The sequence below is a fragment of the Pelobates fuscus genome, chromosome 3, assembly GCF_036172605.1.
Source record: "Pelobates fuscus isolate aPelFus1 chromosome 3, aPelFus1.pri, whole genome shotgun sequence".
NCBI lineage: Eukaryota > Metazoa > Chordata > Amphibia > Anura > Pelobatidae > Pelobates > Pelobates fuscus.
The window spans coordinates 338,145,881-338,274,304 of record NC_086319.1 but is presented as its reverse complement, the minus strand read 5'-3'; the positions used below and the strand labels follow the sequence as shown (position 1 = coordinate 338,274,304).

At 42.7% G+C, this 128,424-nt stretch overlaps 2 protein-coding genes across 5 annotated transcripts in view; both read left to right on the top strand.

Annotated features, from left to right (window-relative positions):
* Positions 1-17,652: 17,652 nt before the first annotated feature.
* On the top strand, positions 17,653-100,161 carry RAB27A (RAB27A, member RAS oncogene family). Of its 4 annotated transcripts, XM_063449077.1 has the most exons (8): positions 17,653-17,748; positions 41,862-41,976; positions 63,760-63,932; positions 74,942-75,027; positions 79,798-79,901; positions 90,501-90,624; positions 99,099-99,191; positions 99,837-100,160. In XM_063449077.1, the coding sequence occupies exons 3-8, from the start codon at positions 63,780-63,782 to the stop codon at positions 99,892-99,894; spliced, it is 618 nt and encodes a 205-aa protein (XP_063305147.1). In that variant the 5' UTR covers positions 17,653-17,748; positions 41,862-41,976; positions 63,760-63,779; the 3' UTR covers positions 99,895-100,160. The 4 variants fall into 4 exon arrangements, with proteins under 4 accessions (XP_063305147.1, XP_063305144.1, XP_063305146.1 ...); XM_063449074.1 differs by having other exon boundaries at positions 99,099-100,161; XM_063449076.1 differs by lacking the exon at positions 41,862-41,976 and having other exon boundaries at positions 17,661-17,748; positions 99,099-100,161.
* A 24,851-nt stretch (positions 100,162-125,012) lies between these two features.
* RSL24D1 (ribosomal L24 domain containing 1) overlaps positions 125,013-128,424 on the top strand; it is a 7,460-nt gene continuing 4,048 nt past the window's right edge. Inside the window, exons 1-3 of the mRNA XM_063445699.1 lie at positions 125,013-125,155; positions 126,503-126,616; positions 128,375-128,424. The exon at positions 128,375-128,424 is cut by the window's right edge and continues 23 nt beyond it. Of these exons, the coding sequence (XP_063301769.1) occupies positions 125,075-125,155; positions 126,503-126,616; positions 128,375-128,424 (245 nt within the window). The 5' untranslated portion in view covers positions 125,013-125,074. The remainder of the gene's footprint in view (positions 125,156-126,502; positions 126,617-128,374) is intronic.

Sequence of the window (128,424 nt, the reverse complement as noted above, 5' to 3'; positions counted from 1 at the left end):
TATTCTGAAACCAATTGGAAAATAAAATCACTTGACAACTTTCAATATGACGTGATGAATGAAACATTTTATTGAGTGCAAGGATGGGGTCTTACCGAGTGGGATGTGAATGTATCGATTGCAGGGGTTTTGCCACGATTACGGCAAGAGGTTTCAGTGAGTAATAACTACACTTTGCAAAATGACTCTATGTTCTTTACAAATACTGATAAATCTAACTTTTGTTATGGAGTATGTTGTTTCTTTTTAGATAAGTGTGTGTTGAGAGGTTGAACATCAAAATAGAATAGTTTATTGAAGCAGTAATCGACAGCACAACTTAAGCTGGATAGTATTACTTTCATATTTGTCTTTGTTCTGAGAAGGCTGCTGTGCTACACTTAAACTTTTATTTTTCAAAAAATAGATTTTTATTGTAGCGGAAGCTGTAGCTTTTAAAAGAATGAGTTACTACAAGCTGGCTTCATTTTATTTCTCGTAAGCTCAGGGCAGCTTAGAAACATGAGTGGTTAAGTCACTTTCTGGTCTGTGCGAAGCTCACCGGGGAACCGGCAAAGCTTTAATATTTCCATCAATTACACAGAATAGAAATGTATTATATTGTTTATTTTTTTTGTAAATCTTTCTTTTATTATGGCATATACGTCATGGGGTACAGAAGAGAAAGAGGAGGCATTGAGGGGTAACATGAGATATAAAGATGGTGTGCAATGCACCTCAAAGAAAGATTGCCATGGGTTTTTTTTTTTGTGTGAAACATTCAAGTAAACAGAGTGATACAAGCTTGGATAAGAAACAAAAGTGATCAAAATAGCGTAGACAGGCTTCATATACAAGTTGGTGTTCATAGCTAAACAGGAATATAGAAAAAATAATGCACATTTTTATAATATAGCATGAGGCATACGCGTGAATGTGAGAACAGTGCTAGTGTTTGATTGTCTTTCATGACTTAAGCTTGTGGACTGTAGCACTGTGGTAGATGAGTATATTTCCCTGGAGGCCTCCAAGGTAAATCAGGCTTTGAGTCTCGTTATGGCAATTTGAGGGTAAGAGCATGGTAGCGCATTGGGTTAAACTGGGGTGGGTCTGGGCTCAGGGTGTGGGCACTGGGGGTGTATTGCTGGGGTACCCTGGTACCTATACTCAGCCTCGAGGTCATCCAATGCCATGTGGGGGCTCTGCACTTCCCAGCCCTGAGAGTCTCATGGTGGAGCCTTGCTGCTTTCCCAAGTGCCGGTCTGCATTCAGGGGTCGCTGTGGAAGCCCGGCTATGGAGGGGCGGCAGCTTCTTCTGCGTGGCTTCAGAGGCCGGCTTGCCTTGTGAGGCAGGCACCGTGCTGCAGCCCTGTCGGTTTGTGGCAGGCTGGTTGTGGCTGTATGTGCTGTCTTTCGCATGCTGGGAAGCTTGGTTGTTTTCCGGTGCGTGGCCCGTGTGTGCTGGGAGCCCGGTTTTGTGGTCCTCCATTTTCTGTCCCTCTGTATCTTGGATACTGTGGGTTTGTCACTGGAGCGGTGAGGCAGTGTATGAGGCGATTGATTTGGCTTGGTAGGTAGTGGTGCTTGTTGCTGCCTTCTCTCCAGCTTCTTCCAGAAAGCTGTGAATAGGTTGTCTAGTCTGGCTTCGAGGTCCCAGTGTGGGTGAGAGCACGTGGCGTCCGCCATGTTTTGATTCTCCGTTGCTGGGTAGTGCTCGTACAGTACCTGCTCATTTGTCCCATGCAGCAGGGTTGCCTCCCTGGAGTGGACCGGGATCACCCCCGCCGGTCCCTGGGGGGGGGGGGGGGGGAGAGTGGTAGTATGTCGCTGTGTCCGCATCGCCTGTGTCAGGACGAGGAGAGCGGCCGTCTCCCCCCATCTCCGCCATCTGCAGGCCGCGGCCAGCTATCTCAGGCTCCCGGTGCTGGAATCGCTTAAGTCTGCTATCGGAGGGTACACCAGCTCTCCCCTATCTCGGGTAGAGCAGTGTGGTGCTTGGGAAGTCGTGTGATAGCGATTTGCGGTAGGGAAAAAGCTGAGAACAGCGGGAGCTCTGCGAACATGCGGCTGTTCAGTTAGCAGGTCAGGCTCCGCCCCTCGTATTATATTGTTTAGCATACAATATATAACATATATTTGCAAAGAACTTCGTATATTAAAAAGTATGGATTAACCCCTGCTTGGCGCATTGCTGTATAAAAGTATGGCGAAGTATTTTCTGTATCTTGATACATTTGTGTACTGGCCTGCAGATGGCAGCAAAAGTCCTTTTCTAGGGTCTAATTCTGATGCAGCGTTTAGTTGCTTCCCCCAGATGTATACAGGAGAAATAAACTTGCCAAGATTATATCCAGGAGGAGTTTGCAACTGTTTTCTCATGTACTTTAACTAGGTAGCTGAAGAGCTTTCTAACATGCAACCAATGCACAGCCTTCAAGAATAGGCCTAGACTTAAATTTATGAAGGAGTCGCATTGGGGCTTTAAATCTGTGTCACTGCTACAAGATAATGCGATTGTCTGGGACATTCCAGCTAATAATGTTCCACACTCCTGCCTCAGTGAGTTATGTCAAAATCACAATATTGGTATCTAAATCCCCAGCAGTAAAGCAGTAATATAATATTTCATACAGGTAATCTGGCAGCAAACTTTAAGTCTTTAGTTTGTACAGTTTTCTTTTTTACCCCAGCTATACAACTTTAAAAAAAATAATAATAATTTCATTGGCTGAATATAAAGATTCAAAAGCATTGTTTTGATACCCTGCAGTGGGTAATTATATTTTCTAGACTTTAATTTGATGAGTAAGATACACTATTTTTATTTTTTTTATTTTTAATGGGGTATGGAATGATCTGATTGCATGGATACTCCAGACATTAGAGCCTCTGCACCAGAAAGTAAGTATATGGTGTTGTGGTGCTTGGAACTGTCCTTTAATAGCAGTATTTAAAATTAAAGGATTACTATAGTGTCAGGAAAACAAAGCGGTTTCCCTGACACTATAGTGCCCCCACCCTCAGGGTCCCCCTTCAGCAGCTTTCCTTCATCCAGCGCCGGACTCCCTTGGCGCTGGTGACCTCTCCTCCACTGCCGACGTCAGCTCCCCCGTCCGACGTCAGCGGAGCCGCATGCGCATTCAAAGCGTTCATAGGAAAGCATTTCTCAATGCTTTCCTATGGACGCTCTGCGTGATGGAGGCGAAATGTGCCTCCAGCGTCGCAGATGCACCTCTAGTGGCTGTCCGGAAGACCGCCACTAGAGGCTGGATTAACCCCAAATGTAAACATAGCTGTTTCTCTGAAACTGTTTGCATCTCAAGGGTTAAAACCGGAGGAACCTGGCACCCAGACCACTTAATTGAGATGAAGTGGTCTGAGTGACTATAGTGTCCCTTTAAATATATAGCATTTCCATTTTGATCAATAATTGTTATACTTGAAGTAAAACTGAATTTTCAGATTGTTGAAATTTCATTTAAATTGAGACCTTTATTAAAAAATAATCTTGGCTGGAGAAGTAGTATACAGGACAACTTTTATTTTTTTGCTCAATATGTCAAGGCGTCTGATTTTTCTTCCTTATGCATGATCATCACAGAACATTGATGATTAATGGAACCCTATACACCGTAGCCAATTCAGCTTGGTGTAGTAGTTATGCTGCCAAGTGTATCTTTAGTGCTGTTGTTTGGTTTTTGTCAGACTGCTTCTTTATGGTTTAACATAAAATAATTAAATGGCACCCAGAGAGTCTTGGCAACATAACCACTACACAGAACTTTAAAGGTTCATTTGCTTTCAGTGTCCCTTTAAGGCAATCTTTACACTCTCATGGCTCACAAGCACTCATTTGTCATTGCCTGCAAAGGGTCTGAAATGTTAGTATAAAAGCAAAAACGCAATTTTTAAATAAATAAAAATGGTCAAATACCTTGCTTATAAGTATATTCCATGCAAGGAGTGGATGTAAATGCAAGGATTTGATACTCTGTATGTAGAGAAAGAGAGACTGATAGCTAAACATACAGATGGACAGAGGGTAAGGTATAGGGATTCAGAAATTGGAAAGACAAAATAGACCATAGATTTCATAACTTCAAAAGGTATATTTGACCTATGCCTTTGTGGTGTGAATCCAGACATTACGTGAAGAACAAAATAAAGTCAGACAAAGAATTATAGAAATGGAATAAGGTGCAGTTTCTCATATATAATTAAATGCACCTAGTAATGAGCAGTATAATTGCAATATTACACCAACTACTCAGTAATATGCAATATAGTTGCAAGAAGTCACTCAGCAGTATGATTGCCAAATAACTTGTACCACCAATATGTTCAAAATAGGTTGACCTCGAAAATCACTGAAGTGAAATGAGACAAATTGACAATAGCACAGTATGCCTGGTGATTATTGCCCTCACCGGTTCTTGGGACAATCACTCTTGTCCCAAGGTATACCGTAATTTCTCAAACAGTACATCTCTTCTCTTGTTCCTCTGATGTAACCTGTAATTACAGCTTGCAATAGTGTAATATAGTAACAGGGGCAACCAGCTGCACCACCAGTCTAGACATTCTCACCTTTTGTGTGGACATGCACTCTGCCCCATAGAATAGCACAGGATGAAATCCAGTATATACAATCAACTTATTTATTCAATTCACAAAATATGTATAAAAACCCAGAATTCGCAATCCTTGGATTGCGTCATTCCCTCATTTGCCACTCCTTGGTATTCCAAGAGAATGTGCACATATACGTTTCTATATTCAGACCATTCGGAATCAGCAATTCCATCCTAACTATCCATTCCATCTCCAAGCTTGCTTATAATTTACTCATATCACCCTTCTCTCGTCTTTCCTTAATCTGATCATACCACTGAATGTTAATCTGCTAGGGTATTTATTATGAAATTGTGCAAAATAGGCTGGTACACTATGTCCTAAATATCCTTTCCTAATATGTATACCTTATATACTCGAGTATAAGTCGAGTTTTTCAGCACATTTTTTGTGCTGAAAAACCCCAACTCGACTTATACTCGAGTCAATGTCTGTATTATGGCAATTTACATTGCCATAATACAGACAGGGGGCTGGCAGGAAGCACTTACCTCTCCTGCAGCTCCTGTCAGCTCCCTTCTCCTCCGCGCCGGTCCGGTCAGCACCTCTGTCAGCTCCCAGTGTAAGTCTCGCGAGAGCCGCGGGGTCATAGTGCGGCTCTCACGAGACTTACACTGGGACTTGCAGAGGGAGCTGACCGGACCGGCGCGGAGGAGAAGGGAGCTGACAGGAGCTGCAGGAAAGGTAAGTGCTTCCTGCCAGCCCCCTACACTGAACTGCCAATGCCACTGGACCACCAGGGAGTGAGAGCCCCCCTCCCTGCCATGTATCAAGCAGGGGGGGGGGGGGGGAATAATAATAAAATAAAATAATAAATAATAAAAATGCCCACCAAGGCTCTGCAACACACACACACACACACACTGCATTCATACACACACACTGCACTCATATACACACACTGCATTCATTATATACACACACTGTAAATAAATATTCAATTAATATAATTTTTTTAGGATCTAATTTTATTTAGAAATTTACCAGTAGCTGCTGCATTTCCCACCCTAGTCTTAATAGGTTTTCCCATTTTTTGGGGGTAAAATTAGGGGCCTCGGCTTATATTTGGGTCGGCTTATACTCGAGTATATACGGTATGTTAGATGTAATCTAATTTTCTTTGTGGTCTGGGTCTGCTAGTCCTTCCCACATACTGTAGTGCACGTGGGCACTTTAAGAGATAGATCTATGGTCTTATATTCCTCTCCGGTGTTATTGGACCTATAAGTGAATACCCTTGATGTGGATTAATTTAGAAATAAACAAATATGTTTAAATGTCTATCTGTTCCTGTCCAAATCTGAGATGATTAAATTGCGTATACGCAGAAGTAAGCTCACACTGACACATGGAGTTCAGGTTAAAAGCACTTCAGAAAATTTAATACAATCTGGTTGGAAAACAGTTGTGCAGATCTTTTTAAAAGCAAAATGACATCATCATTGGTTATCAGATAATAACAAATAAACATCATTAATTGGATTAAACATTATGTGACTAACTTCGTGTCCACCCACCAAGAGGTGGTATTATTTTGGACACGGGTGGGGACAAGGGGGTCTTGAGCGTCATTTTACACAGTCAGTGATGTCAGATCTCGTGGTCAGGTGCAAGGTCTCTTATGAATAGAACATTTCATTACTACAGTGTTCTCATGGCCTTCAATTTATACTATGTTGCGAGTTAGGGGAAATTCAGCAGTTCCTGGGTTAGTCATATCTTTATGGAAAAATACAGTCTTTGTCTATTGTGTTAGATGTGCTGAGCAATTCTGTCATGTAATGTAGTTTTCATATGGAGAAGTCAGGTTATGAGGACAAAATGGAGGATTTGTCACAGCATCAGGTTAAAATGGAGTTAGTGCAATAATTCAATACAAGTACAATAAAGATTTTTTAATAATTCTACATCAGTCCCCCCTATGAAATGTAAATATTCTAAGAGATAAACTTTATTAGTTAGTTTCAGAAGACAGGTTAGCCCAAAGGCACAAAACCCTATGAAGTAACGGTTCTTAAAGTCTTCTTAGTTCTTCAGAGGGACATCATAAATAGACGAGCTTACATTACCGTATGGACCTGTGTTATCTGGAATATAGGCACAACAAGTCATGGTGACAGGTAAACGTTGTTGGTTGCAATAGATATAATAAATGCAAATCAAAATATTATTATAATTATTAGCAGTGACGATTGGGAAAATGGACTCAAGCTTTCCTTTTACTGCAAAATCATCTGGTACCCCCCCTTGGCACACCTATGGCATCCATATATATATATATATATGTGTGTCAAACTTTCCCTTTAGAGGGGTGCTCCTCTTTATGTTCTGAAGCATGAATGTGGTGTGTCAAGAGTACCTTGTCATGTATTATGTGTATGGACATAATAACCGTGGCTAGGGCGCATTTGCTTATGCATTGTAGTATTAAACCTGTCCCACGCTACATCAGCGTAGGTGGACTCGGATCATTTAGTCAATATTAATATCACCACAAACTCAGGATGGGCAAATAATCCTGAGGGAGCTTGGCGTTTGGATCTTTTTAGCTTCACGAGGTCTCCTTTTGGGGTCCTCGGCTTTCCATCGATGGCAGGTGGTCAGGCATTATTATGGCCATCAAACACCTACTTGCTGGTATCTTTTTATTTAACAAGTCATTTTTTCTTTAGAGTCAAAAGTGTGTCAAAATCAACAAATGTCACTTCTCATGTTGCAGAGAGAGTCTTGAATCTGGAACAATGAATCCACTGAGTGATCTCTGCAACTTTCACAATGCACTACTGGGTATATGGTCTTGGATGTCACATTGATGACCGGCTAGACTTCTGGCCATCCTGACAAAATGTCTATGATAACTAGTGCATATTTGACCCAGTAGCTCTTTGTCATCTGGATTCTTGAAAGGGATATTAAGAGTTAGCTAGGTGCTTAGGAGTATTTTAGAGATCAAAGAGTTCATGAGGGTCTTGGATAGGTATAAAGTTCCATGGGCTCACTGCCCAGTACATGTTTTTGGGTAAACAGAGCTTAAGAGCGTTGGAGTACAGCCCGTCTTCAAGGGTTGCCCCTTTCTGTTTTTCCAGCTTTGTATTTCTTCAGGGTCAGTAGCTGCTTGTCATTCTTTCAGAAGCTTGAGATCTGTAGGTAGGATCTACATGGTGAGTATAGAAGTTTCTTTAGCGGACACCATTCTGTCCACTTCCCTTGGTGCACTTGTGGCTTGGTTGGCAGCTTTTAGTCAGCTGAGTGGTGCTTCTTATCTTCCAGATTGATCCAAAATAATGTGCTGCACCCAGGGCATGTCTTGAGTCAGTGTAGATATTGGCATGTCTTCCTTCAGGCATTTTGTATGCCACTGAGAAGGCTGTCAATTCAGCGTCTTGAGCAGATGTGAGTGAGGAAAGTGAAGGTGCTTGATGTACCTGATCTTCTGTAGCAACAGCAAATCCAGTATGGTACCTTTCCTCTTTATCCGCAAACAGAGTGGAGTCAGGATCTGGTAAAGCTACTGCATGCTCTGTTGAAAGGTGTCTTGTTTCTTCTTTCATCTGTTCAAAGCAACCATGAGGAGCAGTAGAAGAGGTTTCCTCACCTATTTCTGTGTGAGATTGGGGGGTATTTGTCTTTCTATTCACAGTTCTCTTGCTGACCCCCCTCTGTAGAGATCTGTAAATTGAATGTTCATGTTTTGTTCTAATGAGTCAGGTTCCTTTCATGAGATTTCTGGGGACTTAGTGTAGAAAAAACATGAGGGACAGCCACCTCCCTTACAGGTGTCTTACTTCCATGGGAATCTGGGTCAGGACCGCACTATTTCTTTGAGAGTGCCCAAAACAGTTCTTTCATGTCTGAATAATTTGAATTTTTCGTTAGTGTGGTATTCCCCCCTGGGAAGTGGCGGAAGAGTGGCCAGAGCAACTTTTCTTCAAAATATAATGTTGTCAGGTAGAGGCAGAGTCGTCTATGAGTGGAGGAAATTGGTAAGGAATAAGAAGGGAGGAAGCATATAAAGGATACAGATATGGTGGTGGGGAGATGGAAGAATGAGTAGCGGATAGAGTGAGAGGGAAGAAGGTGGAGTAGGAGGAGGAGAAGGAGCAGTAGAGGAGAAGTAGGAGGAGAGAGGAGAAGGTGGAGTGGAAGGAGAAAGTGGAGTAGAGGGAGGAGTAGGAGGAGGAGTAGAGGGGAAGTAGGAGGAGAGAGGAGAAGGTGGAGTAGAGGGAGGAGTAGGAGGAGAAAGTGGAGTAGAGGGAGGAGTAGGAAGAAGGAGGAGTAGAGGGGAAGTAGGAGGAGAGAGGAGAAGGTGGAGTAGAGGGAGGAGTAGGAGGAGGAGAAGAGGAGAAGTAGGAGGAGAGAGGAGAAGGTGGAGTAGAGGAAGGGGTAGGAGGAGAAAGTGGAGTAGAGGGAGGAGTAGGAAGAGGGGGAGGAGTAAGAGCAGGAAGGAGGAGTAGGAGGAGGAGAAGGTGGAGTAGAGGGAGGAGTAGGAGGAGGAGTAGAGGGGAAGTAGGAGGAGAGAGGAGAAGGTGGAGTAGAGGGAGGAGTAGGAGGAGAAAGTGGAGTAGAGGGAGGAGTAGGAAGAAGAAGGAGGAGTAGAGGGGAAGTAGGAGGAGAGAGGAGAAGGTGGAGTAGAGGGAGGAGTAGGAGGAGGAGAAGAGGAGAAGTAGGAGGAGAGAGGAGAAGGTGGAGTAGAGGAAGGGGTAGGAGGAGAAAGTGGAGTAGAGGGAGGAGTAGGAAGAGGGGGAGGAGTAAGAGCAGGAAGGAGGAGTAGGAGGAGGAGAAGGTGGAGTAGAGGGAGGGGCAGTAGGGGAAAGTGGGGGACTGCAGATGAAGGGGAGGGATCGGTGGGAGGAATAAGCGGGGGTGGGCAGGTAAGGGAGCAGACAGGTGATGTAGCAATGGAGGCTGCAAATAGCCCATGTACAACAACTATTAACTGGCCCTATGCTTTCCCTAGAGAAAAATAATAAAAGGCTAACATGCTCATCTTGTCTCCACAAGCCTCGAACGTTTCACTCCCATGGGTGGCCCATGATGGCTTGCCCACCACTTCTCCACACGGGGTCTTGTGCCCGCGGAGACAGACGCTATCCCTGACTCTAGTTCTTAATTTAATAATTTATATCTAACATCTCAAAATGTAATTTCTACTTATATCACAAATATACATTATCACAATTTTATGTCTCGTAAATGGGATAAAATTTATTCTACTCTTCACTGATAATGTATTTTTAAAACATACAAAATAGACAAATAACATTGCCTTCTGCAAAATAAATGGAAAAGATAATGGAGATTTTGTTAAGCTTATAAATGGCTATACATTAATTCACATTTCTTGTTCTCCAGTTTCTGGCTGTTGATGACAATGTACAATGTAATAGAGCAGCGGAAAATGCTAGTAGAATGCTTGGTTGCATAGGGAGAGGTATTAGCAGTAGGAAGAGGGAAATGCTCATGCCATTGTACAGAACACTGGTGGGACCTCACTTAGAGTACTGGATACAGTACTGGAGACCATATCTTCAGAAGGATATGGATACCTTAGAGAGAGTTCAAAGAAGGGCTACTAAACTGGTTCATGGATTGCAGGGTAAAATTCACCAGGAAAGGTTAAAGGATCTTGACAGGTATAGCTTGGTGAAAAGACGAGACAGGGGAAATATGATAAAAGCATTTTTAAATACATAAAGGGAAACAACACAGTAAAAGTGGAGACTATATTTAAAAGAAGTAAAACTACCATAACAAGAGGACATAGTCTCAAAAATAGAGGGACCAAGGTTTAAAAATAATATCAGGAAGTATTACATTACTGAGAGGGTAGTGGATGCATGGAATAGCCTTCCAACTGGAGTGGTAGAGGTTAACTCAGTAGAAGTGTTTTAAGCATGCGTGGGATAGGCATAAGGCTAAGCACTTGCTGCTAGTAACAGATCTAGAATTAATATACTATAATGCCCAAAGTCTCAATTCCTACGCATATGCAATAATAAAATATCTGGGCTTACAACAAAAATTATGTTAGTCAGTCTTTAAACTTGGCTTATTCATTTGTTCAAGAAATCTTGGTTTATTAGAACTTTCTTTTAGTAAATGTTCTTTAAGATAACCCTTCTTTCAGCATGTTATCAATCTTTGTACACAAAGCTAAAACACACTTGTTACTTATACGTGAAACGTTAGACATATATATTCTATCTACATATTAACCAATACTTGTCACAGACACCTTCCTGACACAGGGAAACTAATAGCAGGATAATCCTAGTAACCGTAACCTTTTTGTTCATAATATATGGGAATTAAGGAAGACAGCATGTCTTTGAGATAGGATGAGCATGACACAATACACGGGCGGAAAATAAATAAATAAATAAAATAAATAAATAAACTCACGGAATGCAAACAATATACCTACAGCCATTAATCACTTTTCCTCTTCACAATCTAGCTTAACAACTTTGCATATTCCCTCTATCCACATTGCATAGCAATGCAACAAATCACACTTGCCTTTACATTTTTAACTCGTCCAAATAATTCTCTATTCCTGCATCAGATTCACTTTCCTAACCTTCGTAATAAACACTGAGCTACATCCCTGACTCCTTATCTTATACAACAGTCTTGGAGAAAATACTTTGTTCCATTGCTAAATCTTATTAGTTTCTGAATAATTTTACTGAACGCAGAACTGAAAAACCAGGAATGTCACCCCTCCCTCTCCCCCCTCGCGTCTCACAGAAGGCAAGGAGAGAGCCAGCATGAAGTTTTTTAACCATGTCAGCGCTGGAAAGACAGTTACGTTACAATTATTGCAAAAGCAAAGAGACACAAAAACACAACATTTAATAATACTCTTCAGTGAAACTCAATACAAAACCCCCACCCTCTACCAGGGTAATGGCTAACACAAAATACAAAAACAATTATTATAATATACATACATTCTTAACCCTTTGTGATCTAGTTCTTCCTCAACCCTACCTTCCTGCTGAATAGCATTGCTACTCTGTACCAGTAAGCTTGCTTTCTTCTCTGTCAGTAATCTACCACATGAAGGCACAGCAATTTTACACACTTTAGCAATCTCTATCTTCAACTAGATCACACGCGCTAGCCAGCCCTTATTGGGCTTTTCTAACCCTGTTCCATTCCCCTCCTATACAGGCGTCCCAGATATAGGGGGAAAAGGTTTTAAACAGTGTCTACAATGGTGGACTGACACTCGAGAGGGGTGGGTCCCCCCCCAGTGCGTCTTCCCAAAACGTAGACTAGTCACTAATTGGAGGTGAGAAGTGTGTGACCAATCACTTCTCTCACAATAGAAATAGGAGAGGATAGAATAATAATATAGGAAGTATAGAAAAGGGAAAAGGCAAGGAAAAATCCTTAGAGACAGACACAGGAATTCATGAGACTCCTAATTAAACAGACAAGACAACAATACAATTGAAATACAGTGCATGCATTACAGTTCAAATGAAATCAACAGTAATTCCTTTCCTTTACTCATGTGCTTATCCCAAAGTCACCTCCCTCAACCCCTGTAGTGCCCCTATAAAACCCACTTATAAGTCTCACTACCACAAATAAACAGAAAAACTGGAATTCCACCAGCCCCCAGCGCTCAGGGCGGCGGTTACCAAGAGAAAACTGGAATCCCCCCAGCCGAAGCTGAGGTTTACCAAAACTGGAATCCCCCCAGCCTCGGTACTCGGGACAGTGGTTACCAAAATTGGAATTCCACTAGCCCCAGTACTCGAAACTGTGGGTTACCACGTGCACAATGAGGCTAGCTAAGCTCTCAGAGTGTCACGAGAAGGATCACAGGAAATTATGAGTCTACACAAAATCCACAGTTCCAACAATCCCCTTTTTCCTTACAGCCACAGCCACGAGGCTCCTAAAAGAGGTAAACAGGCAAAGAAGACCCCCAGGAACGCATCCACAGGTCAACCCCCCTTTTTCCCTACAACCACGGCACCGTGGTTCCTAAAAGGAGTAAAACAGGCAACAGAAGACCCAGGCAAATCCCCTCGGGTCCACCCCCCTTTATCCCAAAAGGGGCAAAATACAAACAGATAAACAGACAAAACAGAAGACCCAGGCAAATCCCCTCAGGTCCACCCCCCTTTATCCCAAAAAGGGGAAAACAAGCAAGACAGAACCCCAGGCAAATCCCCTGCAGGTCCACCCCCCCTTTATCTCAAAATGGGGAAACAGGCAAACAATTCAAACACAATTCAAACACACCCAGGCAACAGATAGACTAAAATGCAGGTAAACAAATGAGTAACGAGACACCGGGCAAGATATTACCTGTCTTTGATGTCCTCCCGGGAAGCAGTCACAGACACGTGGACGGGTCAATCAAAGGGGCCGGAACGTACCGGTGGCTCTGCAGAAGTCTCTACCGTGTACTTGGAGGTGATCAGTCTCCCTTCCTACCCCCAGGATTCCCCCGTCCAACAGCATCTTCCTTAGGACGGCTCACCGGCCAGACATAGCCCGATGCCCCACGTTGGATGCGCCAAATTGATGTGGATTAATTTAGAAATAAACAAATATGTTTAAATGTCTATCTGTTCCTGTCCAAATCTGAGATGATTAAATTGCGTATACGCAGAAGTAAGCTCACACTGACACATGGAGTTCAGGTTAAAAGCACTTCAGAAAATTTAATACAATCTGGTTGGAAAACAGTTGTGCAGATCTTTTTAAAAGCAAAATGACATCATCATTGGTTATCAGATAATAACAAATAAACATCATTAATTGGATTAAACATTATGTGACTAACTTCGTGTCCACCCACCAAGAGGTGGTATTATTTTGGACACGGGTGGGGACAAGGGGGTCTTGAGCGTCATTTTACACAGTCAGTGATGTCAGATCTCGTGGTCAGGTGCAAGGTCTCTTATGAATAGAACATTTCATTACTACAGTGTTCTCATGGCCTTCAATTTATACTATGTTGCGAGTTAGGGGAAATTCAGCAGTTCCTGGGTTAGTCATATCTTTATGGAAAAATACAGTCTTTGTCTATTGTGTTAGATGTGCTGAGCAATTCTGTCATGTAATGTAGTTTTCATATGGAGAAGTCAGGTTATGAGGACAAAATGGAGGATTTGTCACAGCATCAGGTTAAAATGGAGTTAGTGCAATAATTCAATACAAGTACAATAAAGATTTTTTAATAATTCTACATCACCCTTTTCTCATTCCCTGCAACAGTTTTGCAAACTACACATATATTTCTTTTCTAGGGATCATACTTGAAGCAAATTTTGACCTGATGTTCCTCACCCCCCAAAATAAAATGTCTGGTCTCTCTGTTAAAATATTATACATTTCTGGGTCCGGTCCTATGATAGGCTGCCTTTTTCTAAATTTTTGTTTTGTTCACGTGTGGCGAGGTTCTCACTCCAGTTATGTTGGTTCCAAATGAAGCTTTCTTCCCATTTTGCCATAAAAAAAGTTAGCATTACCAATCGTCTAAAGATAAAATTGGCAATTAAATAAAATAAAAAAAACGTCATTTTTTTTAAACTTAACGTAATTGCTTCAATTATAAAATCAATCTGTTCCTGATGTAAAAGGGACACTTCCTCCAATATTTTCCTACAGGCTCTACTTTCTCATGTCTAATACACGTATACAAGGTGTTATCGATATCGATAATATCTCCACGTCCTGTCATTCTATTGATACATGGAGGTAAGGTTTGCCTATAGCAGTGATGGCGAACCTTTTTGAGACCGAGTGCCCAAACCGCAATACATGCCAACTTTTTTTTCCTCAAAGTGCCAACACAGCAATTAAACCTGAATACTGAGATTTAAGTTTAGAAAAAACAACTTGTACAGTTGTCCGAACTAATTAACAACTTTTGTTTTAAAAGAAGAACACAACAACAGAGAGTTCAATGATACAAATTTTAAATAATGATATAAATAGATAAAATTCAGCTTATATTTATCAGTATCTCCAACAAATGCAATACATAGACACAGACTGCTGAATACACACACACAGACTGCTGAACACACACACAGTCTGCTGAATATACATACAGACAGACTGCTGAATACACACACACAGTCCGCTGAATACACACACACAGTCCACTGAATAAACACTGAGTACACACAGACTGCTGAAGACACACACACAGACTGCTGAATACATACACACACACACAAACTGCTGAATACAAACACACACACAGACTGCTGAATACACGCACACACAGACTGCTGAATACAAAAACACATACTGCATCGAGGGCTGCAGTGTATGTGTTTGAGTGTGGGATGATGTGTGTGTGTAGGGTACTGTGTGTCTGTGTGAGGGGTGCTGTGTGTGTGTGTGTGTGTGTGTGTGTGAGGGGTGCTGTGTGTGTGGGGAGGTACGGGTGCTGTGCTGTGTGTGGGTAGGGGTGCTGTGTGTGTGTTGGGGTAGGGGTGCTGTGTGTGGGTAGGGGTGCTATCTGTGTGTTGGGGTAGGGGTGCTATGTGTGTGTTGGGGGATAGGGGCGCTGTGTGTGTTGTGGGTAGGGGCGCTGTGTGTGTGTTGGGGTAGGGGTGCTGTGTGTGTGTTGGGGTAGGGGTGCTGTGTGTGTGTTGGGGGTAGGGGTGCTGTGTGTGTGTTAGGGGGTAGGGGTGCTATGTGTGTTGTGGGGGTAGGGGTTCTATGTGTGTGGGGGGTAGGGGCGCTGTGTGTGTGGGGGGGTAGGGGTGTTGTGTGGGGGGTAGTGGTGCTGTGTGTGGGGAGTAGGGGTACTGTGTATGTGGAAGGGGTGTAGGGGTAGTTAAATCCGTGGTGAACCTATGGCAGCGTGCCCACAGAGAGGGCCCAGTGTGCCACTTGTGGCACACGTGCCATAGGTTCGCCATCACTGGCTTATAGTGTGTGTACAGGAAAAGAATGGTAAGTATGGAGGACATTCAAGGAACACTCTACTGTTAAGAATGTAAACACGTATTCCTAATGTTGGTGTTTTACTTTTTAGAATGTGAGGGCCCCTCAAAATAGTAAAATAAAACATTTGTACTCACCTTTTACCCCCTGGTGTGCTGGTCTAATTTTGGCAGCCATTCCTTCACAACTAAATTGTATGCTTCCCCATAGAGTAGCAATTTGGGGATGGTGAGTATACATGGCTGTGCTATAAATTCCTACTCACAATTAAGATTTATTGGTCCCCCTAAATTGAATAAAAGAACAGAAAAAAAAGCTTGATACCTGGATGGGGGCACTGTATATGTGGCTGCACATTTTGAGGGTGAGCTGTGGCTTGTGGGGACAGCTGAAGTGAGAGAGAGACCTCCACAATTACCCACCTTCCAAAGGAAACCTTTGTCACAGCTTGTGATTGACTTGCACCGCCTGTTATGCCTAGGAGGAGACTGTCAGCGCGGTCTTCCCTCTGTTGTGGTGTGACCCTAGCGTGATTCCGTCTATGCGTGAGACACCACAGTCACGCTACAGCCGCAGCGCAGTAGCAAGTCCAACGCTATGAGGCGATGCCGATCGTCACATAGTGTAATAAAAAACTAACGCATAAGATGCTTTCAGAAATTGTCGAGGGCTTAAGGGGCTGTCTCTTTTATCCCGCTGCCAAGTTAAAGAAGGACATTTTTGTAACATTGTTGTTTAAGGGGGCTCACTTCATCAGTGGCCCATAGGGCCCACTTCCTTCGGGCAAGCTGACTCCCTGGTAAGTCCGCCACTGGCTCCTGAGTTTGACACTCTCAGCCAATCAGCAGCTCCCTTTCCCCGGCAGTCCTAGGCTTCTTCCTGTATTAAAGGACCACTCTAGGCACCCAGACCACTTCAGCTTAATGAGGTGGTCTGGGTGCCAGGTCCTTCTAGGGTTAATCCATTTTTTCATAAACATAGCAGTTTCAGAGAAACTGCTATGTTTATGAATGGGTTAAGCCTTCCCCCTATGTCCTCTAGTGGCTGTCTCATTGACAGCCGCTAGAGGCGCTTGCGTGCTTCTCACTGTGATTTTCACAGTGAGAGCACGCCAGCGTCCATAGAAAAGCATTATGAATGCTTTCCTATGTGACCGGCTGAATGCGCACGCAGCTCTTGCCGCGCGTGCGCATTCAGCCGACGGGGAGGAGAAGAGGCGGATCGGAGGAGGAGAGCAGGAGGAGAGCTCTCCGCCCAGCGCTGGAAAAAGGTAAGATTTAACCCCTTTCCCCTTTCCAGAGCCGGGCGGGAGGGGGTCCCTGAGGGTGGGGGCACCCTCAGGACACTCTAGTGCCAGGAAAACGAGTATGCTTTCCTGGCACTAGAGTGGTCCTTTAAGAATCTCAGAGAAGCAGAAAGCTGAAGAGAAGACTTTGGGTTTAAAATGTCCTGGAACAGTTTAAACCTAAAGGAAAGCTCGCCAGGGACCTCCTAACACCATAATATTCATTCTGATGATGTTGTTATGTTGACTGGAATGTCCCTTTAAGATTAGTGGTCAGAGTACCCATAGAGTCCTTTTAAATTCAAAACTTGGATCCTTTGGTATCTGTGCATATTGTATGTCTGTATTTCCTAAATGGTGCAAACCTGCTGAAAATGTTCACGTTTAAGAAATATTAAATCATAATATATCAATAAAAATGAAATCATGATTAGTGATATCACTAAGGGGGATTATTTGTAACTACTCACACTATTAAAAGGGTTAGTTAATTTTTATTTTTATTGAGCAGCCTGCAGGCAGCTAGCTATAACCCCTTAGATTAGTATCAGCTCCCATACCTGATCATTCTTCATACCTGCTGTTACCAAGAAGGAATATCTTTATAGAGTTACAACTCCCATGATGCACTGCCAGCCCTAGTACTGTGCGTTCTAATATAGAATGGCTAGGGATCTCCCTATTGGCCAGTCCTGCTGATCCCGTACCTGCTCAATGAGGGGGAATCTACATGGAAGACCTGTTGCATGGGCGGGGCTTCTGTGGCAACGGGCAGGGGTTAGGAAGGTTTTTTTAGGGACACACCCACGGTGGGCGGGGCTTGGCGCCGGCTCGGGAAATGATGTCCACGGGATGCGATACCCTGTGAGTCAACCCAAAAAAGGCAAGAGCTCAGCGGCTGGGAGGAGGGGGCACGACTGGAGGTAAGCGAGACCGGGAGATAGGAGCGGATAACTTCCTCTCCCTCTACAGCCTAACTTTCTGTCTGGGACCCTGATACTGGGCAGCATGAGGGGGACACACAGAGACCGTGATACTGGGCATGGGGGGGCACAGAGACACTGATACTGGGCAGCATGGGGGGGGGGGGGCACGAGGGGGCACAGAGAAACTGATACTGGGCAGCATGGGGGGGGCACAGAGAAACTGATACTGGGCAGCATGGGGGGGCACAGAGAAACTGATACTGGGCAGCATGGGGGGCACAGAGAAACTGATACTGGGCAGCATGGGGGGGGGGGCACAGAGAAACTGATACTGGGCAGCATGTGGGGGCACAGAGAAACTGATACTGGGCAGCATGTGGGGGCACAGAGACCCTGATACTGGGCATGGTGGGGGGCACAGAGACCCTGATACTGGGCATGGTGGGGGGCACAGAGACCCTGATACTAGGGGGGAGGGGGGGCACAGAGACCCTGATACTAGGCATGGGGGGGGACACAGGGATCATGATAGTGAGCACCAGGGGCACAGAACCATGATACTGGGCATAGGTGCACAGCAACCCTGATACTGGGCATGGGGGTGGCTCAGAGACCATGATACTGGGCATCGAGGAGGCACAGGGATCATGATACTGGACATGGGGGGTGGAGGCACAGGGACTCCAGTATTGGGCATGGGGACAAGGATGTTGATAATGAGAATTGGAGGCTAGGGTTACTAGAACTGTGATATTGGGCTTGGGGGGACAAATGGATTCCTAAAATGGTGAGTTTGGGACAAGGACCATGGTAATGGTAGTGGAGGCAGGGACTCTGGTGTGAGGTGGAGGTTCAAAGAACCCTAATACTGGGCATGGGAGCCACAGGGACCATGATAATGGGCAGAGAGGTAAAGTGTGCTAGAGGGTGACAGGATCATTACCTAGTATCCCTGAGCTGGACATCTACATCCTAGACAGAAACCCCCATTAAGAGAAACTGAATTGCTTAATCGAGAGAGAGTGTGTGTACACACTGAGCCATTAGAAAGTAACACCTCCTTTCAAAGCAGTTACTCATTTAGAAATGGAAAAACATCTGTCAAGGTTGGTATCGCTCTAGCCCTAAACCATTGAGAGAGAGAGAGAGATAATACCTAGTGGTTTATATCCAAATTCATGTCACACCCCAGGCTTGCCATCTAATACAATATATTTACATTTCTAAATTGTAGGGGTAAGGTTCATAATCAAACTATTTAAAAAAAAAAAACAAAAAAAAAACTAATTTCTATATCTATACCTATCTTTATAATAACTCACAAAAAAATATAAAACATATCTACATATAGATAAATATCACTCAGTCCTAGAAATGCTGGCAGTCACTTTGTCAGAACGCCGATTGCTATATAAATTTAGAAAGGAATGATCACTTAATGGAAGTTATAGGTAATTTCCAATGTTTTATTCAGGGGTGTAAGTTCCATAAAAGCCACAGTTCCCCTTTAAACATTAGGTGGGTAATCTGCTTAATTGCAGGGGTCCAGCATGTCCTTAAAAGAAAAGGTCACCCCCCAAATCCTGGAATACTGCTCACGCACACTGTGCCTGCTAAAACAGATTTCCGAAGTTTTTGCAGTTGTGTTCCGAGTATGTTTTTGGTACTGGAAACGATAAGTCTGTATATCATCTAAAAAAGCAGAAACATATAAGAGATTACAGCTTTAGACCGTAGGGGAATTGGGGAAAAACTAAAAATATTTATTCTCAAAAACAATAAATATGTTGAAATTTCCCAGCTCTGCTATGTTCAAAGCTTAGCTTTTTCAGTTTCACATTTGCTATTCGGAATAAATGGGCGCTATATAAATATCAATAATAATAATTATAATAATAATAATTAACTGGAAGTTTAATGAATAATTGTAACTGAGAAGAACTGATACTACAAGTAAACCAGTGGACAAATTTTAATTATTTTCAGATATTAATCAGATATGGACATATTTAAAATCTGGTGATGAAATGGGAATTTATGGGTAACTGTGAAAGAAAAATGACCTCTTATTTTAAATGCAAAAAGATGTACCTGCCATTGAAGTTTGCATTGTATAGTGTTTTTCTGGGTCTCCCTCCAGTTTTGCCATATTGAAACCCTTCCCATAATTTCTGCACAGCGGGAGATTATGTGATAATGATAAATAGTTTTTACCCATGAGCAGTTTTATGTATCACTTGATAAGTGGAACTGATCTGTAAACTGATTCAGATTTAGAACTGCATAGTAAAGGGCTGTCTTAAAGGGAAGCTATAAGCATCAAAACAACTTCATCTTAATGAAGCAGTTTTGGTGTATAGATCATGCCCATGCAGTCTCACTGTTCAATTATCGTTACTATTTACTTGTGTCAAATCTGTGGCTTGCTATAGAGAAAGTTTGGAATGAACGGAACATGCGCAGCAACTAGCACATTCCTCCACTCTGAACTACAGTTCAAATCAGGTTAGACAGCAAACACCACCAGCTGTCTGTTTGACATCCAGAAGATCTTACTATGGGGATTTCTAAAAGTTCCAATTTCTCTTGAAATTGGCACTTTTATAAGATAAGCCAGAGAGTATACCAAGCTTGAGTTTTACTTGAAATTCTTGGTTTTGGGGAAAAACTGCAATCAAGCACTCATAGCACCATAAACACTGCAATAATCCATGGTGACTATGGTGCATAGACTGCCCCTTTAAGATCAAATCATTTAAATGAGCAATTTCAAAATTAAGTTAAAATCATGTGCTTTAACATTTTAACATTTTTATTTACTGAAGCCAATTTTCAGTGGCACAAAAATGCTCCAAAACCACGATCGAAAATGTAAATATAATCAAATTTATATATTTGTTTTTCTTCAGAAGACCCCTCCCTGATAATAATGAAATTTTAGATAAAAGCCTGTAGGGATTTACGTGTATATATCATTATATCGTGGCCGAACTAGGGAGGGAGAAGAGTGCAGTTTATTTTAATATTGGAGACACCCTGAGCAAAGGCCATCAATGTAGGGGAATGAAAAAGTAGGGTATTTGTCATTCACTGGCCCTTGGTGTATAGATTTTCTAGTTGGTAGGATTAGTAAAGTAACACATCCGGCCACCATAATCCCTACTTTAACAAGGGGAATTGTCAGCACCACTGGCTAGCCCATTGAGGAAAAACTGTTTTGAGTCATGTGGTGTGATTACTTTTACAATAAGAAAATATTTGACCTATTTAGACTTATATTCACTCTAGAGGGCGCAGTAGGAAACTAGAAACTAAATACATATATGAACGGAGTGCAGAAAGAGATCCTCAGCATATTTTTTTAAAGGGACACTATAGTCACCAGAACAACTACAGCTTATTGAATTTGTTCTGGTGAGCAGAATCATTATCTTCAGGCTTTTTGCAGTAAACACTGTATTTTCAGAGAAAATGCAGTGTTTACATTACAGCCTAGTGATAACTCCATGGCCACTCCTCAGATGGCTACTAGAGGTGCTGCCTAGTGTGCAGTACTGCCATTCAGTATCTCCTCCCTCTGCATGCAGAAACTGAACTTTCCTCATAGAGATGCACTTATTTAATTAATCTCTATGAGGAGAAGCTGATTGGCCAGGGCTGTGTTTGACTTGTGATGGCTCTGCCCCTGACCTGCCTCCTTGATAGTCTCAGCCAATCCTATGGGGAAGCACTGTGATTTGCTCAGACCACCACTTCTGATGATATCAGTAGACAGCAGGCAGGTCAGAGGCAGAAACTGCAGACTTGAGTGCAAGTAAGATTTTACTATATTTAGGGAAATAAGGGGGGCGATGGTGGATTTAACAAATAGTGTCAGGAATACAGCTTTTCGCTTTTTTAAATGTAACAGTACCACAGGCTACTACCACCTATTATTATTCCCTGTGTATTTGGTTACCAAAAGCGTTTAACATACTGATTCAGTGCAGGTGGGGTAGGTTGACCACAATGGATAGACGACTAGGAGTGCACTCTGTAAAAAAGGGGATTCTAAAGGTGACCGTGCAACACAAAAACACTGCATTTTCTTTGAATCTGGTGCCTAGTTTCTCCATAACGGGGAAAAAGGTAACAAGGTCAGATTGACAAGATATTGGCCCTAAATCGGCACTGTCCTGCGGAATCAGGAACTGTAGGGAGTTACGATATAATCTCCTTACACGGTACACCACTTTTAAAATTTTAGTATCCCATTTATCTGTTCAGGGTTTCATTTTTATATTACTGAATTAGCTTATTCCCTGTGAAATACAACTGACAATCCCTAGATACATGATTTATAGCCTGCACTACATGTCTTGTTGGCCAACTGTTGTATTAATTACCGGACCAGGTACTGGACCAGAGAAAGCATGAATATATTTATATCTGTAGACCTTAACACAAGTAGTGATCAACAGTGCTGCTGGAATTTGTATAAAGTGTTTACTTTTGCAATTGTTGCCAGACTGGCAAAGCTTTCCTGGGTGAATATTACTTCATCGCATTTTCAGCCAGCAGTATAAAAATGCTGACCTGTAGCATGCAGCATCATATACTAACACGATTCACTAATTAAACTAATTCCCAAAGGCACTGCCTTAATTAAGTAGTAATATTTTTCTGCTGTATACAAATTCTACATAATAAAATGCAGCTCTTTTTGTGTACTGCCAATCACCCTGAAATAGTTTTTAATGTGTACAGAAAATCCATGTTAGATTTGGCAAGCCTAGCTTTTAGCCCACTTGAGTTCTCCTCTGGCCGGCTCTATGAGTAGGCCAGACCGGTGCTAGGCTCAGCAGGATGTCACAAAAAGCAGTCCAGTGCTATTGACACATGTGTATAATTTGGTTTTCCTGTGCTACATGACTTTCAACACTCTACGTAGTTAAAACTGCATCTTAGCCATTTGCATTAAGAAATACAAATGTTGGGACATTAATTACATTATGAAACAGACTGCAAGGTGTTTGGCTTTGTCAGTTCTCTTTCTTAACAGAAACACTCAATGTTCCATTTTTTTGTAGCAGAAATAAAAAATAATCCTATATAAATAAAATGTGCATCATGTATGACAATCATGGGTAAAATGTATATAAAAGGGGCTCTCCAAACAATGCGCCCATTATATCCTATTGTGGTTACGTTTCAGTGCTTATTAGAGGTCCAATTGTTTGTATGGAAAACAAGCAATGGACGTCACTATCTTACTACCTGTACTGTGGTTACCCTCTATATATTATGATTTTTTTTGTGATGACTTGAGCACGCTTCTCATGCTTTTGCTGTTAAATGCAGACCTTTTAGCACCTGTTGTAGAGGAGGATTTTTGGTGAGGCTAATTTACCATTAAAATTGAAAACAATGGCGGGATCTCTCACTGGGAATAAATACCGCCACAGGTCTTCAATTAAAGAGGCTCTGTCACTTTTATGGGTGTTTGCATGGTTTGCAAAGTCCTCAGATGCCGGGTGGCCTGTGGGTGCAGTGAAGGGGAGATGTACTTACCGGATGCTATCCCACTCAGGCGCCGTCATCCTTTTTCTTCAGTTCCTGGTGCTTCATCCGCGTGTGAGATGTCTATGGAGGATTCAGCGAGACCGCGGGAGTCTCTATGGATGTTGTCTCGCATTGAGCGAGACCATGCCTTTTTCCCACAGCTGTCACTATAATGGCTGGGGGAATGACAAATCTTAACAGTGGTAGCTCCACTTTTTGTCAAGTTTTCTCAAACAAAGGAAATATATACAAGACAAAGTAGTCCCTATTTCAGTTAAATTCCAAAACTGTCTTTATGAGTATTTATGAACTCCATAGGGACACTATAGCAGTTTTGGTATATAGAACATGCCCCTGCAGCCTCACTGCTCAATCCTCTGCCATTTAGGAGTTAAATCCCTTTGTTTATGAACCCTAGTCACACCTCCCTGCATGTGACTTGCACAGCCTTCCATAAACACTTCCTGTAAAGAGAGCCCTATTTAGGCTTTCTTTATTGCAAGTTCTGTTTAATTAAGATTTTCTTATCCCCTGCTATGTTAATAGCTTGCTAGACCCTGCAAGAGCCTCCTGTATGTGATTTAAAGTTCAATTTAGAGATTGAGATACAATATTTAAGGTAAATTACATCTGTTTGATAGTGAAACCAGTTTTTTTTTCATGCAGGCTCTGTCAATTATAGCAAGGGGAGGTGTGGCTAGTGCTGCATAAACAGATACAAAGTGATTTAAAGGGACACTATAGTCACCTGAACAACTACAGCTTAATGTAGTTGTTCAGGTATTATCTATAGCTCCCTGCAGGCAATCTAATGTAAACACTGTATTTTCAGAGAAAATACAGTGTTTACATTGATTGATAGGAATACCTCCAGTGGCCGTCACTCAGACGGCCACTAGAGGGACTTCCTATCACGCAAGGCCCTAAAAAGGCCCTGTACACGTCAGACGTATTAAAATACGTCTGATGTGTTCAGGAGAGAGAAGGCACTGTGTGCGCGCCTTCTCTCTCCAGCCTGTCAGTGGAGGAGGGGGGCGGGCAAAGACCGCGAGCTGAGCTGTCACTGCGTGGTAGTGCGTTCAGCACTTCAGAGGGCGGCATGAATGCCGCCCTCTGAAGTATGTGCGCATGTGCGGCGAAGCCACGCATGCGCACAAGGGAGCAATGATGCTTCCAAATGGAAGCGTCTGATTGCTCCCTGCTCGCGCCCGCCTATTTCGTCATTTTGACGAAATAGGGGGCGCGTGTTCACGAGGCTCCCGGCGCTGGAACGAGGTGAGTAAAATCACCTCCCTGGAGAGTCCCTTTAACTCCTAAATGACAGTGAATTGAGCAGTGAAATTGCAGGGGAATGATCTATACACTAAAACTGCTTTATTTAGCTAAAGTAATTTAGGTGACTATAGTGTTCCTTTAATGTTAAATTGCTTTATTCCACAATAGCCACAACAGCAAGGTTAATGATGGAGTGCAGTAATGAAAATGCCTAACATATTTTGTTCCTGGGACATTTCTTACGATTATGACAAAACAATTCAGCTATTTTGACGTTACATTTTTCATTTACTTTGAATTCCCGACCATTTACATTTTGCTGCATAACTCTGTACTTTTCAAGCTTCTTGGAAAACGTTTTCAAACACCGGAAAGGCTAACCTCCCAGTTCATTAAAACCACAATAAGCTGTAGTGGTTATGGTGCTTTTAGTATCACTTTAATATTGTTGGAATTGAGCAGATTCATTCCTAAAAACAAATCAGAATAATTAATAAAACTTTTAGTGCAGTTTTTAGTTCTGTTTTAAATAAAGCCCAAAATGTGTTATGATAACACGACTTCCTTAAATAGCGTGTGTGAAATGATAATGGCTATGTGTACACTGTTTTTGCAACATTTTGTTCTTGCAAAAGAGAAGCTTTAGGGCAAATAAATGTGTGTTCTCCTTTAGTGCTTTACATCAGCTGTCTGTTCACTCACCCACAAACCACTTTACATTGTTTCTCATATGTTTGCAATTCAAGCTCATTATTATTAAACTTATTACTCCATAAAGAACCAAACATTCTATTGTTACCACAATAGATTGAGAAAGATAAACTAATTATACAGCTTTTATATGATTTTCTGAAAGGTGTGATACACACAAACACACACATACACTGATCAGCAACAGCACTAAAACCAGTTGAATTGAATAACATGGATTATATCGTTACAATGGCACCTGTCAATGGGTTCTTGCATTCCATGTATGGGAAGCAGGAAACATGGGCAAGCAAAAAGATCTGAGTGACATTGATGAGGGCGAAATAGTGATGGCTAGACGACTGAAGGTATACCAAAGCTTGTTGGTTTGGTATATTACATATATCGATATTAATATGATTGAGTTAGTTCTGACTTTTTGTAGGTCTTCCTGGACTTTAGATATTGAAGGGCAGGGATGGCCAACAGGTAGGCCCCCTCTGGCTGTTTTTATAGACCCCTTTGGAGATTTGCTAATACATCTCTTTTACACAAACCAGAATGTTCGAAATAAACTATCTTGGGTAACAACTGGACATTTGATTACAAACTATGCTCATACAACGTGTAGGCCAGCCCTTACTTCTAAGTAGCAGATATTTGGCTATAACAAGGTTATTTTGCTCCGACTATGACATTAAACCAGTCTGTGGAATACTTTAACCGTTGTAACAGGACCTATAGAGTTAAAGGGATACTATAGTGCCAATAATAAAAAGCTGTATTCTTGGCACTCGCGTTTCCGCTGCCTCCCCCTTCCTCTCCCCCCACCCCTTTTTTAAAATAAATGATTTAAAACCCTTTATTTACTTACCCTATTCCAGCACTGGGTTGATGCTCCGCCCCCTTTGATGTCTCGTGACAAACTAATGCTTTCCTATGAGGAAAAGTCTGACGCTGGTTGTCCTTATGCAGAGGGTGTGTACGTCCAGCATCAGATACCGGACCAAAGGTCCATTTGGATCTAGGAAGTGCCTCCATTGGCCATCTGGTAGACAGCGACTGGAGGCAGACTTAGTGCTGCAATGTAAACATGGCAGTTTCTCTGGAACGGAAAGGTTCAACACTGCAGCACTAAGTGCAATAGGGACACTGTACCCAGACCACCTAAATGAGCTGAAGTGGTCTCGGTGCCTTTAGTGTTCCTTTAAAGCTGTACTCTCATTGCATCCCGTGTTTGATCGTCCACATATAATATTGCATATGCACAAGAAGATGCTATTGACACACTTTGTACAAAAACATTTCTGTTTCCAAAAGTTGTCACTGGCAGGATTTCTGGTAAAGGCTGATAGAATATGGCACAATGTGGTGGTGAATGCTCTGCAAATTGCTGCAGTATCCCTACAGTACTTTGTATCGTATAGATCTTTTAAATGATAAAATTCTTATCTTTATGAAAAAGGACAGAATGGAACCTGTCAAAATCTGATAATGTGCAGTAGTGGTAGACTTATGCATCATCAGTACAATTTGTTCAACCCTTGGGTCCCAGGCTCGAATCCCGGCAGGGTTGAGGTAACATCCCCAGGAGGTACTTGAATACCAGAGTAATCTGAATGTGCCTTTCCTGGTTAAATACTTTGTTAGTATTAATATTTTCCCTATAACAGGGAACTTTATGCACTTGATAAACTTTAACGCTGGCTTTGAATGGAGTGTGTGGTTGTTTGCATCTCAAAAGGAAAGTGTTTTATACAAAGTATTCATCTCCCACAAAATCTGAAACGCAACCCACTTCAGAGGGCAACATCAAAGATGGAATATGACGCATTGAAATGAATAGATTGGTTATATAAAATGTTAATCCGTTTTACAGCACCACATCTGCCCTGAAACTCAAACCATGTTTTAAAGTGCACCTGTTATGCAAAAATCACTGTGGCAATTTGCAAGGTTTATTGTATACATTGTCATGTTCAGTTGCTTAAAAATCTGTACCTGGAGTGAGCTTAGTGCTTCTTGTACAGAAAAGGATCTCGCACTCTGTTTTGGGGATGCATATATATGAGCGGTTTCCAGTGTGCCTTTAGTGCTGCAGGTAAATGAGTGGATTACAAAGTGTGGTTTGGACTGCATGTATGTGGGGTGATGCCACAGTGCACTTAGGACTGCATGTACTATAGGGGATCCGAGAGCATGTTTAGGACTGCATCTATATGAGGAAACATAGAATGTGACGGCAGATAAGAACAATTCGGCCCATCTAGTCTGCCCAATTTTCTAAATAATTTAATTAGTCCCTAGCCTTATCTTATAGCTAGGATAGCCTTATGCCTATCCCACGCATGCTTAAACTTCCTCACTGTGTTAACCTCTACCGCTTCAGCTGGAAGGCTATTCCATGCATCCACTACCCTCTCAGTGAAGTAATACTTCCTGATATTATTTTTAAACCTTTGCCCCCTCTAATTTAAGACTAATTTATGTCCTCTTGTTGTGGTCGTTTTTCTTCTTTTAAATATAGTCTCCTCCTTTACTGTGTTGTTTCCCTTTATGTATTTAGCTCTAGGACATGGGCGTCCAACCTTGTGGCTTCCCCGGGTCACATTGAGCAAATAGGAGTTGCCTTTGTCTCCACCTAAAATATACAGTATATAAGATAATTCATTATTATAATAAAACTTCAAAAGCCCTTTTTCTTAATTTTAAAATTCCATTAGTTTTGTAGATAACTCCCTTATTGGTTTTATTTAAGTGGCGTTGCCATATTTATGGATATCAAATTAGGGAGCGATCTACTAAACACATACACATGTATATACACATAACCAGAGATGCACACACATATAATCATATAACTATACACATAATCCGAGACATACACAATCACAGATCCAAACACATACAGACATGATTACTGGCATACACACACATTTAGTCATTAAGAGGTCCACCCAGGCTCCCTAAATTGCTCTGGTGGCCAGGGGGTGCTGCTGTGATGGGATCTCTGTGCTCTTCCTGCACTGGTGCCTTGCGTACCCAGTAGTGGTGCCAGGATAACGTCGGCTGCTGGCTCAATGCAGGGCGAGTGAGAGAGGGAGCTGTGCAGAAAGAGCACAATAAGTAATGGGCTTCCTGCCTCCATAGCCGGACTGCAACTGGGCCGCATTTCTAGCAGTTCAGGGCCGTGGGTTAGACACACTTGCTCTAGGTCACAGGGATAGGCAACCTTCAGCACTCCAGATGTTGTAGACTACATCCCCCATAATGCTCTTACACCCATAATGCTGGCAAAACATCATGGGAGGTGTAGTCCAAAACATCTGAAGTGCCGAAGGTTGCCTATGCCTGGGAGATAATTCTCCAACAACTTGCAAACCTCATTATTAAAGGAACACTATAGCATTAGGAATGAAAACATGTATTCCAAACCCTAACTATTTGGTGTCCGCCCCCTCCCCCTGTGAGGTGAATTTGAATTATATTTACCTTTTATGGATACAACCTAAGGAACATGCACCTAAACTGCTTTATTGAGATGAAGTGGTCTTTGTTTTATGCTTAAAATATAACCCAAGTTTACTGGCCAGTTGGATCTGTTTACACGAATAGTGGTTATGCAGGCTGCTACTAGGAGGAAGAAAATTGGTATTTTCTTTTCCTTTCTTTTTCATTTTTTTTTTTATACATCTACATCAACAATTTTATTAAAGACACGGAGGCTCATATTATGCATAACTCTTTCTTTATTTCCTCAGCAGCAAAGATAGAGGAATATACATATTATCAAAATGAAAGAAATAAACTGTATAGGTACACAGGCAACCAATCACATAACAGAGGAAGTGAATATATAAGGCCTGTGTCTCCCACAACCCCCCTCTTTCTTTGCTGCTTGCTCAGACAGCTAAGTATTTTGCTCCTGTAAATGGTTTTTTTCTGGTATTATTGTTTATTGTTTATTATTATTGTTTTGTTTATTGTTGCCTTTATTTGTGAAGCTGTTTTTTCTGTATTTTATACCTGTCTCACGTTGGTGTGCTCGTTGGTGTGCCCTGGGTTTCCCTCTCGGCTATTTGTTTTTCCCCTGCGCTCTCCCTGCGGGTGCCGCGCGGGACCCGGTGCTGTCTCCTAGCCGCAGCTGTTCCATCTGCCGCGGCTGTGTGTTGCTCCCCTGTCTTCTCCTCGATCGCGGGCTGCCCGCGCGGATAGGGTGCACGCACCCCTTCCCCCGCAGGGAGTCAGTCCGCGATCGATCTCCTGCACGTGCGGTGGCCATTTTGGGCGGTCCTTTCAGGCTGATCGGTCACTCACTCTGCTGCCGTGCAGTTTGGCTTTTGGTCTCTGGGTCCCCTGGGTGCACCACCGTTCAGGTCCTCTTTTTCATTGTGCTTTCTGTGGGTTAATCAACCCTTCCACTTTTGCTCATTTAAAAATATATATTTCTTAGTTTTAATTACTTAGACCTGCTACTTTGTCAGTATGCAGGATAGGGAGGAAGGGCCTGAAGGCCCCACTAGTGATTTTAATATTGACAATCCTGAGGGGGCTATGGCCTCCCAAGAATTTCAGGCCCTGCTGGATGCCACTATGGCATCTTCCTTGCAAAAGGCTTTTGCTTCAGTTATGGGTGCTGTATCTTCCTCCTTCTCTCAGTCCCTGCATTCCATGCTTATGCCCTCACTAGCGACCCCTGCCCTCCTGGGTGAGGGGACCCCTTCTTCTGCCCAGACTGTGCCTGGTGCCCGTAAGGTAAAGGCGAAGTCTAAACACGTCGACTCCCACTCCTCGATGCAGGTTTTAACTGCTATGACAGACACGCTGGAGGTGGTCACAGAAAGCGCGCATCCCACGCGCAAAAGAGCCCCTGGCCGGGTTAAAAGGGCTAGATTATGGAAAAGGGCTAGAGCCCTGGATGATGGGCGAGGATCTACCCCTTCCGGGTGTAACCCCTTCTGGATTCTCTGCCACTACCCGAGGTCATGTTCAGGTCCCCACTGGGGACCCTGACGACCTTCGCCATCCCCGGTCAGCATAATGGGTCCCTCCGGACCATATCGCCCAATATGTGGCTAGATGCATGCGTAACCCCCTGTCCAAGGAGGGTCGCAACAAGTTGCGTGCCGAATGCCCCAGGCCCTCCCTCCCGGGCTCGGCCTGCAAGACTCCTGACATTGACCCCCAGATTGCCCAGTTCCTGAACGAGTCTGGCTGGAAGCCCAAAAAAGGGCTGGACTACTCCCTTAAGGGATGCCAGGACAAAATCTTGGATACCCTGGGCCCTTTGTCGAAGCTGCACGAGCTTCTGGATGCCGCTAGAGCTGGTGATTCCGTTTTGGATATTGATGTGGCCATCAACGGGCTATCTGCCTTTTGGGGAACGCGAATACCGCTATGTCCTCAGAGAGACGTAAGACGATTCTCCTTAAGATCGACCCTAAATTGGCTGCCATGACAGTGGCGGAACCAGGTCCATCCGACGAGAGGATGTTATTCGGTACTTCCTTCGTAAAAGACCTGGGTTCGTATGTTAAGACCTTTAAGGCCATAGACAAAGCCCAGGCGAACATGAAGCGCCCAAGGTTTTCGGAGGGGCCGGGCGTAGCAGGAACCGTCCACCCGGCTGCGGTTTCCGAGGCTCGTTCCGTGCTGCCAGAGGTTCTTTTTTCCTTCCCGAGGATTTCAAGATCCAAGGACACCTCCCTTCTTCCCAGCCAGAGGGAGATCTTGGGGCTCCAGATACCACGGCGGTGCCACTTTGGGCAGACGTCCTTAAGGTGAATACCCTTTTTTCCCCTCTCGCTCATGTACGGGTGGCGGGGAGGCTGGCCTTATTCTACCAGGGGTGGACAAATATAACTTCAGATGCTTGGGTTCTGCAATGTGTAAAGGGTTATAACCTGGAGTTCGTTTCTCTGCCTGTCCAATTTTCCACCCCCAGGGAGTTATCCCTCCTGCCGGATCAGGACGAAATGATTTCCGCGGAAGTAGAGGAGATGTTCGCGAAAGGTGCCATAGAAGAGTTGCCGTTTGCCACTCCGGGCTTCACGAGCAATTTTTTCCTAGTGCCAAAGAAAGGGGACAGGGTCCGCCCAGTGATAAATCTCCGTCCTCGCAACGCGTTCCTCCGCTATCAACATTTTCAGATGGAAGGCATACATTGCCTCAGAGACCTCCTTCGGCAATCGGATTGGTTGGCCAAGTTGGATCTGAAGGACGCGTATTTTACGGTTCCCATCGCGGTGGAATACAGGGATTACCTCCACTTCACCTGGCACGGGAGGCGATGACGCTTTACCTGCCTGCCGTTCGGTCTCTCCTCGGCTCCGTGGTGCTTCACCAAGATCATGAAGCCAGTGGTGACATTACTCCGCACCCGTGGGGTACGCCTGATTATTTATCTAGACGACATTTTAATCATGTCCCAATCCAGGGACCATCTACTGTTACATTTGGATTGGACGATCAACCTACTTCAGAACTTGGGTTTCCTGATCAACTGGGACAAGTCGGTCATGATCCCTGCACAATCGATGGAATTCTTGGGTTTCCAGGTGGATTCCATCAGACAATTCCTATACCTACCGGATTCCAAGATGAAGACCATCCAAAAAGAACTCCGACGAGCTCTTCGAGTACCGGATATGTCCATCAGACAGCTAGCAAGAATTATCAGCCTTCTTGCAGCCTCCATTCAAGCGATATTCCCGGGCCTACTACATTACCGTGCCCTCCAACGGCTCAAAGGTTCGCACCTCCGTTCGGGTCATTCCTACGAATCCTGGATACGGCTGGACGAGGAATCCAGGGACGAACTAGTGTGGTGGTTGGCTCACATGGAGGCCTGGAACGGAAGGGCCATTTCGGTTTGATCCCGGATATAGTAATAGAGTCCGATGCCAGCTTACACGGCTGGGGTGCTCGTTGTGGCGACGTTTCCACAGGAGGCATATGGTCCAAAATAGAGAGGTCCTTACACATTTAAGAGACTCGGGAGATTGGCACTTGCACGTTTCGGTATTCCAAAGTCTGGACAGACTGTGGGGACGGTTCGAGATTGATCTGTTCGCATCACGCCTGAACACTCAACTACCGGAGTTTTACAGTTGGAGGCCGGACCCGGCAGCGGTGGCGACGGACGCTTTTCTCCAAGAGTGGCCGTCGGGCCGCCTGTATGCCTTTCCCCCATTCAACATGATTGCTCGCACAATCTCGAAGTTGGTCCGTCACGATTGTTGCCTGACGCGGATCACCCCTCTGTGGAGATCCCGACCTTGGTTCCCACGCCTGATGGAGTTGTCGATAGACTACCCCCGGCTGATCCCGAGCTTCCAGGACCACCTACTGGATCCGGATGGGAACTCACACGGGCTGGTGTTACTACATCAATAACCTCTGGTAGCGTGGCTCCTTTCAGGGGAACCTTTGTTGTCCCGAATGTTCCACGAACAACTCTCCTGCTCCTCGATAACGCCTGGGCTCCAGGTACGAGATCAGCTTACCGTGCTTCATGGAATTAATGGTCTAGTTGGTGCATGGAACGGGCAATGCATCCCGTATCTGCCCCTCTCCATCTGATCCTGGAGTTCCTCACGCTCCTGTTTGATTCGGGCAAGGCGTACCGCATTATCAACCTTTTCCGCTCAGCTATTTCAGCCGGACATAATGGTTTGGATGGTTCACCCGTAGGCAGACACCCTTTCGTGTGTTGCCTTCTCAAGGGTATTCGCCTCGCTCGCCCACCTAGGGCTCGTTTCTTTGGGACGTTAACGGGATGTTGCAGTTCCTATCGTCATGGTACCCTAACCAAGGACTGACTCTCAAGCAATTGTCATCCAAACTAGTAATGTTACTTTGTTTTGGTTTCGTGTAAAAGGGTTTCCGACGTCAGGGCCCTTGATTGGGACGCCATTGTTTTCACTCCTGAAGGTGTGACTTTCAACATTTCCAGGAGGACTAAGTAAGCATCCAAATCGTTCGTGTACCCCAGATTCCCGGGGTGTCCAGCACTCGGTCCAGTGGATTGTCTAAAGGCTTATCTGGAAGCTACACAGTCTCTTCGCTCGTCAGATCTATGTCCCTTATTCATTTATTTAAGAACGCCTCACCGGCCTGTTTCGACACCAACTCTGGCACTTTGGGTGCGTTGGCTTTTATCTTCTACCTCTATCTTTACACCTCATTCTGTGCGAGGTGCTATGGCTTCGAAAGCATCTGCAGTCGGCTGTCGTCTAGAGGACATCATGCGAGCAGTGGATTGGTCTCGGGAATCGACCTTCCGTAATTTCTATTTTAGACCAATTGAACACATCACATCTCAGGTGATAGCGCAGCTTTAAACTTGCATAATATGAGCCTCCGTGTCTTTAATAAAATTCCCAGATTTTACTATTAACATGATGTAAAGTCATGATTTTTTTAAAGACACGGAGGCGAGTATTATTCCCTCCCACCCTCCCGGTGTGGGGTATAGGGGTGAGATGCATTTGGACTATTCAGGTATGTTGAGATTTGGTCTGCCTTATGTGAATTACGTATGCTATTTATACAATTTTTATTAATTATATTTTTTATATTTTTCAGATTTCAGTTTTCCTATGAATAACCGACCGTTTTGCTTGGTAAGTCCACAGTTTGGAGTTTGGTTATTACCATATTTCTCTCTCTTTTTTAGCTTGAAGTCATCAAATTGTTCCCGTTTCCTGTTATGGCCAAGTGGTATATCGTTCATCTTACCTGGTCTTCGGTTTTCGCAAGAAAGAGGGGGATTGTGGGAGACACAGGCCTTATATATTCACTTCCTCTGTTATGTGATTGGTTGCCTGTGTACCTATACATTTTTTTTTCTTTCATTTTGATAATATGTATATTCCTCTATCTTTGCTGCTGAGGAAATAAAGAAAGAGTTATGCATAATACTCGCCTCCGTGTCTTTAAAAAAAATCAGGACTTTACGTCATGTTAATAGTAAAATCTGGGAATTATTTTCTGCTTGTAAAATCAGAATGTTCTGCAAGACTTTATAAACTGCCAAAACCGGATTAGCTATTTTGGACTAAAACTTGCAGCTACCTAATTCATTCTTCCCAATTCCCATTTTATTGAGTATAAATATAGGGTCCAACATCAAGACTATGAGCTTGTTTGAGCAGGGTCCTCATCTACCTCTTGTTCCTCTATCATATTGGAACTGTCTAATTTATTGTTAAATCTTCCCCCATTCAAAATATTGTAATGTGCTGTGGAATAAGTTGGCGCTATATAGATACCAATAATAATAAAAATAATAATCAGGTTACTTTTTACGAAAGTTTACCTTAAAGGGAATTTGTAGGGAATTCTAAGTTCTTGACTATGATTCCTAATTGGAAAAATTATATTCAATTCTATTTTGGCCTAAAACCTGAAATCCCCATCAATTCATGCTGTGAAGGACCCATTGGATCTGAAAGCTCAAATGCTTTGCGGTCCAACGCGTCATTCGCAGCAAGCTAAATACTTATAAAATGTGAACCAATATTTGGTATTTACTTAATAAAGAAACATCTTGTGTTGGCATGCTGGGTAAATATGCACTTGCCAAATGCACACAAGTGCAGTGACGTAGTGGTCCAGAATGGTAGAACGGTAGATATTCTGCATACGGATTAAACATTAAGAAATACCTACTAGAATTTGCAAAGAGTGCCATCAATTTTTATCCTACTTGACTTTTGATATTGGTGTGAAGAATATGGAAATATACCAGATTCTAATAAGAGATGTGGTCGGTTCCATAAGTTAATGCTAAAGCACATTGAGCCTTATTACTTATTACTATTAATTAAATGGTATAATTATTTTTGTGGGGAATATTTTTTTGTTTCCAGTAAATCCATAGCTCAGACAAGGTGCATATTAATGAGCAGTTTTAAAGATGTTCTAAAAAAGAATTGGTTGGCAAAGTATCATGGGAGTTGTAGTCCTAGAAGAGCTGGTAGGCGTAAATCCTGGCCACCGATATCTTATTGCAAATGATTAATACAGCATTCCAGCTGTTTGCTCACAGGCAAAGGCTTTTTTGCATTACTCGCCTCGGTCAGTTGCTTAAATATTAACAAATCAGATGTTCTAATCAGCTTTGCAAAATGAGTTAAAGACCCAGAGCTTTATCAATTCAAACCGCGTGTGACGTAACAGGATGCTGTGGTGCAGAACTACAGCCTTGTGCTTGACTTCCCATAGATAAAACTTAGCGGCTGCCATCAAGTGATCTGAAGTGCTTGTCATTATTGTAACTGACTTTCTGGGTTTTGGGGGATGGAGGGCATGTCAAAACACTTTGTTAGCTGGGTAAGGATTATAGCTGTATTCTGTCACTGGTCACTTCAAAGAATTATGTTAACTTGTTTTATTTACAGGGGCACAAAATACTCCCTTGCGTTTGAAATACTTTGTAGTCTATTCGGTGTGTGTTTTCAGATAGTGAGTACCACAGTGGTTTGAAATATTGAATACAATTGTATATGCAGTTGTGTGCAAGAGGACTTTTAGGTTTCTAAGAAAAATATGTTTTATATATTGTATATGTATATGAAAACAAATCATGCAAATCATCCCATTGTACAGCGCTACGGAATCTGATGGCGCTATATAAATAATAAAATAATAATAATAATAAAAAAACAAAAAACAAAAACTAAACATGAAAGTAAAAAAGTAAACCCATAGATGCCTTAATACAATTAAATATACAAAAAACATGTTGGGGTTTTAGGGGATTCTGTAAACCGTGAATTGATCTGAACTGTAAAAATGAATTGCAAAATTTAAGCCAAGGTAGCGGCACTTTATACATTGTATAATTAAGCTGCTTGTCCAACTTTGCCCTTGTGTTCTCTCTAAATTTCTCAGGTTGGTTTTCAGTTTACTGTTTAGTGAATAAACTGTCTTATATTCTGTCTCCTTTAGAATGTTGCGCATGTGCAGTCAGATAATTGGGCCTCTAACAGTCAATTGTATTGAACTGAAAACCAAACTGTGAAATTCTGAGAGCAATAGTTAAAGGGTTACTTTAACCCTCGAGAGCTGGGGGGACAGTTTGGTCACTATCGACGATGTCATCCTGCTCCTATCGCGCTAAAACCTGTAAAAAAAAAAAAACGTTTGTTGACTTCCCTGGAATCCAGCATCGGAGAAGCCCAACATATATGCATGCTCTGGGCTGGCAAGAGAATGGAGGGAGGTAGGTTTTTAAAAACAAAAACACACAATGGAACAAAGTTCTGGGCTGTCAATGTCACATGTGCCCAGGATGCAACTTACCCCGGCACACAAATGGTAATTACTCTGGAATAATTACAAGTGCTAATTACTCAGATAGGAACACCGCACATCGAGACTCTTACCACCATGACTTCTTAAAAAAGCAGAAGTGGTCATGGTGGTTGGAGTAATCCTTTAAAGATCTTCTTGTGCTTAATGTTTGTATTGAATTGGTCATCCACGTGTTATGTCCATGGGATAAATCTCATAGACGTAACACCTTCTACAAAAAAGTAGCTACACAAATGAATCTAGTTCTGTAGCAGAAGGAAAAAAAAATCCTCAATAGTTGCAGTTATCGAATTTCTGTTATTTAGATGATGCACTCTGTGTGCAATTCTTCAATCTGTTTCTTGTATTTGTGATACATATTTGGTGGTAGAAACTCACACCATATATTTTATGTAATCCTTCTTGCTTAAACAGCTTTACATCTTGTATTGCCATCAGTTTGTGTCTATCTTTTTGAAAAAAAAAACAGAAGTAGATTATGTACACACTTTATTTTATTTATTAATGCAATGCTGCATATTTATATTATTTTACTAATGTTAGGCGGCTGGCTTTAGGAGAACAAATTGTGAGAAATGGTCGTTGTGTGCATTTCACTAAATAAAATATGACGATGTAGATGCCTATTATGTGTTTCTAACTGTTGTAAGTGTTCTTTGCAATTCATGAGGGGTATTTGTATATTCAGGGGCCCAGGACTAAATTTCTGTACCAGTCCGGCTCTGCCTTTATCCAATATGTGTAGAGGAGTCAATAGTGTGAACTTGTGGGCGTCTGGTTGCCCAGCCAGTTATTTCCTCCATATCTTGTACTGTTGGCATATGTGGGGTTAATGAGGGGTTTAAAACGTCACTTGATGATCTCAAATTATCGTCACTTATAAACAGCAGGTTAAAGGGTAATATACCCCTACACCCAGTGTACAGTTTAGAGTTGGTTAGGGATAGGGCGGCCTTTGACCTCTTCCTCCCCTACTCTGCCCGCAATACTCAGTCCTTTTCCATCAGTTATGCCAAATCGGTGTCCGGGTTGGAACCTCCAGCAGGACTTGTGCTGTTGCTTTATATTTGTGGAGAAATGCGTAATCCCCGCGTGAACCTCTAGATATGTTTCTTCTATAAACTTGTCTTTCAATGAAATATATTGCTGTAACGTAAAGTGACACTGACACCCCTCCCCCTCAACACCCCTTCAACACTCATATTGACTGTGTTGGGATCCAACCCAGTCCAAAGACATAAACTGAGACAAATTAGGGTCTAAAGATTTTCTAAGCCATGCCCCAGTATTAACAATGTATCAGGAAGATGTAACTTTCTAAATGATCTATTTATACAGAAGCATTCACTTACTTTGAAGACTCCAACACTTGGTCAAATCCCCAGTGCTGGTGTTTCAATTCCTGAAATCCGTAAAATAGAAGAATTAAAGTAGAATTAAAGCTGGTGGATGCATCAAGACATACAGGAAAGCATTCCTAGCTGTGCCAGTTTAATAAGAATAGTACAGACAGGTCATAAATCTACCAGAGTATAATGTAAAGATAACATTTCCAAGAGAAAAGACAGTCACTCAGACGGCCACTAGAGCTGCTTCCTTGGTCAGTGCTGCACAATGTTCAGCGTCTCCAGGCTTTGCATGAAGGCTCTGAACTTTCCCCATAAAGTATTGAGTCAATGCATCTTTATGAAGAGACGCTGATTGGCGCAGCTTGGCATTTTGCTGCACATGCACGATAGCCTCCCAGTGCTTTCCTATGGGAAAGCATTGTATTGGCTGAGATCTCAGCCAAGGGGGTGGAGCCAGCACTGGTGGACCCTGTGTTAGGGGCCAAGCACCTAACTTTTTTTTTTTTTAACACTAGAGGGTCAGTAATACGTGTTCCTGACCCTATGATTTGCTTTAAAATATCTTTGCATTGGCTAGAAGGGGGGATGGAGAAAAATCCTAAGATCTTAGAGTTATCCTGTACTTTATCAATATCGATAAACAACGATTTCCCACTATTAACACGGTAGAAGTGTTTAAAAATAATAACAGCGTTTTTTTCAACAGTCTTTAAAGTAAGCACAACATTTTTCTTTACTGTCTCTCTCTATTTTAAGGTTTCCTCTGGGCGTCCCTTCACGCTTACTAGAAAATGTATGCTTACATAAACACGATTACTTTGATCCAGACGTAGGAAGTATTTGCACAAGGTGCTAAATCCAGCATTGGCACACCACACCTACATTTATTCTGGTAGACAAGGAAAGTGCACAGAGTGGGGACATGGCAGGACTTTTCCCACGCTATTTGCTTGAGCGATCTAAATTAACCCCTCCATCCCCTGAACAGAACCATGTGACTGGAACATTCTAAAATGAATGTATTAATAGGTTACATATTCTGGGAACATTTCCTAAAATATGAATGAATCTTAAAGTGGCATAAACAGTAAAACCTATTGTAAAGGTTATGGTGCTAGCAGGCTGTGAATAGAGTCCCTTTGGTTTTGTCAAACCTTTCCCCCCCCCCCCCCCCCTTTTTCCAAGCAGTATGATAAAAACCAGAGGATTTTCCAGCACCACTCGAAGGGTTAATGGCCGTTTGGCAGTGCCGAAAGACATGCAGCTATTCAGAACTTCCGAAGTGTCATATGATGTTCCAAGCTAAGGGGTTAGGCTTTGGGTGCTTGAAAAAAATCCTCCAGTTTTTGTAAAACCACTTAAGAATTATTTGGAAAAAACAAAAGGGACAGCCCCTGCAAAATAACCAGTCCTTATGGCTGTAGCAGTCATAGTGCCCAGAGCGTTTCTATAAAGGGTTACTCCAAGCAACATGACTGCTCCAGTGTTTTCAGTATGAAATATTTTCAAACTCCACCTCCAGCGACTTTCATTAACCAGAAAGACTTCTAGGCTGGCTAATGTAAATTCTTTTAGGAGGCTCATTCACTTGTGAGAGTGTTCCGTTCCAGTTTGGATCGTTTTGCTTGAATTTTGTTAATTTATTTTGAATTCCTGGCCTTTCCCTCTTGTGTGAATACCATGTTCATTTGCTTGCCAGTTGGCCAGAGTGCTCAGTTTAAAAAAAAAAAAAAAAAAAAATGTCTAAAGCTTTATATCATTCTATTTGCTCTGACCAATAACTTTTAAGGCAGGCGATTACTTTTATGTTCTGAGTATGTGAAATTGAAGCAAATCACGATTTTATTCCTTTTTATTTCTAATTTCTGTGTAATCTACATTTTGAGCACCTTTTTTAATTTCTCCTCCAACCTGTGGCCATGAATTCAGTGAATGGATGCAGTGAGTCAGAAAGCATGCCCTGAGCACATATTCTGACGGTTTCATGCGTCTCCCCCTGACTCACAAGTAAAGAAAGAGGCGAGATAACCCCAATAAACGGGCATTAGTAGGACTGATCTGAGCTGATGCTTGTTCAGGTCGAATTAAGACATCCATTCATTCTTAGTCCCAAGTCTCTTGTAATACAACATCTCCAGTTACATAATTTGTAACGGAGCCCCTTGAATTCACCATTTGGAGCTAAATCTTCAGTACAGTGTGGAAACATTTATGCAGTGGGTGGAAGTTTAAAGGAACTCTATAGTGTTAGGAATACAGCTTTGTGTTCCTAACACTACAGTGTCCCTCTGCCTCCTCCCCCACCGTGGTAATTAAAGGAACACTATAGTCACCTAAATTACTTTAGCTAAATAAAGCAGTTTTAGTGTATAGATCATTCCCCTGCAATTTCACTGCTCAATTCACTGTCATTTAGGAGTTAAATCACTTTGTTTCTGTTTATGCAGCCCTAGCCACACCTCCCCTGGCTATGATTGACAGAGCCTGCATGAAAAAAAAAAACTGGTTTCACTTTCAAACAGATGTAATTTACCTTAAATAATTGTATCTCAATCTCTAAATCGAACTTTAATCACATACAGGAGGCTCTTGCAGGGCCTAGCAAGCTATTAACATAGCAGGGGATAAGAAAATCTTAATTAAACAGAACTTGCAATAAAGAAAGCCTAAATAGGGCTCTCTTTACAGGAAGTGTTTATGGAAGGCTGTGCAAGTCACATGCAGGGAGGTGTGACTAGGGTTCATAAACAAAGGGATTTAACTCCCAAATGGCAGAGGATTGAGCAGTGAGGCTGCAGGGGCATGTTCTATACACCAAAACTGCTTCATTAAGCTAAAGTTGTTCAGGTGACTATAGTGTCCCTTTAAGGGCATTTACCCGATTCCAGCACCAAGGTCCATTGGCATTGGTTCTGTCTCCACTGAGGTCATCACAATTAGGTGTCTTTGTCACTTAGCAACATCCGTTCAATAGAGTTACATTCAGAAACTCTGTATAGTATTCTGGATATGATTTACATTTTCTAGATTCAAGATTAATTTGAACCCTTTGCTTTTTATAGGAAAATAGAAGACGTAGGTTAACTGTCACTGCCCTCTAAACTGTCAATTTGTGTACTAGATCCCTACAGATCAGGCCAAAGAATAATTTACTTTCTCACAACGTCGCTGTGTATATAGCTTAGGTTTAGTTTAGAGGGTTTCGAAAAATGTTAACTAAATTTTAACTAAAAAGATACTTGCGTTTGATGCAGAAACAGAGGCTTTGCAGAATCCGTAGTTAACTCTACAGATAATTGAGTTATGACTTAATTTTCATTTTCTCTATAGCACTGCTGAGATTATTCCACAACGAATGCTATTCAGTGAAGTGAGAATCCAAGACGGATTCAAATTGAATTTCAAAGGCCAAACTTTTTATGTCCAAACTAGCTGAATGGAAAACTTGGATCATTTTTCCACTTTGGCTATTGTAACCTTTTAAATTTAAAATTCACTCTTTGGTTAATAACCCTGTATATGGTCACAGAAAGGCTTATGGTGGGTCATATTCAACTGTCAGCTTTCTAACCTACAAAAAGAACAGGTGAATCACCGTTACAAGCCAAAAAAAACTAGTAGTCATTTTAGAAAACTGCAGATTGGAATGTGTGCGCATGTATTTTTTTTTTTGGGGCACCTAGGGAGAAGCAATTTCATGTTTTGTCATTCGGAATGCATTCCACAGAGGGGAGAAAAAAACATGAATTGCCTTGCTAAGCTTGTGAAAGGAGAATCATTTGATCAGTCATCAAACCACATGACAACCAGCTGAGGAGAATTAGATGGACTTTGTAGCAAGAAAGAATTCTGTGCATTTTCATTATCTGCAATTTCCTGCAAACTCCTAAATCAGATGCTTTATTTGTGATGTATCATTTGCACATCTCTTACTAGGAACAGAGAAGCTCCCATTTCTGCAAAGGACATGTCCTGTGAATACTGACTTGCCTACGGTTTTATGTACTGAAGCCAAGGACCCCAGGAACAGTATCCTCCTTTGTGTACTCAGGTACGATTTACTTATCCCGGTTAGACTAACATTTGTGTGTAGATTTCCTTATGCTTATGTGGACATTTTCTCCTGTTTGTTCTCTAAACGCCGAATTGTACCGCATTGAAAATCAAATGTAAAAATTCAGGTTAAACTGGCCGAGGTGGGACTAGAAGTAGGAATTTTCTAAGTCGGCTATTTTGCCCTAATTTTTGCAATTTGGTTTTCAAATATATGTTTACATCTGAAATTAGAAGAATAAACTGATTGAAAAATAGCATTCATTTGAAAATAAGTTCCTATTAATTAGGACTACCAGATGTGAATGTTTTTGCGAAGTCGTACATTATACCTTATAATACTCATTTTACTTTGTAATTATGAGCTTTATAATATAAATACTATTTTTACTATGATTCGGTGTATTGGGTGCCAACTTAAACTTAAAACTTAACTTAAAATCTGGTTGTTTTTTTTTTGGGGGGGGGGAGGTTGTGGGACATTAGGATCTATAGGGGAAAAAGTGGCTTTTCTTTACAGTAGCTTATTCACAATGTGTGAATTGCTGGGAATTCAAAGTAAAGTTAAAGTGTTAGTCTAGACTAGCCAAGTTGAGGGTAAAAAAACGGAACTATATTTTCAGTTTATTTACCCCCCCCCACCCCTGAATTATGCCGGGGAAGCTTGATACGCCAACTTTCATGACTGATGCATCAAACATATTTTAAGATTTTAGTTTTGTGCACGCAACTTGGCCTGGTTAAAAAGAGTTGTGTGACGTCTCACTGCACCTTTTCAGTTTCCGGTGTTTGCTGTATTAGTGTGCATGCAGAGAGGGCATTTTGTTCTTTATATATGAACTCTCCAAGCACCATAACCACCACAGCTGGGTGTGGTGTTTATGGTGCCAAGAGTGCATGGGCGCCTTTACAGAATAATCTGTCAAACTGTTTTAGCAGGGTTTGACACTTTCCTGGGTCCATCCTTGCTCATGTGCTGCATCCTGTGCTCTGAGTTGGAGAAGCTTGATATCAGGGTTTTCTTTATTGCAACTTCACATTGAACTACGTCGTTGGTCGGAAGTACTCAGCTGACCCTCTCACACATTGATAGAACACCTGCATTAGCATCTAGATTGGGAATAGGCAAACTTCGGCACTGCAGATGTTTTGGACTACACCTCCCATGATGCTTTGACAACATTATGTCTGTAAGAGCATTAAGGGAGATGTAGTCCACAACGTCTGGAGTGCCGAAAGTTTCCTACCCATGATCTAGATTCTTCAAAATTTAAAACACCAGATGCAGTGTGGGCGCCCGAGGAGATCCAGATAAGAATCAAACTGTACTAATACTATCCATTACACTGGGACAGTTTCTAGCACAATAACCACTACATCAGTCTGAAGTGGATATGGTGCTTGTCATGTTCCCTTTAAGGGAACATGTCTAAGGGCCAGAACAACCCGTGCTCTTTGGAGCACCCCTCTCGATACCCACTTTTGCTTATAATTGACAGTTGTCAAAACTCCCTGTAGCTTTCAGGTGTCCACTCACCCAAATACATCACCGAGAGAAACTGTGCCCATACCCATACAAGTCTTTGTCTCATCAGATAGGCTTTCTCTTAGTATGTTTGAGAGATGCTGATCTGCCGTTTTGCATCCACGTGACCTAAACTTTAGCTTAATTTATGAAAAAAACATCAGTGGGGTAGTGTATGCGAAGGCTTGCCCAGAGCACCTGCCTTGTAAAGACTTCCCATAAAGCTGCATAGGGAGTCTGTGATTGGACAGCCCCAGACTGTCTAGGTGGAGATAAAGGGGAGGGCTTGCAAAGGCTGCAGACAAGAGAACTATTCTTAGATCTAATCCAATGTAAAAATCCATAATTAAATGCATGCATGTTTTCATTTGAGGCTTTTTTTTTTTTTTTTTTATTTGGGCAGTAGAGTGTCCCTCTAATAAGGAATTATTTTCTGGCATGACTGGGTGTGGATCATTAGGCAGGCAGGTTAATGGTGCAGCATTCTGCAAAACATTTACAGCATACAAACAAATACAGCATAATAATGAGTCCATAACATATCAAATAAATTAGTGATGTTGGTGCTCTATTGTCTCTTAAAAATAAATACACAATAAACAACAAGGGAAATTTGCCTTTTAACGTTAATAATGCTACTGAGAAGTGTCAGTAGCAGACAGACCCATCCCTGATCAGAAAGATGCTCCTCAATTAGTAGCCTCTTATTCTGGTCCATGGGCAGTGGTGGGATTCACCGCTGCCTCTCACCAGTTCGTGTGAACTTATTACTAAAATGTAACAACTTTGCCGAACCGGTGATTAACCTGGCCGACAGAGGACCAAGGGCCAACACCAGGAGGGGGCCTGGCAGCTTGCCCTGTATTCGGCCGGTTGCAGGGCCCCTCCGTGTAGTCTGCCACTGCCTCCGGTCTGCAGAGCTGCACACCATGGAGCAGAAATCTCACTATCTGGTGGAGCTGCAGACAGGGAGGCTCTGGCGGACTGTTTGCCTACCCCACTGGACCACCAGGGAGGAGGAGAAGACCACTGGTCCACCAGGGAATGGATAACACATAAAAAAAAAAGGTATTTAACTAAGCCACAGCCTCCCCACATGATACCCCCCCACCATTCCCTCCCACTACCTGCCTCCAGCTGTGTCACCATATTCCCCATTGTCACCACTTCCAACATAGTCACCATCCCCCCATTGTCACCACCATCACTGTCACCATTCCCCCCATTGTCACCACCTCCCACACAATCACCACCACCCCCACTATCACCATCCCCCCATTGTCACCACCACCGCTGTCAGCACTCCCCCCTCACTGTCACCACTTCCCCCACTCTCTCTCCACCTTCCACAAACACTGTCACCATCTGCCCTACTGTCACCCTCCCACAAACTTTCTGACAGAGATGGCACAGAGAGGCTGGTGGCAGAGAGATGGCACAGAGAGGCTGGTGGCAGAGAGATGGCACAGAGAGGCTGGTGGCAGAGAGATGGCACAGGGAGGCAAATGGCAGAGAGATGGCACAGGGAGGCAAATGGCAGAGAGATGGCACAGGGAGGCAAATGGCAGAGCAATGGCACAGATGCTGGTGGCAGAAAAATGGCACAGAGTGGCTCGGAGCAAAGAGTTGGTACTGACATATTGTTTTGGGGCACATGGCACTAGCAGACATTTTGAAGCCGCATGTGGCTCATTGGCATGATATACAAAGTTTAATAATTTACTGCTCTTTGGCATGATATTCAGGATGTGTGCATTTACTGCTCATTGGCATGATATACCAAGTTTATGTATTTATGGCTTCATTGGCATGATAAAACTAGTTTATGCATTTGCTGCTCATTGGCATGATATATAAGGTTTATGCATTTATTGCTGGTGGCAGAGAGATGGCACAAAGAGGCTAAGGGCAGAGAGATTGCACAGAGTGGCTGGGGGCAGAGCAATGGCACAGAGATGATGGTGCCAGAAAAATTACACAGGGAGGCTGAGGGCAGAGAGATTGCAAAGAGTGTATGGGGGCACTGCAATGGCACAGAGATGCTGGTGGCAGAGATGATGGTGGCAGAAAAATGGCACAGGGAGGCTAATGGCAGAGAGATGGTGCAAAGGGCAGAGAGCTGGCACAGAATGGCTAGGGGCAGGGAAATGGCACAGTGGGGCTAAGGGCAGAGAGATTGCACACAGGCTGGGAGCAGAGAGATGGCACTGGCAGGTTGTTTGGGGCACATGGCACTAGCAGACGTTTTGGAGCTACACGTGGCTCATTGGCATGATATACAGAGGTTAAGAATTTACTGCTCTTTGGCATGATATTCAGGATGTGTGCATTTACTGCTCATTGGCATGATATACCAAGTTTATGTATTTATTGCTTCATTGGCATGATACCTAGTTTATGTATTTGCTGCTCATTGGCATGATATATCAAGTTTATATAGAATTACCCTGCCGAATATATGTTTTGGCCATCCAAGGCATATATGTGTGCATGTGTGCGAGCGCATGACTTGGGTGATGGGAAGGCAGTGTAAACGAGGTTAGGGAGAGAGAAAAGGCACAGGGTCCACAGAGAACAAGGGACCAGGTAATCTGGTCTAAACGCAGATAGTCCTGTCTGTGGGCTTGTTATAGGTGAGTTTTAAGTTTACATTTTTTTCAGCATATTTAAATTTTTATTGAAGTTTTATATACACGAAAAACATGTAATCAGTGCAGGGAAAAACAAAGTAACAATGCATAGTTTAACACTTAGTGCATTAAAAGTTAGTTTCATAAAAAGTGAGCCTATTGCACTGATTTTTCCATAGGAACTATTTAGTAGCATTAAAAAAAAATTCCAGTAATTTATAAATAACAAACTGTTACCAAATACTGTAGGCTAGTCTATTGTGTGTACATAGAAAAACTTTTTACCATTTGTTTTATAAATGTGTTAGCAGTTTGCATGGCAGTTATCCCCTAAAGGAAATTCTAGCATCTAACAGTTTACGCTATTTAGTCTAGTAAATCCATTTGCATCAGTTGCTGTCCTAAATTATACTTAAAAACATCTGTCTTGCATCACCACTGTAAAAATGTATTTCCCAGTGTGAAAATAATTACAAATGCCCAATAGGACATTGTGTAAAAAAAAAAAAAAAGTCTCTTTACAATGATCTGGAGTGATGCTTTAATGTGGGTCAGTTTTTATACTTGCGTTTGCGGTTTTCCTCCAGTAAATATTATAGCATTTACTGGGTGAAATAATGAGAGACTGTTGGAGAAATGACAGTTCTCTTTAACAACACATCTAAATGAAAAACCTTAATATTTTTAAATTGTATGCTATTGTGCTTTTATTTAAAGCATGACCCTTGGTCTGTACTGATTTGCAACCTGCCTGTAAAAACTAAATTAAATTCATAATAATTCTCCCTATGATAAATATCCGTTTGGTCTATTGCAAGCGCAAGGAAAAACATCCATGGTCGGCTTTTTGTTTTGTTACTGTTTTGCGTAATTCTGTATTTTTCCACACGGATCTTCCAGCCTTCAGTCCCTGACGTCTGAGTTTCCAGATCACAGGACCGTGCTGTGGAAAAGGGCTAGCAGAGGGCTGTAATGTGGGAAGCACAGTGTGACCTAATGTGGGATCTAGACTCCTACACATGGCCTGCTCTATTATGCCTGGATCATTACCCAGTCGAAGCAAGGCTTTCTCTTTGGTGTATAACTCGTTAAATAGCAGGATGGAAACTAATGACTGATCTTTGGCAGCAAAACATATATACAAACCTGTTTCAAAGAAAACATTATTCAGCCTCTGCCTGTTTGTTACACACTGGTGTTAAATTAAACTTCTTTCTAACTTGTATAGGAATGGGACTACTTATGCAACTTTACGATTAGGAATTCTTGTAGACCGATTTCATCCAGAGTCTTCATTAGGCTGTGTGAAGCTGTCCCCCACCCTTTTAATTGGTACAAATAAGACATCCACTGTGTTAGTGCTACATTTGTGTTTTGTGCTGTAAAAAAAAAAAAAAAATTGTGCTGCTTTTATTATGATAATATCAATCGTTTTTTACAATATTACCGATTTTTAAAATAAATGTCACACAGTCCCCCTACAACAGCTAAAACACATAAAACTGGGCTGGCTGGTTAGTGCTGTGTTTGTGCCATTAAAATGTTTATATGCACTGCTTGTTTTTTCTTTTTTTTTTTTTCTTTTATTTATTTATTTACTTTTGCTGTGTATATAAGTACAATAAAGCTTGCAGTACCACAACAGTAAGAGCAAGCATCACAAATTCAAACCTAAGAAAACATTTGTATGGTATTTAAAGAAACTGCACAATTTTATAAAAGTAAGATAAAGTTAGTCAAACAACGTTTTCTCGTTGGGCTAGTAACGTCAATTATATTGAGTTACTCTAGAATTATCTAGATGCCTACATATGAGTAATTTAGATTATAAGACAAGATAGTTATTATGCTAGTGGAGGGAACAGTAAGGCCAGACTGGAGTGAATAGGTTAGTCAAGTTAAAGGGATCCCATGGTGCCAGGAATATAAAGCCGTTTTATAGGGTTATTAGGCCCCCCTCCCACAGGCTTCAACCACTTGCCGATGTCCCTCGGAGCTGGGTCAGGCTCCGTCCACCCGATGGCCGCGCGCTCTTTAGACCTCCCCGTAGGAAAGGACGTCCAGCGTCAGATAATGGACCAACAGTCTGTTTAGATTCTCTGGAGAACTAAGTCCAAATGGATCACAGCACCCAGACCACTTCAATTAGCGGTCTGGGTGCCTGGAGTGTCCCTTTAAACCATCTGACAATGGGATTAACAGTAACAATACACCCAAGAGGCCCCATTTCAGGTATTTAATCTCCTGGCTAGGACATATGTAACAATCTCAGAAATAGAAAATTAGCTTTGGCAAATCAAATTAAAGAAAAGCAGAAAAAAAAGTTGACGTTAGGAGGAATGAGAATCTGGCATTAAAGGGACACTATAGTCACCTGAACAACTTCAGCTTAATGAGGTTGTTTAGGTGAGTGCTACAGCTACCCGGAGCCTTTTTCTTGTAAGCACTGTATTTTCTGAGAAAATGCAGTGTTTACATTGGAAGCTTGGAACACCTCTTGTTGCAGTCAATCAGACGGCCACCAGAGGGACTTCCGAGTTCAGAGGCCCTAAAAAGGCCTCTCGTCCGATGCATTCTGGGTGAATGCATCAGACGGGCTATCAGCACACAAAGCACTGTGAACGCGCTTTGTGTGCTGACAGCCTGTCAGCACTGCTGTGGGCGTGGCTTCAGCTGACAGCTGAAGCCCGAACCCACAGGGATGCTGTCTGGCCACAATAGTGGTTGAAGGGGGGGGGGGGGGACGGACCTACTCTCCTCCCCCCCCCCCCCCTCGGCCCCCACCCCTGAGCGGTGAGTGGGGGCCCTAAAAATAAGGGTGGCACATACTGCCCCCCCGGCCCCCACCCCTGTGCGGCGGGTGGGGGCACTAAAATTATCAATAAGGGGGGACCTATTGTCCCCCCCCCGGCCCCCACCCCTGTGCGGTGGGTGGGGGCCTTAAAATAAAAAATAAGGGGGGGACATACTGCCCCCCCCCCGGCCCCCACCCCTGTGCGGCGGGTGGGGGCCCTAAAATTCACAATAAGGGGGGGGGCCTACTGCCCCCCCCCCCGGCCCCCACCCCTGAGCGGTGGGTGGGGGCCCTAAAATTCACAATAGGGGGGGGACCTACTGTCCCCCCCGGCCCCCACCCCTGAGCGGTGGGTGGGGGCCCTAAATACAAAGGGGGTGGGGACCCTAGTTAACCCTCTCCCCCCCCCCCCCCCCAAAAAAAAACTTATCTCCCTACCTACCCCCCTCACCCTAAAAATAATGAGGGGGGACCCTTTAACTAAAAACCTGTAAAGAAAGAAAAAATAAGATAAAAACAACTTACCATTCGATGTTTTCTTTCTTCTAAAATCTTCTTTCTTCAGCCCCAAAAAAGGCCAAATAATAACCGACGCAATAAAAAAAAAAAAAAAAAAACCTGAGCGCAAAAAAAATAATCCATCTTCACCCATGGAGGGCTCCGCGCAGACTGAGCTCCGCAGGGCGGGGGAAGGCTTATAAAGCCTTGCCCCGCCCTGCAATTAGGCTAAGAACACTCTGATTGGTGGGTTTAAGCCAATCAGAGTGCTCTTTGTCATTTTACAAGCGTGGGAAAGTTCTTTGGAATTTTCCCACGCTTGTAAAATGACACAGAGCACTGTGATTGGATGGCTTGAAATCCATCCAATCACAGTGCTCTTTGTCATTTTACAAGCGTGGGAAAATTCCAAAGAACTTTCCCACGCTTGTAAAATGACACAGAGCACTGTGATTGGATGGCTTGAAATCCATCCAATCACAGTGCTCTTTGTCATTTTACAAGCGTGGGAAAATTCCAAAGAACTTTCCCACGCTTGTAAAATGACACAGAGCACTGTGATTGGATGGCTTGAAATCCATCCAATCACAGTGCTCTTTGTCATTTTACAAGCGTGGGAAAATTCCAAAGAACTTTCCCACGCTTGTAAAATGACAAAGAGCACTCTGATTGGCTTAAACCCACCAATCAGAGTGTTCTTAGCCTAATTGCAGGGCGGGGCAAGGCTTTATAAGCCTTCCCCCGCCCTGCGGAGCTCAGTCTGCGTGGAGCCCTCCATGGGTGAAGATGGATTTTTTTTTTTTGCGCTCGTTTTTTTTTTTTTTTTTTTTTTTAATTGCGTCGGTTATTATGGATTTTTATTTGGCCTTTTTTGGGGCTGAAGAAAGAAGATTTTAGAAGAAAGAAAACATCGAATGGTAAGTTGATTTTATCTAATTTTTTTACAGGTTTTTAGTTAATGGTCCCCCCTCATTATTTTTAGGGTGAGGGGGGTAGGTAGGGAGATATTTTTTTTTGGGGGGGGGGGAGGGTTAACTAGGGCCCCCCCTTTGTATTTAGGGCCCCCACCCACCGCTCAGGGGTGGGGGCCGGGGGGGGACAATAGGTCCCCCCCCCTTATTGATAATTTTAGGGCCCCCACCCGCCGCTCAGGGGTGGGGGCCGGGGGGGGGGACAGTAGGTCCCCCCCCTTATTGATAATTTTAGGGCCCCCACCCGCCGCACAGGGGTGTGGGCCGGGGGGGGACAGTAGGTCCCCCCCCTTATTGATAATTGTAGGGCCCCCACCCGCCGCTCAGGGGTGGGGGCCGGGGGGGGACAGTAGGTCCCCCCCTCATTGATAATTTTAGGGCCCCCACCCGCCGCATAGGGGTGGGGGCCAGGGCGGGGACAGTAGGTCCCCCCCCTCATTGATAATTATTATTGATAATTTTAGAAAGCGAGCTGAGCTGTCAGTCAGACAGCTCAGCTCGCGAACGCGCATTCCGCGCACATGCGCGGTAAAGCGCTCAGGTTCTTCATAGGGCGGCATTCAATGCCGCTCTATGAAGAACGCGATTGGTCCAGCGCGAAGCCGTCCCATTGGGCCCCGCGATTTCGTCATTTTGACGAAAAAGGGGGCGCGGCCTAGCGGGGAGCTCGGCGCTGGAACGGAGGTAAGTTTTTAATATAAAAACACCGATTTTTTTTTTTTTTTAATGAATGAAAGTTCATATAAAAGCAAGAAGGAAGGCTGGGGGACCTGTCTTTCTTGCTTTTATATGGTGACTATAGAGTCCCTTTAAGAGTCAAAGACTCCGGTTACCCAATTCCCTTCTGGGTCAAATCATAGTTCTGCTTCGATGTAGCAGCTGCCAGGCCTGGTCGCCCTGATGTGGACCTATGGTTTTTTTTTTTAACACATTGTTTTTGCTTTCATTTTACTGCACTATCTATACAATACATTTTAAAAAAGTGTCAAATTCTGCCCGGTGTGTCTTTGTAATAACATTACTTAAAGCAACCGATTGGCTCAGTTGTTTCTTTTGGCTGATGGTTGTCAGACCAGCTGCTGTCAGTATTAGCTTATCAGAACATCAGTTTCTTTCCAGTTACCGGGAGCAGGTGACGATAATTATAGAACAATTCGAGCAAAGGCTGCTCTGTGACCTTTCAAAATGATAGGTTTTCAGTGTCTGTCCTTGTAATTAGGGAGGCTGTGCTCGCATGGTAAGATTTGTATCGATTTGTTAGGATCTTGTTTCAAACTATAGGAGTATTTTGTGTTTACATTGTTTTTTGCCTCTGCTATAAATATATGTGTGGTACTCAATTACATTGTATATAGATTCAGTCTTGTATGTATTGACCTGGTAATAATCTCTTTCTCCAGACAGTACTATAACAAGTTGTTTACACTTAACCTTGGCTACTGCACTGTTCTATGCATGGACTCTGATTTTAAAGTGACAGTTTTAGAGAGTATTATCTCTACTATGCAATAAATAAAAACAAAACGTGTGGGAGTATCCATTTATTTTGGGGATAAATTGGGGGGATCTAAATGGATCCAATTTATCCCCAAAATAAATGGATACTCCCACACGTTCCCTTTTTTAGTGCGTGGTAGAGATAATGCATTAAAGGAACACTTGATTGACTCTTTTTTTTCTTTTTTTCCAATTATCTGTTTCTTCCTGTCTCTTTTAAGAATACCATGAAATTGTATTTTGAAGGCATGTTTTCTGCCTTTGCAGAGATAGCAATGGCAAACCATGTCACTGCAGATATATTTAAATTAAATTTCCAGTGCAGCCTTCAAACTGAGAGAGCATTGAGGAAATATAAACATTTGCTGTGCCTATCTTACAGCGGCCCAGTCCCCACCCACCTACTCAAAACCCCCCAAAAATTGAGCATGTCATTAAGAAAAATAACTTTATGAAATGCTCATAAAGACTGCTTGGAATATCATTGAAAGATATCATATAACAAATTTAAAGGGGCTACTCTGTCTTGTGGTAAAATCTTTCCTTGCAAAACGCGACAAAAGGCAGAGCTACTGCCGTTGAGTTTTATCACTTCGGCAGTAGCTCCGCCTTGTTGTGGAAATAAGGCATTGTCTCGCTTATCGCAAAATATTATCTATGGAGGTTCCTACTATCTTGCAGGATCCACCATAGACACCAGTGTTGTACTTTCAGGCATATGCGAAAGTACAGCAATGGCATGAACACCTGATAGGTGAAGCACCAGGAGCTTGAGACTGAAGATGTCAGGGAACAGTATCAGGTAAGTACAACTCACTTCTGCTATATCCCCAGGCCACCGCAGCCCGAGTGGCAATGCCACCATTGGCGGTGTTGGCAAAATATGCAAAGACCCCAGAAGTTGACAAAACCACATTCAAACCATTGTCACTGCAATGAGCTGTAGTGGTTATGGTGCTTAGAGTAACCCTTTAAGATGTTTATTCATGTTCCCAGCCTCCGATTCCTTCTGCTACGTCACTTGATGCATGAATCAGCTGGAGGGGAATTTACCAAAGCAGCAAGCGTGAGGTTACTAAACCTTTTATGTATGTCCTATATGGCAAAAATACTTGCAGAAATAAACATCATAGCATGATTCAGCTTTCTCCTGGTTTTATAGCAAGTCCAACGCCTTGAAACACACCTACGCCACGCTTTTACAGCTTCATTGGCTGTGGATGGAAATATATTAGGGGCTTATTATTTAAACTGAGAACTTTAAATTGGAAGCCAGGGTAGTCCAAAAAGAAACGTACATTTCTCTTGTTAGTTTTCCACAATTTCTAATTTATTGAACAGACCCTGTAATCTTGCAAAAAAAAAAAAAAAAAGGAAAATAAATTAATTATACCAAGATGAATAAGTATCCAGAGGTAAATCTCAGACTGATCAATATGTTCTGGCATAGTTTTAGGAATTTGATTTGCTTGTACCACCTGAAACAGATTTTTGCACAATTCTACTTAAGAACCTCTCTCTGATTGGCGTGTCAGCCAGACAATTACGGTAAACTGCATTGCCAAGAGACAAGCATTTCTGTATATTGTGGCTGCTTTAAATGGCTACAAAGTTTTGCAATAAAAACCAAAAATGTGTTAAAACACATCAAGGTGGCTGCAGAGAATGCATTTAAATGATCGTTGTTCCTGGTGTAAGAATAACCCTGTCTATTTGTAAGGAGGGTGACGTTTCCACTTAAAAGGGAAAGGAACTACCCATTTATGGACCAGTACAATTTTACAGGCATTAGGCACACCTACAGCTAGCTGTACAGACACTGTCATTTGTACAAGCAGGTGACACGTAGGCTGGCCGAATGTGTGCTAAACAGGTGGAGCAAGTAAGCACGTCTAACTAAAACATCCACCTTAGATTACAGCCCAGCTGGGATTTACCTGCTGGTTTCCTTAGTGGAGGTAAGTTCCAAAGATTGCTTTATTAGAAAACTGCTTACATTGTGTTTGGTTTAACTGTCAATTTATGGAATGTCTGTGGGGGTTCAGAACAAACTGTGGATATTACACTGTGATTCTAAACCCTTGTCTTTATGTGTTTAACATATATGTATTTTTTTTAGTCTGGCCAGTCCACAGCCTTTGCAGAGTGTGATGTGCTTGAGTGAACTGTGCAAACAGTTCTGAATAAGGACAAGTTCACTTATCCAAGGATGGATAGAATGCTGGCAATCTGCATTTACTTGCTACCTACCTGTAGTCTAGAATTGCCACATCCGCAGTGTTTTAGTGGGGCACATAACTTTTACATATTGATGGGCTGCACTTAAAAAGTACTGTAGCATTCAAATTAAGTGATTGTGAAGTCATGGGCAGGGTAGCATTTTGATTGTACAAATCTATTTCCATGTTTGTCTGAGCCTCTTTTTTTTTTTTTTTTTTTTTTTTTTGTACCCAGCAGGCAAGAATGTGTCTGTATCTATTGCATACTTCAACCATTTGTGGTGTTTGTTTTAAAAAAAATCTTACTCCTTGATAGCACTCTGCATTAGTACATTACATTATTTTGTTTCTTGAGGGCTGATGTTTGGGATAGCCTGCTGTAATATGACAGTGAGCCACAGAAGAAGATCGGAAAAAACAAAACACCCAAACAGTCGTCTCTAATTATATAAATTTAGCCAATGTCTCCTGGCACTAGGTTTGTCAGGTAAAACATGGGTTTTCTCGAGTATATGATTCACTGTGTTGTATGGTGAAACTAGTCAGGTTCTGAATTGGCTAAGCCCGTCAGGTTGAAAACCTTTCAACCCTGGTTATGATACTCTAAGCCTATTAGCACCATAACCACCACAACCGTAATCTAATGGTTAGGTTGCTTAGACTGTCCTCTTAACAGTTTCTTTTCTGCAGCAGTAATTTAATTCTACATATTACATGACAACTCTCTTCGGTTATCACACATCAACACAATAAAAGGTGTCTTCAATCATCAACTAAACTAGCACAAGGCATGATATATTGGAATGCCATTTCTTTCATGACTTGCCAATAACCTGTTGTGGGTAAATTAACTACTGTATATGTCATTTTCCCTTCCAAATGGAAGCTTTTCACACCTTCATAAATCAATGGTTTAAAAACCAAAAAATCATGGATTTAACAAGTCCAGCAATGGCTTGAGATGAACAGGCAGTGAATTTCAAATTAGCCATTCTTAATAGGCTGCCGGATAATCCATCCTGCTCTCCCAAGTTCTATTGCCATGTAGGATGTAGAACTCCAAAGCTGCTGTCAGAAAATACATTCATTAATCAAAAAAAGGAATTGTGCAGAATATAAATGCTACAGAACAGCACTTTGCATGTGCTCATCAGCCTACAGAAGTGATGCTTGTATTAAAACATGGATAGATCTGGCTGCGTGAACGTTAAATTGACAGATGGACTTTATCACACTTGTTACCATGACGGAGTTATTTGCTGAAGTAAGTATTCAAAGTGAATTTTAAATTTAAGGCCAGAGTAGCCACACTGAAAGCATAGCAGACCTTGTAGAATTTTTCCAGTTAGGCTATTTTTTTTACCTAAAATTTGAAATTTACTTTGCATTTTCACTTTAGTGGGTAACCATGCATATGTCTTTTCTTCGTTGTGATATAGCAAACCTGCTGAACCTTGTAAATGATGCTGGGTTAAATGGAACTATGCATATTTGGATCAGGAATGTGTGCTACATGTCTTGTGTAAATGGTATGCATACCAAGGCAAGGTTCTGTCATTTGGGGATATTGTTAGTTATAAAGCTTAGTTCATAGTTGATCACACTCACCCAGTGCTAAATAACTGGTACGCAATCCTGGCACTTAAGGTGTTAAATGGAAGGATGCTAGGAATAGCCTGGGTGTGTGAAATAACTAGATATAAACAAAACTAGAATATAATTCATGTAAAGACTGCATTGGGTGGAGAAGATTGCTTTATTTGTGCAAGGAGGGGTTATATATTCATTGTTATGGGTTTTATTTCCATAATAGAAATATTGTCCCATACATCAGGTGATTTAAACCAATTCTGACCTCACATTGGGTTGGGGAAGGGATGTTTATGTAATTACCGGTAACTGGTTTTATAGTTTAGATGTAGAGGTTTGAAGGTACAGTAGGGATATGGTGGAATACAAAGTAACTGCCTTAAAGGAACATGCAATTAATTTATTTTAGAAGATTAGGTCCCAAAGCATGCATGTATGTATTTTTTTCTTTTCTTTTCCTTTCTACTTGTTTTTGTGGGGTCCATGAACAGAAGCTGCAGACCTGCTGTTTGCAGCCTTTTCAATCCCACACACAGGCATTGTTTGTGCCAGTGAATACACAGATCAGTGTCTCCTCATTACTTTCCCATGTTCTTAAGAATAAAGGGGAAGGCAAATGCACTCTAGTTGAGTAAGCAGCCTGCTTCTGTTGGCTCTGTGGAACTAAGGGAATTGGAAGAAACCCTTCCTGGTGGTTCTGCCCCAAAATATAAAAGTGCTGATTTATGTGGAAATTTGCAATTCTATAAACAGTCAGGAATATGACAGACTGCAGAATTGCTTTGTGTGTCTCCGGTGTTCCATTAATTGAATTTCCTCCTGAAGCAATTACTATGTGTAGGAAAAGTAGCAATCTGCCAGTCCTTGACACACCGGAGATATTGACATGGGCATATTTTTTTATTTGGGCGGGGTAGTTCCTGAAAAGTGTACACCTGCATATCGGCTGAAAGTCAGGCCTAGGGTACTGGAAAGTACAATCAGAAGGATTGCTGCTTGTTTTTTTTGTTTTTTTTTTAAATATCCGGTAATTCAATACATGTAGCATCAGAATTTACTATTTAAGCATGGACATTCCTTAAAAAGCAAAAATGAGAGATTTTTCATTCCTTCACCCCCATGAATGCTATGTTTTTACTGTAGTGTGTAGTGCGGTAGTTGCTGGTTTAAAAATAATAACCCTTACCTAGGTGTGTTTCTATGTGCTAACAAGACCAGGGAAATTGGCAATTTGTATGGCCCTTTCTACTACCTAAATTTGTTTGCTATTTAAAGCTATGCTTCTTTTGCGCTAAATCATCAGTACTTAAATAATTTGTGATTAACTGAGAGGATCAGTAGAATGTGGTCATTGGCAAATCTGCAATTATAGGTATTTAAGTGTAATTTTGAGAACACTATAACAACTCAAATTATAGATTTTCAGGAGATGTTGGTCTAACAATGAAACTGTGCTAAAATCAGATCTAGAGCTTATTGGCAGCCTACAAATTGCTCTAATTCATGTTACCCCACCCTAGAAACTCCCCTGCTCTTGCCTTGCAGCATTCTGTTTCCATGGTAACATTGTTACTTCATGATGCTCTGGGTGGGCTGCAAGTTCTAGTGTTGTCCTTGTACATAGCATTGTGGGTATTAATGTGTATGGAATACTTAGACTGTCACAGCAGCCAGAAATAACATGTAAATTAAATTAATAATTTAATAATAAAAAGCTCCCCAGTGATGCAGATATCTAGATTGTAAGACTAGTTCACCTCTTGTCTCTCTTACTATCCTGAATGTGAATTACTTGTCAAATATATCCATTCTATTGTAAAGCACTCCGGAATATGTTGGCGCTATATAAATGCTAATAATCATATTCCTTGAATAAAACCTGCTTCTCAGGGCACAATACTGGCCAATGGCCATGTTTTGCATTCTCAGTCTGTTTGGTAAAGGTTTCATCTGTTTATAGTCTGGTTTATACACCAGAAGCCCAAATCACACCCTTTACTAGACTGAGAATTCAGAGTGAATTTCAAATTTTAGGCCAGAGTAGCCAAAGTGAAAGCATAGCTGACTTTCTATTTAATTTTTTGTGAATTTTTCCAATTTTGCTATTTTGTCCTTAAAGTGAACCTGTAACTGAAGAAAATACTTGCTCTAAACTGCTTCCAGGTACATTAAAAACACCATATATCATAAAAGTAAATGGTGTATTCAGTGTGAAATAGGAAGATTTAATTACTTTTTTCCATTCCTGTGCCTCTTCGTGGGTGTTATTCTTCATTTAACACCCATCTCCTGGCTGTACTTATCTCTGTCTGTTCTCCGCCTCTGTTCTTCTTTGACTTGTGCTGCTTGTTGCTAATCCCAAGCAGGGAAAAATCTAGCCAGTAACGTTAGCACGGAGGCTTCATCTCCAGCGTTGTGGAGTCGCAACATGGTGACGTTACTTCTTTCCTATACTCTCTACCCAAGTTTCCATAGCAACCGCAGTGCATACGCTGTGGTTGCTGTGGGTGGAGAGCAGAAGGATCTCCTCTGGGTCTCCTCTGTTCCCTTTTAATTCACCTTGAATACTCACTTTAGTGAATAACCTGGTCTATTTTCTTCCTCTCCTAATTTGACATATGCACAGGGTTATTTACTAAAATATCAGGGATTCACAGGAAGTTTAATTTAAGGCCAAAGTAGATGAACTAGAAAAATAGCTAAATTGTAAAAATTCTCCAAAGTCTCCTATTTTGTACTTAAGCTTTAAATTCGGTTCCCGACAATTCTACCCTTAGTGAATAAACCTGATGGTAAATTCAACGTGTGTGGAAGAAGCATTGAAAAGATCCAGCTCTGTCCAATGTTGTAGCGGCCTTTGCCATGATCCTAGGTAGCTAAATGTCATGCTGTCATCACAAAATAGCTCCTGAGGTCTGTGAGCCAGCATGGCACATCCTTATTTCAGCACCGAGAGTTCTGTACATCCTTTCTGTCACTATAGCAACGGACCATGAACTCTAAAGGCAATACTTTGCTAAATTCCTGTTCTTTTGTTTTTGACCGGAAGATTTCAAACCCCTATATTTTACCCTAAAACATTTTGTAGGATGTAGGCTGGCAAAGCATCATGGGAGTTGTAGTGCTGGGAATTTTTTTTTTTTTTTTTTATGTGCACCAGAGTATGTGTTCTTGTAAGTGCTGTTTTTACTTATTGACCATTATCCCGGATCTCTGTGGCTTTCTAATCACTATTATACAAAAAGTAATGCCTGTTCTATTTATATTCAAGATAAGGAGGGCAGATATCTCATTTATTTCACTGCTCAAGCATATTAAAGCAACACTAATTAAAAAATAAATATATGGGGTGCTGAAACAGACTCCCTCCTGCAGCCTGATTGAGATCTTGAGTACTGTCTAACTACGTAAAGCAATTGCAGACATATGGTGCGTGTGTGGTATTCACTGCAATCCTCCAATTCAGTGCTTCTCTACGACACACTAGTGAACACACACAGCAGCAGTGGACGTAAAATAGATTTAATTTGAATCTATTTCGGTCCAAAACTTGTTGTGTGCATCTGCTCGACAGTCTGCAGAGGCATGGGGATTCCAAATTGTAAACTGTGCCATTTCCCAAAAACAGCAATGTTTTCAACATCAAGCCTGTGGTAGAAGCATCTGTCTAAACATCACTTAATTACAATGACATAATTTTGGTGGTCAGAATGCCTGTTTTTGCCAGGTTTCTCATAGTTACTTTGCCAGAACACTTACTGTGGTGCTTCCACTGACATTAGTTGGACCAATGCTTGATCAATGCTTTACATTAGTGACATGCGTGTAATTTAAAAGCAAAGCTAACAGTATAGAGTCTCTAACTTCAAAGTATTTTGAAGACAGTTCTAAGCTCCACTTAAGGCTCCTAGATTGTTGCTTAACTTGTTTTGTGACTCATAGTTAACTATTAACCATATAATTATGAGACTGTGGTATTTTTTCCTGCTATGTATTGCACTACTTGTTTTACTTTAATTCCAGTGATACTGTTCCATTTCTTTTGAAAATCCTGTTGGGTTGGGCATCCATCTGGCACTCGTTGAGATGGGGCCATCCTGGTGTTGTGGGCATAGACAGGCTGTGGCATTCTACTATGCTGTGCTTGATCATGTTTAGTGGAAGGGCTTGGATTGTGCTACACAGGGTTTGTAGAAATAGATTTCCCACGAATGATAAGTAGAGAATTTGAGTCTGCTGTAGTGGTTATGGTGACAGGAGTGTGCTGTTGCTATCCAACAGTAAGATGTCAAACCATTTAGCTGTTTGACCAATAACTCCAACTTTGTATCCATTTTTTTCTTCTAATATTACCCTATTGGACATAGTTCTTTAAAAAAAAAAAAAAAATTACAATAAGTCTTTACATGTATCCAGTGTCTGATGAAGCTTCCAATGCTGCGCACCACACGTGTGTTGTCATGAATCATGCATAGGTCCAATCAAAAGCTTCTCATAGAGCAGCCTTTGAGTGGACCATTTAATCAGCTTGAAGCGCATGTGCGTGCTTGGAGACAGCGAAGGAAGAGGGAGGTAGGGTGGGAGAAGGAGGGGGGGGGGGGGGGAAATAGTGGAGGGTATGATAAAGCAGGAAAAGGTGCATTAAAGGATGGAGGGGCATGCTTTCCTTGCAGAGGCAGAGAGTGTATGTTGCCAGTGTGCAGTGCGCTTTGACGACAGAAGTAAAATATGCACAGAATTGAGTTCCAGGTTACCAAAGTCATTTGTGGGGGGTGTAACTAGCCCCTGGCACACAATTGCAAATAACTCCGGAGGTGCAGCATTTCAAGCACAACTAGATTCCTACTACCGTGACCACTTTTAAAAGCAGAAGGGGTCATGGTGGTTGGAGGTAACCCTTTAACTGGGTTCCATTGGTCCAGCAGGAGAAAGCAGTTGTCCATTTAGAGCAAAGCATAGACCATGCAGGATCGAATTCATAGGCTGAGAGAGCTCAAATGAGTCTCTCAGCCAATGAGCATGGTGCTGCATGGCTCTGCTTTGTTCTATAGAGCAACCTTTCTTCTCCTCCTAGAAAAGACTGAATGCAGCACGGTCACCCAACAGGACCCAGGTAAGTTGTTAAAATGGTGTGACATTTTACTATAGGACGGCGCCAGAACACTCCAGGCACCATAACTACTACACTGTGGTGAAGTGTATATGGTGTGTCGAGTGTTCCTTTTAATGCTTTCAAATCATAACCAAGCCCCACTGGTGAATCAAATTGAAAACAATATAGAAATAATAAAATATTCAGTGTACAACACCATACTGTGCAGTATTTCTCTACAGATCTGGGTCTTCCATGGAAGGTGCTTTGTTTGTTGTGAAAACTGCTCCACACGTTTTGTCTGTGAGGCCATATGAAGATTGTATTTGTCTTCCCATTTCCCATCATTTTTAGTGAAGTTCAGTTACATAAGGCTTGTGCTCACCTAATGGAAAGTATTTTATTTTTGTGTATTAAGATACATTTTATATTCCATTTGGAGATCTGAGGTACAGATGTGTCTCTCGGTCTCATTTCAAGCATGCATAATTGGTTTCTGTTATGATTTAAGTTTTATTTACGGGAAATGAGGTTTGCATGTCTGTTCACTGATCGCCTCTCAATATCTTTGTTTGATAGCATTTTTCCTATGCCAGACATTAATTTAATGATGATGTGACAAAGAACATGATTATGTTGGATGTATAGACATCATGGTATTCTGTTAAAGGGCGAGACAGCTGTATATGATACACAAATAAAAAAAGATGGGACAAAGTCAGAAACTTAAACCCGTTATGAAATCTGGACTAACACATTAAAGGGACACTCCAGACCTTTAGAGCACCTTAGAATAGAGGCCCAGCAAATCAGAACGCTTTCACTGTGAGAACAGACAAAGCAGGTGTCTAGTGCATAGCTCAACCCCCAGCAGAAATTCTACTAATCAGAAGCTCAGGGCTAGTTTTCACATTACGCAGAGTTGGCACCCACAGGCACATGTCTTGTAGGGGCGCCTGTTTTCAGCACACACAATGTACGTGTTGGATGTTTGGTAGGCTACTGTGGGAAGATAAGTACCCTGAGCCTTGGCCAGTGCCCTGTGTAGTTCAGTCAGCCTCCTATGCTTTATAGCAGAGCTGCTATCAGGGGCAGTTTTAGAGGTGCTCTACCAGCTCCTCCAGTGTCTGCGTGTGAGGCTGGACAGGAAGTGGAAGGGATCACTTCCCATCTGCCCACTCACACAGGGAGTGCCTTACAGGAAGATCAGGGACACCACGGTGTGATGCACACTAACTGCTCATGCACTTCTGTTAGCAATCCTAGGAGAGTGACTGGACTTATAACCCTTCAAACTCCACATGTCCAAAACAACTCGTTTTTTTCCTGACTCTAAATGTAACCTCTCCCAAAACCTAACCCAACCATTTCCAAAATGTAAACACTCAACAAAACAGAAAACCTTTAACACAATCCTAGGTTTAACTCCACTTAAACTAAGCAACAATGTATCTCAATACCAAATTTAACCCAACTCTAACCATGAACTCAATATTCCTATACCACAAATTATATAACCCCTCTCAAGCTTTTAATCTCCTTAAAGTACCACTATAGGCACCCAGACCACTTCAGTTCAATGAAGTGGTCTGAGTGCCAGGTCCCCCTAGTTTTAACCCTGCAGCTGAAAACATAGCAGGTTCAGAGAAACTGTTATTATTACACTGCAGGGTTATTCCAGCCTCTAGTGGCTGTCTCCCTGACAGCCACTAGAGGCCGCTTTCCGTGATTCCCAGTGTGAAAATCGCATTGAACTCACGCAGCGTGAGTTCAGATCCCCATTGGAAAGCATTGAGTAATGCTTTTCTATGGGCAGTTTGAATGCGTGCGTGGCTCTGGCTGTGCATGCGCATTCGGCTCCACTCGGGAGCTGACGTCGGCAGGGGGAGGAGAGGTCTTTTTTAACCCATTCAGCCCAGCGGGATGGGGGCCACAAGGGGGGAGGGGGAAACCTAATAACCCTATAGTGCCAGGAAAACTGGGTTGTTTTCCTGGCACTATAGTGCTCCTTTAACAACATATTTAACCTTGCATGTATTTATAGAGAAGTATACACTTACTATACTCACAGATTCAAACACGTTACATTAAAAGCAATGATATGCACATAGTTACATATGCAGCTATGAATATATATTTTAAGAAGTTTTCATGCCTCTAATGTCCACTTAATTAAACTGATTTCATCTGCTTTTTCATCTATTTATTTATTTTTTGAGGGGTGGACCCAGAGGTGCCTTAGACTTCTGGGACTACTTGTACCTGATGTGTAAATCTGGCCCTGCTGGTAACATGAGCGGAATTGTTGAATACGTTTATAGTTGCAATTGCATGTGTTGCATAGTTGCATGTGTTGTTAAGATGCAATTATTCACAGTATAGTTAATAGACCAGTTAGTGCAACATTTACATATACTCAGCTATCCGTGGGCTGCTGTTTTACACAATTTTATTTATTCGGTTGTATGAAGTGAAACCCTGTGGGTGCTAAAACGTAGCCACTATCTTGCAGTTTCACTTTATTGCACCTGTTGTAACATTACATAATTGCATTCATGACTCCAAAGTGTTGCTTAAGTAAATGTGTTTAGTTAGATCTGAAAAATACAATTTAACATTGAAATGCATATTTATTTATTCACTTCTATACGGTTACGGAGTTACCCCCATTTGATCACCCTGACCATCATTGCTTTTTTCTGTCACTGAATATGGGAAGTGAAGGAGAGCAGACACAGAAGCAACCAGAGCTAAACTAAACGGAGAATTCAAAGTTAATTTAATATTTTTTTCTGCTGGCCGTTTGTATTTTTTTGCATTTAACATATTTATAATGTTGCAGTTTTTTAACAGTATAATTGAAATGGGTGCATATTTCATGTCATGGTATCCTCTAACTGTAGAACTACAGATTATGTCGTAATTGTTTTATGATTTTTTTTTTTTTGTCTGTTGTGTTTTGCAGGTCACTTTCCAAATTCCACAATGTTTGATGGGGATTATGATTACCTCATCAAATTTCTAGCGTTGGGAGACTCTGGCGTTGGAAAGACTAGTTTCCTCTATCAGTATACAGATGGGAAATTTAACTCAAAGTTCATCACGACAGTGGGCATTGACTTTCGGGAAAAGCGAGTGGTAAGTACCCTTACCTCACGGTTTGTGTTTCAGATCTGATCTGTTATGGCTGAAACCATTACAAAGCCAATCAGCCAATACACTAGTGCTGATGAGTAAAATTTCACATGGGAAAACATCTGTTAGTGGTGTTATAGGTGTTATAGGTAAAAGCAACAGAATGAATGTTAATCGATTAATTTTTTTTTTTTTTTTTTTTTTTTAAATTCTTTATTTTTGCGTGCATGAGTTTAACACAGATTTCTCCAATGCCACAACAGCGTTGGTAAGAAATATTAATAAAACAAGACATTTCTGTTACATGGCATTTGAATATACTGCACAATTTTTTGTAAATAGTAGCAGGCATAGAAAACAAGAGGAGAAGAGTTATGATTTAAAGGCTAGACATGCTATCTATATGCATATACTTTGAGGCGTGATGATGGTTAGATAGGCATGTGAGACAAAAGAGGTAATTCTTCTTATGTTGATGATTTGGAGTTTCAAAGTATTACTGACAAGCTTGACAGTATAGCATTAAAACTGATTGGACATACGCGTAGTATCGATTGGGAGTTTAACATTTACGTGCCATGAGGAGCATTGCTAAATTGGTGCGATAGGGCAGTAGGTTATAGGCACGTTGTTGATATTGAAGGGCATAGCTAGACCATAGCACTGGCTTGGGATAAGTGGGAGCGTAAGAGTAGTGCCTTAGATTTAACATTTGGTTGGTTCCGGTATGGTGAAGTGACCGGGTTTTAGACATGGGAACATCAAAAATTATCAAGTAGTATTGTGTGGTTTATAAAGCATATAAAACATTTTAAACCATGCATTTTAAGCCGCTGAGCATAGGGCAACGATAAAAATACCCCTTTAGTTCAGCTCTGCTGACCGGGTGGCCGCAGGGATAGAGGCTACTGCAAACCTTCACCCTACGCCACTGGTGTGTTGAAGCAGATAGTCCATTTCGTGGCTCACTGGGAAGATGTTGGTGTGCGCTGGTGGGCTGTACAGGGATGTGGTGATCCTCCAGCCCCAGACTGGTGAGCAGGCCTGCATCGCTGTGCCACAAACCCGGTGTCTGCCAGAATCCGAGTTTCCTCCACTTGAGGGAGTGCTGAGGGGTCTGGCGCTGTGCTGCCGGTTACAACGCTGGGACCTCGGCTGCTGTGGGAGATGCTGTCGGGCTTTAGCCCTGATGGCCTTCAGACTTGTTTTATTCTTGCCGGTTCTATTACTGGTCGCGGCTTGCCGGTGTTCAGGGCGTGGGTGTTCCGTTCTGGGCATTTTCTTGGCTCCGTGGGTCAGTGTCAGGCCGTCCCTGTAGGTATTAGATCTCCCGGTGTGTTTTTTCAAGATGGCGCTCCTGCAACGCCGGCCTTTCGGGCGCCTGGAGCCTGTGAGAGTGTTGGAGGTCCGCCGTGCGGTCACCCGGACTGGGCTTGGTAGCTTGCCCTTTGTCTGGGTCGTCAGGTGGGGTGGTCGCATGCAGGCTGCCAGTTTCTCCCAGAAGGAGTTGAAGATTGCGGCCAGTCGGAGCTCCGTGGCCGCTGCGGTGTGATAAGCTTCCCCAGTCGCCGCCATTTTGAGGGCCTCGTGTGTCGAGTTGCCCCTTTCTGGTACAGGCTTAGTTTCAGTTTTGCGGTGGGGCTGTGCTGGGCTACCCCTGTTGCCCAGGGGAGACCGGGATATCCCCCGCCGGTCCATAGGGGGGGGGGTTGGATGCATGCGTGACTGAGGGGCTGTGTGCATCGTTGCTGTCGGGGTGAGCGGCCGCCTCACCTCGGTTCGGTCTCGAGTAGGCCCCAGCGGCTTCGGAGGGTTCCCGAGGGGTGGTCGTCGCTTGTTTGGGGTCTTTGGATACCCCCGGGTTTCTCCTGCCTGCATTGCACCTTTTTGCCGGTATGTACTCTGATTTTCGGGGTATTTGTCCCCAATTAAGTCGCTTTTTCGCAGGAGCCCTTTCATTGTGCGGCTTTCCTGCTCGGCAGTTAGGCTCCGCCCCCGATTAATTTATTTTTTAAACAGATAGTGTACTTGCACATTAAGTGTCTTTAAATTATGTTGGTTGATGCCTATTTTTTGTTTTTCTAAGGTGCTATATTTCTCTTCTGACATGGAGTCATATTGTTTTACCCCTTTTGCTGATGTTTCTAGCTCAATACAGCGCTATGGAATCTGATGGCGCTATATAAATAATATAATAATAATATTATACCTGAAAGAAGTTATATCTTAGGGGTTACCTCCTAGATATTGTGAATATAGTAGAATATGGCTGTCCTACCTTTGGTACAGTTCTGTTTTGCTGAGTTTTTTTCTTTCATATTCTATGGCAGAAGGGGGTTGTTTTAGTACCCTTCTGCACGTAAAAAGTTTTTCAATCTCACTCTGAGCAGCACAAAATATTATTTTACTAAAAAACTGTAATGTGTGTGTGCCTTTTTGTGATTTGCGCAATTCCCCCTATTTTTGACCTTGCCAATGCCTTGTACACTATGTGCTGCCATGTCATGTGTATGCTACACTACTCCAAATGGACTTTTACAGGCCAGCAGTGTGGTCATGTCATTTTGACTTGTGAAAGCCCATGAATGAGTCTTCTTGAAAAGTTACACAGAAAAAAAGTATGTGGATTATTTGGAACCAAAGTCAGGAATGATGCTGTCACCCCGCGAAAGGTTAGAATTCCTGCTACCATTGAGTGGTGCAAGATACACTGGAATGTCGGCAAGCACTTGCAACGTTGTGTGCAACTCCCCAGTAAAGTTCTGGGAAGTTTACAAACTGGGATTGGATCCTTGCTGTCGTGTAACCCATCATCCCACCATGCAAAACCATACCTAGTTTGAGAATAGCATGTGCCAACGACATTGCCATCAATTGTCTAATATTTATATCGTCTCCGTGACCTGAATTAAAGGGTCACTCGGACAATCATAGCACTGTTTCCTGGTAAGGGCTCAAAATGTGTTGCTATTATTAGCCCTGTTACCTTGGTCCCACCGGGTGTTGGATCTCCACTGTATGCAGGTTTGTGACATGCTGCTTCTGTATAGTAGATTCCCAGAGTAACTTATCTATACTTTTCCATATTGGTCCCTTGCTCTCCTAAAGAGCCATACTCCAGTTCTGCTAGTTTCCACCTTGTTTGGTGGCTGTCACCCTTGCTGTCCTGTTGTGTATTTGTACCCCATCTCCTTTAGGCTGCTCATTTGAGCAGGGCCCTCATCTACCAATTGTTCCTGTGTCACTGTGTAATTGTCTCATTTATTGTAAAAATCCCCCATTTCATAATATTGTAAAGCGCTGCGGAATTAGTTGGCGCTATATAAATACCGATGATGATGATGATAATAATAGAGCTGTATAAGCAGAATCCCAGTCCTGCCAATCAACTATTCAGTCCATCACCCAATAAATGAGCTGCTGTGCATAGAAATCTGCACAGAATTTACATCAGACAGCCCGGAACTGTTCTGGGCTGGCTAATGATGTCCCAATATTGCTGCTGAGTGTGAAGTTACACCTCTGGCAGCAGTGGGGTTAATCTCTGTATGTGCAGCGTTCCATAGAGAAATGCGGCACATGCAGGCTCCAGACACCATGACCACTAAAATTCACTGAAATGGTCATGGCACATGAAGTAACACTTTCATAGAATCCACTAACCCTATAGACACTTACCCTCATTTGGAAAACGCGTGCATGGTAACTAGAAGCGCGGGGGGGGGGGGGGGGGGGGAGGAGGGGGGAGAATTAAAAATACAAAAATTATGCTCAATCAGATGGATAGATCTTTGTCTTTATATTTTTTTTCTATACTTGTTCTGCTGTAATTTTGAATTGTGAAAAAAGTATTCCACCCCCAGAAAATCAGTGAGAGAAAGTATATTGTGCAAATTCTCTGTAGGGGTGGAATTTCAGGTTTTTCTTTAAAAATTCCTTATTGTTATTATAAAAGCTGTTCTTTTACAAATGAATGAATATACAACATACTTTAATGCTTATTTGTATTTTTTGTTCCTCTTTGAAGAGAAAAAATTCATTGCCTCATTGTATTCTTTGACATTTTCAGATCATTTCATTATCTACGGGTTGTACAGGTTTAGTAGGTGTACTGATGCAGAGAGTCCTGTGCTATGGTTCTGACGATGCCTATTATAGCCTGTGCAGGATGTAATGACCTTTTTAATAGTGTGAAGCTAGGGCAGGCAGATTTATGGTGTTAGTTGAGAATGCACTGCTACTCATATCACTGACAGCCAGCAAATGCCTGGCTAATCTTAAGAGGCGTTGTTGTCCAACATCAGCTGCGTGTGAAAGGTGCTCACATGTATTGTAGGCGTATAGTCTACAGCTGGATAAGTCTACCGCTGTCCTCTGATAAGCAGAGCTTGATTGGTATTAGAGTCATACGTCTGCATATACATGTCATCTATTATTCTGCGAGAGTCTAATGTTTTGTAAGTTATGGTTACACCTGTGAAATACATATAACTCCAGCAATGAGGTATAAGGAACTGTTCCCAGTTTGGTATATAGCATAAGGTTTTCTAGTACATTGAACATTGTGATCAACACAGTTTAACTCCTCTTTAATTCTCTACTATGATTTAACTATTTTACTATTGAATATATTTCACTCTCTTAGTCCTTTTATGTGAATACTCCAAACACCATAACCACAAATCGGGGTAACACGTTAATTATTGGAGATTTTAATTACTCGGACATAAATTGGGATAGAGGGACTAGTACTTCAGCTAGGGGAATCCGGTTTTTGAATGTGTTAAATGACACCTTTATGTCACAACTGGTACAAGCACCAACAAGAAAGGATGCTTGTCTGGATCTCGTTATAACAAACAATGTTAATCTTTTAACCAACATTCAAGTAGGGGAGCATTTGGGAAATAGTGATCACAATATGGTAACTTTTGAAATAAACTCAAAAAAGCAAAAGCAAGTGGGGTATATTAAAATGTATCATTTAAAAAAAGCCAATTTTAATAACATTGGGGCAGCTCTACAACATATTGACTGGCATAAACTCCTTAGTGATAAAAACACTGAGGATAAATGGAAACTATTCAAACAAATATTAGAAAGGTACATTTCACAGTATGTACCATTGGGTAATAAATATAAAATAAACAAATTAAAACCAATATGGTTTAGTAGAGAAGTAAAACAAGAGATTAAAAATAAGAAAAGGGCTTTTAAAGCATTTAAATCGGAAAAAATCTGAGGCATCCTATATAAGATATAAGGAAGCTAATAATACTTGCAAAAAAGCAAATGATTGCTATAACACACTTGCAGATAACTTGTGATTGGATAACTCAAGACAAGGTGCTACAGCTATTAAAGAAAATTAATGTAAATAAAGCTCCGGGGCCTGACGGTATCCACCCACAAGTACTTAAGGAGCTAAGTGGGGAAATAAGTGAACCTCTGTATTTAATTTTTCAAGATTCTTTTGTTTCAGGTATTGTACCGGAGGATTGGAGGAAGGCAGATGTTGTTCCTATATTTAAAAAGGGTTCAAAATCCTTGCCTGGAAATTATAGACCTGTGAGCTTAACTTCTGTGACTGGGAAATTATTTGAATGGCTATTAAGGGATAATAATCAGGAATTCATTGGGAAGAACTGTGTTATTAGCAATGATCAGCATGGTTTTATGAAACATAGGTCATGTCAAACTAACCTAATTGCATTCTACGAAGAAGTAAGTAGAAATATAGATCAGGGTATTGCAGTGGATGTGATCTACTTGGACTTTGCCAAGGCATTTGATACGGTTCCTCACAATAGGTTAGTCTTCAAACTAAAAGAAATTGGTCTAGATGAATATTGTTGTTCTTGGGTAGAACATTGGCTTAAGGATAGAGTACAATGAGTTGTCATAAATGGTAAATTTTCAAGCTGGACAAAAGTGGTAAGTGGTGTCCCTCAGGGTTCTGTTTTGGGACCGCTTCTATTTAACATATTTATAAATGATCTTGAAATGGGCATTAAAAGCCATGTATCCGTGTTTGCAGATGACACAAAACTTTGTAAAGAAATGTGAGCAGGGTATTGCCTTGCTGCAGAGGGATTTGGATAGATTGGGGGACTGGGCACTAAAATGGCAGATGAAATTTAACGTAGAAAAATGCACTTCGGGGGTTAAGAATGCACAAGCAATTTACACCCTAAATGGTAGTGAACTAGGGATAACCACACACGAGAAGGATTTGGGAATTGTTATAGACAACAAATTAGGTAGCAATATGCAATGCCAATCTGCCGTTGCTAAGGCCAGTAAGGTTTTGTCATGTATAAATAGGGGCATAAATTCTCGAGATGAAAATATAATTTTGCCTCTTTATAAATCGCTGGTTAGACCACCCCTTGAATATGCTGTGCAATTTTGGGCACCTGTTCTAAAGAAAGATATCATGCAGGGGCGGGCTGGGCCGGGGGGCAGGGAGGCAATTGCCCCCCAGGCCGCCCTAAGTAATTAGAAAAATGGCCACTGCAGGGCCGGTCCTGGGCGCCAGGAGGAGGGGGTGCCGCGCGGAGCAGGCTGATAGCCTGTCACAAGGAGCCCAGCAGGTGGCCAGCTGGCCACTTACGGTGCCCCAGTAGCAAGGCAGAGTAGGCACCTGCTTGTCCCAGATGGCAGGTGCCTACTCTGCAGCAATATACCGGCCGGGTGAGGAAGGAGGCATGCAGCAGCGAGGGAGCTCTGCTGATGATCTTCCTGCTCCCTCGCGCGCCCTCTCTGTTGATGTCGGGAGCCGGAATATGACGTCATTCCGGCCCCGCATCACTAAACTGCGCGAGGGAGCAGAGAGGAGCAGGAATATCACGGAGGAAGTCACTGGACCCCGGGGAAAGGACCCAGAGCACTCCTAAAGGTAGGAGCAACAAGAAATAAAATACATTTGTGTGTGTCTGAAAGTAAGTGTGTGTGTGTGTGTGTCTGTAAGTGTGTGTGTGTGTCAGGAAGTGTAAGTGTGTGTGTGTGTGTGTCTGTAAGTGTGTGTGTGTGTCTGTGTGTGTGTGTGTGTGTCAGGAAGTGTAAGAGTGTGTGTGTGTGTGTCTGAGTGTGTGTGTGTGTCTGAGTGTGTGTGTGTGTCTGGAAGTGTGTGTGTGTCTGGAAGAGTGTGTGTGTGTCTGGAAGTGTGCGTGTGTCTGGAAGTGTGTGTGTGTGTGTGTGTGTGTCTGGAAGTGTGTGTGTCAGGAAGTGTAAGTGTGTGTGTGTGTGTGTGTCTGGAAGTGTGCGTGTGTGTGTGTGTGTCTGGAAGTGTGTGTGTGTCTGGAAGTGTGTGTGTGTGTCTGGAAGTGTGTGTGCGTGTGTGTGTGTCTGGAAGTGTGTGTGTGTGTGTAAGTGTGTGTGTGTGTGTGTGTGTGTGTGTGTCTGGAAGTGTGTGTGTCTGGAAGTGTGTGTGTCTGGAAGTGTGTGTGTCTGGAAGTGTAAGTGTGTGTGTGTGTCTGGAAGTGTGCGTGTGTGTGTGTGTGTGTGTCTGAAGTGTGTGTGTGTCTGGAAGTGTGTGTGTGTCTGGAAGTGTGTGTGTGTCTGGAAGTGTGTGTGTGTCTGGAAGTGTGTGTGTGTCTGGAAGTGTGTGTGTGTGTGTCTGGAAGTGTGTGTGTGTGTGTAAGTGTGTGTGTGTGTGTGTGTGTGTGTGTGTGTGTGTGTGTGTGTGTGTGTCTGGAAGTGTGTGTGTCTGGAAGTGTGTGTGTCTGGAAGTGTGCGTGTGTGTGTGTGTCTGGAAGTGTGCGTGTGTGTGTGTGTGTGTGTGTCTGGAAGTGTGTGTGTGTCTGGAAGTGTGTGTGTCTGGAGTGTGTGTGTGTCTGGAAGTGTGTGTGTGTGTGTGTCTGGAAGTGTGTGTGTGTGTGTGTCTGGAAGTGTGTGTGTGGAAGTGTGTGTGTGGAAGTGTGTGTCTGGAAGTGTGTGTGTGTGTGTGGAAGTGTGTGTGTGGAAGTGTGTGTCTGGAAGTGTGTGTGTGTGTCTGGAAGTGTGTGTGTGTGTCTGGAAGTGTTTGTGTGTGTCTGGAAGTGTTTGTGTGTGTCTGTCAGGGACGTCTTTCCGCATGGGGCCCTACCGCGCTGCCCAGCATGCCCGGCCGACAGGGGAGATCCTTTGATCTCCCCTGCCAGCCAACGGAGAGGTGGCCTTGTTTTCTGGCCTTGTGCCGATGAGGGAGATCTCAATTCAATCGGGGAGAGAGGAAGCTGCCTAGGACCCAGGGCTGCAGGAGAGGCCGACCTGTAAGGCAGATCGTTCCTCCCGCAAGCAGGCTGTGTGGAGCGTTGCAGCGCATTACCATTGCAATGCTCCACACAGCATTCTGCGCGCAGTAGGACAGGAGATAGCCTGCAGCCAGACAAGCTGCAGGCTGTACAGAATTCACAACTGGACCACCAGGGCTGGCTGTGTCCCAGCCTCTTTCACCAAAGGTAAGAAGAAGGGTGGGGGGGACATATAGATTTTATTTAACGTATAGTAATATTAAAAAACAAAAAATATTTGCTACCTGCACCCCTCAAACACACACACACACACAGCACCCAACACACATATAGCACTCCACTCACACGCAGCACCCCACTCACATAGCACTCCACACACACACACACAGCACCCCACTCACATAGCACTCCACACACACATAGAGAACCCCACACTCACATAGCATTCCACACATACACAGCACCCCACACACACCGCACCCATACACACAAACACATACACTGCACCCCTCACTGTTGTGTGTGTGTATTCAGCCGTCTGTGTATGTATTCAGCCGTCTGTGTGTATGTTTGTGTATGTTTGTATTCAGCGGACTGTGTATGTATTCAGCACTCTCTATGTGTACTCAGCAGTCTGTGTGTGTGTGTGTGTGTGTCTATTCGTCAGTCTGTATGCGTGTATTCATCAGTCGTCGTGTGTATGCATTCAGCAGTCGGTGTGTGACTGCATTCGGCAGTCTGTGTGTATGTATTGAATGTATGCATTGCATTTGTTGGAGGTACTTCTAAATATAATCTTCGTTGTATCTATAATTTAAATTTTTATTCCTGTAAGTTGTGTAGGCAGGGCCCCAGTGCACTGCTTTGCCCGGGGACCCATAATGTTGTTAAGATGGCACTGGTGTCTGTCAGTGTGTGTGTGTGTCAGCAAGTGTGTCTGTCAGTGAATGTGTGTGTGTGTGTCTGCCTGTCAGTGTGTGTGTGTATGTGTCTGCCTGTCAGTGAGTGTTTGTCAGGGTTTGTGTGTGTATGTTATTGAGAGTGAGGGCCAGTGTGTCTGTCAGCAGGGCCAGCCTTTGAGGTATGCAAGCTGTGGGGTCATGTAGGGCGCAATAACAACAGAGGCGCCCGGCGGCCAACACAGCTCACAAGTTTTGGACACCAGCATATTTAATTTAAACGATTCCCTGGTGGTCCATTGGTGCACACCAGCAGTAGGTGCAGTCAGATCATATCCCTTGTGGTTCCGGTGCTCAGTTAGTGAGTCAGGGCACAGGCTCAGAGATTCTCAGCCTGCGCTCTAACAACATTGAAAGTCGGAGCCGCAAAGGAGTGGGTATGGCAAAGAGCTACTAATTAGCATAATATCAATATCCGTTATAAAACCAGGAAAAGGTGGCCATGGATGGTGAGCTAATTCAGGGGTGCAATGGGCCACTTGACTGGATTTGCCCCCCAGGCCTGAGGCTGCCAGCCCTCCCCTGATATCATGGCACTAGAAAAAGTGCAGAGACGAGCTACAAAATTGATAAAAGGAATGGAGCATTTTAGTTATGAAGAAAGGTTAAAACATTTAAATCTCTTTAGTTTGGAAAAACGGCGCCTGAGAGGGGATATGATAACATTATACAAATATATTCGGGGCCAGTACAAACCATTATCTGGAAATCTATTCATAAACAGGGCTATACATAGGACACGAGGTCACACATTTAGGCTTGAAGAAAGGAGATTTCATCTAAGGCAAAGAAAAGGTTTTTTTTTTACAGTAAGAGCAATAAGGATATGGAATTCTTTGCCTGAAGAGGTGGTTTTGTCAGAGTCTGTACAGATGTTTAAACTGCAATTGGATAAATACTTGCAAAAACATAACATACAGTGATATAATTTCTAATTAGTGGAGTAATAACTGCTTGATCCAAGGAGACATCTGACTGCTATTTTGGGGTTAAGAAGGAACTTTTTCATAGTTTGTTGCAAAATTGGAAGCGCTTCAGACTGGGTTTTTTGCCTTCTTTTGGATCAACAGCAAAAGCATATGTGAAGAAGGCTGAACTTGATGGACGCAAGTCTCTTTTCAGCTATGTAACTATGTAATAAATCTTTTTCAGTGGTTAAAGTGCCAGAACTTGTGTCAGCCCCCTCCAATGTTATAGAACAGTCTGACTTCTTGCCTACTGACAGTGGAGACCCAGAAGATCTGCAGTGCAGGGTTTAGCTCATGGGTTGAGAGCGATCAGCTGATGCTCTCAGCCAATGACCTATTCCTGCATGGCTACTGAATCTCCACCGTTCGCACTGTGTGTAGTGGCGCCTGCGGACCCCAGGTTAAATGTCAAACCGTTCTAAAATGGTTTGACTCCGTTCAGAATGTGTGATGGAGATTTTGGGAAAGAAGTGTGGGGGGGGAGGGGGTGGGGTGGGTGCAGGACACGTAAGGCACAATAACCACTAAAGAGAGCTGCAATGTGTATGGGGCTTGGAGTCTTCCTTTAAGTGCCATCTATGCCATTTATGTTGCTTTGCAATGTGCTGGCATTATCTCTGGCGCTCTGAGCATTGAAACTACAGCACCTCCCAACAACTGACAACTTATCGATAACTGAAAAAGGATAAACATTGGTGTAACTTTTATCTGCATAATCTCAGCTCTCCTTTTATCCTTGTCAAATAAAAAGTGGTGAGTGAGATGTTCTATATCACTTGTATATACCATTTAGAATGTCTGTCTGGTTGTAAACCTGTTTAGTTTATGTATAACACTGTTTCTTTTCACAGGTGTACCGATCAAATGGCCCAGATGGTACTGCGGGCAGAGGCCAGAGGGTTCACCTGCAGCTGTGGGACACTGCAGGGCAGGAACGGTAAGATCTGTTAAATAGATGTGATTTAAGAACCTCCCCCCCTCTCCCCCTCTGTAACTTAAATGAAGCAGTTTTCTCTCTTAGGGGAACAAACTGTGTAACCATGTCATTCTTATGTACATATACTGTTGGACTGAAACTCTTGTTATGCTTGGTTGATATTTTAGTGGTTCAAAAGCGAATTAGAAGTTGCTCACTCATACTTTCCCTATTGTATTTAGGGGTATGACTGTTGGTAACTCACGTCTTTCTTGTGCACGGTTTGCCCACATATAGTGGGAAATTCTCTACACTTCTATTACGTTGTGTCCTGAACAAAATATTTTTTTTTCCAAAACAGACACTTTTTTTTTTTTAAATTATTTAATTGTTTTTTAGTTCATGATCAGAGAGTTGTAGATAAATTGTATACGCTGTACTTGCAAAAAGCCACAGAAAATGTATAGATTAAATTATATGCAACCTAAAGTTTGCATACTGAAGGCATCCTACACAACAGTATGGCAACCACAACTGGATAAAACAGCTGTGTATGAGCACCAAATCAGTGGTTTTTAAGCAGGGTGCTATGACAATAAATACAATACTACGAAAGAAATTCCCCAAGAGGCCTTTTTCAAGCTTGAAAAATACCTCTTCGCAGGTCGAAACGTTGCTGTCCTTTTTGTTTCATTAAAACTGCCTGCGACTTTAACACCTTGATTGCCTGGGGAATTTCTGTCGTTGCGGGATTGCTGGTCCTGCTCTGGAGCACCGGGTGGCTACTGGGATCCTACCATCACTTTTACAATAAATACAATACTATCTAACCATTTATAACTCTGTTTGACCAGAAGTATTCATATGTCTTTAGTAAGACTTTAAGGGAATTTGACTATAAGCTGCTGATGAAGGTGAGAATATCTTGTGTGCCTTTGAATTTTTTTCTCCCATTTAAATGGGAGAAAAAATTGGTTTAAAAAAGGTCTGTGAACCACTGCCCCAATGGAGGAAACTTGGCTAGCATTAAATATTGATTACCGTAAATTTCATGTTAAAGTGACACACAGCCATGCTAGAAATGACAGAGACCCTTTAAAGTCCACTGTATCAACAACCACATTGATTCTTCCTAAATTGAGTCTTTATCAGGGCATAAACACAAATTTCCCTATAGATTTTTTTTTCTTAACCTTTTAAAGGTTTTTAAATTAACTTTAGCTTAGTGCCAGAGGCAACTCATTCTGAATTTTCTCCATGATGATTATCTTCTCTTTTATAAAATCTTTAAATCTCACATTACTACTACACTAATGAATCTGCAGAAGATATCACTAATTATTTCTATGTAAAGATTTAATCTATGTAAAGATTTAAGTTGTTGCATATGAGCTACTGCTAAGGTGCAGTTAGACGTTCTTACCTCCCTGAAGATTGGAAAGGCTTGATATTGATATTGATAATGTCAAAGTGTCAATTCCACATTTAGCTAAACGGCTGGAGAGGCACAAGCTCTCTATTGTCAGTGTTCAAACAAGTATAACCTATCCTGATGTTACTAGCATTTACAAAAAAAATAAATAGAACATGAGTTTTATGATGTTGGATCGGTGCTGCTGGTTCCGGCACTGCTGAGACTACATACAGAGCCTGTGTGTTTGTGTATGTTCCGTACATGAAGCACATCCAGTCCCAATACATAGATAGGGGTTGACAGTTCCACATTGATACATACAATGGGATATATGTATTGTTGCATTTGAACCAGAGGATGTTCTTTGATTTTACAAGCTTATTATGGGCTAACCATGTCATTCTTATGCATGCATGGAGTGAAATTTTGGGAGTAGGAGAGAGGAGGCTGGAAGAGAGCAAAGATGAGGAAAAATCGGGGAGGCGAGACTGCTGCCGACAGGGTAGGGATAACATCCGAAACTACCAGGATCATATGTTGCCCCCATTGTCCTATTCTTCTCATAGAACCCACATTTTCTAAAACACTGGGAGTGATTTATAACGTGTGCTTTCAGTTTATCCATTAAGCAATTGTCCCTCATTGTTAGTTTTAGTCTCTCGAGATCAGGGGGGTGTCTCATCTTTTAATAGGGGATCAGTCTTTGTAGAACACTGGAGGCAAGAGCCTTCTCCTAGACCCAGTACAACTCTACTGTTTGGCGCCCCTATTGCCTCAGTATCTCCCACATTTGTCTGTCCTTGTTTTCCCCATGCAGTGTAATTTCACAGTAGTAGTATACCAACGAAATAAAGTTTTGAATCACTGTTACTGTAATGTTACACAAATCAAGGTTTTGGCATTCGCTTCCAAGATCTCTTCCCATTCCCCTCCCTCCAGAGTCTGTCCCAGATCTTGTTCCCATAACTCAGTGTATTTTAGGTTTACCCATTCCTTTTAGTGAGTGCACAGGTGTGTGTAGATCTGTGATGTTATTCCTTTCTGAGGTGCCTTGTAAGGACATAACCTTTCAAAAAACGTTATGAGGGTCTTGGCTGCCTCTTTTGTATCGCTAAGGTTGGCTCTCAGTTGTAGATATCTAAAAATAAAATCTAGAAAATAACCTGGTTTTGTTTTGGTGTGGGAATGGGATAAAAGTGTTTTCCTGAAATAGGTGGCTGATCCATTGTAGTCCAGCATATTCAATGATATTACAGTCCCACATATTCAATGCTCTTGTAGTCTCTGGGTCTCATACCCAAGAGAAATGCCCTATGCCATAGGTATGGAGTCAGAGATGATGGGGTCAAGGTCAGTGAGAATCTATTTGTGGTAGCATCCCATATTCGTGGGGAATTTTAAGATTGCTGGGCAAGCAGTGCTTAATATTGGTCCTCTGGCTATTCTGAGTCTGTACAGTACGATGTACACTACTCTGTCGTTTGTTCTGCCAGATGAAATTATTTAGAGCCATCTGTAGGCCTTTTTAGGTAATGGGGATCGGCAGTGACTGAATGTTCGTCTGGGGAGAATATTCATTTTCACTACATGAATATGTCCTATACACAAGTTGGGATTCTCATAACAAGCTATAGGAAAAGGGGTAGATATGGGGAAGATCAACTAAGCAGTGCTCTAAACTGGACACGCTCTACCATAAAATACCCAATTAAAATAAAGTCAGAAAAAATTAATGAACAGGATACATCTGAACACCAAACCAGGAGTATATAAAAATCAATAATAAAATAAATTCCGAAATAAATAAGTGTGTCTCTATATGAAATGTCCAAACTTGTGTTTAAATAAACTCAATAGTGCATCAGTTCTCACTGTCCAAACATGTTGCAAAAAAGCCAGTATATTGCAAGATAATATCAGCTTGGAATCCAATGTCAGACACTAAGTGCCTAAAATAGTACTCTGCCAATATGTATTGGTATAGCAGTGATTCATAAATATCTCATTCACTTTCAACCCTAGAATAAGGTAGTGAACAACAGGAACATGCAGATATTGAGAAATAAGAATCTGCATGGGACACTATAGGCATCAAAACAACTTTAGCGTAATGAAGCAGTTTTAGCGTATAGATCATGCCTCTAAAGTCTCACTGCTCAAATTTCTACAATTTAGGAGTTAAATCACTTTTTTTTTTTTTTCTGCTTATGCAGCCCTAGCCACACGTTCATGGCTGTCACCGACAAAGCCTGCATGAAAAAATTGTTTCATTTTCAACCAGATGTTTATTTGCTTTAGACCAGGCTTCCTCAAACTCCGGCCCTCCAGATGTTGCTGAACTACAACTCCCATGATTCTCAGCCTATCTATTTCATTCATAGAATCATGGGAATTGCAGTTCAGCAACATCTAGAGGGCCGGAGTTTGAGGAAGCCTGCTTTAGACGTTTTTTGCTCTGTAAATTGAACTTTTATCATATGCAGGAGGCTCCTGCAAGGTCTAGCAAGCTTTTAACAGAGCAGGAGATAAGAAATTTTAAATTAAACAGAATTTGCAATAAAGGAAGTTTAAACATTAGATCTCTCTTTACAGGAAGTGTTTAGGAAGACTGTGCAAGTCACATGCAAGTAGTTGTGTCTAAGGCTGCATAAACAAAGTTATTTAACTCATGAATGGCAAATAATTGAGCAGTGAAACTGCATGATATATACACCAAAACAGTTTCATTAAGCCAAGGTTGTTTGGTACCAAAAGTGCCCGTTTAAGGGTGTGACAAAGGTTGCTAAAATAACTGTTACTAAACGATTATAAAAGACAGTCATGGATACATTGTCATTTACATTGTTTCCCAGTATAAGAAATCCTAGCTGCTTTACTGTGTTTATGGTATGCATGTTATGGTATCCTATATCACATACAGTATAATAGATACCCAAATATAGCCTGGAAAGTCAGATAACATTCACCAGTACTGTTGATTCTTATAGGTTAGGTGGTGAGGTAGCTCAGTTGGTAAATTCCCTGACTACAAAGCCTGTAGTCAGGGATGCAAGGTTCTCAGGTTCAACTCAGCCCTTCATTCTTCCGAGGTCAATAAAATAAGTACCATCAATTGGGTAATATCATCTATTACTATTCAGCTGCCAATTTGGTTAATCCCGAGAGCGCTTTGAGTCCTACTGGGAGAAAGGCACTATATAAATTCACATCTATGGTGTCTGGCAGGAAAGAAAATCAATTTCGCCTCTGTCACCTGTCACATGGAGGTTTATATGAGTAGCCAGAGTATAATTATATGTTGCAATTGCAATTTTAATAAATTACATTTTTAATTTTTTCTTTCTTTCCTTTTTAATTTTTTTTCTTTATTCTTTCAGATTCCGCAGTCTGACAACTGCCTTTTTCAGAGATGCAATGGGTTTCCTTCTGCTTTTCGATTTAACCAATGAGCAAAGTTTCCTTAATGTTAGAAATTGGATAAGTATGTCTTTTTTTTTTTTTTTTTTTTATATTTTTTTATTTTGAAAAATAAAACCCCATTTAAGAGCAATGTAATGAAAATACAGATATCTGGCTTTTAATTTTACGATTCCACTGCTTTACCTTGTCCCTCTCTGTATGGATATTTTATGTAATACCTGAACTGTCATAGTCTATTTGGAAAGAATTATTCAATTAGTGCTTGTATTACAGAATAGCTCTTATGTTTGCAGACTAAGGCTTGCCAAGAAGCCAGCAAATTGACTTGGCTTTTAATCGGCCATTAAATGGATAACGAAACAAACAAAAATGCCTTTTCGTCTTAAGCTGAAATTCCTATTTTTTCTTTTTTTAATGTTTTGTTACTATAGCTGTAGAACACCTGATAGCATATACATTGTCTATTAACAAGAAATGTAAAAACTAGGATAATTTGCAGGTCCGAATTGAATAAATCCACAGATTTAGGATTAGCTAAAAGCCCCTCTGCCAAATCACTAATAGGTCAATTCTGACAATTTTCTTCATGTGTGCCCCTTTAGACGTGGGGAGTTTTGTTTATTTTCTATACAAAACCCAGCCCATTCACTCAATAAAATTCTTCTTATACTGTATTTAATTTTACACAATTTCTTTCAGGAGTTGGAACTACCTTATCAATTGGCTACTGTATCAACACCTTCTCTTTATCTTGTTTGTTAAAGGAAGCTCAACTTGTTTTGTGGCTTTTTGTGAATGTTAAGGGGGAACACCCTTCTCTTCTGCAAACATCTTGCTGTCTAGCAGAAACAGCATTGATTCCCACCCAAGATCAAATATTGCACATTAGTTCTGGAATGCAGCGATTCTACATCGCAAGTTGGGTTAAAGTTTAGGACGTTAGTTTATTAAAAAAGCTAACTAAGCGAACTGGCCACTATTCTGTAAACCCTAAAGGAATAACCCTTAACCTTTTTTTATTGTCAAAAACTTAAATAATGCAGACAACTATTTTTATTTGGAATGCCTAACATAGTATGTGTTTACACCTGTTCTCCTCGTCTTACCTTACACAACTTGCTTTTCTACAATCATTGCAATCTAGCTCAATTTTCCAGTGAACTCCCATCTGGCGTGTCTTGCGTTTGTTTGGTTAAATGACGTCCCCAGATAACTTGCTCTGTACTTTGAACTTGCTGTGTCACCTTTAATACATTTATTTGTTTTTATCCTATTGTACAGTGCTTTGGAATATGCTGGAGCTATATGAATATGAACACAATAATTGCTTTGCATTTTTTTTTTTTATGTGATCTGACATATCAGGGGTCTGGAATATTTAAAAAAAACAAAAAAAACTTCTTGTTCATTTGGACAGTCTACTTGGCCTGGCACTAAATTTAATAGAATTTTCAAAATTAAATCTGAATAGAACAAGTCAAACACAGCCCTGACCAATCGGCATCTCCTCAGAGAGGAATTGAATCAATGCATCTCTGAGGAAAGTTCAGTGTCTGCACACAGAGGGTGGAGACACTGAATGGCAGTGCTGCACACTAGGCGGGACTGTCCCAGGAAGCACCTCTTGTCCAACTAAGGAGTGGCCAGTGGAGTTATCCCTAGGCTGTAATGTAAACACTGCATTTTCCCTGAAAAGACAGTGTTTACAGCAAAAAGCCTGAAGGCAATCATTCTACTTACCAGAACAAATGCAATAGGCTGTTTTTGTTCTGGTGACTATAGTGTCCCTTTAAGTAAAAAAATAAAAAATAAAAATGGTTGAATCTGACACACACTGCAACGTATACCCACAAACACACCCTCTAACCCATACTCACACACAGACTAACACACTGAGCCATTTAAACACAAACTAAATCTGACGAACATACTGTACAGCCCAATTCTGTCTGTCTCATTACCAGCAACCTTTATCCTGCATTCAGTGTGCAGCTTGGTCCCTTGACTTTTCTGTCCTCCATGCACAGAGTGTTGGCCACTGGGTTCTTATGTCATGCTGCATCCCTGCAGCCATGAACACTGTGCATCGCGAGAAGTGGCTCCTGTCCTTGTATCTACCCATGACTGGCAGTCTGCTGGCACCCCTATTTGGTTTTAGGAGAAGCGGACAATCTTTCCACCACACAAAATACCCCCCTGATTGCACAGCGCCTGGAACTGCATGTCCCGAACATTGGGTGTTTATAATGTCCACATCCCTGCATATACTAAACTAAATCCTGCAAAATTCTGCCATTACTCTTACCAGTGCCATAGAGGTGCTACTATAGGTGCATTTTAAACCTTCCAGTGATGAGTCTAACATGTCCTACTGTTCCAACTCTCTCAATCAAAATTAGAAGCTTCTGATTGGCCAAGCTTTTTTCTGGAGTGGTCAAAGGCTGATGATGTAATGTGTGGGTATTTACACACTTAAGAATTTAACGTGGCCCTCTCAAATAAGCCAGCTATGTTTAATTCAAAGGGACTCTCCAGTGCCAGGAAAACAAACCGTTTTCCTGGCACTGCAGGTCCCCTCTCCCTCCCACCCAATCCCATGTTGCTGAATGGGTTAAAACCCCTTCAGTGACTTACCTATATCTAGCGCCGATGTCCCTCGGCGCTGGGTCAGGCTCCATCCACACTCCTCCCCGCCGACGTCAGCCGGCAGGGGAGACCTATTGAGCACGCGCGGCCGGCGGCGGGGGAGACCTAATGCGCATGCACGGCAATGCCGCGCACGCGCATTACACCTCCTGATAGGAAAGCATTGAATAATGCTTTCAATGCTTTCCTATGGGGCTTACGGTGACGCTGGAGGTCCTCACATAGTGTGAGGACGTCCAGCGTCGTTATAACACACTTTTAGTGTTCAATGAACACGGAAGTGTCCTAGTGATTGTCTAGTAGACAGCCACTAGAAAAGGACTTAACCCTCAAGGTAAATATTGCATTTTATGAAAACTGCAATAATTACACTTGCAGGGTTAAGGGTAGTGGGAGTTGGCACCCAGACCACTCCAATGGGCAGAAGTGGTCTGGGTGCCTGGGTGTCTCTTTAATGGCTGTTTACAGCTGTTCCTGAATGTGTTTACTGTTTTACCAACTAGTCAATAAACCTCGTATTATGGGAAACTTCAGCGTAATGTGAAAAATGTGTTCATGTGCTGAGAAAGATTTCACATCCTCCCCTAAGGCTTTGTTCTGGAGTGTATATATGCTGTAAGTCCATGTCAGGACAGGCCCTCCAGGCTTGTTGAATTCTAATATGGGGTGAACTGGAAAGACAGGAAGGGGAAGTTCTATGGAATCTTCTAATAAACATACCTTGTTCTTCATACAAGTTTATTGGTGTATGTATACATAGAAAGCTATTATTTGCTTATTTTTGCAGAAACGTGGTAGCTATGATTATTCTTCTTTAATTTATAAAGTGCCAGCAAATTCGGTAGCACTGTACAATGGGTAATTGTAACCAGACAAATGGACGCACTGGAATGGAGGGGTGGAGGGCCCTGCTCAATGAGCTTACATGCTAGAGGGAGTGGGGTATAATGACACAAACGGTATAAGTAGGGGTAATGAAATGGGTTGCTAGAAAAGTATTCACTGAGAACCTAGTAGGCTTTTTTTTGACAGGATGGATGAAAACCCGCTAGCAGTTTAAATGATTTGCTTTCCTGAAGAAGTGAGTTTTCAAAGATTTTTTGAAGGCGTGGAGACTGGTGAAAGTGAAACGGAGAAGGGAAGGGAGTTCTACAGAAAAAGTGCAACCCTGGAAAAGTCTTGGAGGCGAACATCAGATGTGGGAGTATGGACAGAGGATAGACGTAGTTCTTCGGCAGAGCGCAGGGGCCTTGACGGGACATATTTGTGTATTATGGAGAATAGGTAGGTTGGAGCAGCATTATGTAGGGACTTGTAAGCAAGCACCAGAATATTAAGTTGAGCAGTATCTAACTGGAAGCCAATGTAGGAACTGACCGAGGTGGGAGGTGCGGGCAGACAGGAAAATGAGCCTTGCCAGCGCACTCATTATAGATTGCAACGGTGCAATCTGGGAACGCGTAAGACCACTAAGAAGGGGATTGCAGTAGTCAAGGTGAGAAAGAACAATGGCATGGACCAGCATCTTAGCCCTGTCTAGTGTTAAAAAAGGGCGGATGCGTGCTATGTTTTTGAGATGGAAGCAGCAGGATTTGGAGATTGACTGGACATGAGGGGTGAAGGAGAGGTCAGAGTCAAAACAAACACCTAGGCAGCGAGCCTGCGAGGTAGAGGTGATGGTGGCGCCGTTGACTTGGAGGGAGACAGACACGGGAGTAGCAACACTTGAGGGAGGAAAGACCAGAAGTTCAGTTTTGGACAGGTTGAGTTTAGGGAAGTGAGCAGCCATCCAGTTGGAAATCGCGGAGAGGCAGTCAGAGACATGAGTCAAGAGGGGTGGAGAGAGATCAGGAGAGGACAGGTAGATTTGTGTGTCATCTACATATAAATGATAATGGAAGCCAAAGGAGCTGAGGAGTTTACCAAGGGAGGCAGTATAGATAGAGAACAGTAGGGGGCCAAGAACAGAACCTTGGGGAACGCCAACAGAGCGGGGTTGGGAGGAAGAGGCAGAGCCAGAGAAAGAAACATTGAAAAAGCGCTGGAAGAGATGGAAGGAGCACCAGGACAGAGCAGTATCCCATAGACTGAGATTACGAAGAATGAGAAGAAGCTGTTGATGATCAACAGTGTCAAAGGCAGCAGAAAGATCAAGGAGAATTAGGATAGCGGGATTTAGCAGCGATTAAATCGTTGGATACTTTGGTCACAGCTGTTTCAGCAGAATGACGAGCACGGAATGCAGACTGAAGCGGGTCAAGCAGAGCGTTGGATTCAAGGAAGTCTGTCAATCTCTTTTACACAACTCTCTCAAGGATTTTGGAGGCAAATGGCAGAAGCGATATAGGGCGGGAGTTGGAGTCAAGGTTGGGCTTTTTCAGAATAGGTGTTAGGGTTGCATGTTTAAAGGGTGAGGGAAATGTGCCGGAGGAAAAGGAGAGATGGAAAATTTTAGTAAACGGGAGACAGTGTGAATGAGACATGAGGGAATATGATCGAGGGAATAGTTGGTGGGGCGGCAGGACTGTAGCAGAGCAGAAACCTCTTCCGTTGTAGTAGGTGCAAATGAGATCTCTTCCCTGATTGTAGAAATCTTCTCAGTGAAGTGAGTAGCAAAGTTTGAGGCGGACAAGGTGGAAGGAGGAGGGGGAGCAACTGTATTGAAGTAATTTACTTTTGCAGAGTGTAGGAGCGCAGCATAAATTTATAGTGGAGGAAGTCAGGTGCAGAGTCTCCAACAGCATTCAGCAGTTCTTGAACATTTTTGGAGATATCGGGTAAGCTTGGTGTGCCAGGGTTGTAATTGGGAACACTTACTGAATTTAAATGTAGGAGGTGCCATGATGTCTAGTTGAGAGGAGAAAGTGGAGTTGTTAAAGCGGCACTGTCATGCCGAATTCCGTTTTTTTTTTTAACCCCCCTCCCGCCTCAACTACATCCAATCGACCCCCTAGTCATCCCCAAATGCCCCTAAGCCCCCCACATTACCTATTTTTTATTCTTTATTTTCTGCCCCGATCTATATTCAGGGCGCCGCCATCTTTGTGTGGGTAGGTGAAGTCCCTGTGGGACACGTCATCTACCCACACTACACAGACTGTGAGATTCCCGCACATGCCCAGTGAAACACCTGGACATGCGAACGGGAATTTCACCTATTCATTCATTCATCAGACAGACGAATGAATGAATAGAAAAATCAGACGAACAAACTAACACTGTGTATCAGTGTTCGTTTGTTTGTTCGGTTTATTACAAGGAGGGAGCTACCGGCGTGCAGCTCCCTCCTTGCAATATGTAAAGACAGAAGCGGTGGGGAGCAGTGCTCCCCACCACTTCATTAGCCCCCCAGGTCCTCCCCTCACTCTATGGGGGTCAATATGACCCCCATAATAGCACAAGGGAGATTGAAATCTCCCCAATGCCCCTACTCGCTATATCGCGAGTAGGGGCATGTCCACTAAACAGTGAGCAGCCTGTACTTTGTCTTATGGTTTTAAAGAAAACTAAAGAAGAATGGAAGAAATGAATAACAGATCCTGAGAGAGGCGGAGAAGAGGAAGAGATTGAGGAAAGGTAAGTTCGGCATGACAGTGCTGCTTTAAACTGCCTTTTTTTTTTTTTTTTTTTTTTAAATTAGAGCCAGTTGAATAGTTCAAAGTACCATTTTACTCTGCAATGCACTCTAAGCACTAGAGCATGTTATGGTGAAAGGAGTCTGCGTCATACACCTGCTTTGCATGCTTCCATTTAGGAGTGGTTTGGGGGGGGGAAACGGACTATCTTGGCACCTACAGCCTGTGCCCTTTTCTTTGACTCTGCTGATGTAGAGATGCATTAGTCTATCCAACTCTGGTTGGTGATGATGGACTTAAAGCTCTGGACTAACCTGTTTCCAGAGTTCTAAACCTATCATCCCAAAATTGGAAAATATGTTTACTTCTGGCATTCGCTGAGCTGCAACACATGAGTTGGTTGAAGGTGCCAGAAGAATCTTGTTTTTTATATCCCTTGAAATCTGTTTGATACTACTTGGAGAAAATAGATGGAAATGGAGAGAGACTACAAAGGCATGTATGCAGTAAAACCACAATTTAAGTTGTTTTGGTGCCTAGTGTCTCTCTTACCTTTTGATCTACTATTTGAGATAGAAGGGTGGTGTAACTCCAGTGTCCTTGCAAATAAGTAAAATGAAATAATAAACCTGATGGCGTAGTATGTCAAATATAATGATAAAAAGATAAAAGGAGGTAATCCACTCACACCTTTTGGGAGCCTGGGTGTAGCTCCAACCTTTGTGCTTGGGCGGATTAATCCCCGCCTAGGGATATGCTGTGGTCCATGGGTCTGCAAATGGTCTTCCTCTTACAATATCCTCATAGATAAGTAGGAGAAAAAAGAAACAATATGGTGTAGTATGTACACTTAGGAGGCAAACAATACCTTGCCTGCTGGAAAATACAGCATCCAGCCACCTCAATCAAGCAGAACAGCCACCTTAATCAAGCAGAACGGCTTGAAAAAAAATGTCTCATTGTTTTATTGTAATTTTTCTTATCACTCTTCTGAAAATAACACAAATCTCTTGGTTCTAATCGATTGGGTTGTTACCTAAACCATTCCTACATAACACTCCCACGCTACATGAGATCTTGTGCATGGCTCTCTGGTCTAGCCATAGTTTTTATTGATGAATTTATATAGAGCAATGTTTAGTGGGTATAAAAACAGGCATGTTTGAGTCAGTGCAGTGGGGAATTTTGTGTGCCCATGACAATATTGTAGAAATAGAAATTGATGAACAGTAAGGATTACACACACTTTCCCCATGACACCTAACCCATGTCTATCCTTTAATCATACGAACTCTCCACCCAACATGCTACACATTCTCCGTAATCATGCCGAGCACTGCCTCTACTTAAGACAGTGTCACTGGTTTCAGAGGAGACCTAGTGTCCAGGGTGGGGACCGAGGTAACAGGGCAAAATGGTTTGTCAATGGCAAATTGCAAAATGTGCTTTAAAATACCCAAGCTGTGACTATAGAAGATTTTTTTTTAAAAAATGTCAGATCAGCACTTTTTGCCTAAATGTTGCAATTCGATTTTAAGTGGAATAAAAATTGTAGCGTAAAGAATTAGCCCTGCCTGAAAAATGTACTTTACCCCCCACCCCCAGTTTACACTCATTGGTGGTCTGTACCAGTGGAGGCAGATATTATATCATGCAGACGTTAAAGGCAGGAGTAGATCAAGGGAACCGATCCACCTTTGGTATCCAAGATCTTTAATCTGCATTGATAATTAGCTCTTCGACTCCTAAATAATATCCAGTAATGTTTTTTTGCAATTTAATGTAACAAGTAGCAGATGGAAATATTCTTTAATTCCAAAAATGTTGGAATTTTAAATATTAAAATTTAAATTGAGGTTTATAATAAAGGAGACACAAATGTTGCATGTAGCATTTCTGTAGTTTTTGTAGTTTCGTTTTTATTTCCCTGTTTTTAGTACTTTAAGTAGGTAATGGTTGGGATTATTCTAATTACATCATATCCTTACATTGCTTACTTAGCCTGCACCCATCCTCCTCTTCGGCTTAAATTCTTTTTGACATGGTTTTTCATTGTGAGGATTTGCACTCCTCTGTTTCTAATTGTTATATAAATAATTACTGTTTTATTAGCAATGGTTTATTTATTGCCATGTTTGGCAGATAAATAGAATATGGCGAGATGTCATGCAGTGCTGTGAGCTTGTGAAACAGTCTGGGAAATGATCTAACATAGGCTGAAATGTCCTGCATTGGTTTCACACACGCAAGTGTGTTTCATGATGTGATGGCGGTGCTCTATGTAAATAAGCCTTCCCCAAACTCCGGCCCTCCAGATGTTGCTGAACTACAACTCCCATGATTCTCAGCCTATCTATTTCATTCATAGAATCATGGGAGTTGTAGTTCAGCAACATCTGGAGGGCCAGAGTTTGGGGAAGCCTGATGTAAAGGAATACACAGTGAAGTGGTCATGGTGCTTGGAATAACCCTGTAAGGATTTTTCTCTGGAGGACCTGGCTTTCCTACTTATTGTGATGAGCATCCCCATTTGTCACACCCGTAGCCTATGAATACTCTGATAGCCCAAGGTGCTCTGACTTAGATGGTGATCCCCTCATACCCAGCCCTTTTTTCCCCAATACCCACTAATTTCCTCCTTTGCGTTCTTCACTTTATTCTTCAGTCATATTCTTTATTCTTTCTGGTACGCATTGCTTGAGGTCACTATAAAACTTGCCTAATCATGACTAAGATGGGCGAGGTTGAGCTTATATGTTATAATTAATACAGCTTACATGAGGGCTGGTGTCTTCTTTGCTATATTATGTTCCCAATCATTTATCTTGATTTATTGTGTCTATGTTCTCTTTTTTGTCTTCTTGCCCCTTATATTTATTTCTTGTATCAAAATAAAGATTGTCTAAAAAATATATATATACTACCAAGGATGGAGTTACACATCCAGCAGTTAAGGGGTTAATTTGGGTATGTGCAGCGTTTCACAGCAAAATGCTGCACCTATCAAATCACTGAAGTGATCACGGTATTTTTTTAATTTACCGTATATACTCGAGTATAAGCCGACCCGAATATAAGCCGAGGCCCCTAATTTTACCCCAAAAAACTGGGAAAACTTATTGACTCGAGTATAAGACTAGGGTGGGAAATGCAGCAGCTACTGGTAAATTTCTAAATAAAATTAGATCCTAAAAACAAATATATTAATTGAATATTTATTTACAGTGTGTGTATAATGAATGCAGTGTGTGTGTGTATGAATGCAGTGTGTGTATGAGTGCAGCGTGTGTATATGAATGCAGCGTGTGTATATGAATGCAGCGTGTGTGTATGAATGCAGTGTGTGTGTATGAATGCAGTGTGTGTGTATGAATGCAGTGTGTGTGTATGAATGCAGTGTGTGTGTATGAGTGCAGTGTGTGTGTGTATGTGTATGTGTGCAGTGTGTGTGTGTGTATGAGTGCAGTGTGTGTGTGTGTATGAGTGCAGTGTGTGTGTGTGAAGGCAGTGTATGTGTGTGAAGGCAGTGTGTGTGTGTGAAGGCAGTGTGTGTGTGTGTGAAGGCAGTGTGTGTGTATGAATGCAGTGGGTGTGTATGAGTGCAGTGTGTGTGTGTATGAGTGCAGTGTGTGTGTGTATGAGTGCAGTGTGTGTGTGTATGAATGCAGTGTATGTGTATGAGTGCAGTGTGTATGTGTATGTATGCAGTGTGTGTGTGTGTGTTGCAGTGGTGGGGGGGTGGGCAATTTTATTATTATTTTTTATTATTATTTTAATATTTTTTTTTCATTATTATTTATTCTTCTTATTTTTTATTTAATTATTATTATTTCATTTATTTTTTCGTCCCCCCTCCCTGCTTGCTAGCTGGCCAGGGAGGGGGGTTCTTACTCCCTGGTGGTCCAGTGTCATTGGCAGTTCAGTGGGGGGGAGAGGGGGGCTGTAGAGAGCGTTACTTACCTGTCCTGCAGCTCCTGTCAGCTCCCTCCTCCGCGCCGTCTGGTCAGCTCTTCTGTCAGCTCCCACTTACAGTGGGAGCTGACCGAGGTGCTGAACGGACGGCGCGGAGGAGGAGGGAGCTGACCGGAGCTGCAGGAAAGGTAAGTAACGCTCTCTGCAGCCCCCACAGCCCCAGTCTGTATTATGGCAATGCAAATTGCCATAATACAGACTATTGACTCGAGTATAAGCCGAGTTGGGGTTTTTCAGCACAAAAAATGTGCTGAAAAACTCGGCTTATACTCGAGTATATACGATAATTGTTAGATTTCATTTTTTTTTTCTCTTTAAACTGTTGCTATTCTATGTTTCCTTACTTTCCATATACATATATTATTTTTTTTTTATTCAACTCCGTATTGGGTAAATCTGCTAGAGTATAAAATAAATAACATAAAAGAAACCAACGTAAACATTCTATTGCTTGTTTTTTTTTTCAGGCCAGCTTCAAATCCACGCGTACTGTGAGAACCCAGACATTGTGCTGTGCGGAAATAAAAGTGATCTGGAAGATCAGAGAGTGGTAAAGGAAGAGGAGGCCAAGGAATTTGCAGAGAAATATGGGTGAGCCGTTTCCTTCTGTGTATTGTTTAACCTGGCACACACCTCCTCTGCATGGCCAGAGTTATATATTATATCCATATTATCCCCTGCTCTGTCAAGTCATGTAGAGGACAAAGCTCTTCCCAAAACTACTGTACAGACTTACATGCTGCATTTAGAATACATACACATGGATATTCATTAAACTCAAAATTTTATCAAATTAGCTGTGATTATAGGAATTTTTCCAAAGCCGCTATTTTAGAATCAATTTTTCGTTCAGATTTTCTTTGGGACAATTTATTTTTTTATTTTTTGGATTTGTGTGTATTACAATGAATGTTTTAGAGGTAGAAAAAAAAAACGGTAAAGTCATCATATCCTATTTCACCAAAGAATCAATAACAACTTAATATTTGACATAGTAATGCTAGTTATTGATCACATTGCTTAATAATGTTATTCCATGAAGTAAAGGCCTCATAATTGTGCCTCCATTTTACAGCTGGAATGTGCGACTAAGCTCCCAACTATTCGGGAAGGTGACAGGAAGTAGACATAAGAGATAAGGGTGAAAATATAGGTGTGACAGATATTTATTTAGAAATCTAACTACCTGAGAGAGGAGTGATGGTGGAGGTGGGGTGGGGGGGAGGGGGTGGGTGGAGTGAGAGAATGCAGTGAGAGAACAGAATAACCCCTCTGGATCTCTTGGCCGAAGAATGGTTTGTAAAACAACCCAACAGAAATTGGTGGTCCCTCCATATGGGAGAGTGGCCTTCTCTGAAGTGAGTCTCTTGCACCATCACGGTGGGTGTCCACACTGCCCACATTTCTCTTAGGAACTGCGTGCCCTTCTCTGGTAGTTTTACACCCTTTGCATTCATAGAGTTAACCTGGAGGTCTTCCTTTTGATACATCTTGGACTCCTCCATTACCCAGTGTGTCCCATACAGGGTGCGGTTAAAGCGGCACTGTCATGCCGAATTCCGTTTTTTTTTTAACCCCCCTCCCGCCTCAACTACATCCAATCGACCCCCTAGTCACCCCCAAATGACCCTATGCCCCCCACATTACCTATTTTTTATTCTTTATTTTCTGCCCCGATCTATATTCAGGGCGCCGCCATCTTTGTGTGGGTAGGTGAAGTCCCTGTGGGACACGTCATCTACCCACACTAGACAGACTGTGAGATTCCCGCACATGCCCAGTGAAACATCTGGACATGCGAACGGGAATTTCACCTATTCATTCATTCATCAAACAGACGAATGAATGAATAGAAAAAATCAGACGAACAAACTAACACTGTGTATCAGTGTTCGTTTGTTTGTTCGGTTTATTACAAGGAGGGAGCTACCGGCGTGCAGCTCCCTCCTTGCAATATGTAAAGACAGAAGCGGCAGGGAGCAGTGCTCCCCACCACTTCATAAGCCCCCCAGGTCCCCTCCTCACTCTATGGGGGTCAATATGACCCCCATAATAGCACAAGGGAGATTAAAATCTCGCCAATGCCCCTACTCGCTATACCGCGAGTAGGGGCATGTCCACTAAACAGTGAGCAGCCTGTGGCTGCTCACTGTAAAAAAAAAAAAAGGGTAATAAGGGGGGGACGGGGGACCTACTGTCCTCCCCCGCCGGCCCCCACCCCTGGACGGCGGGTGGGGGCCATAATGGGAATGAGGGGGGACCTACTGTCCTCCCCTCAGGCCCCCACCCCTGGGCGGCGGGTGGGGGCCATAATAGTAATAAGGGGGGGGACGGACCTACTGTCCTCCACCCCCCGGCCCCCACCCCTGGGCGGCGGGTGGGGGCCATAATATTAATAGGTGGGGGGGGGGACCTACTGTCCTCCCCCCCCCCCCGGCCCCCACCCCTGGGCGGCGAGTGGGGGCCATAATAGTAATAAGGGGGGGGGGGACCTACTGTCCTCCCCCCCCCCGGCCCCCACCCCTGGGCGGCGGGTGGGGGCCATAATAGTAATAAGGGGGGGGGACCTACTGTCCTCCCCCCCCCGGCCCCCACCCCTGGGTGGCGGGTGGGGGCCATAATAGTAGTAGGGGGGGGGACCTACTGTCCTCCCCCCAGGCCCCCACCCCTGGGCGGCGGGTGGGGGCCATAACGATAATGGGGGGGACCTACTGTCCCCCCCCCCCTTATTACTATTATGGCCCCCACCCCTGGGCGGCGGGTGGGGGCCATAATAGTAATAAGGGGGGGGGGGACCTACTGTCCTCCAGCCCCCGGCCCCCACCCCTGGGCGGCGGGTGGGGGCCCTATTGGTAAAAGGGGGGGGGGACCTACTGTCCTCCCCCCCGGCCCCCACCCCTGGGCGGCGGGTGGGGGCCATAACGATAATGGGGGGGGACCTACTGTCCTCCCCCCGCCCCCACCCCTGGGCGGCGGGTGGGGGCACTAAGCAAATTCCCCCCCCCATCAAGGTGACTAGGGGTGCCCAAGCCCCTAGTCACCCACCCCCCACCCAAATAAAAAATGCCCCCCTACCTACCCCCCTCACCCTAAAAAATAGTGAGGGGGGAATAAAATTGCTAACCTGTAAAGTAAAATTAAACTTACCATTCGACGTCTTCTTTTTTCTAAAATCTTCATTTTCAGCCCCAAAAAAGGCCAAATAAAAAACCATCATAGCCGTCGAACTAAAAATAAAAGAAAAAACCCGAGCGCACAAAAAAATAATCCATCTTCACCCATGGAGGGCTCCGCGCAGACTGAGCTCCGCAGGGCGGGGCAAGGCTTATAAAGCCTTGCCCCGCCTTGCAATTAGCCTAAGAACACTCTGATTGGTGGGTTTAAGCCAATCAGAGTGCTCTTTGTCATTTTACAAGCGTGGGAAAGTTCTTTGGAATTTTCCCACGCTTGTAAAATGACACAGAGCACTGTGATTGGATGGCTTGAAATCCATCCAATCACAGTGCTCTGTGTCATTTTACAAGCGTGGGAAAGTTCTTTGGAATTTTCCCACGCTTGTAAAATGACACAGAGCACTGTGATTGGATGGCTTGAAATCCATCCAATCACAGTGCTCTGTGTCATTTTACAAGCGTGGGAAAGTTCTTTGGAATTTTCCCACGCTTGTAAAATGACACAGAGCACTGTGATTGGATGGCTTGAAATCCATCCAATCACAGTGCTCTGTGTCATTTTACAAGCGTGGGAAAGTTCTTTGGAATTTTCCCACGCTTGTAAAATGACACAGAGCACTGTGATTGGATGGCTTGAAATCCATCCAATCACAGTGCTCTGTGTCATTTTACAAGCGTGGGAAAGTTCTTTGGAATTTTCCCACGCTTGTAAAATGACACAGAGCACTGTGATTGGATGGCTTGAAATCCATCCAATCACAGTGCTCTGTGTCATTTTACAAGCGTGGGAAAGTTCTTTGGAATTTTCCCACGCTTGTAAAATGACACAGAGCACTGTGATTGGATGGCTTGAAATCCATCCAATCACAGTGCTCTGTGTCATTTTACAAGCGTGGGAAAGTTCTTTGGAATTTTCCCACGCTTGTAAAATGACACAGAGCACTGTGATTGGATGGCTTGAAATCCATCCAATCACAGTGCTCTGTGTCATTTTACAAGCGTGGGAAAGTTCTTTGGAATTTTCCCACGCTTGTAAAATGACAAAGAGCACTCTGATTGGCTTAAACCCACCAATCAGAGTGTTCTTAGGCTAATTGCAGGGCGGGGCAAGGCTTTATAAGCCTTGCCCCGCCCTGCGGAGCTCAGTCTGCGCGGAGCCCTCCATGGGTGAAGCTGGATTATTTTTATGTGCGCTCGGGTTTTTTCTTTTTCGTCGGGTTTTTTTTTTTTTTGCGCTCGGGTTTTTTCTTTTATTTTTAGTTCGACGGCTATGATGGTTTTTTATTTGGCCTTTTTTGGGGCTGACAAATGAAGATTTTAGAAAAAAGAAGACGTTGAATGGTATGTTTAATTTTACTTTACAGGTTAGCAATTTTATTCCCCCCTCACTATTTTTTAGGGTGAGGGGGGTAGGTAGGGGCAATTTTTATTTGGGTGGGGGGTGGGTGACTAGGGGCTTGGGCACCCCTAGTCACCTTGATGGGGGGGGGGGGGGGGGGGGAGAATTTACTTAGTGCCCCCACCCGCCGCCCAGGGGGGTGGGGGCCGGGGGGCAGTAGGTCCCCCCTCTTATTACCATTATGGTCCCCACCCGCCAGCCAGGGGTGGGGGCCGGGGGGGAGGACAGTAGGTCCCCCCCCTACTACTATTATGGCCCCCACCCGCCGCCCAGGGGTGGGGGCCGGGGGGGGGGAGGACAGTAGGTCTCCCCCCCTACTACTATTATGGCCCCCACCCACCCCCCAGGGGTGGGGGCCGGGGGGGGGAGGACAGTAGGTCCCCCCCCTCTTATTACCATTATGGCCCCCACCCGCCGGCCAGGGGTGGGGGCCGGGGGGGAGGACAGTAGGTCCCCCCCTTACTACTATTATTGCCCCCACCCGCCGCCCAGGGGTGGGGGCCGGGGGGGGAGGACAGTAGGTCCCCCCCCCCTACTACTATTATGGCCCCCACCCGCCCCCCAGGGGTGGGGGCGGGGGGGGGGGAGGAGGACAGTAAGTCCCCCCCCCCCTCTTATTACCATTATGGCCCCCACCCGCCGGCCAGGGGTGGGGGCTGGGGGGGAGGACAGTAGGTCCCCCCCTACTACTATTATGGCCCCCACCCGCCACCCAGGGGTGGGGGCCGGGGGGGGGAGGACAGTAGGTCCCCCCCTCTTATTACCATTATGGCCCCCACCCGCCGCCCAGGGGTGGGGGCCGGGGGGGGGGAGGACAGTAGGTCCCCCTCCCCCATTATCTTTATGGCCCCCACCCACCGCTCAGGGGTGGGGGCCGGGGGGGGGGGACAATAGGTCTCCCTCCCTTATTTTACTTTACAGCCCCCACCCGTCGTTTAGGGGTGGGGGGCAATATTTTTTTTTTTACAGTGAGCAGCCACAGGCTGCTCACTGCTTACTAGACATGCCCCTACTCGCGGTATAGCGAGTAGGGGCATATTATTTACTAATACCAAGTCATTTTTACTTAGTATTAGTAAAGTTGGCTGAAAGACCAGTTTAGGTCTTTCAGCCTTTTAGTAGATAGCTCCCTGATACCGTGGGAATTAGGGAGTTATCTACTAAGCAGCTGCAAGATGCAGCCACAGCAATGAATAGGATCGGGGTTTCATTCATTAGAATGAAATTCCGATCCGAACAAAGTACCGAATTGCATCCTTACACCAATGGAGAAACAGTGCTCATTCTGTTAGGATGCAATTCAGCAGTTTTGCCGGCGTTCTGTCTAAGTGACAGGACGTTCGGCAATACTGACAGGAAGCATTGTGGGAACTGGGAGGAAAGCTAGGGATCATGGGAAAATTGGTCTGACCAGCGGAAATGAAGCACACTTTGCTCCTCCGCTGGTCAGAGCTGGTCAAGCGGAGGAATCCTCCATAAGACAGAGTCCCTACTTTGTCTTATGATTTTAAAGAAAACTAAAGAAGACAGGAAGAAAAGAATAACAGATCCCGAGAGAGGGGGAGAAGAGGAAGAGATTGAGGAAAGGTAAGTTTGGCATGACAGTGCCGCTTTAAAGAAGGCAGTAGCTAGAGGATCAGGGGTGAGTGGATAGAATGAAGAGAGTAGGGAAAAACTAGGATCCCAATAGACTTGGCATGTCCGCCTAGGAGAAACTTGCCCCCTTTTGGGAAATGTTAAACTTAAGGGACAATGGCAACCCTAGGAAGTAGAAATGACTCACTAATGCATGCAGAGAAAGTGTCCTTCGGCCGGCCTGAGCAGTGAAGTACGTGCTATGTAACTGTGTATTCAATTAATAGGTGTATAGTATGGAGAGCATAAAAAATACGATGTGTTCCGTAACAGAAGTCGCTGGATGCAACAGATTTGTTTCTCCTGTGAGTTTAGTGGTAGACTAGAAGTGGGTGGTACCCTTATTCAGTTAATTATAATCCGAGGAAAACACTGGAAGAGAGGAGATGAAGTGGTCTTAGTGCCTTTAGTGATCCTTTAAATAACTGTACTGCCCCTATAATAGTTTTTAATTTATTTAATACCTTAATTTCAACTTCATGAAATATACATTTCTTCCCTCTTCACCTATTCTAAAATAAGGTCCAGCGCCATAGAATATGTTATGGCTTTCTAGAGTAATTTATATTTCATATTGAGAGTTAGCAGTGCTTATCCCAGTGATGCACAGATACAGAGTATTAAAATACAACATAATACCATTTTGTCTTTTTGTATATTGTAGGTACTTTTCAACCAAAAGTTTTTGAATGAGAGAAGTGGAATGAGATAGCTATGCATTCTATGTTTGGGTGCTGCTGGTTGATATAATAAACCCTCAAAGCTGGGTTAACAATTAATCAGCGGTGACCTTATTTAATATGGGAAGGAGAGCCAGAAACATGTGTTTATTTTTATTTCTCTGCTCTGTGGCACTGAGAGGACCATTAAATCTCAGGCTTTAACGAGGTGAATGTGCAAATTTCACATAAATGAAATATGAAAGGTTAGTAGAGGTGACAAGTAAGACGGAAAAACAAATGCATGTAATTAGTATTAACCCACAATATTCTGGTTAAATGAAGATGAAGAAGTGGGTTTACCAGTACACCTGGTTTGGATTTTAAATTTCATACTCTCCTCATAAAGGGGAATTGTCAGTTTTCTTGTCTCCATAGCAATCTATCCTGAAACTAAATGCCTCCATCTTAGTTCCCTATCAGCGTTCTAAACGTTTTTTTACGTAGTATGTTGAGATAGCAAAACCATATGTTGTTTTTTTTTTTTTGTTTTTTTTTACTATTTGACTGAACTGTCAGCTGTTAAATGTTTAAAATCTGTTTAAAAGGGAATGGAGCAATACATAAATAACTGGTCAACACAAATTATGTCTTTCGATGTTTGTTTTATTCATTGATGTCATTTTTCATAAAATCCACGGTTCTCCTAAAACGTGGATATATTGTATGGTTAATCATTAAAGTTATCCAATTTATAACACTCCTGAACATAGGAACATTTTCTGAACATACTACAGGGAGCGACAAGGTTCAGAAACAACTAGAGCCCCCGTTAAAATCAATGGAACGCTCCACAGACACTGGTATCGACTTTATGAAACTTGACAGCAACAGAAAAGAGAATAGAATGTTCCATTATTATCACAGTGTGAAGGAAAAGAGGAGGTTTATATTCCATGGTAGTTTAGTACTGCAACCAGTTAAGCCACAGTCACCATCTAGCCGCCACTTTAGAAACGTTACTCTTACAAATCGTTAAAACAATACTTACAAATGGGTATACTGGCAACTGCACATAGCCTTGGCGGCTGCACTTTGGGACTCTCGATGTAGTTTTGCTGTGGCTTAGTTGCTACAGTACTAGGGTTGGCTCAAGGAACAGAAAGATGCAGGTGTCTGTACTTTATATCAAAAGATGTAAAAGCAGTGTTTTTTTGAAAATTCTTTGCCCAATCACATCTTTACCCGCGACTCTGCTGCAGAGAACTTGGCATTTTAGCTTTATTACTTTCAAAATATATTTAACTTAAATAAAGATATTAACAATTTCAACATGGAAATACGAATGTCTGTGTATATGGCCATGATTCAAGTTTCCCAGCGATGCATCATTTAATGATTTCTTGTATAATGCCATCTTGTGGCAGATTGAAGGTATGACATTTTTTGTTTCTTGGAGTACAGAAAACCACAATATACCATGAGCTATAGCCGTCATGAAAGAGGAACTGTTGTATTCTAATGCATGCATAAGTTACATTATGCTAGTAGATGTCACTGGTTTAATTCACCTTTTGGCAATCCTGTTTTATTATATGAGGGCAATTGCTCCTTTATCATGGCATCTATATGCATTCTCCTAACTATGCTGTAGAAATAGGAGACCAAGAGGAAACATTGTTGCCAGGTTTAATGCTAGATGGTATTTTTCTTGCTCAGCACATACAGTGCATCAGTAACTTGTCAACAAAGTCAAAGTGCCCTATACTTGTGGACAATATGAGTGATTTGATTCAGCTGCATATCGCTAATGTCCGTAATAAATAAATGCACACAAGATCTTACAACTAGTTGTGATTGTTAAATTCTCCGCTGCCTGTGAAAGTTTTTATTTTTTTATGTATTTACTTATTTTTTGGATGAAGTATGCACTTGGTCTTCAGACGACCTTTCCAATGAAATATAATTCTCAACATTTTTAACAAATATGTTGGTTTTTAATAAAGATTTTATTCATCCTAACTAATGGGTCTCCTTTTATACGAAGAATAATAAAATGTAAATACCTGGCTTTTTTGTACTTTCAAGATTAAGGTTGAAATATGAGGGAATAAGCCTGTGTGTGTACCATTTAACACAGTCCTTTCCTCCATCTAAATACAATTACCTGTCATAATGTATTTTCTTTTTATTTTGCAGAATTGCTTACTTTGAAACAAGTGCCATTGATGGAACTAATGTCAACAAAGCCGTAGATACTTTGCTGGACCTGATCATGAAGCGCATGGAACGGTGTGTGGACAAGTCTTGGATTCCCCAAGGGGTGGTTCGGTCCAATGGCCACAGCTCTACGGAGCAGTTAACTGAGGACAAAGAAAAGGAGAAATGTGGCTGCTGAGACATCCCTATATTAATAAAAATTGATAAATATGCCCCATTCAATAACCCCTTACCTTACGTACACCTTTTTTTTTTGTGTACAGTCAAAGTTTTCTGTATGAGAAATGCAAAACGCGCTCATGTCTGTTTGCACACAGCGTGTACTGTTTTATGAAAAACTAAATGGTCATTATTTCAGAACTTAGCCTAAGGAGTGACTGAGCCAGCCTTATTCCAGCACTCAAAAGGTTAATACTACAATACTGAAATATGTGCAATATCCGTTTTTTATATGCGGCACAATTACAATCATCCACAACCTTACTCATAGGCATATCAATTGTTGGGAAAGAAAGAAAAAATAGCTCATTGTGAGATGTTGGAATATGGCATTTTATCTCTGGAGGTAGTGCTAGACTGGCCTCTTGTAATATAGGAAATATTAATCCCCTGTTTCGATATTCTTATATGAACCAGAACCAGCCCATTTTTTTTATGTATGTGTGCACATATATATTAATGCATAAATTTTATGTAAAATTTCTTATGTTTCAACAGGAATTTAGGGCAGAATAAATACCAGCACAATTTCATCAGGGCTGGGGCTAAGCGATGAAATTGTATGTGCCAAGTGTGCTTTTTGGGACTCTTTTTGGATAGAGGCAGTTCCATTTTGGTCCTGGTGAGACATGCTTCACAGATCTCAATGTTGCGTGATGCCTAATTCTAAATCTTGGGTTGGAAAATGTTAAGTGGATAAAGATTCCAGTTGCTATTTCTGCTTCTTCCTTTCGGTGTTAAATTTGGTGTTTCTGGTTTTCTTTCTTTTCATTTTTGCCTCCATTTGATTTTTTTCCCCTGCCGTTTGTAACTTTGAAATAATGTAAATTTGTGACACATTTGTTGATACAAAAAAAAAAAGCCAAAACAAGTTCCTTAATAAAATGTGGTGTTTTTTTTTTTTTATCCTTTCAATATCAGTGGCCATTACATTATAGGTCACTCACCACTCATCTAGCACTCGAGAGGTAAAATTAATTAAACCACATTTTGCATGATTTCAATAAATTCAGATTTGTTTTCTCTCTCTCTCTCTATAACACTGTAGTTCGTAGTATTCCAAACGTAAGCCTTGATTTAATATTTTTGGACACGCTTTTTTAAATGATAGAATATTTTTGGACAGGCTTTTAAAATTTCTCAAAATATTAAAATATGCAAAAAGTATATCCTACATACAAAAAAAATATTACAATAGTTTTCATAGTATTGAACCATTTGAAAAGATAATCCAAAAATTTTACATTGCGGCCTAACACTTGATTAAAAAATATACATTTATATATAATGCAATAACCTACACAGATGTATGGATTGATCAAGTGGTTTTGCAGAGAAAGTCCCCTTGCATTGTTTGAGTGACCATACTAAAATCACTAGGCTGTGTTTATAGAATTCCTATGCCAACACTATATAACGTACCATCATGGCATTTCCTAAATACGCCCGTGTTCACACAACAAACCCAAAGCACACTTTGCAGGATATATTTAGCAACATTCTTCCCTATGATCACATACATAGCATGTTACTGTCACTTAAGTGGCCACAGACTTTATCATCTCAGTGGCTTTTAAAGCTCTCTTTGTCCAGACTGGGTTAGCATGAGTACTATTTTCTGTGAGGCTACAGTTTGATGTGGAGCACATCACATGATTGTGGTCCCCAGGGCAGATAACCACACACAATAGAACTGGCCTTAAGAGGCTGTAGTACTACATGCTATAAACTCTGTCTTTTAGGCAGGAAATAGCAACAGGATGTATGGTATCAGAGGTTTTACACTACTTTATCATGTTCCAAAACTGATGTGACAGATATTACTGTATGGTTCAGAGTAAAATATCTCTCTTCACTATATTGGTTAAAACATGAGATCACTTATCTAAGAAACCCGTAGTGCGTATTGATGATGATGGCGTTTGTGTCCTTATTTGGTGGAGAAGAAATACCAAAGACTAAAACAGCTTAATTTGGATGTTAGTGTGGTATTCCAAATGTATCACATTGTCATCTTGATGATTGTAGGTCTGTCCCCTATTCTTCAGTCATATTAATGTATTTTATAGCTTGCTATAGACTTGTGTAATGGGTAAATAAGAAAATGTAATCCAAAATCCAAGGTGCCAACAAAAAACATAACTTCATGGCTTGCAGCTACTATGGACTGTTACACCATCAATTTCGGCCAGCATCTTTCTTTTCTGCAGTTGCCAGACCTTAAATTTCATCGCAAAAACTGAAATGTGTGTAAAAGAGTTATAGAATCAGTCATATTTTATTTTTTATTTTTTAAATAAAAACAATGAATTATTGATAAGGTGGTAAAGCAGGGATGGCCTTCCAAGATCATTTTTCCAATTTTTGGCCATTGAAGGCTGTTGCCGAGATGTGAATTACAGCAGTCTGTCTGCGGTAATACATCTAATAGGTGAAATAGACAAGTGCCTTTATAGGCCAGCTGTCCAAAGAGTAATCTTGTGTTTCTTTCACTGTGTAATAAGTATTTAAAAATATTTCACTGTGTCTGTAAAGGTTAGTTATATTTTGCACAGGACCATCTTTTTAATTAGGACAGCCTAACACTTTAACTATAAGAAGAAAAAGGTTGTTCTTTCTTGGTTTTGTTATTTTATGGCTTGAAATTAAGGTAAACAAATAAATGCCATATTTTTCATGTTTGACTTTGTATAAAACCAAATCTTTAACAAGATGTATAACTACTAATTGAATAATTAAAAATATAATATATTCTGACTTAAGTGTTTTACTTGTCTTAAATATGTGTATGTATAAATATATAGTGTGTGTGTGTATGTATTTATAAATATATAGTATGTATGTATGTATGTATGTATGTATGTATAAGTGTATGTATGTATAAATATATAGTGTGTGTGTATGTATGCATGTATAAATATATAGTGTGTGTGTGTAAAATGTATGTTTGTGATTTCGGTTTCTCCCCAGTAGCTGGAAATATAAACGTATCTTTAATTTAAATATTCATATTGTTTACATCTTCTTGTTATCATCCACATTCATTTTAGGTTTCAAAAAGGCTTAATTCAGACAAACGTTTCAGGACATGCCCTGATCAAAGTACAACAGCATGAATCTAGAGTTTGAACAAGCAGACAAGATATAGTGGACGCGCAGGTCCCATCGTAAATTGTGTGAACAACACTCAAACTGTGTTACGTATTATACAGATATGGTATTTGAACATATTTCACACGTTAGGGCAGCCATATGAGTGACCTGATTGCAGCTCGAGGAGAGGTATACCCGTAGGTTTGTACTTTGTATCTGCCTATTGGGTTCCGTTAACATTTCCTTATCACCCCTGGGCCTCTTTCTCTTTGGGATGGTGTAGGCTATTGGTCTGGCGTTATTGATCAGCTGCTGACCATGAGTGTGCCTTATTCGTGTTGTGTGATCACATGATAGAGGTGTTTGCGTCTATTTTGATGTGTGAGTGTAGGTGAGTGACACAGCTGCTAGCAATCTCGGGTTAAGGAGGGTTGCGTCTGTTATTCAATTAGTACAGAAATCATTATTGGGGAAGTTAGAGAGAAGATGAGTGAAAATGAAGCGAGAGAGAGGGGGGATGGGGAGGAGGAAGCGAATTGGGGGAAGGATGGGTAGGGTGATGTGGTGGGGTGGGGGTGTCCCATTGCCTGTGCCCATGGTGTTGCACGTATCGTACCAGCTGTCAGTCCCCATCTGTGGGGGGGCGCGGGGCTCCCTGGGGCTGTAGATGGCTATTCCTATCAGGGCTTCGGTCCGCTATGTAGAGTAGCCATGGGCACCATCTCTCCACATGTTTGTCCTCGAGACCCATAAGGGTGGCCTGCATTGATTCTGCTCTATATATGTCTTCCACACGTTCCATCCATTGCCCTATCGTCGGGATATTAGTTTGTTTCCAGTATAATGGAATCAGTGCCTTGGCCGCGTTAATTAGGTGTCTGCGAATGCTCTTCCTATATGCCCCTATGGGGTCTGGCGTGGAGTGTAAGAGGACTGCCTCTGCGTTGAGGTTTCCTTCCGTCCCTAAGATTTCCCCTATTTTCTGTAGAACTTCGTCCCAGTATGGCTTACTGAGTGGGCAGTCCCACCATATGTGTAGGGGCGTACCTCGCTCATCCCCACATCTCCAGCATGTGTCAGGTATATTTGGGAAGATCCTGTGTAGGCTGTCAGGCGTACTGTACCAGAATGAAAGGAGTTTATAGTTTGTTTCTTGGTATTGGGAGCTCGATGAACATTTATGGTGTAATATGAGGATCTTATCCCATTGGGACGCGGTGAAGGATGTATCCAGCATGCGTTCCCAGCGCCTTCGGAATTGGTCGTTGTTGGTGAGGTGCCCCGTTAGCGTGTGCTGGTACAATAGGGATATCGCTCTATCTAGGGTAGTCTTGCGGTCGCAGAGTGTTTCGTACCAGGTTAAGTCCCTATGTAGCTTTTCCTTGTCCGGGAGTGTCCGATAGTATGATCTGAGTTGCACATAACGGAAGGTTTGTAGGCTAGTGGGTTGGTTGCCTTCCAATAGGTCCCTGAAGGGGGTCATGCCCGTGTTGGTTAACACCCTATGTATGGGGAATGATTCCCCTTCTCCTAGGAAGGACCATGCCATCTGCGGCAGCCCTCCTCCTATCCGAGGATTGTGCTGTATCTGGGTCATCGGGCTTGGTGTTGGAGATACGTGAGGAGCTCTCCTGATAGTGTCCCACGCTTTCAGTGTCTGTGCAACGGTAGAGGTTGGTTCCAGACTCATCCGCGGCATCCTCTTCGAATTCCACACTGATGCCAGAAAAGATGGGCCGATATGGTGTTTGTCTAGTTCGATCCACTGTTTATGCGCCGGTTGAGTATGCCACTCCAGTTCACGTTGTAGTACTGTCGCATGGTGGTATTTGCGGAGGTCGGGGAGCGCCAGTCGCCCCCATGCTCGATTTAAGCATAGCACGTCCTGTCGAAGTCTTGCCTGTTTCCCATTCCAAACAAACTTCACCATCACGGAGCGGAGTGACGCGAAATATGCCGTCGGTAGGGCTTGCGGGATCGTCTGATACAGATATAATAGCCGTGGTAGTATATTCATCTTGAGAATTGCGATCCGGCCGAACCACGAAATGTGTGGGTATGTCCACGTTTTCAGATCCTGTTGGATTTGGTGCAGCAATGGCAAGAAGTTTGTATGGTACATGTCACCCAGGTCTCTGGTTATTGCTATACCTAGATACTGCATGTGGTTCGCGCACCATCGGAATGGGAACTGGTTTTTCAGTGCGTTTGCTTGGGCTGTCGGAATGGTGATGTTGAGTACTTCACATTTATTAATGTTCAATTTGAATCCTGAAACTTCTCCGTAATTCGTGATCATAGTGACTAAGTGGGGCATTGTAGCCTCCGGGTCCGTGATAAAAAATAAAAGATCATCCTCGTATGCCGCGACTTTGTGTGTTGTATTACCGGTTTTGAAGCCCGTGATTGCATCCGAAGTGCGCACCGCTTCTAGGAACGGTTCGAGGGCCAGGGCAAAGAACATAGGGGAGATTGGACACCCCTGTCTTGTCCCATTGTGGATCGTAAAGGAATCGGCAAGCGCCCCGTTCACTCTCACCTTTGCATTGGGGCAGCGGTAGAGTGCATCAATCCATTTCATCATGTTCCCACCAAAGCCCATTTCCCGAAGTGTGGTTACGAGGAATGTCCAGTCAACCCGGTCGAACGCTTTTTCCTCGTCCGTCGACAGTAGTAGAAGCTTATCAGTTGACCTCTTTGCCAGGTGTTGGATGGATGGATTGTACTCTAAGGGTGCAGTCCCTAGCCTCCCCCCCAGGGATGAACCCCGTCTGGTCTGGGTGGACCAGTCTCGGGAGTATTCTCCCGATTCTGGTGGATAGAATTTTGGTGAAAAGCTTCACTTCCACATTCAGCAGTGAGATTGGTCTATAGCTGCTGCACAGTTCGGGATCCTTCCCCAGTTTCGGGAGGACCGTTATAGTTGCCGCCAGGGTTTTGTGTCGGAACTGGGCACCGTCTACCAAAGCGTTGAACGCGTTGGTGAGTTTTGGGAGTAGTATGGTTCGGAATTTCTTATAGTAGTCCAGGGTAAAGCCGTCAGGGCCTGGGGCTCGGCCCGTTTTGGCGGTCTTGATTGCTCCTGCTACTTCCGCTTCTGTGATCGGTGTATCCAGCAACTCTGACTCCCCTTGCTGCAATTGCGTCTTCACGTGTGATTCGATGTAGCTCCTTATTCTGTCCCGTCTGATTGTCATCTCCTCTGGGAGTGTAGGTCCCGGGATGTTGTAAAACGAGGCGTAGGACGAGCGAAACTCGGCCGCTATTTTATCCGTGAATTGTGTGGTCGTGCCGTCCGACGTCCGTAGCTTATGGACCTGGGTCATGCTCTGGGGACCTCTAAGCATTCTGGCCAACAGCCTCCCTCCTTTGTTGGCGTGTTGGTAAAAGAAGGCCTTCGAGCGCTGTATAGAGCTGTAGTATCGGGTCGTCATGTGGGTATGTAGTGATCTTCGGGCTTCCAGTAATTCTTTATATGTCTCTTCGAGTTGGGAGCGTTTGTGTTGCAATTCAAGGTCATTTATGCATGTCAGGAGATCCGTCATATGTCTCCGGGATTCTCTTTTCTTCTTAGCAGCTAAGTGTATCAGTGTGCCTCTGAGCACACTTTTGTGGGCTTCCCATATCGTGGTCGCGGAGAGATCGTCTGTGGCGTTCATTGCGAAATAGGAAGTGAGTTCCTCAGTGACCTTTTCTTTCACTGCTGGGTCTAAGAGTAGGGAGTCCTGGAGTCGCCATGTCCAGGTGGATGGGCGCACCCTGGGGGAGTCCATTTTTAGAGTCACAGGTCCATGGTCCGACCAGCTTGCTGATCCGATTTCTGCTTTTTGGATGGTGTCGAGGTGTTCCTGTTGGAGGAAGATATAGTCAATCCTCGCGTATCGTTTATGTATCACTGAGTAGTGGGTGTATTCCCTGTCCGCCGGGTGCATTGCGCGCCAACAGTCCACCAGCCTAAGGTTCTTAAGCGATTTCTGTATGCATCGGAGGGCTCCTTGGGAGATGCTGCTGTGTCCCATGGACGAATCTACTAGAGGGATGAGGGGTACATTGAGGTCTCCCCCAACGATCAATGTGCCCTCTGTAAATGAGGAGAGTCTGGAGAGAGATTTACGTATGGTATGTTCGTGATTTGCATAACAATTTGGGCAATATTCTAATTTCTGACATTACAGAGCTAGCGGTGAGATAGATATATCTATATATTTTTTTTTTGGGCTGTTTAAGCCTAAAAATTAAAATTCACTTTTTGAATTCCTGACAATTCACAATTTAGTGAAAAACACTGTTACAGGGTTAGTCCAACCATAGTAAGCTCTATAGCCCACTGTAATGGTAATGATGGAAGGAGTACCCCAGTGCCATTTCCCAGTAATGGAGCAAACCATTTTTGCAACAGTTTGCCCTCTTACCTAGGTCAAAATCGTGAGCAGAGTTTCCAGTTCAGCAGAATTACGACATCTGGCTGCTGCAGAGCTGCAGAAGCAGGATCCTACTGCCCACTGATTAACCGAGAGTGTCAGCAGATCACTCTGTCAATAAATGAGCGTCTGCATAGAAATATATTGCTGGCATTAGCCAGCCTAGAATTGGCTAATGCCAATTCCGGGCTGGCTAATAACGTTTCAATTACGCTATCAGAAGTGGGGTAACATCTCCGGCAGCAAAGTGGTTAAACTTGGTATGAAATGCTGCACTTACAGACTACAGGCACCATAACCACTTCAAATCTCTGAACTGCTCGTAGTGCTTGGAGTAATCCTTTACTAAATAACACCACAGTGTAATTTATTCCCGGCGATTATCATTTTAGTGAATAACCGTGTAAGCTGTTAGCAGTGCCTTGTGTTTTTTTTTTTTGTGTCTGTGTGTAATTATGTACTTTATGCTGCCACAACACAATGTTACCAGGTATAAACAGCTCTGTCTGCTACGATTGGGTCTAATCTTATTATCACTTTTTTTTTTTTTTTTAAAACAAACACTTCAAGCATCATAACAACTACAGCAAAGGAAAAAAAGTATTCGACACCCTGCTGATTTTGAACATTTGTCCACTGACAAGTGAAGTTTGACTTCTTACCTGGGGCCCTGATGGGCTCCACTACTGCTCTGGGAGAAGTTCTTGTTACTGAGCTAAGCTTTGCTGTGCATGGCTTATCTACGGAGTGCTAATGAAATCACATGAGTCGGAGTTTCCGCTCTCGCTGAGCAATAGTGGAGGCACAGAGAAATGTCCCACCGACCCCAGGTAAGAAATCACTAAGCCGGTCTAAAATGGTTTTACTCCTTTATAACACGGGGGTGGGGAGCCATAAGCGCTATAGCTCATGTACAGTGAGGGGAAAAAAGTATTTGCCCCTCTGCTTATTTTGAACGTTGGCCCACTGACAAAGAAATAATCAGTCTATAATTTTAATGGTAGGTGTGTTTTAACAGTGAGAGACAGAATAACAAAAAAATCCAGAAAAACTCATGTCAAAAAAGTTATAAAGATTCCATTAGCACTCGGGAGATAAACCCTGCACCACAAAGCTTAGCTCAGTAACCAGACTCACAGAGCAGTAGTGGAGCCCATCAGGGCCCCAGGTAAGAAGTCAAACTGTTAAAAAATAAAAAAAAATGGTGTGACTCCTTACAATAGCGGGGTACGAGGGCTCTGTAGTGGTTATGGCGCTTGGAGTGTTCCTTTAATCAAACAAAAAAAAATCAGTGCAATCTAATCCAGAGTGTTCTGCTCCATCACATTGCTGGGATTTTGTTTCTTCAAATTCAAATGGAGTTTATATAAGAAATGTATGCAATGACATCAAATTCCAAATCAAGTTCACTTACAACTCTCCCGAAACATCTACAAGATAAAGCACATATTCATTGTGTCCAAATCCTTGTTTTTATGCCCGGGCGCTACTGTTTGGCTTAGATCAAGCGTGCCATCTCAAAGGTTAACACGGGCCAAATAAACGGTTCAAACTAGACCAACACAAACTAAAATTACTTGTATCATTTTCATGCAAACAATATTTAATCCTGGGTGTATATATATATATATATATGTATATATATATATATATATATATATATATATATATATATATTAGGGGTGCACCGAAAGGAAAATTCAGGGCCGAAACCGAAAATTCAGGATGCCCTTGACCGAAAACCGAAACCGAAACTGCTTTTTTGCCCAAATACTTTTAAAATACTTTTTTTTTTTCTTTGATTTTATTAATATAATTCTTTTACATGGATTTATAAATCAAATATGAAAAACTACACGCCAATAAAATAAATAACCACACTTATTGAGAGCAACACACCAAAACTGGACAGAATAGCTTTAAAAAAAACAATATAAATAAAAATCTGTTAACCCTGTTTGCTATATATGACTGAATAATATATATATATATTTAATTGAATACCATACCAATAATATTTATTAATAATAAAGATTTAGAAATGTGGACTAGGGACTTGAAGAAAGCACTTTGGGCAGATTGGCACGTGCAGAATATAATTAATAAATGAATGTGGCTATGTTTGCAGTAGGATAGGTTTTCTTAAAGTGTATTTCTTTATACACTTGTGGGTATACACGATGTGGGTAGTTTTACAGCAGGTTGCCCCACTGCTCTCACGGCACGTCTGGCACTTCCGGTTAGAGGGTTGCGCGGCGGCAGTGTGTGGTCTTCTCACAGCGGTACCAGGATGGATGGTGAGCAGTGGCGTACACATGACCAATGGGGCCTCAAAACATGGCGGCGGGCACCTGGTCGCAGGGCTGCGACCGCGGTATGTACACCAGTGCATGCAGATGCACACACAAAGGACCACTACAAACACCCAGATCACAGCAGCTCAATGAAGTGGTCTGGGTGTCAAGTCCCTCTAGTTTTAACCCTGCAGCTGAAAGCATAGCAGTTTCAGAGAAACTGCTATGTTTCACTGAGGGTTAATCCAGCCTCTAGTGGCTGTCTCACTGACAGCCGCTAGAGGAGCTTCCGCTAACTCTGAACGTCCATAGGAAAGCATTGAGTAATGCTTTCCTATGGGCGGTTTGAATGCTCTTGCCGTGCATGCGCATTCGGAGCTGAGCAGTGGAGGGATCCCCAGCGCCAAGGGAGTCCGGCGCTGGAGAAAGGTAAGTGCTGAAGACACACACACACTCTCACGAACAGATGCATACACACTAGCTAACAGACACACACATTTACTGACAGAGAAACACTCAGCGACAGACATACATACACACTCTTACAAAACATACACTCTCACTGACAAACACACACTCACTAACAGACATCAAACAGACTCACTAACACAAACACACTCAGTAACAGACACACATTGTAACACACTCACTGACACTCACACTAACACTCACAGTAACACTAACACACACAGTAACACACACTAACACTCACAGTGTGGTGGAATCTCGGTAAAAATAAATTTAGTAGGCCGAGATTACCACGTGGCATGTGTACGTGCATATGCTGACGTATCGATCAGTTGGTTGCACGAGGCAAAATACGATCAGTAGTGTACGGAGCATGTGCAAGAATACAGGATGTAGTATTCCCCTCCTCCATTGTGCTGGACAGGCCATGCGGTCAAGCAGGAAGTTAATTCTTATTTGTATTGATTGGTCAAGAGAATGTGCGGGTGGAGCTTAATATGGGAGGAGTTATGTGCCTATATAAGGAGCCTGCACTATTGTCCGGGGCTCAGAACTTGCTGTATTTTGGTGACATTAGTCCCTCTGAGTCCCGATCGGTGATCCAATAAAGAATCTCTTCCTTCCTGAAGAAACCTGTGTCCATCTCTCTGTGCTTGGCTTCCGTCAGTTTCTCCGGTATCATTTGGTGCATTGGCCGGGAAGCTCATTGTTCAACGGTAGCTGAGAGGCAGAGGCGTGAGACGGTCTATCTTTGCCCACGTTCTCTACGGCTGCACCCCTGAACTTCTGCGTGGACCTCCCTTCGTCTCGGCGCCACTGGTCTGTTGTCCAGGAGATCATCGGCCTCTACGTAAGAAGTGCTGGGGTGTCCCCGTCGATGAGTGTGAACTCAGGTTCAGGAACGAGGAGGTAAGACGACCGCTGTTTTAGACGGCGGACCCACTAGGGGTATACCGATTGTGCGGTAGGCCCAAAAGGGGTTTAAATCTGTGTATGGAATCTGCCCCCTCTGTCGGAGGGAAGGAGCGAAGGCGCACCGCTCAATCGAACGCTCTTTAGTAAGACCGTTGGATTTGGTGTCAGGCGGGGTCCTGTGTAAATAGCCCTAGCCGGACACCGGTGTCTTGTCTAGACTAGCGTTCTAGGGTGTATATTACGTTCGCTAGGTCGGAGGGACCGGGAGACTAAGCGGCGCCTGTGTAAATTCGGTTCGCTAGATCTCAACCTATCTTGGCTAAGTGGGAAGGCGTGTAAATTTGGAACCCACTAGATTTTTGATAGAGTAAATAGACTAAGAGGGTTCTGTTGTAAATTCCGCCCTCTAGTTCGCTATATGTGGTGCTTGGGCAGTGTGGCTAACCAAAACGGGTGTAAATAGTTTTAGGTAGTCCATTCAAGGTACTGGCCAATAGTTTAGTTGGGATTGTATATGTGTTAAAGATTGTTAGTAAAGTGTATATCTTGTTAGATAGCGCGAGCTCAGCCGTCTAGCGAGAGTGTTAATAGTGTGTTGCTGTATCATAGTGCACGGTACCATAACCCTGTATATTTACTGACACTGTATATAAGTACTAATCATTGTCGTCCATTGCATGTTTAACACCATAACCACTAATAATTGTATTGTGACCTTAAATTGTGCTTTGACCTATGCTAACCGTACTGTAACCGCTGTTTGTAAAAGACGATGTTACTGGGGTGTGTTATAGACGGGTAATTCATATATAGAGAATTATAGCGTGGGTGACTGTATAGTTTCGCCAAAGGGCATAATATTGATTATCTAGTGACTGGTGTAACAGCTGTGTGTGTACGGGAATTCCCTGAGTGTTTATTGTGTTATTGTGTACGTTTCACTTGGTAACCGTACCACGTGGTGCTGTTGCCGAAGGAAACGGGTGTGACTGTTGAATAGAACGTGTGTATAGTATTCGTTGTCAACGACGTTCCATTGATAAGTATGGGCGCGTCGGAGTCAACGATTTTGGATCCCTTAGGTTGTATGGTAAAGAATTTTAAAAAGGGATTTAAAACATGTGATTTTGGGGTTAAAATGTCTCCTGTACGTTTGGTTACTTTGTGCACTAGGGAGTGGCCTACTTTGGTTGCGGCATGGCCGCCACGTGGTAGTTTGGATCCAACTCTGGTACAGCGTGTACACGTGGCTGTATCAGGTAGGCCTGAACTTTACGGACAGTTTCCATATATTGATTGTTGGAGACAGGCCGTAAACGACTCGCCAAGATGGATTCAGATATGCCACGAGGAGCAATGTCACCTCATGGGGGCCAGGACTTGTTTGTCCACTAGGGCTATGGTTAGGCCCATTTTGGACATGCCCCCTGAGTCCGAGATCCCTTTGCTGCCCCCTTACTTCCCTATAGGAAGAGGTGACGCGAGTGCAGGAAGTTCTATACCCCTCCCCTCATTGCCCCCATCCACTTCCGCTTCCTCCTCCAGTACAGAATCCACCCCCCCTCGTATTAAACCTTCCCTTCCGGAACCAGAACCAACCCCCGTTAGATCTGAATATCCTGATTTGGCGCCACTTCAAACTTCCGGTCAAGCTTCTTCTAGCTCGGCTGGGAGTATTCTATTTACCAACTTTTCCCAAAATCAAGCTCCCACATCCTCATGCCTTATTACCCCCCGACTGGAACCTCTAACCGACGCCCCTTCACGTAGCCCTATACTAACCCGACAACTGACCGGTACCCAACAACTCAAACATTACCAGATGCCCCTTCGTCTGAATCCTGGGTCAGCCTATCTCGATGCCGCAGGTCAAATGGCATATGCTGACCCAGTCTTCGTATATGTCCCGTTCACGACTACCGATCTCTTGAATTGGAAGACCCACAACTCCTCGTACACTGAGAAACCACAAGCTATGACCGATCTGTTCACCTCGATAGTTCAGACACATAATGCGACATGGGCTGATTGCCAGCAGTTATTAATGACATTGTTCAATAATGAGGAAAGGACAAGGATTAACCAAGCGGCCATTAAAGCGCTAGAGGATGAAGCCCGTACTTTAAATCAAGCCAATCCAGCAGCATGGGCCGCAACACATTACCCTAACACCGATCCCGACTGGAATGTTAATGGCGCAGATATGGTTCAGCTAAAAGCCTATAGAGACGCTATAATTGCTGGCATGAAAGCCGGAGGAAAGAAAGCTATTAATATGTCGAAGACAGTTGAGGTGATTCAGAAAAGTGATGAAGCGCCCAGTGTCTTTTATGACCGATTATTGGAGGCATACCGCTTGTATACCCCCTTTAATCCGGAAGACGCTGATAATTCCCGAATGGTAAACTCCGCCTTTGTCAGCCAAGCTTACGGAGACATTAAGCGCAAGCTGCAGAAGTTAGAAGGGTTTGCAGGTATGTCTATCACCCAACTAATGGAGGTAGCGAATAAAGTGTACATGAACAGGGAAACAGAGACAAAGAAAGAGGAAGAGCGCAAGATGCGTAGAAAGGCAGATATGCTAGCGGTAGCGATCGCAGGCGTAGATAGACGGGGGACAGATAGAGGCGATAGTAGATGGAATAGGGAGCCTTTGAGTAGGAATCAGTGCGCGTATTGCAAGGAAGAAGGGCATTGGAGAAACGAGTGTCCGCAAAGAGAGCAGTACGAGAGAGACCTACCCAGGGCAGGTTACGGAAACTTTAGAGGCAGAGCGAGAGGTAGAGGAGGCCCCGGAGGGAGCAATGGTAATAGAGGAAGTAATGGGAACAGAGGAAGTGTAAGGGAAGATAGGTACTATCCAGCAGCGCAAAGGTTCAGCGATAGAGAAGGTAGGGACTTTGTAGGATTGGCTGACACGGTCATGGAGGACTATTGATACTGACCGGGCTCCATCCCCCTTGGTCGAGCGGAGCCTATGGTCGATGTATCAATAGGGGGAAAAAGGAGTGCGTTCATGATCGACACTGGTGCTGAACATTCGGTGGTGACTAACCTAGTTGCTCCTCCATCTGGAAGAACTATTACTGTAATAGGAGCAACTGGAAGAAGTGCTGCAAAACCGGTTCTTAAAAGTCGACTCTGTACATTGGGAGGCCACGTAGTAAAACATCAATTCCTTTACATGCCTGAATGTCCAGTCCAATTGCTGGGACGTGATATGCTATCTAAATTACAAGCGCAGATTACGTTCCTACCAAATGGAACAACATCCTTAAGTTTAATGGACCTTCAGGTATTATGACATTATCCGTACCAAAGGAAGAAGAGTGGCGACTTTATACAGCATTGACTATCCAAAACCCTAGGAGTGATAAATCCTTATTCAACATACCAGGAGTTTGGGCAGAGAACAACCCACCAGGACTGGCCCGCAATATTCCACCTATTAAAATCGAACTAAAACTTGGGGTTTATCCAGTGAGCCTAAGACAATATCACATCCCGCAGAAGGCTAAGAAGAACATCCAATCTTATCTGGATAAGTTCATACGGTATGGTATCCTAAAATTCTGTACTTCCCCCTGGAACACCCCATTGCTGCCTGTTCAAAAGCCCGGTACAGATGAGTATCGACCTGTGCAGGACTTGAGAGCAGTCAATGATGCGGTTGTTAGCATACATCCAGTTGTACCCAATCCATATAACCTGCTTGCTTTAATTCCGGGCGGGGCTACTTATTTATAGTCTTAGACCTCAAAGATGCCTTCTTTTGCCTCCGAATTGCCGCAGAAAGCCAATGTATCTTCGCTTTCCAATGGGAAAACGCTGTGACGGGCTCAAAACGCCAAATGACCTGGACAAGACTGCCCCAAGGGTTTAAAAATTCACCTACCCTATTTGGGTCAGCTCTAAGTCAAGATCTACTGGATTTCGAGTCCATCCCAGGAGAGTGTGTATTGTTACAATATGTAGATGACTTGTTGATAGCAGCAGTTACAAAGGAAATATGTCAGCAAGCAACGCACGATCTACTACACATTCTCTGGAAGGCAGGATACAAGGTGTCTAGAAAGAAGGCTCAGTTGTGTTTGCCAACTGTCAAATATCTGGGATTCCATATCTCTGAAGGTCAAAGAATTATGGGGCCAGAGAGAAAAGAGGCTGTATGTCAAATACCGATACCCAAGAATAGAAGACAAGTGCGAGAATTCTTGGGGGCAGCAGGCTTCTGTAGGATATGGATTCCCAGCTACGCGATACTGGCAAAACCTCTGTATGCAGCTATCAAAGGTACAGAGCACGACCCCTTCTTATGGACTCAAGAACAGCAAACGGCATTTGAAGATGTGAAGAAGGCTTTGATGAGTGCCCCAGCATTAGGCCTGCCCGATCACACACGACCATTCTACCTGTATGTACATGAGCAAAGAAGAATGGCTGTGGGAGTATTGACACAGTACTTGGGATCATGGCAAAGACCTGTTGCCTACATGTCTAAGCAACTGGATGCAGTGGCCAGCGGACTTCCACCTTGTCTAAGAGCCGAAGCTGCAACCGCCCTGCTAGTAGCTGAAGCCGATAAACTCACTCTGGGTCAAGAACTTTATGTACGAGTCCCACATGCAGTACAGACGTTGTTGGATTACAAAGGAAATCATTGGTTTAGTAACAGCCGTATGACCAAGTATCAAGCAATGTTGTGTGAAAACCCAAGAGTGCATTTAGAGACTGTAAATACCTTAAATCCAGCTACCCTTCTGCCGCAACCTACTGAAAGTCAACATGATTGTTTGGAAGTAATGGATGAAGTATTTTCAAGTAGACCAGATCTTCGTGATTTTCCCATCCAGAACCCCGATGTTCAATATTACACCGACGGCAGTAGTTATGTGAAAGAAGGGATCCGCTATGCAGGATATGCAGTAACAACGATAGACAAGGTGATAGAAGCTCGGCCACTGGCAAAAGGAACATCAGCACAAAAGGCAGAATTGATAGCACTGACACGAGCGTTACAATTGGCTGAAGGTTTAAGAGTGAACATCTACACGGACTCCAAATATGCGTTTTTAACCACTCATGCCCACGGAGCTTTGTATAAAGAAAGAGGACTATTGAATTCAGAAGGCAAAGAAATCAAGTACGCAGCTGAAATCCTACAACTACTGGAAGCAGTGTGGGAGCCGAAAGAAGTCGGTATTATACATTGTCGAGCGCATCTGAGAGGAGATGGTGATGTAACCAAAGGAAATCGGATGGCAGATAGTACAGCTAAGCGTGCCGCTGAATCGGGAAGACAGGAGTATGTGGGGCATATAGCTGCTCTTATACCAACTCCACTGTCTCAATGGACTCCAGTTTATACAGCTCAAGAAGAGGAGTGGTTAAAGACTGAACCTGGAAAGTATTTGGAGAACAAATGGTATCAGTTAGAAGATGGAAGAATAGTCATTCCAGCATCACTAGCGGTAGAAATTGTCCAAAACTATCACAACGGGACACATTCTGGGAGAGACAGCACAGAAGAATCTCTCAGAAAACATTTCTACATACCAAGATTGTCCAACTTGACTCAGGCCATTGTACGAAGATGTGTAACGTGTGCTAAAAATAATGCAAGGCAAGGACCAGTAAAGCCACCAGGAGTCCAGTTTATGGGGGGACTCCCCATGTCCGATCTACAAATTGACTATACAGTAATGCCTAAATCTGGTGGACATCGCTACCTACTGGTAGTTGTGTGCACCTATTCAGGCTGGGTAGAAGCATGTCCTACTCGTACAGAAAAAGCAGGAGAAGTTGTGAGATTCCTGCTACGAGAAATAATACCCCGATATGGACTACCCTGCTCTATAGGATCGGACAATGGTCCAGCTTTTGTTCATCAGTGCTTACAACAACTGACTCATATGCTTGGTATAAAGTGGAGGCTTCATACGGCATATAGACCCCAGAGTTCTGGTAAGGTAGAGAGAATGAATAGAACTATTAAGAATCAGTTGGCTAAAATGTGTCAGGAAACCCAACTTAAGTGGAACGTTCTCTTGCCCATAGCTCTATTGCGAATCCGCAGTACACCTACCAGAAGGATGGGCCTCTCTCCTTTTGAAATCATGTATGGGCGACCACCTCCCGTACTTGGTAACTTAAGGGGGGATTTGAGTCAGTTGGGAGAAGGAATTACCCGGCAGCAGGTTGTAGAGTTGGGTAAGACTATGGAGGAGGTACAGAAATGGGTACAAGATAGATTACCTGTGAATATTTATCCCCCAGTTCATAGTTACCACCCAGGAGACCAAGTGTGGATTAAAGAGTGGAATAATGTACCGTTAGGGCCCAAGTGGAGAGGTCCTTATGTTGTTCTTTTGTCTACCCCTACAGCGATAAAAGTAGCCGAAGTGACTCCGTGGATACATCACTCCAGGGTTAAACCAGCAGCAGTCGATTCTTGGCAAGCTACAGCAGATCCAGAGAATCCCTGCAAGATCCGGTTAAAGCGCACGACTCAGTCGGAGTGACGAGGAACCTTGTGGATTACAAATTTTATTGTTTCAGAGATTTGGTAAGTGAGTGAGAAGGCCATAATAAAGCCTGTCCGCTCACCAATGAGTGTATAAGTCAGGAAAAGTCTCGAAGGGACCCCTGTGAAGACGAGCAGAACTCCATTCCCTGCAGCCCTTACATCCTGGAAGCTGAGGTGCCTTCGCACAGACGAAGACTGAGGATGACGACGAAAGATGTGTTTCTGATAATGTTTTTCTATGTGTATTTTTATATTCAGGAAGGTAGAGGTACCGACACTCCTAGCTGTGAGGTATGCATTAAGACTACAAGAACAGGTAACCATATTTCCCAGACCCTAATTTGGCATTCGCGATACGAGTGTAAAGGAGATGTATCAAGATGTAGATACTTAAATATAGAATATAGTGTGTGCCATTTAGGAGTAGGAGAACCTAAGTGCTTCAGTCCAGAGTATCAACCCCGTACAATTTGGTTGACTCTCAGGAATGGAGATCCTCAGGGGACCCTAATTAATTAGACGGTATTAGAATCCGTATATTCTTCAGGTGTTCTGCTATTTGATGCGTGTAAAGTGATATCAAGTGGTAGAAAGCCGTGGAATGTATGTGGGGATCTTAGATGGGAGAGAACGTATGGGTCTAACGATAAATATATTTGTCCCAGTAGTAAAAATAAGTATGTGAGTCCTAGATGCCCAAATAGAGATTATAACTTTTGCCCATATTGGTCTTGTGTGGGGTGGGCAACTTGGGGACAGACAGTAGACAAGGACATGATTGTGACTAAGTTGCCTACCAGTCCATATTGTAAGTCTATGGAATGCAATCCAGTCCATATACTTATAAATAACCCCAACAAGTTCTTAGATAAATATGGTAATTTATTTGGGTTCCAAATATATGGGATGGGTTTAGATCCTGGGACAGTATTGTTTATAGGGATATAGACTGATACGGTATCCTCCCAAACTCATCAAGTATACCATTCCTTTTATGAAGAGATGAGCATAGATAATAAGATCCCCCATAATGCTAAAAACCTGTTCATTGATTTAGCCGAAAGTATTGCCGGTAGTCTTAATGTTACCAACTGCTATGTGTGTGGAGGTACTAACATGGGAGACCAATGGCCTTGGGAAGCAAAGGAGGTAATGTCCGGTTCTGAGGCAGTTGACCAATTAATATCTTCACAAGCCGATTATCATATGAGTGTTAGAGGTAAATCTGAGTGGAGATTAAAGACCTCCATCATAGGTTATGTTTGCATAGCGAGGAAAGGAATGATGTATAATACTTCTGTAGGAGAATTAACTTGTCTAGGGCAAAAAGCTTATGATGATGATACAAAGAATACAACTTGGTGGTCGGCTTCAAATGTCTCAGAACCATCTAACCCGTTTGCTAGATATGCCAATTTAAAGGACGTGTGGTTTGATCTATCCATCACATCTAACTGGAGAGCCCCAGCAAATTTGTACTGGATCTGTGGTAAGAAAGCCTATTCGGAGTTGCCACAGGACTGGGAAGGGGCATGTGTGTTGGGTATGCTCAAACCATCCTTCTTCTTGTTACCTATCGAAACAGGTGAGACTTTAGGTGTTAAAGTGTATGATGTGATTCATAGGAAGAAAAGGGGACCCATAGAGATAGGCGCCTGGGAAGATGATGAATGGCGTATTATAGATTACTATGGGCCAGCCACGTGGGCAGAGGATGGTACCTTTGGTTATAGAACCCCAATTTATATGCTCAACCGTATTATAAGATTACAGGCAGTGGTTGAGATCATTACTAACGAGACATCACAAGCGCTCAATCTTCTAGCGAAGCACAATACCAGGATGAGGACAGCAGTATACCAAAATAGATTAGCTTTGGATTACCTTTTGGCAGTAGAGGGAGGTGTATGTGGGAAGTATAACCTGAGCAATTGCTGTCTTCAAATAGATGACGAAGGGCAAGCAATAGCTGAGCTTACTAGCCATATGGTTAAACTAGCGCATGTGCCTACTCAGGTATGGAAAGGGTATAATCCAAGTAGTTGGTTTGGTAGTTGGTATGAGTGGTTTGGAGGGCTTAAGGCAGTGGTAGGTGGAGTCCTACTGATTTTAATGTTGTGTCTACTCCTGCCATGTCTTATACCCTTAGTAGTTAGGTCTGTGCAAAGCCTGATAGAAAATATAGCAGAGAGGAAGGCTGCTGCACAGATAATGGCAATTTATAAATATAAGGCTCTAGATCAGGGAGAACCAATGCAGGAAGATGAGTGTTGAAGATTCACATCATAGATAAGTCTGATCTGGTTCATGGTAACTTGCGGTGTATGCAAACTAAGGTTAAGTGATGCCTCAAGTAATTGTGAAATATCAAGAGGCATCAAAGGGGGGAATGTGGTGGAATCTCGGTAAAAATAAATTTAGTAGGCCGAGATTACCACGTGGCATGTGTACGTGCATATGCTGACGTATCGATCAGTTGGTTGCACGAGGCAAGATACGATCAGTAGTGTACGGAGCATGTGCAAGAATACAGGATGTAGTATTCCCCTCCTCCTACAATTCTTATTTGTATTGATTGGTCAAGAGAATGTGCGGGTGGAGCTTAATATGGGAGGAGTTATGTGCCTATATAAGGAGCCTGCACTATTGTCCGGGGCTCAGAACTTGCTGTATTTTGGTGACATTAGTCCCTCTGAGTCCCGATCGGTGATCCAATAAAGAATCTCTTCCTTCCTGAAGAAACCTGTGTCCATCTCTCTGTGCTTGGCTTCCGTCAGTTTCTCCGGTATCAACAGTAACACTAACACTCACACTAACACACACACAGTAACACTAACACACACAGTAACACTAACACACACACTGTAACACTAACACACACACACACACTAACACACACTCACAGTAACAGTAACACTAACACACACACTCACTAACACACACACTCACACTAACACACACACTCACACACTAACGCTTTTTTTTTTATTTAATCCCCCCAGCCTCCTTACCTTTTGGAGTGCTGAGGGGATTCCCTGGGGTCCAGTGGTGCTGCTGGGCTCCTGGGGGGCCGGTCACCCGGCGGGCGGTCAGGCTGGCGGGCGCGCGAGGGAGCACTCTCCCCTGAGTGCTTCCTCTTCAGCTCCCTCGCGCGCCGCGTACTGATACCAGCGCCGGAAGATGACGTCATCTTCCGGCTCCGGTATCATTGCGGCGCGCGAGGGAGCTGAAGAGGAAGCACTCAGGGGAGAGTGCTCCCTCGCGCGCCCGCCAGCCTGACTGCCCTATTTTCTGCCGATATTTGCCAATATCGGCCGAAATGGATTAGGTCCATTTTCGGCCGATACTTTCGGCTGCCGGAATTTCGGTGCACCCCTAAAATATATATATAATTTACTCAAAAGCTTCACTTCAAGTTACTTACCCCAATCTAATACACAGCCTCTCACGGCTCCACACCCCCACTTTAACCCCTTAAGGACACATGACATGTGTGACATGTCATGATTCCCTTTTATTCTAGAAGTTTGGTCCTTAAGGGGTTAATACACTGTCCCCCCTCCCACCATTCTAATTTAATACATTGCCTCATCCAATTTAATACATTGCCCCCCCCCCAATTTAATACACTACCCTCCCTCCAACCACTTTAATACACTGCCCTCCTGCCACACCCCCTCCCATTTAATAGACCAAACTACAGGAAGGTTCCTCCACATCCCTCTTCCCCTACCTTAAGCAGTCTTTCAGGCCACATGCTGTGGCCAATCGGAGGGCCACAGCACAAAGCGGCCCCAGGGCAGGCAGCCTTCTGGGAAATGTCACGGTATCCCAGTAGGCCAGTCTGACCCTGGGCCGCAAAGATACTCATTGTGGGCCGCATGTTTGACATGCTTGGCTTAGATCATCAACTGACTCTAGCCAACCAGCGGCACTCTGTGCTTCCTGTAACTGAGATTCAGAAGCTGAATGCCTCCTGGGGAACCTGGATATCGGTGCTGGAGGCAACCTTTGGGGTCAAACCGTTTGAGAATGGTTTGAGAGCAGTGGAAGAGCCACCTTGGATCAAATTTTTCCAAACTCCTCCTAAAGATAAAAGGGTTCCTGAGATTACATGTGAGATTTTTATTTTCTTCTTCATGTTAGTGAAAGTATAGCACCCATATACACCTTAATCTGAGTTAAGCTTCTATATTGACATAATGTGGACCATGTTTTCGTAAGTTGATTTTTGATTAGGTTGTATTTTCGTTTAAATTTGACTCATTTTGTGAAGTTCCCTTAAGGTAAGAGTGTGTCTGGGGGCCTCCTGGCACAATAACCACTTAATTTAGATGAAGTTATGTTGATTGGACTGTCCCATTCAGCATTTATTATTTAGGGACATTGTACAGATTAAAATAGAAGGTATCTTCCATCTGTTTCCACAACTGATAAAATTATTATTTTTTCCTATTGATTAATAGGAAAGGAAAAACAAATTGAAGAAGTGATAGCAAGGGGCAAAGAACAAGAAAAGCATTGCAGTCCCTGTACTTGACAGTAAAAATGTGGGGTTTCTCTGTAATGAGTCACTAAAATGTTTTGTGTGGCTACAAGCACTCTGATTGGTAGTTGTTGCTTCCAAATTCAACCTTTGAAACAGACCTGACCTGTGTTATAGACGTTCTATGAAAGGAAACTGAATGTAGGGTACAATGTGACAGTGCAATATACAGCAAGTTCTTATGGCAGGCTACACGTGGGATAAAAGCTAAATCATTATCCTCACAGCACTGTAAACTCCACACGTTCAAGGCTGGGGCTCCATTAAGGCCAATCTGTCAACAAAATATCTCACACAACTGTCCCACTGACCTTTATCGTTGGGAGGGTGGGCTGTCTAGATTCACATTTTGAATATGCTATGCGCAATTCAGCTACATTCTGAGACCATTATGGGCTTTCATTGCTGATTCAGAAGAAGAAAGAGTTGCCAGTCAGAGTTTTTGTGGGGCACAGATTTTTGTGGAGTCGATACACAAAACGTTTGACTCCACAGCCCTGGTGCAGGTTCTGAATTGTGTTGGGCAGGGATTGGAAATGCTTTCCTGCATATTGTGGACTAAATGTGTGCCCAATGTAAATTGATTAATAATAACAGACAGGCCTTTTCATATTGTGGCCATGATTAATTGAGTTACACTGGGAAGCAGACATATTGCACATCTTGCTCAGTGGGCAGCTTTCCCTATCCAACACAATGCTGAGTTTATAAGTGTCCAACAAAAACCTAGGAATCGCACATCTTGGTACAAGCTGTCAGAGAGAGGCAGAGTGGCTGATAGGGAAGAGAGTCCGGGTTAGGTCTGGAGTTGCTAACGTGTGAATAATAAAATAAAATAAAAGAGTAAATCTAGCACATACACATTGCAAAGTTGATAAAACTGCAGTTTGAGAGCAGTGGAAGAGCCACCTTGGATCAAATTTTTCCAAACTCCTCCTAAAGATAAAAGGGTTCCTGAGATTACATGTGAGATTTTTATTTTCTTCTTCATGTTAGTGAAAGTATAGCACCCATATACACCTTAATCTGAGTTAAGCCACGAACCCATACACAGACAGTACACAAGTACACCTATATTTGTGAGTCTAGAGGAGTGCAGTACAACAGGTACGATACACCACTGAGGTTACCAGGCACTACGAGACCGACCACATACATGACCTACGAATTACTAAGCTTGCATACTTCTTGGTCCCTACTAGCTTTACACCCGAAACAGATTCAAGACTGTGGAGCTTACTCTGGTCATCGAAACTAGAAACGCACAATACTCTATTTTCTACGTATAGGTATTAAGTATCGGTAATCGCCACACCCACACAGGGCGACATCATATGGGACCTGCGCGTCCGTCATCATAGCTGGCCTGCGAGCCCACCTGTTACCATATAGCACCTGATGTTTATATTCGGACACATATCACAACTGTCTGTAAAATGTTTCCTTTTTACTACTTGTTAACTTGTAGAATTATTTGCACCTACAATCTGTAACTTTCACTTTGGAAAATAAAACTCAGAATTACAAAAAAAATATAGAATTACAAAAAAAATAAAAAAATAAAATTGTCTGAGTTAAGCTTCCATATAGACATAATGTGGACCATGTTTTCGTAAGTTGATTTTTGATTAGGTTGTATTTTCGTTTAAGTTTGACTCATTTTGTGAAGTTCCTCTCATTACATGTACTGCATCACCATGCATCCAAGATCCTCAGCTACATAGAACTGGGTAACTCTGTAAAACCATCGCACATGTCCATCACCGGATCATTATGGAGTACCTACACAAATGTACCATATATATCATGTCACTGTTGGATGCTGATTGATAATGTACTGTTCAATGACAAAATCTATAAACAGTAAAAAAAAAAAAGAGGATGAAACTATCCCTCAGCTTATGAACCATGAAAGTGGGCACTCTCAGCCTGCCTAGACAGAATTGACAGTGATAATGTGAAGCGTTCAGAATTATCAATGCGGCTCAGGTGGGTGCAACCCCTTGGCACCGGAAAGACCCTTGATTTATATGAAACCATTCTTAAACATGTTGCTATTAAACTGAGAGACAGTGGCAGTGAACTCTATAGACTCTGTGCAGCATAACCACTAGGCCATTTTAACACAAGTTTACATGTTTTATGGAGGAAAAGGGATAAACGGGATGGTTGTATGATGCTATAGAACCTTAAACCCTCCTTCAATGCTATTGCTCTCCATGGATTGTGAAAAAGCTCCGGGCGCCGTGTGTGAGTGTCATGTTGGGGACAGGAAAGGGAGATAGTTGCATGGCTTTTCAAGGATAAGGTGTGGGGAATGTATAAGCACGCAGCATACAGCCAGACAGCTTTCAGTTACTACAAGAAAAAAAAAAAAAAAACATATTACAGGGTTATTCACTAAAGTAAGAATTCAAAGTGAATTTCAATCTTAAGGTCAAAATAGCCAAACTGGGAACATTCTCTAAGTCACATATGCGTTCAGTTTGGCAACGTAGGCCTCAAATTTGAAATTAACTTTGAATTCCCACTTTAGTAAATATCTCTGCAAATATTGCACTCCACTGTGGCCGAGAAACTAATAAAAACAAAAAAAAACTATTTTCATCTCACAATTACGAGGATCCATTTAATCTTCTCCTGAATCACTCAAAATGGCTGCCCACACTAGGAAGGTGGCAGATACAATATATCATCAATGTTCATATGACCTACAAGCAAGAAAGTAGCGTGAACTTTATGAGCCAAAATAAAAACAAGTAAAATTAACTATATACGGGTGTCCTAGAGCCATCCGGCATCTATAATAATACTAGAATCGACAATGAGGTTCCGCTGTTATGCAGGTAAATTGGGCTATTTAATTCTTCACGTGAATTAACCCGTAAACTGCTCGAAGTGAGTTGGAAGTGGCAGAGGTTAACACAGTGAGGGAGTTTAAGTATGCGTGGGATAGGCATAAGGCTATCCTAGCTATAAAATAAGGCCAGGGACTAATTAAAGTATTTAGAAAATTGGGCAGACTAGATGGGCCAAATGGTTCTTATCTGCCGTCACATTCTATGTTTCTAAGTTGTTGTGGTTACAGTAAAAGGCGCACAAAATGTTTAAAAGACGTAATAAACCCTTAAACATCTGCATTTTAGAAAAAAAAATTAAATCTCTTCGTTTAGGACACAAACTCTTTGCGGATTACATTAGTTGTTTATTCCATGGACAGTTTATACTGCACTACACCTATTTTCTGCAGTGCACTGCCGTGATCTGCCAGTAGATGGCGCAGATCTTCAGACGTTCCGGGGCTTTCCTGCCGCCGCCGCCGGTCAGCAGATGGCGCTGTTAATCCATTCGCTGCACAGCACTTTCCTCTGTCTGTCTGTGTTTGTGGCGGAAGTCTCGGTGATCCCGCGCGTGTCACTTCCTTTCAGGCTGCGTGCTCTCAGCTGTGGTCTGTCTCCGGGGGAGCCGCCACCATGCGCGTCGAGAAGTGTTACTTCTGTTCGGCCCCCATCTACCCGGGCCACGGCATGATGTTCGTAAGGAATGACAGCAAGGTGAGGGCCGGCCCGCAGCCCCCTGGTACCGGGCGGGGGGAGGCCCAGAGCTCCTGATACCAGGCGGGGGGAGGGGGATATACATAGAGGAACACACAGGGCGGGGATAGAAAGTCAGCTATTTATTGATAATGTTAAAGGTAACAAAGCTCGCATTATCCAGACTCTATTATAGTGCTAGCCGTAGACACCAGTAACTGAGCATCATGGGAAATGCAGTCCAAACCTTCTGGTGTGCCAACTACTAGTTATACTTGCTCTATAGGTAAAACCTGATTTGAGTATCCATGGAAGTCTCTCTATATAATTATAAAGCGCCAACAAATTTTGCAGCCGTGTACAAGGATATATAGATTATATTTAAATATTTTTTATATATATATATTTGTATATAAGGGGAAAGCTTTTATTGTGGTTAATTCACTTAATTGTAATCTGGGAAAGCTAAAGCAAATGATTTGAAACAATTCTCCAACTCCTATATAGTCAGAGCGTGTCTAATTTAGCCTATAAATGCTGCCATTCGAATTTAAGTTCACTACAATTTGGAGTTCAGATTATAAACCCCCTGTTTGTGTCTATGGTATTTCAACAAGCAGTTGTGACATGTCTGGGAAAATATAACACACCAGTGAGTGCCATACAGCAAGCTGTGGCAAAAGTTGTGCCTTCATATCTTACATTTGCGGAGGAACGAAGCTTCTTGGTACAGGAAAAACAATAAAGTTGATGGCTAGAAATGTATGTGAGAAGATGTATGCACAACAACCCTCCTTTAAAGGCACAGTATAACCCAGGTCTTGACAAATTTTCTTAGAATCTAGGAGCCAGCAAAAAAAACGTTAGTCCGGTTTTTCAATGGCAAAACTAAAATTCTTAAAGGGACACTGTAGTCACGAGAATCATTACAGCTTAAAGGACCACTATAGTGCCCTGAGGGTACCCCCACCCTCAGGGTCCCACTCCCATGGCGCTGAAGGGGGAGGAAGGGGTTAATCCCTTATCTTTTTTCCCAGCGCTGGGACAATCGCGCGCGCATTCAGCCAGTCTCATAGGAAAGCATTCTCAATGCAGGGAGGTGTGACTAGGGTTCATAAACAAAGGGATTTAACTCCTAAATGGCAGAGGATTGAGCAGTGGAGGCTGCAGGGGCATGTTCTATACACCAAAACTGCTTCATTAAGCTAAAGTTGTTCAGGTGACTATAGTGTCCCTTTAAAATTCCATATTTAGAATGTTTTTTATATGTTCCTGTTACAGTTCTGCATGCATGATGTCCTAATTTTTATTTTGCACATTTTGATTTAACTCTCCCTTTTATTTTGGATGATTGCTATGTCTTGTTAGATGTTCCGATTCTGCCGGTCAAAATGCCACAAGAATTTCAAGAAGAAGCGCAACCCCAGAAAGGTCAGATGGACCAAAGCCTTTAGAAAGTCAGCTGGCAAAGAGTTGACTGTGGTGAGTATAAGCAACATTATAACATTAAAAATAAGCATTTATTTTTATTGTTATTTCTTGGTAGTTTTAGACTATAACTCCTCCTCCCATCAAATAAAAAATGCAATATTTAATCACTTTTATCAAATGATAGACTGTCTAGACTGTCTCTGTTCTGCACCTGCTGCTTCTCTTATTTTTATTTATTTATAAAATATTTTACTGGGAAAGATACATTGAGATTTCTCTCGGTTTCAAGTATGTCTTGGTCAGTACAATGGTTTGTGTTGGGGTCCTACAGGTCATGTGTGGAAAGCACCACACCAAAACAAATTGATACATTTCCAGATTTCTGCATCATCATGCTGAGTGTAAAGACTTAGTCTTCACTAGGAAGTACCTGTAGTGTCTGTCACTCTGGCAGCTACTACTAGCATGGTTATGGCAAAATATTAACATTGCTGATTCTCTGCACATGCCCAGTTCACACATTGCATGGAACTAAGCAGTGAACCAGGCAAAGTGCCTTTTGTGTGACATGGCACAGTTACATTTTTAATTTTCCATTCATGCTAGTATATGTCACTTGGACATCTGCTAGGGATTACAGATGACAAATTTGGTTAAGAAATCTATATGTTTGGTGTCTGCAAGCAAAGTATGGATATACTGGACCTTGTACATCCACATAGAGAAGCACTGTATTGGTGGAAAATTGCTATTGCCATGCATGCACCATGTGTCTTCAATGTTTCATCATAAGTAGCATCTGATTGCACAGAAGTCATCAGTATTGATGACTTCACAGGAGGAGGATCGCTGCAGTGAGGAGACTGTTCCTAAACTGAAATGAAGGTAAATTTAATGGCTTTTTTTTTAAAAGAATAAAAAAAAGGTAGAGGCAATATTCTAAATCTATGGGGCACATCTAATTAAAGGGTTTCTCCAAGCACCACAACCACGTCTTTGATTTGGAATGGTCATGGTGTCTAGAGTCTGTATGTGCAGCTTTTCTTTTTGAAATGCTGCACATAGAGAGATTAAACCCTCAGCCCTTTAGTTGAGTGGTGTAACTCCACCTCCGCCAGCATCATGAGCCAGCCCAGAACATAGTTCCAGACTGGCTAATGCTAGTTCTGTGTAAATTTCACAAAGAAGTAATAGGAACTGCACTCAATCCACATAAGACAAATGAGTGCCTTAATTAGACCATGGGCCAGCCCCGCAGAATGTAGATACCAATTGAAGATTCAGGCATTCCAATGCTTTATAGGCACATTGATGGGCATCAGGGGAACAAGTTTCCACCCACAAATGGGTCTTTGTCAAGCTACTACACACTAGCAAATACAAACATTTTATAAACAGTGAAATAAAGAGTGCAATAATACAATCAACAAATTAGTGGGTAAAATAATTACATCTGTAAATCTGTGTAAAATGGCATTTTAGAGCCTCTCCCCACTTTCCTTGCCTCTTCTGTCCTACCTCAACCTGACCTCTCCGGCGTCGGGGAGTGACGTCTGTCAACAAGAAACCAAAATAAGTATTTTATTACACTAGTTTTTGCTTGCAGTAGCACTTTAAAACACATTGTACAATTGAACACAAATGTTCTGTCACATAATTTTTCTTGTATGAATGAATGTATAGTATTCTTAGAATTGTAAATATGATCTCATAGCCATTCAACTTCCACACAGGTTTCAGTGCAATGTTGATCATATTCTATTCTCACAAATGCAACTATATTGTATTCTCTCTCTTTGTTGGAAACAGGACAATGCTTTTGAATTTGAGAAAAGAAGAAATGAACCTGTTAAATACCA

Coding starts and splice junctions, on each gene's coding strand:
- RAB27A (XM_063449074.1), top strand. CDS start 63,780: ATGTTTGATGGGGATTATGATTACCTCATCAAATTTCTAGCGTTGGGA. Junction 75,028..79,797: donor GACACTGCAGGGCAGGAACG/GTAAGATCTGTT, acceptor TTATTCTTTCAG/ATTCCGCAGTCTGACAACTG. Junction 79,902..90,500: donor TAATGTTAGAAATTGGATAA/GTATGTCTTTTT, acceptor TTTTTTTTTCAG/GCCAGCTTCAAATCCACGCG.